Source organism: Melanotaenia boesemani, chromosome 8 (assembly GCF_017639745.1).
Source record: "Melanotaenia boesemani isolate fMelBoe1 chromosome 8, fMelBoe1.pri, whole genome shotgun sequence".
In the NCBI taxonomy this organism is placed as follows: Eukaryota; Metazoa; Chordata; class Actinopteri; order Atheriniformes; family Melanotaeniidae; genus Melanotaenia; species Melanotaenia boesemani.
Window position 1 is genome coordinate 6816211 of NC_055689.1, and position 103725 is coordinate 6919935.

Below are 103725 nucleotides of genomic sequence, written 5' to 3' on the forward strand. Positions count from 1 at the left end.
TTTTTGGGGGGGGGGGATTCTTGAACCTGTTAGTACCAACATGGCATGGTTTAAACACCACAACCAACCTGAGTATTGCTGCTGATCATGTCCATCCCTTTATGACCACAGTGTAGCATTTTCTGATGCTAATTCCAGCAGGATAATGCACCATGTCACAAAGCTCAAATCACCTCCAACTGCTTTCTTGAACATATTGAGTTCACTTTACTCCAACGGCCTCCACAGTCACTAGATCTCAATCCAATAGAGCAGCTTTGGGGTGTGGTGGGAGATTCTCATCATGGATGTGCAGCTGACAAATCTGCAGCAACTGTGTGATGCTGTCATGTCGATTTGGAGCAAAATCTCTGAGGAATTTTTCCAACAGCTTGTTCAATGTATGACACCAAGAATTAAGAAAGTTCTGAAGTAAAAGGTGGTCCATCACGGTACACGGTGGACCTAGGCATGGCTCAGTGGGTGGAGTGGTTGTTGTGTAACCTGAGGGTTGCCGGGTCGATCCTCCGCCTGTCGAGCTCATGTCAAGCTGTCATGTCATGACAGTGATGTCATGTATTAAAACTAGCAATATGAGACTTTGAAGGGCTACATTCATACAATCTGTATGAAAGACATGAAGAAAAAAAAAGAAAGTGAAAATTAAGGGAAAAAAAGACTCTCAGGGACATCCATTCATCTCTGTTGGAAGGCTCTGGACAGCTGTTGCCTTGGCAACAACCAGAGGCATCAAAATGATTGAAAAATGCTTCTGAGTCTGGCCTTGGACATGAGACAGTATAAGTTATAGATATGATGCTGTAATCTGCACAGTTGCTGGGTCAAAGCTGACAACCAGTTATAATGGAAAAATTAAAAAAAAAAAAAAAAAGTCCAAACATCAGTCTGTTACAAGTAAATATAAACAAATTATTATTTAAGGTACAGATTAGAGGGGTCTCAACACCTTCCTGAGATTTACGTGTATTGTATTATATTGTGTATGCAAAATATAAATGCATCTATATTGACTGATGATTTAATTTGTAAATATGAATAGAATCTAAATGAAATGTGTCATGTATATTTTTATATACATAACTAATGTATATCTTCATGAATAATTCAGTAAATATGTAAATATATTTATAGCTGCTAATATATCTAGTTTTTATGTATTATATACATTGGTACATATTTTATTCTATTTGATCTATATTGAATGTAAATTAATTTGAGAAAAGGCATGGATTTAACAAGTTTTTACTTCTTCCTACTACTTTTTGATCATGCATATACTTTTCCCCTTTATTGTGATCTTTTTATTTCGGTTCATCTTTTGATTTGTTGCTAAATCAGACTATTTTAAGTAATAATTCAAAATAAAAATAAATATTATACCTTAAATAATTTAAACCAAGTTTTAAAACAGATTGTTTTATTATGAAACCTTCATGCTTGACATGCAAATAGTACCAGTTTATTCAATTTCACCTGCTTCTGTCATATGGTTCCTCACAAATCAAATTCTGCTCGGGGCCCCATGAACGCTCGTACCGTCCGTGGTAGAGTACAACAAAAGTTGCAGCTTGAAGGGAACTCTGTTATTTAATAAAACATCATGAATGACTTTCAGTAGCCTATAGAGTGGTGGACATAACTGCTATTTATAGCAAACGATCATCTTAAACACAGGAGGGAGTCACTGAAAGGCATCGAGCCGGAGGGTGGAGGCTTTACACGGACACATATCCATTCTCCTTTGGATGGAAATCCATGTGGAAGGGGCTAATGGATGCCGCCGGGCAGCCAGGCGGTAGAGAGGTAGGGTAAAGGCTGCGAGAGGTGCGTGCGCACTGACAAATCATTGGTAAACGTGAGGATTTACGTCGTTGCCATTAAAGCCAATCGATGTGCTCGCGGAGTCGTGAAAGGGAACGAGCGCGAATGGCACAAATAGAGCCTGATAAAAGGGGGAGCTCGTGCCTCTGAAGCATCGAGAGTTGTGTACGGGCAGACAGTAAACTGCAGCGACAAGCAGCTTGTCGGGGAGCGGAAACAGCCCACCAACGGTAAGACCTCTAGCTGGCAGATGTTACACACTTCTCAGCTCCTAGATAAAGATAAAATCATTTGTTTTAGTCGCATTTATCGAGCTTATCATGTCTACAAATGTGTGTTAGCCAAATGTTATTTTGGTTCCTAGCTTGTAGCCCGCGCGACATCTTTTTTCCTGTTTGTTTTTTTTTTTAAGTTTTGATCATTAAAAATAAGCGTCTTTAGTGTTTTGGCAGCGTTGGCAGAATAATGGCTCATAATGTTCAAATTCCCGTCATTTGAGCCATACAGAGGCTTTTTTCTTTTTCTTTTTCTTTTTTTTTTTTATTGAGGAAACATTATTTACGGCGAAACATCTTGAGTTGCATCCGAAGCTCGTTAGATTCAGCTAATTACTCAAGTTTCCTCTTTGCTGTTCTCCTTTTCTGTCAAGACTGAGATCTGGAACTGTCTTCCTTTTTGGATGTTCCGTTTCAGTAATTGGAATGACTTTTGTGAAACAAATGAGAACCCTAACCTGCACAATTTGTTTTGGATGAGATCTAATAAGGCAAACTCATTACCAGTCAGCGACTTTTTAACTACATTTGTTTGAGAAGTTTGAAAAGAGCTTGAAATGCACTTAGACAGGACTGGACTGGGACTAAACATCGGCCCGGGCATTTTGAGCCGAGACTGGCCCACCGGGTATTGATGGAAAGACCACCACGCCTATGAATGAAAAATAACTTTCTTATGAGACTGCTTATACACTGCCTTGTTAATTTATATGTACTTGTCTCATAAACTTAAACCAACACCATCCTTCCTGTCCCATTATTCTATACAATACTAGCGGAAACCTGGAGATATGTAGATGATTAAAAATATCATTTTAGGAATACTGCTTAAAGTGAAACTAATAATAATAAAAATAAAAATAATAACATAAAGGAACCTTTATTAGACTCTCAAAGGAAAAATTGCTTTGCTGCAACAGTACATGTGGAGTAGCAGAAGCATGCAGGTGAGATAAAACACACACACACACACACACAAAAATGAGTACAGTATATGGTCTGATAAGTATTCAAAAGAAATAAATTTACCAAATAAAATGTCTTTACACTGGAACAAATGTATAAATAAGGCAGATTAGCCTCCTCAACTGCCCTGCTGGTGTTCTGCTGTGGGTGGTGATCTAAGAATGTAACATGGCAGGATCAGGGCAAGCAAAGTAGTCCATGCCCTGGCTTTCTTTCTCCAGTTCGTCTGTCTCTCTCTCCTGTTCTTCCATTTCCTCTCTCTCACAGTCCTCCACTGGGGATGGTGGCTCAACCTGGTGTAACATATTAAGATTGACACAATTGGTTGATTTTTTTTGAAGAGCTCATAGATAATAAGATGACAAAAAAGATGTTTCTATTATATTCCTGCAGTTTAAAAGGTTTTAAATGGTATCAAGCAAAACTAAAATAAACTACACCCAAACTTGATTTATATCTGACCCAGTGTATACTACAATTCATCACTTACCACAAGTTCAGTTTCCCACCGCTGGCACTGGTGGCCGCCGCCAGTCTCTCCTCCTTCCTCCCCTTCCCTTCATTCATCTGCCGGCCACCTCCATCACCTGCTGCTGATTCTGATGCTGCTGAGGAAACTCCTCCACTAGCAGGAAAATTTTGTGTTAGTTTAACACATTTGGCTGAATCTGCCTAAAGGGCTTGTCTCTTTCTGTCTCAATTTTTTTATACCTCCTTTACGTTTTTGTTCTCCATCTTGTTCTCTGTCTCTCGCTGTATGATTGACTGACCTAGGCCCATAAGGGAGGGGGCATCGGTCCTCGGCTGTAATCGGTTGAGCCCAGAATCAGTCATGGCTAGTGGGTCAATCTATCAGATTTGTGTACCACTAGGTATCATACCTTTTTACAATTAGTACCATTTGTGGTCTAAAAAAAAAAAAAAAAAAAAGGCCTAGCCTAAAATCACCGTCTGCCCACTGGGCAAGTGCCCGGTATGCCCGATGGCCAGTCCAGCACTGCACTTAAGTGTAGGGACTTTAGTGACGTGGGAAGTGAGGAAAGGGACTATTTGGATAAATAGTATAAACCCACAATAATGGAGGGTCTATATAAACAGAGTGTCATAAGCTGATTCGGAATTAGTCCATTAAACAATGTAGTTTCAGTCAAATGAGTTTTAACTTAGATGCCAACATAATTAATAGAACTCATTAGTCTCATTGTTTTGCCCTGGTGGTTAAATCAAGATGATGAATCTGCAGCGATTTAATCTGTCTCACTTTCACCATTAGTGTTATTTTGTTAATGTTTTGAAACCCTTCCAGCTTTAAAGCTACCACTGTCTCTCAGCACGTAATATGTCATTTGACATATTATACTGCATGAAGAATATTGGGTGGTGTGATGTGCAGAGAAACCTAAAGTGTTTCACTGCTGCAACACTGTGTCAGTGAAAGGCTATAACAGAGGTCATTGTTTGTTACAGAGAGAAAATTGGAAAATCATATTAAAATAAAAGAATCTGGACTGTGGTTTCTAGCTCAGCCGTAATGCTAGCTTTTATTTAAATTGAATTATACTGTTTAAATAAAAATGGAGCCGTGAATATACTATGTAATTACAATATAGCATGTAAATATAATCTTTGTCTGGTATTGCATTACAAAAGAAAAAAAACAAAACTTAAAAGTCTTGTTTTTTTCATTTTTTTTTTTAAAAAAGGTAACAAGTCTTCATGTTATTCCCAATGTCAAGGTAAGAGTTTTAGAAAAATCTGCTATTTCACATAAATGAAATTCAATTTGTGGCTGAAAAATCACATTTTCCTTATTTTCTAATTAGCTTCTACATCAGCACCCTTATTAATCTATTCAGTTAGATCCAGTTAATGTTTTTACTGACAATTTGCGTCATTATGCTACACTTGTGAAATTCACCAGTATTCTTCTCTACCTAATTCAAAGCGTTTGTGTACTCTGTGCTCAGTCATGAGGTATGAACCGGCCACAGAGCTTTTATTCTCTGTCTGTGCTGAAACAACATTGCTTATCCATCTGCTTTCCTGAAAGGGATGCCAGGCAGATGACTCAGTTACTGGCTGCTTGGTGGCGTTACCGCCACTATGGTCACTATATTGACTTCTCTGTTGCTGAATGTTGATGTTTGGCTTCCAAAAGATAAGTACTTGCTAGTCCAGGGCTACTTAATTTGGCCCTACAAGGGCTGCAATCCAGCAGGTTTTTCATGTATCTCTGCTCCATTACACCTGGCTCAAATTAAGGAGGAAATGTGCAGAACCTGACAGACTGTTAGAAATATTAAATTTCGATTCAGATATGTTGAAGCAGGAACTTAAAACCTGCTGGATTCGGCCCTTGTAGGACCGACTTGAGTCGCCCTGTTCTAGTCTGTTCAAGGCTTTTAGTGTTTTCAGATGGTGTGTCACACTGTGAGCAGTGATGAAATTCTAGCAGGCGGTGAACACAGAGCATTTTCTGTGTGCAGCTGATTGTGTCAAATGTAAAGCTGAGCAGTGACTTCAGTGGAAGTCATGCTTTTTGACCGAAGTGACTGTGCTGAATTACCAATACAGAGACATCAGATGCTTTTTATTTACATTTATTTATCCTCACTTTTCGTTTGTTACTTTGGTCATTACTCAGTACATGAATAGTGTGTTTTTTTTTACTTTTGAAACATCACATACTTTGATCGTAATTGATAATTTTATTCTTAATTGGCTCTAATTTCTTGGTAAGATTAAATATCCACAGCCTGGAAATGTGTCTGGGGTTTGTAGGAAAATGTGCATACATTAATGGAATAAAGAGCAAAATTTTGATGACAGCATACAAAGTTAGTGTTAGGAGCAATTTTTATAGAGGTGTCCATCATCCAATCGGTTCCTGATATATTTTACCTGTGTAACACATCTGTTATAACATCTGCAAAACTGCTCAGCACCTGCTTTTGCAAGGTTCCTCATCAGACATTACTAATTCCTAGAGGAATTTGGCTGGCTATCCTCTGATTTTTCACTGATAGTAATGTGGTTTTCTTTTAGGAGGAGACAACCATTTACATTTTCTACTGTTTTTCATGCGAATGTACTCTGACACAGTAACACACATCTTGATTTAGAAACTTCTGTAGTAATCTCACATGTCTCACCTTTCTTTTGAAACCATGATTATACATATAGCCTTTATAGTTGTAAAAATATACTTAATTTATTTTGAGTATGTCAATTCAGACAGGAGGCAGGAAAAATAGGCCTTATGAAGAAGCAGTTGGAATTGTTTGAAGCCAAAATCCAAATTGTAACTACCTTCAATAGTCCATACTGTTGTGTTACAGGCCTGCAACGATTAGTTGATGTCTACAATAGTCGACAATAAAAATAGTTGACAATAAATTTACCCCTTGACTATTGTCTCCAAAAAAAAAAAAAAAAAAAACCCTACAGAGTGAGACATCGTCTTCTTCCCTATCTCTGAGAGTTGCACATGCTCAAAGAAAAAAAACTACTGAGTCAGACATCGTCTTCTTTTCATATCTCTGCTGAGTTTCAGATGTGCAATAAAGTCCACTAGAGGAAAAATATGGTGACCGACCAGGGAACAAAATGGCGGCAGAGGACATCAAAAGTCTGGGATAACTTCACGTTAAACTAATAAAATAAATTAATTACATGTGAGATTTGTAAAGTGGACCTTGCGTACCACGGAAGTATGTCTGCAATGCTCGAACATTTAAAGACAAGGCGGGTTGGACTTAACAACCTCATGCAAGATTTCAAAGTTGAAAGTGAAAGTTCCAGTGAAAATGTTGACAATATGGTTTGTTTTCCAGCACTGTATCTCACATCGGTTCATAAGATTGATTACAACTGTGCTTCAGCTTTAAGAGTATTTCCAAGGGGGAGAGGTCAAAGCTGTGCAGTGATTGGAGTTACTATCAGCTGTCATCTGGGAGATTCATGTTTTACACAGAATCAGATTAAACTTGTATTTGAGACGGGGGTGGGGCAGTGTGGTTGAACATAGCAGAGGCCACATGTTTCCTTTTATTAATATTTTCATTATATTTCATTAGAAGTGACATATTCCTGAATTTTGCTCTCATTCGTGTCTCTATAAGCCGCTGTTTGTTTATTCTGTCACTGAACAGACTTTTGGGTTGAGTAGTCAGCTGCCACACTTACTTCCTCTAATTAGGTGTTGCTATATTTGGAGCACAGCTGTATTATAATTACATTAATTTTCCTCTTTCCTATGTGAGTGTTTCCTCTGTGCTTGAAGCAAAGGGACAACTTGTGTTGCATAAAGTAATTAAAGTTTGTTCAAAAACAATTTTTTTTTTGGAAAACGATGGGGGGGGGGGCATTAAAAGTACTTGGAAAATGTTTAAAAGTTGCTAAATCTTGGTTAAGGATTGGGGTTAGTGTTCATCCCATGTGTGTTCATGGGGTAAAATGGTGTTTGTAGTTGGTTGCCAATTATGCTGTGGCAGCCATGACTATGTTTGGGCAGACTGCCTTAATATTAAGATTGTGCGGGAAAGCCTGCATTAAGTATTATGTCACAACATTGGAAAATACTGTCATTGCCTTATTATCTTTTATGGGACATTAAAAGTACACATGAGATTATAGTTTTTATTGCATTTTTCACCACTTTAACAGTGATGTTGATATTGTAGGTCTTTAATGTGGTGAGTCCCCGGAACCTACAGGCAGCAATTTCAGTGGGTCCCTGGGAAATTCAATTGGTCCCCAATTTAAAAAAAAAAAAAAGTATTTCTTATAATCTTCTGTTTCTTAAATTGTAGTGTTAAACTCCTTTGATAGTGGCATGGTATGACATGGTTATAATTAACTGACAAAACATGTATGTACTAAAAGTAAAGAAATAGAATTCCAAATCGTAAAAGTTTATTACAAAATAACTGTCACAATTGCAAAACAGACAAAATTCAATAAATTCAAGCGCAACGGCGACTCCAACACTTGACATTTACTGTTTTATGAGAAATTAAGAATATATCAACGTTTAATCGGCAAAACTCCGGCCAAATATGATTATTTTGACAAAGGCTATTTTCGGCAGATTAAATCAGTCGGGTTCTATTTTATTGTGCTATAACTGAACTATTATCTTTATATACAAAGGTGGCGTTTAAACCAACAACTGTTAATAATATTTTGCTTCCACCACAAGGTGGTGCCAATTTAATCTTAATACCAACAACTAGTTAAAAAAAATTAAACAAAAGAACTAGTGCTTGATTCTGCTGCAAAGTTTGAGGCACGGTGTGATTTGATGCTAATGCAGTATGAATATAAGAACCATGCAGAACCAAAGACAGTGACTGGCTCATAGTTTTGTGAGAAATCACTTAAAAAAAATAAACAGGAATGAGGTCCAGTTAAACCATTACCACTTAAAGCTAGCAAATAAGTCTGACTATCGAATCATTTGAGAGCAAAGCATCCAACAGTCATTAGCTAGTTTTGTCACCAGATGAAGTTTTATGTTAAATATGATGAGTAAATAATAGAAGTCAACTCAAAGCTGATAACTCAAGATGTTTCCATCAGGTTTGATTATTTTACCGTCCTACCAAGAAACACCGTCAGGACAGGACTGATCAAACTGAATGAGGATATTTTAAGTGTAGGTGGACTGGATTTAAGAATTGTTAAATAACTTTGATTTTTAATTGTACGTTTGCTTAAACTGCTTGCTCCTGGTTTCCAAACAAGCGGCTGATCAACAAATGTGGTCCGATCAGCTTTTTCTGTAAATGAAATTTCTACATTGATATTTTTTTTTTGTTTGTTTGTTTGTTTTTTTGTGGTGCTTTTCCTCTTTCAGTGCTGCTTTTATCAGGGATGTAAAGGGAGGTGGATTGTATTTTTTTTCTCTTTCAAGTAAAGGTTGTAATTTTAGCAGCTAAACTGGTATGAAGAGATGAGATGTAGATCCCAAAAGGGGAATTTAGTTAGACAAGACCTAATGGTCTTGTCTTTTCATGGCAGGTGGGGAGGCACAGGTGGACCCTGCAGAGCAGTGAGGAGTCAGGCAGCTGCTTCATATCACAAGTCAACGAGACACTGGTCCAATGTGACAGAAGGTTCAGCTGTAAACGGACCTCTCCAGTCTGTTGTTTCTTTTTCAGCCAAATATTTTTGCCCACTAAATAAATCTAGTCACTTGTTGTTTTTGTGATCTGTGAGCATCAAGTTTTAATTAGTGAAAGGAAAGTTTTAAGAGGAGCTGACACTGACTTAAGTAGATGTTTTAATAGGGCAGCTTAAATATGATTTGCCATTAAGTAAATGTGTGTGTGTGGGTGTGAATGTGTTTTGTTCTCTCAAAATGACACTCCTTAATTATTGGTCTTTTTAGCTACAGCAATCTGACAGCAACTCATCCACAATTACATCTGCTATCTCTCTTAACTCCACAATAATTTGTCATTTCAGAGCCAAGTATCCAACAAGAGGTCCTTCCACAAACCAACCGTCAGTAGCTCGCTTTGTCACCTGAAACTGGATGTTAGTTATTAAGAGCAAATGGGAGACCTCACCTTAAACATGCTTATAACACGTTTTCCCCCAGTTTTATTGACGGTGAAGGTTTTCAATGTTTGTTTGTTAACTCTGAATTGACAGTCTTATCAAGAAAAAGCATCAGCATAAGACTGAAGAAACTGTATGATGATGCTGTATAAGAGCTGCACATTTAAAGGGTTAAAAAGCTGTATGTATGAAGAATTGAATGGTTGAACAATTCTCAGCAATTTTCATTGGTGTGTTTGCTAGAAAAGCCCATCCCTAGTATCTACAATATTATCTTCCCTCAAGACAATGGAAATAATAGACTAGAACAGAAACCAAAGTCATCACAGATTAGTTTTAATGCAGAAGATTATTAAAAGAAGAGATTGTTATTAAAATATTATTATAGGTCTTTTATTTTAAATAATTCACATTCAAATGATCTTACTAATTATATGTTATATTTCAAAGTGTATAATTATTTAATTTGAATTGAATTATATTAATTCAGTTTATCTTCAAGAAATGTTAATTAAGGGAAAAAAGACAACAGCAAGGCTTTCTCGCCAAACTTTATTTCTTTCTTCATAAATTTTCTTTCTTCTTAAATTACATACATATATGGCTGCTTAACCTTTACATCAATACTTGCTGTTGTGTTATTTTGCAGCTTGTTATATAAAACAAATTGTATTGGTTATAGATGTCTCCTCCCTGAGCCGCCACCTTATCGTGGTGGAGGAGTTTATGCGTCCTGACAATCCTAGCAGCTATGTTGTCTGGGGCTCGTGTTCAGAGTTCCCACTCTTTTTGGAGTCATTGGAGGAGGTGTTGGAGAGCACTCCTTCAGTCCCTCCCTCGTTCTGCTGGGGGACTTCAATGCTCACGTGGGGAATGACAGCGAGACCTGGAGGGGCGTGATTGGGAGGAACGGCCCCCCTGATCTGAATCCGAGTGGTGTTTTGTTGCTGGCCTTCTGTGCTCGTCAAGGACTGTCCATAACGAACACCTTGTTCAGACATAAGAGTGCCCATGTGCACTTGGCACCAGGACTCTCTAGGCTGCAGTTCCGGCTAGCTACTAGCTACCTCTGTTGAAAAGACGAGGGGATGACTGTGGGATTGAATGGAGTCAGAGCTCTATCTAGTGGACAAAACGCCGCAAAGACATCATTCTGCTCGACTCCGACACTTGACAACATTTACTGTTTTATGAGAGAAGAATATTTTCGCGTATAATTGACAAAACAACAACCGATATTGGCCATTTTGAAAAGGGCTAATATTGGCCGATTTAATCGGCCTGCTGATTAATCGGTCGGGCCCTACATAATATACTTATATAATATCAAAATGTTTATGGATCAATATTCATAATAAATTACAATAATAATGTCATCCACAGTAATAGGAACAATACATATCTATTCAGTAACCATAATGATAATGACAAAACATTTGCTTTTCAGTCTGAAATCCAACTAAAAGTAGGACTAATGTTATGGGTCAAACAATTTAGTTTTATTCTGTGGGTTAGGGTAGGCCCCTTTTCTACACTAGGCATAAATGTGTTTTTTGATATTAGATTTTTCAAGTGAACAGATATCTGTATAACATAGTGTCTGAACTAAGTGTGAACAGCCACCGTTCTGTCAGTTAAGCTGTAAGTCAACCAAAAAGCTACATTGAATTTACAGAATATGTGTGTTATGGGAGAAAGATGCTCTGGTGGTCAAACAACTGGATGCAGGTATCAAGTGCAGCTGGAACTGGTTTTGGCTCAAATTAGAAGGCAAAGTCACAGTGAAAGTACAAGAGCTGTAATTTCATCTGTCAGATGTATTGGATACTTTATTATACATTCACACTGGCCTGAAATTCTGCTTGATTTTTTTTTTGCTTCAAAGTGCACCAGATTGATGCTTTTAAATAAAAAATGTACAAAATTTTCTTCCGGGGAAGCACACCACCAGACCTCCCTAGAGGGATTGTATCCTTCTCACCTTTTTCACTCGTTTTCATGTCTGGTCTACATCCATGGAATATCCACATAGGAATCTGAACAAATGTGTTGACAGTATCTGTAAGCTCACACAAGTAAACAACAATAAAACACTACTCTATTGATGACTGTAGGTTCAGTGCCACTTATAAGCCTGTGACGATAATCCAATCTGACACTCAGCCATTTGAGATACATCCATCTGAACACAATTATTCAGCAGTAAATATGATACCAATCAATATTTGCTGGACAGGTTCAAATACAAGAGAGCTAGCTGTTTAATTTCTGTATAAATACAGCTCATGCACAGTAGAGAACAGCATGTCAGGAGAATAGCTGCTGCAGGGCTGAAATAAGTTTTGAGCACATACACTATAATCTTTCTAATCTTATCCATTCGTCCCACACTGTGTGTGTGGGCATGACCCACACACAAAGCAGTTGTTGCACTTCATGCATCTGTTCTCATACTGACTGAGTTGAACTCAATTAAAAAACAAAACGTTATCTTAGAGCTTGTTGAAGTTATTTGGGCTATACCTACGAATAGCCATAATGGCAAAACAATGTTTTAGTTGGTGATCATGTACGTTAAAAGCTGATAGAAGAGAAACCTGCAACAGTACACTCTCCCCAAGAAAATCTGTTGTTTTTACTTGCCTTAAATGATCGTAATCTGCACTTAACTGTAACACCTGCACTCCTGTATTTAAAGAAAAAAAGAAAAAAACTTTTCCCGCAGTTCTTCATTAATATGACTTCTCCTCCTCCGCTTTTATTTCTCCTCCCTCTCCTGTTGTTCCATGACCAACTGTCGGTGATCAGCTGATCAGCTTTTCTGTTGCTAGCAATGCCTTTCTTGGTGTGCTTGTTTATCATTCATCTTATATTTCACTCAAAGTATTGTTACTGGATGTGCTAGCAATAGCAAAAATTTATCAGTTTCATGTCACGTGAAGCTGAAGAATGGAATAGAATTTATAGACCTCTTAATGAAATAACACAGGTATTGGATCAGTACTTGTTATCGGCAGATACCTAAAACCCAGGTATCGGTATCGGTATCGGACAGAAAAAAATGGCATTGAAACATCCCTAATGGCTAGCCTAAAAAATAGTGGTAAAAATGCCCATCAGGAAGGGAGACAGTATCTTTTGTGTTTGTTCAGCACAATATATTAATCAACCATAACATCATGACCACCTGCCTGATGTTGAGTAGGCCCCCATTTTGCCACCATCTGAGTCAGTCAGGATTTGGGCAAAACTTCTGAGGGTGTCAGTCTTGTTTTAGCAGTAGGTCTTTTGGACTCTGTGAGTTGTGAGGTGGTGTCTGGGTTTTCTTTAAACCCTTCCTAAGCAGGTCTCCTCTGCTGTTCTGGCCATGGGCATAGAATTGAGAAGGACCGTGTCCTTACCAATATCTAGCAACTCCTGAGTTGAACCTGTTATTTTACATCGCACAAACAGCTTGAGATCTGTCCTCTCAATTGGCATTGCCGTTATAAGTCCCACCTTATAGCCGATTTCGACTGGTATTCCTGGCTCTACTCTTTTTGTATCTTGCTCCCGTGATTGGCTGTCCCATGATGTCTCTCACTGTTGAAAGCGCTTATGGTTCTGGCTACTAGCTAGACATCCTTCAAAAATGGACAGTAATAATAGTAATGCAATTTTAATTTGAAAATGAAAATAATATTGATGTAAAAATGAACATTACCTTTAACATCACATTCTATGCAACTGCAATGAGTCAAAGGGATCACATATAGAATTTCTTTATCAAGTTATTACAACTATAAGGATGATGATGGATTTTGTAGCAGTAGTTTCCCATTAGATTTCATGAGGTTGATGAATTTAAGTGTGTGATTTAATGTTGAACTGCTTGCTTGTCAGGACAGCGTTAATGCAAAGCAAACAAATGGGGGGCAGTGTAACATTTGAAGCGTTGTCTGTCGTAATACAGACTTGTTTCTTTCCACCAGGTCCCACGTAGCTATTGTTTTTCTCAGACCATCAGCTATGTTCTGTCCAGTGTGATCTGGAAAAAATGAGTCTGGAGACATTTCGTTTTCAAGTTGAAATCTGTGTCATGTACGGCTCTATGGTGCAGCTTGACCACAGGTCCGTAGCGGTGGCAAAACATTGGACTGTAGCCACATCCTTCACAACACCCTCATCATACAGGGCAGGAGAGACACTCCACTAACATGGTGCCAAGATGGCAGTGATACCGTTTGTCCAACGTGGTGATGAGTTTCTTAAATGCCGGATTGCTCACTCTGTTAACTGAGTAATGGTCTTTGGCGAGAAAAAAAAGTTGTTTGTTTGTAATGTTTGTTTATCTTTTTGTGTCTCTGGGAGCTGGTGGATGATTTAGTTGCGACTGTGTGCACGTCTACGTGAACGAGCGCAACATTTCACATGCACGAAAGTCGCTTGGCTGGAGGAGGGCAGCAATTTTCGTCTCAACGCGCAAGTTCCATAGAAAATGAAGGAAGAAGGAGTGACGTTGCATGCCGTGTGTCCAGGCAATAACTTGAGAGGTGATTGCAACTCAAGTTGAATAAAACCAAAGTGGCTGGGGCTGTGGGAGGAGTCTGCAGCAGAGCGCTGCAATGCCAGTGGTGCTTGATTTGCAACTGAAAACAACACAAGAGTAAACTGCGAAGGAGCAAACAGTCGGATCACTTCATTTTTATGATTGTTAAAAAACAGATCGTAATTGAAATTAAAATTTGATTAATCACCCAGCCCAAAAGGAGACTTAGAGAACGGAGAATACAAATGTTAACAATGGCCTTTTGTAAAGCAGTTACTTGTACTTCTGTACAGACAATGCAGCCAAGTTTGTCTGTGCAAAGTTCTGCACAGGTCCAATTTTGCCAACCCGCACCCGTCTGAACCCGTTAGGATGATTACCAAACCCAACCATGGATGTCTTCCAGAGAAATGTGGACCCGACCTGACGATATAGGATACAAAACACAACCCGACCCATGCTCCTATCTGCTTTATTGCATTATAATGCAAAAAACATTGGGTGCCATTGATGTATTAAGTGTGTTTTGTAATTGGTTTGCAAAAGCTTAAGGCTGAAGACAAATGTCCAAGCAACATGCATGTGAAGCTCAGGATGCAGTTTTTCCCAGCAGAACACAGTTGTAAAAATACGACGTAAGTGGATTTTTTTTTTAGTGGCTGATTGAAGTGGTACATAATAATCTAATAGGTAGTTCATAAAAACACAATTTTATAGCTGGAAGCCAACATTTCTTAAAAGGCAGAGATGACTGTAGCCAAATGATACCAAACCACGTTCCAGTGGAAATCTTTCTGATTGTTTTTGCATACAGTGCTAAAGCAGATTCCAGCAGAAAAGAACTTTTCAGATGGGTGAAGGCTGAGAGGAGTTTGTTGAGGAGGGAAAGAAACAACACACAGATTTGTGGCAAGTTGAAGGATGACGTCACTGTGGAGGCCGCATGCAGGGAACCCACTGCCCTACTGTACAGGCTCAGACAAAGACACAGAGAATGGACGGGCCTGGCTTTCTGAGCCAAAAATCCCAGGATTGTTCTGCTGTCACGCCGTGTGCCTGTTGTATTGGCCCTGCAAATATCATCATGAGAAAGTCGACCTCATCAGTCTTACACAAACACAGAGGAGGCGCGCTGGTTTTTAAAAGTATTTAACACAAATTATACCATTTTTACCTTGTAACCAGACAATAGAGACAAATAAATGCTTATTTCATCAAGAGCTTTTGGTGGCATGCAAGGGTAAAGTGCTTATACAAAAAACTATAAATAAAATAACGTGAGGTACAGAAAGATGGTAGCTGTAATTTTGGGTGAACTGCAGTCTGATTGCTGTAGCTAAAAAGACCATTAATTAAGGAGTACCATTTTGATAGAAAATGGACCACACACACAATTACCTAATGGCAAATCAAATTCAACCCGCCCTATTAAACATCTGCTGAAGTCAGTCTCAGCTCTTCTTAGACACTCCATTCACTAGTTAAAACTTGGTAAGAGACTAGAAGGTGAGGCAGTAAGGCACTAGATGGTGAAGTCTGCAGGATTTAGTGTCAGACACAGAGAGCCTTTGAGTGCCACCAGGTAGTAACCTCCATGTTTGGGGTGAACAATATTTAGTTTCAGCATTAACAATATGATGCGCTCAACAGTCACATCACACAAAATGTAATGTTAAGTAACGCAAAGTCATCAAGTTGCAGTGTATTACTGTATGATACTAACATAAATCAGATGCTTCTACTTTTCTGTAACTAATCTAGAAGAGAAGTGTGTCTCATAAAATGTTCTTGGTAAAGGAAACACAATTTCTGAGTGCATAACAAAATTACAGAGTAACTGGAAAATATTTCCTAAAAGTGTGATATATGTATAACCAGAGAAAGAATCAAAGAAGCTGTGATGCATTTAATGGCCACCCAGACCACTGCTGTCTGCTTCGCTGCTTTTCTTTGGTCTCTTTTTGAGAGGATGTTTTGTCATGTGGCTCCATCTTTTACCAGCACTCTGTCCACAATTCTTTCCTCCCAGATGAAGTAGCACTGAAACAGGAAAAATAAAAGAAAAGTACTGTAAAAAATAGACAGTACATCAATGTAAAGATCACATTTCATGAAAACGTTGGGAAGAGAACACGTGTTCCTCATGTACATGGTCTTTCAGTCGATCTGAAATGACTGGAAACAAGGAACTGGTTTTTCAAGCACACAAGCTTTGAAATGGCTGAAAACTGTTAGATGATTCTTGAGATCCAGACCTCCACTAATGTTTTGTTTTTATGGGACTGTAAACTCAGGGTTTCCATCAAACATTGAAAACCTTACAAAATTAAATTAGATTTGCTATTTGCTCTTCATGTCTAACAACATCAAACTTCATCTGGTGACAAATCTAACCACTGATCGCTGATTTGTCGATGTACCCTCTGTTGGATGCTTCTCTCTCAAGTGACTGTTCATAGTCATAGTAGACTTGTATAATAAACTAATATGATTTTTTATAGTGAAAGGATTACCCATCCCGAGTAGAGAGATTTCTGAAGTGTTATGTTAGAACCATGAAGATAAGACTAGTACTTTTACATGGAAAAAGACACTGTTTCAGAGGAACTCAAACATCTATGAAATTGATGTTCTTAAGTGGGTGTGGTTATATGTAAATGATATAAATACCTTGTGACTAGAGTTTGGCCGATACTGATAGTATCTCAAGAACTTACCAATTCTGCCAAAAGTAAAAAAGGGGATCAGGATCGGCTTGTATTTCTGTCTAAACACCATCAGTACCATGGAAACGGAATCATAATGTTTTTCCCGCCCAACCCCAAAAACACAACTCCACACAGACACAGGAAGTTATGCAATCTTGCATGACAATTGTTTTGAGTTGGTAAGCATCATTCATTCATCGATGATGAAATTATTTCGTTGATGCTCCTTTCTTTAATGACGATAATGAGATGTGACGAGACGTGACTTTTTGTTGACGAGACCAGATGAAAATGTCAATGGGAGGCCTGTCAGACGTGTAGAATGCAGGACATTTCTTCTTGTTGAGCGGTTAATCTGCCTGCCAAACGCTAACAAGTATCAGCAATGCTGCATCCTATCATGCCCACCACCTGGCATGCAGCTCACATTCTGCACAGCACACCTGCAGTCACTAGTCACACACACAGAGGGCAACTGAGTTTATTAAATCATTGATGGGCCGTGGTGGCAGCGTCAACAACAGGGCTTGATTGTTGGAAACAACTGAATGATTTATGGACATACTTTCAATATAATCCATCAGGAAGAAAAAGAGAATGCATTGTAAAGAGAGACAGCGGTCTGCAAACCGACTAAAACTAGACTAAAACCTTTAAGTTTTTGTCAACTAAAACTAACACATTTTCAAACGACTAAAATGTGACTAAAACTAATAAGCATTTTTGTCCAAAAGACAAACACTAAGCCAAATACTGGCTTAAAAAACAAGACTGGTTGTGCTAACGTTTATCATTATCATTAACCCTACTAACAAAACAGCGACATACCTAATATGCAGGACTGAACAGGGCTGGATATTATCACTAATGTCCTGAATTGATTCGATTTGATTTTGATTAAATTCGATTCGATATCGATTCATTTACGGCTAATTATGTAACACCTCATATTTTTCTTGAATATTACAGACATTCTCAAATAACTTTTTTTTTTATAAAACACTGAGTGCATTTACTTGACAGTCAAAATCAGTTGTCAGGGATCAATTAGATTACTGTAATAATCTGATCTAACACATCTACATGCATTTCTGAAATACCATAACGATACAGGGTTTCCCCTGATTCAGACCCAGAAAGGCTGTGAAGATTTGAGAGAATCTAGAAAACTCTTATATTTTTGTCTGATTTTCAGCTGGTTGATGTGTTTTCTGATGCATGCACTCTGTCCTCTGATGGAAACCTGTGTGTGCGCATGTGTCTGTGTGTGTGTGCTCACTGCCGTGGACAGAGACCTGCTATGACATGTCGTCTTATAAACTACATAAACAGCATCCGACTGTTTACTTTTTGATAAAAGGAAGAAACGTAAACGTGTTCTAGAGGAAATGTGACTTTAAATTACCATGTTGAATTTATATCAAAGTACATATGTGTGTGGTGACATCCCATTCCTATTGTGGAACTGGCAGCGCCCGTTAGCGTTCAGGGCTCCAGATTAGCTTTTTTTTTAAAGACCCCTAACTTAAGCTTTTAGGGGCGCAAGCGTTTATTGCAATAAACGATAACATTGTGCAAACCATTAATGATGATGAGTTTATGGGGATTTGCTCTTTAAATAATAAACCATCATTTTGAGACCATTTTCAGCTAATATAATGACAATGCCATAGTAATGCAAGTACACTCTTTCAAAGATCAATAAAATTTCTAAAGAACATTTTACGCTGGAAGAAATTTTAAATAAAACATAAACAATAAATAGAATGGACTCTACTTGTGACCCGTGTTACATACTTAATAAATTTCCCACAGACTGGATCAAGGTTTGGCGAGTTGAGCAAATTTGCTCACTGCACTGAATGTTATGTAATTATTTTTCTCTTTTTATTAATTGACCATCAACTGATTTGATTGTGGTCAATAAAAGAGCCTGAAGTCACTGTGTAATTGTTGAAAGGCTTCATTTTTGGCCTTCAGAGCAATTTAACATAATATTAACGCAGTTCCAGTCTTCATTTCTTTAGCTCCCTTTGTTCTGGGACCACAAAAGGTACATTTGTGTGGGTGTCCAGCAGTTTTAAATGTACGACAGCCACTGACTCACCCTGCACAGCTCTCCATTGTGTGGCTAGACTTAGCGGTCATACATTTGCTAGTGGCTGCAAACCTCCTTATGTGAAATATGCAGATTATTTGTTAATGTTGTGAGTTTCACTTTTACACTGCACACTCATCAGAAGATTTTTTTTGTGAAAGATTACACATAAAATTATATTTTTTACAGCCATGTGAGGTACTGTTTAGATTGATTACATAAACTCTCATAAAAAAGTGCTTTTTCTGAGCTTCTTTTCACCATCCACTTTTGTCAGCCCATTGGTCCAGACCCTAAAGCATATAATTTATGACAATATAATTCCTTACATTTTCTAAGCTACATATTGTAAATATGTGACATGACTAAATTAATGTCATGATCTAGTTAATTTTCTTTACAATGCACTTAGGAGAACTATATCGCCTTTCTTAAGCACCCCTGTTAAATGGAAGAAATAATAAGCTGAAAGCCAAGTCTGTCCATCCTCTTTGTGTTGTCCTTGAGATGTAGATTAAGAAAAGCTGCTCTGGTTTGTTTTGTTCTCTAGTGCAGTTTTAGCACAATGATCCCTGGTGTTCTCTTAAAAATCCAAACCCAATCCTTAGAGTCGCCCTCTCAAGTGCTGCCTCATGACCATGAATTCTGTTAGCCGTTTCTCAACAACAGCCAATTATTTGTAGCAGTGACAGCCATCATGGAGATGGCCTATTGCTGGGACTGCGAAGGAGGAGAGGTCACCGAAGCTCTAAGCCTCTAGAAAGGGGACTTTTTTTCCTGCTAAGGTTTGAGTGCCCTCTTGGGTCTTTAGTCATACTGCTCAGTTTCAAAGGCTCTTTCCATCCTTGGATGTATCGACAGAGAACCATCCTTTTCATTATGGCTTTTGCAAGATGATGGCAGGTCATAAGCCTTATTTTTCAATGATAAAAAGGTAATTTTAAATGGTTTTTATTTTTTTAGAAGCCATTCCTGCAGTTATTCAGTTTTGATCCCTTTGTTTTGAGATCATTAGTTGATTTATTCCATCAGCTTTGATTTCTTTTCCTTGAGATTACAACATAAATGATCAAATTATCTTAAACAATCTTTATTTCAAAATAATGATAAAGAATGGCCGGTATTAGCTTCTGTACTTTTTACTTAGACATAATAAATAACCCCAGTGGTCTTTCAGTCCTCCTTAAATACATGACAGTGCTGAAGCTATTGACATCAAAGCAAACTGACAGATGTTGGTACAAAGCAAGCTGCAATAAATCTGAACCCCACTGTACGTTTTCATTGTTCATTGCCAGATCCTTGTCAACCCCATCAGTATGTAATTTGATCTCTTTTTCTTTTCTTTGAAGTCTGCTATTTGTTTTAGTTCGAGTTCTTGTTTTTACCATTGCAGCTCTTTGATTCATTAAATAAATACAAGTTCCTACTTCTGTCTGCCTAGTAGTCCTGCATTTGGACGCTACCTGCTTATCACTTCTCCACTGGCACATGATAAAGATGATGTGCAAGTAAAAAGCACGGCAGGATGCTCATAGTCTGGTTTGGTATGCGCGTGTAGAGCGATGGGTGGTTCTGGCCTTGAAGAAATGGCTCTCAGTCAGATGTGAAAGGACAAGAAAAGGTTCTAAAAGAAAAATGAGCATCCACTGACCATTAGGGTTTGTTGCAGCTCCATGTTTTGCTCTGATGTGATGGAAACAGAAGTTGTCCTGCATTTACCAACACATGAGCGAGTTTTCTTCTTTGCTGTTTGTCACAACAAAGATCAAAGTTACGTGTTTCCATTCAGAAAGAAGTAGTCACACAGGGGGAAAAGATGCATTTACAATCGTTTTTAGAATCGCATCGCAACCATCTAAAGATTCCCACCTATTGGGAAGATGTAAGGAATAAGATCTTTCTGTGTTGTTTTGAGCTAAATGTCAAACAGTAATTTATAGCTCCCCTTTATGCGTCATAATGTATTTTGAATTAGATGCAAGTTAGAAACTTGTCATTAGTTTAGAACCTCTCACAGCTGTTGTTGAATTCAAAATATCAACAGATTTATGGATGATAAAAATCATAGTCACTGTAGTGGAGTTTTCTGTCGCCTGTAGCTTTACTGTTTATCTCTCTGGTCAAGTTCTCAGAGATGCCACAGCTGTCAAAAACTTAACTTTTGAAGCACTGAAACAAATAATGAAATAGTATATGCTACCCGAATTTCAATAAGTGGTCTCTTGGCGATTGAGAAATCCCTGAGCTGCTCATTATAAAAGTAATCCGGCTGTGTTGAGCTGCTCTAGGCTTCATGTAAACTGAGCAGGTGCTTTCTATTGTCTCAAATGGTGTCAGAAAGTTTCACTTCACTCAAACTTTCACTAGACAAGGTTTCCAGGGCATGGTGGAGAAATCAATACTCTACAATACTGTACTATTAATGCATGTGATGCCAGTGAAAGATTTTCTTTTAATCATAGTTTATTAATAACTAAAGATGGAATGAAATGGTTTTTCTTTTTAAATAAATGGATTTGAACTGTCAATTTAATATGATTATTATCAGTTGTGCTTTATAACACTGACATTGTTTTATCAGGAGAACCCATCTTTTAAGTTGGGTCTGAGAGTAATTATTTTAGGCTGAACTATGTGGATTCATACAATATTGAGAACTTTTTGCCTGCTGAGTTTTGACCCAGCTATCAAGTCCAAACTAAACAGATGCTCAAAGAACTGCATCCCTGTCTGATCTTCAGCTTTTATGTGAATTTTCTCCTCAGAAACTTCAGGCAGCAGAAAGCAGCTGTCACATCACACCCCTACAAGCTTAAATTAAAAGAGGCTGGAACAGCAGGAAAGGTGCAGGGTTTAAAAACATGCAGTGATTTTCACATTTATTTGTATTTTATTTTATTTTAGTGTGAACACAAGATAGCTGTTTTTTTCATCAAACTAATTACCATATGCTAAATTACATCAGTTTTTACACTTCAACATGTTTCAGAAAGAGATTGGATAGCAAAGTTTATACCACTTTATAATATTTTTTAAACCACCTTATAATTAAATCGTTCCTACAATGCATCACAATGCAGATATGGAAGATTCTGCATTGATGCAGCAACAAAACAGTAATGTAATGTACATATTCTGCTACCACTTGCATGTGCGTGGTGTGATCTAGCCTGCAGTCAAACAATCCTCTCCTGCTACACATGAACCAGGTGGTCCTGAAGCGCATCAGTCTGAGCCGTTAGCGCTGTTATGCTGGCCTGTCAGCAGCTCTGGAAAGCTGTGGAGACTCGTGGCAGGTTGTAGCAGCTGCAGGAAGTTGCTGCTGCTACAATTTGAGCTGCTGTCTGGATCAGCAGGTAAAGAAAAAAGTCTGGTGTTACTTTTACACCCCTCAAAAACACAAATCCGTCCCATTGCAAGAATATTTCATCAGAAACTCTGTGAAAGAACCAAAATCTGAAACTAGCAAATCTACACCATGTAAGTTCACATCCCTTCATATGTGTTGGTGGGCGTTGGAGGACCCGTCTATCTGCATATGGAGGGAGGGGGCTGTGGGGTTTTTAAAAATATTTCGTGATGTAGAGCGGTCTCTACATCACAAAAAACAAAACCATCCATCACAGGGCATTTTTATCCACACTCTTCATTAATAGGCATTAATAATTGACAGAAAGCCAGTGCGGGATCAGCCAGTGTGCGTTTCACTTTCAGTCTGGTCATGGAACAAAGGTGAACATCTCCTGCTCTGACTGCAGCTGGGAGCTGGGTGCTGCGTGAGGACCAAGCCTCTTGTGTGTGCTTTTGGATGGGGGAGGGGCCTGCAGCAGCACCCAGTGGTCACTGAAAAGAAGTAAACTATACGTGGTTTCACGTCAGTCTCCAAAAGGACACTAGAAAAAGTTGCTAGATTTGTTGCTACTTGTTTCTTTTACTAGAGTCACTAGAGGGGTCTGAAAACTTGCTAAATATAGTGGCAAAGTCACTAAGTTGTTAGCCAAACTCTAACACATGCACCAGTGTAATCGGTGTACCAGGACAAACATTCCACATTGTTTGGAATTAAATGTGTGAAAATGCATAAATTTGTTTAGCGCGTTAATTTTTTTTAATGATCTTAATTAAAGCATTAAACCCCCACCCCAAATAAAAACCTAGAAGTTAGCTTAACACTAACATTAATGGAAAATATTATTGGCAAGCTAGAGGTCAGCATGTGCAAATGGACTAAAGGGATTAAAACAAATGTTTACCTCAGCAATATCCTATGTTTCAGTTACAAATTGACTAGAAAACGTACAGGCAAATGTTTTCTGCCCATAAAGGAGAACATAAAAAACATCTTATTAACGTCCATATTCTGTCTGAACTGACTACGGAAAGACTGAAGGGACAAAACACACTGCTTTACTGCAAGAGTTTCTTCTATAGAGGGCTGCTTAACCATTTTCGATAACAGAACATCACAGTATAGTAATGATGCTTCTTGATCTTCTGGCAATAATGAAGCTGAAAATAACAAAATTGTTGACATGTTTATGATGTTTGTCAATATCAGGAAAATCAGATTGATTTCTGAAATCATAAATAAACAGGAAGTTCATAATTATCTAGCTAGTAACAATGTGCAGTAATAAAGTAAAGTAAGGATGCAGCACATAGAGATGCATCATGATGCACCTTGGATACTAATTGAATCGTTGACAAGAGAATCACAATCGAATTGTAAGACCAGCGAAGATGAACAGCCCTACTTTATAATGTTCTCATTCCTTTCATAAACACTAAAGAGATGTTTTGGCATCAAGGATGATAGTGATGGAAAATTTCAGATATTTTGTCCCATTCATTTTGCAAAAATATATCAAGATATTTCAGGCAACAGTACAGGGTTGTTGTGGTTTTAAACCAAAGTGCTCTTCTGGGGACAGATCAAAACAATAGGAATGCCACTCCAGGACTCGTACCCTCTTCTTATGCAGCCATTCTTTTGTAATGTGTGCTGAATGGGATTTTAACATGAACACACCTGGGTAAAAAAATTTAGCTTTGTATGCAGCATATTTGTTTGAAATGTCAATAATTTTTTTCTGTGTTAATGCTGCCATTGCTAAAGTGTGAATATGACTAAATCTGAGGACATTTCATAGATTTGTGATGTTGACTATTCAGGCCAATTAAAAAGGATTAGTTGAGTCATCATTGTGACATCATCATTAATGTGTATCCTTACTAACACAAGAATTTCATATATATGTTTGTATTTTTTAAGATTTTGTTAGCTCTGGTGGCATTTATTGTACATGTAGCAAAGACCACAGCTGTGTGGAGGAGCTGTAGCCTCTGTCTGTGGGGCCACTGCTCTATCTGGTGAGCTCAACATCACCCACAGGCTTTTACCAACAACAAAACCAGTTATCTTCTTCCTGTCTTCTGTCTTTTTCTTCCTGAAGTGAAACCTTTTTGTGACAGTTTAGTCAGTGAGTCCTCATTTGCGAACCGTGCAAAGCTAGCTACCTCATAATATGCATTTAACTTTATTTTCCAGTTAAGTGAAATACTACTGCTCTGGGGTCTCATTTATAAAACTGTGCGTAGGATTCTTACTAAAAGTGTGCTTACGCCCAAAACCGAAAGTTGGCGTACGCCATAAAATATTCTGATTTATAAAACCGTGCGTACGCACAGGTGCAAGCAATTTCCCCTTTATAAATCACACTCGTCCTTGAAGTTTGCGCAGGTGAATTTGGCTCATGTTCCGCCCACTACACGCCCACTTTCCACCATAAATGGTCAATGCAAAGTAGCTCAGCGTGTATTAAAATGAGCCAGCTGATCCATGTTGTGATCCATGAACAACGGCAACCGCAGGGAAGCGAACCAAAAAACGCAACTTCACAGAGCCAGAAATCGATGTATTAGTGAGTGAGGTGGAGAGTCGAAAAATTATTTTGTTTGGTAGCCACAGTAGTGGCGTGACAAATAGGAGTAAGTGTCGTGAGTGGCAACACATAGTTACCTCAGTTAACTCTGTGAGCGGGACAGAGCGGACCATGGCGAGATCAAAAAGAAACCATCAATGAACTGAAGGAAATCAGAACAACACTGCATAATTTGTGTGACATTATGTTCGACATTTCAAACACATTAAAAGAGCTTGTGAAACAGTGAACCTTATTGTCTGCTTAATCGCTGCATGACCTCCTCACGGAGCCGTGCCCCGTGTTGGAACTCCCTGTGTCTGGGAGGGGGCTGTGGGTGAGGGTCGGCATTCCGAGGAGGGGGGAGGCCAGGAGGTAGTTGGATGCCGTGCCTCAGTGCCAGGTTGTGCAGCACGCCACACGCCCTCACGATCCTGCGCACCTTTTGGGGATGGTACAATAATCTACCCCCTGACGCATCCAGACACCGCCACCGGCATTTTAAAAGGCCGATGGCGCGCTCTGCAGTTGAGCGCGCACGGGAGTGAGCGGTATTGAACAGGGTCTCCTCTGCGCTCTGGGGGTTTGGGAAGGGGGTCAGGAGCCAGCGCCGGAGGGGGTAGCCACTGTCCCCTGCATTTCAATGAAACAGTGCATCAGTGGTCTGCATCTGGCTAAGCTGGTTGTCAATATAAAGTTATTGTCTTACCAAGAAGCCAGCCATCACGTACAGCGCCTGCCTGCAGTCTCTTCTCTACACTGCTTTGCGCTAGGATGTAAGAGTCATGTGTAGAGCCAGGCCATCGTGCAACTACATTTGTCAACATCATGTTGGATTGACATATGACTTGAACATTGATAGTATGCACATGCTTCCTATTGACATACATGAATTCATCGACATATGGGGCCCATAGCAATATGAGTGCAGTCAATTGCGCCGATTACATTAGGAAAACCGGACATTGCTGCAAATTGCCTTTTAATGTCGACCTGTTCTCCTGCAATATAGAGAAATTGGATGTGGAAGAGTGTAGCAGGACGCATAGACAGCGGAGACGGGTTATGAACTCTTGCCGGGTTGAAGTCATGCACGCTGACCAGTGAGCCGAAATCACATCTGCGGTCATACAGCCAGAGCGCAAAATTAATTGGAGACATGGTGACAGGACCCCACGCTGCCACAAGAGGACTCTGGATGCAGTGTGTTGTTAATTCCCCACCTCTCCATCTGTGTCGCCAATTCCCCCAGCCTCCAAAACCAGCGTACGCATGGGTCAGAGCTGCCGTGAAAGACCGCACATTTTCACGTCAAGTTTGTTTTTTATAAATCACAACCTTTGCGTGAAAAGAGGCGTACGCCAGTTTCAGGCCCCATTTTGTGCGTACGCAACGGTTATAAATGAGACCCCTGGTCTGTTTTTTCCGATATGGGTGCAGCCCGCAGCAGAAACGGGGCTGTAAACAGTTGCTCTTGAGTTGGGACAGATTCGGTCCAAAATCGATTTTGGGCTCAGATATTGACCTGAGTCATGGATCAAATATCTGACGGAATTCCCCGATCCACCTCACCAATCCACCTGTCATGGTTCCATATTTACAAATTAAAAAAATTTTGCAGGTTCAAGCCAATCAACATATGTTGATGCAGAATTAGTTAATCAAATAAGAACCTATACAAATAACAAGCAGTTAACACTTGGCCAAGGACAAATCCAAAATGCCAAAACTTCAATGAAAGTGTCAGTCTTAAAAAGTAAAAAGAAGAACAAATTTGTTCGTAAGATGGTTGGTAAATAAGACCCATTCTTAACATTTAATTTCTCTTACGAATTGTTGAGGGACTGAAGGTTCTCTGCCCGTCTTTGCTTCTGAAGGCTGGGCATCCGTTTCCCATGCAGGAAACCCAAGTTCGAACCCCAAAGGGGACGAATATTAACACTTCAGTTGGGTCCTTAGGGAAGACCCTTAACGCTACCGCTTAACCACCTTGAGATGTAAGTCGTTTGGGAACAAAGCATCTACTAAATAACTGTAGAATAGAATTGAAGGACTCCGACTTAAATGGATGCTGCTTTTGTACCAAATAGTCATGGTCATCTGTTAACATCACATTTTTAAATAACATACTTTTAAATAACATACTTGTTAATTGGCCAGAAATAAATAATAAATAAAACATTAAATAAATCATCTTTAGTTCTTGTTGTCTGCAATAAATAAAAGCCGTGCTGTCATAACATTTCTCTTATTTAGGGTTGTTGCTGGTTTTTTTGTTTTGGAGCACAGACATGATCTTATGAGTTAAAGAGCACTAACAGCAGTTGTATCAATCGTTTCACTCTCGTCAAATTGTGGGAGTGACGTGGGTGGAACACAGTGGGGATCAATCCTGACATGGGAAATATTGATGCATCCCTGTCACATAGATTAGTCAGTCATGTCTGCCTCGTGGTCATTTTCCGCCAGCTGTGGTCATTGTACAATTGATGAGGATTCTCACTGCATTCTGGGAGAAGAAAAACCTACAGGCACATACGCGGGGTACTAAATGATGTGCCGCTTGTTCTTATAAAACCGACCACAGGGAATGAATTCTTGATTTTTGGGGGCGGTAAACCATGTCATATGAGTTTAATAGACAATAGTTGTGATATTTGTCTATCACAAATTCTGCCACAATATGATTTCACTTTAGTTTTCCAAAAACATTTTCAGGTTTTTGTCCATCGGACCACAGAACAGTTTTTCCACTTAGCCTCAGACCATTTTAAAGGGGCTTTGAGGGTCCAGAGAAGACAACTGTGTTCCTGGACATTCACATATGACTTCTTCTTTGCATGATAGAGCCTTAACATGTATTTGTGGACATAGTTGATTTCTGGAAGTGTTTGAGTCCATGCTGTGATTTCGAGTGGGAAATCATGTCTGTTTAGTGTAGTGCTGCCTGATGGCCCCATGATCATGAGCATCCAGTTTTGCCCTTCAACTTGTCCCATGCACACAGAGATTCCTCCTGATTCTATTAATCTTTTGATGATATAATGAACTTTAGATTGTCCTCAAAGTCTTCATACTGTACGGGGAACATTTTCCTCAAACTGTCCCACAATTTTTTTAAACATTATGTCTCAGATTGGTGAACCTATACCATCTTTATATTCAAGAGACTGCCTCTCTGAAATGCTCCGTTTCTACCTCATCATGTTACTGACCAGTTGTCAGTTAACCTAATTAGTTGCCAAATGCTCTTGCAGTTTTTGATTTGTGCCAAGTTTTTTTTCAGCCTTTCGTTGCCCCTGTTCCAACTTTGAGACGTGTCGCTGCCATCAAATTCAAAATGAGCTCATATTTTCCATGACATGATAAAATGTTTAAGTTTAAACATCTGATATGATGTTTATGTTCTATGAGGAGTGAAATATGGGTTTATGAGATTAGTAAATCACTGCATTCTGTTTTATTTTCATTTTACAAACTGGCACCTTTTTTCATTTGGGATTGAACTACTAAATGATTCTCAGCCTGCAGCAACTTGCATCCACTTAGAGAAAAGCAACCATCGTAGTTTATGTAATGATTGTTTATATGTTTTGGATGTGTATTTTTGACTGAATGTGCAGAGTATGGTAGGTTAAAGAGGAAGTTTGGCAAGAGCCACTGACAGATTTGTAAATGAGGAATACTTGGATTTGGTTAGTTTTAACACTGCAACCCCCTCTCCACACCTCCCATCTGCAGTCGTACCGGTGAAGCTGCCCAGAGCAGGAAAGAACTGCTTTTCCACAAAGAAGATCTAACACAGAAAGAGGAGGGAGAGAGCCTGGCTGAGCATCGCTCACAATGAAGAAAAGCAGGAGCGCTCAGGGGGTTACGCCGAGCGATGTAAGTGCTGATTTTCCCACCCATCCATCTGTTTAAACATGAATCTATCCATATATACATGACACTATAACTCATCATATCCTGTCATTTGAAATTCTGTATCTCACCTATAAAGTTCACAGCTCCACTGTTGGCACACTTTCTGTAAATGTTGGGTAAAGGCACATTAAGCTGCAGCAGGAAAACACACAGGCGGTGAGGTGCAGTGAGTCCATGCGGCAGTTTGTGACTCATAAACAGATGACTGTACTGTACACAACAGACCGCTATCTGGCAGGACACACTGCAGAGAGGGAGTGTGTGTGTTTGTTTGTGGATGAGCTTTCAGGGTTTAGAATAGTGTGTTTTGTGTGCATATGAGACATCCAGGAAGATGGAAACGGAGAATTGAGGAGTGACTTTGATGAAGGAGACAAACAGGATGATGGGAGTTGAGACAGCTCACCCCAGGAAACATTTAGGCCATAGGGTGAATGGAAACATGGACGAGAGGAGGAAGGACACAGATCTGACGGAGAGGCCCATCTGTTTCTCCTCTACGCCACTGGTGTTTATGACTGAGCATACAGGCCAGATCATTTACTTTGACATATTCCAAATGGGGCTCAAAGGCCAAGACAAATCCTGGATGATGAAAGTTTTTCTGCTGTGACTGTCCTGCACACCTCCCACCCCCCTTTACAGTTCATAACTGGTTTGTTGATGAAAAATATATAATAATCCAACACAATGTGGGACTTGACTTATGCAAAATATTTTAAGGACGCTTATGTACTATGTTTATTAAAACAAATTTGTACAATGTACGCATTGTGTGTTCGGAGATGGTATTCTGCATATCTTAAATCCTCTTTCTTCCTAATTCTGATGCTCAGTTTGAACTTCAAGTCGTCTACATGACTAAATGCATTGAGTTGCTTCCATGTGATTGGCTGGTTAGATATTTGTTTTTGATATAAATATTTTGCTGTATTAACTAAAAAGCAGCGCAGAAAAAGTTGGATCAATTTGAATTTAATTTTTTATTTTGTGCTTGTATTCTGACAACTCTCTTTAATTATTTTTATCACCAGTGTCTTGTGTGAGCAATCCCGGCACTCTCTGTTCTGTTTGTCAGATACGAATCAGTCACTTCAGAAGTTTACAAATCACATCTAATGGCTATTCGACTAGCTGTAAGCTACCTACATGTAGGATGCGCTATGTGCAGAACAGGGGAGGATGTGTATATGTGCAAAATTCATCCAGGTCTGTTGTCAAGGCGATCAAAAACATATCCAGGAAGGAGCTAGTTTTTGCAGGTACAAATGTGGATGCTGGATGTACCTGTCAGGCTGTCAGAGGAGAGGCTTGGCATTACTGTTAACATTACTGATGATGAGGAGGAGATGGGTAAAAGGGTGTGGCTTTTGGATATCATCCAGATAAGACGGGAGTTGGGAGAGTTTAAGCTCATCCAGGAGTTACACCTGCATAGCTTGATTACTCCAGCCTGAGTGGGGACTTATATGACAGACTGTGTGAAAGACACTGACAAAAATGAGAACTGATCACTCTGTAGTACATCTCTAGAGTTTGTCTGAGGTTGGTGATTTCCTGAGATGAAATCTAGTCTGATTAGTTGGACTGGCTGAGGTTTGAGTGAAAATGGCTAACATGGTTCCTTGTATTATTATCGTCTTTGTAAGGAAGATTTTCCACACTGCATGCATTTCATCCACCTTCTACTGTTATTACTTTTCTAGTGTTTTTCAGTAAGTTTATAAGATCTGAAGTGTGACCACTTACAGCTTTCAAAACACTGCATGTTTAATTACTTACTGCTGATCTCTGCCTTCCTTCACGTCATCACAGTAATGTTAGTATAACATTGAAGGTATGTCATCTAGCTTCTTTTTCCTTTGCTGTGTTATATGGTTGTTAAACTTAATCTAATCACATAACTGGAACTTTAATGGACTGTTTGTATTGTGTCACTGCTTTAATGTCAAATCTTCATGGTCTGCATCATGATCCATCTTAGAATCAAGACATTTCCATTTTCTAATGATATAAAATAAGTGGGGTGTTATATTAGGAGTAGCACCGATACCAGTATCAGGTATTGGTCCCATACTATGTGCATGTCCTCGTATTTGGTATTCATAAAAGTGTTCCAATACTACAGAAGAAGTTAATTTGTGAAATTAATGCTTGGGATGCAACAATACCATATGTTTTTTTCAGATTACAAGTACTTTTTTCTTGTACTTTAAGTCAAAGTCAGCTTTATTGTCAATTTATTCACATGTACAAGACATACAAAGGAATTGAGATTACGTTTCCCACTGTCCCATGGTGAATACAAGACAAGACATTTCAACACTGGACCATGAAGTAACCATTAAAATAACAATTGCATAGGCACAACAATATCTGAAATTAAGAAACACTGCAGTACAAGAACTTAAATTTGAGTAATTGCCATTACTGAGTACCAATATGAGTACTAATAAATTCCATTATAGTTCACTGGTCAGAAGTGTAGACCTGAATGTCATCCTCTAAATCAGGTGTCTGGGACCCAGATAGTAACATGCATGCATGTTGTTGTTTCAGGAGAGACAGGATGAAGCATGGAGACTAAGTGTATGCAGCTAGCTATCTGGCTAGTTTACAAATGACAACAATGACGAGGAGACTGATTGTTCAGCTGTGCATGTTTCCCCATAGACATGAAGTTCTTAGTACACCGAAGCAGGAAAACTATTCCAGCTGCTTTTTCTCCTCCTCCAGCTGCTCATATTATTGAATAAGAGCTGACATTATTATTAAAAGCAGATATTTCTGTCTGTTTTACCGATGGTTGATGCAACTATTTCCATCTCTATTCTGTCTGCTGATGCGAGTCCGGCTCACCTGTGTGTGTGCACACGGCATGTAGTGACACGTTGTGACGTAGTTACATGTCAACATGAGAATAAGATTTAAAAATAATAATAATAATAATAAAATAATCATGAAACTAAAAAATAAACCTGTTGTAGAGGAAAGGGGACCTTAGATTACTTCTGTTGTGATCTGGTGCAAAATAGAAAAACCCTAAATAATAAGATAATATCTAAATATAAAATAACTTAATGGAAAAACTATAAAATATTGAGTAATTATAGAAAATAAAATAAACTTGATCTTCTAAGGGAGGTGGGGGTCGATATTAGGTGGTTGGGGCGCCCACCTATTATAGTGGTTGGGGAAACACTGATTTTTATTAAGTTTATGAGAGCAGGCCCCTGGTGAATGAAGTTAAACTTAGCAGAGTTTACGTAAATACTACTGGTGTCTTTTAATAACTTTGTTGTATATGTGTTAAAAAATGAGTGCAAGTCCCACAACACACAATAAAATGCACAGCAATAAAATTAAAACATGGGGTTACTCGACCACACTGTCAAAACTCAAGCTAATATCTTATATCTTGTCACACTAAACCATCATAAAATTTTTAAATCAGTTATTACTCAAATAGTCTTTTCACCAAATACTTTTTTACTCTTACGAAAAGAAAACTTACTTGAATGAACAAGGGAACAAACTGTACCGATCTAGGAAGTAAAACCCTGCTTTGAAAGCAGAACATGGAAACATGAAACTAAAGTGGTTGGATAAATGAGAACTGGAACCAAAACTAAATGACAACTTGCAAAGAAACGCTGGAGAGAAACAATAAAATGGTGGTGTGGAAATTGGTAAACAGAAACAAGGTATGACAGAAAAAGTAAACACAACAGAATACATAAGAGGGAAACTTTTACTAAATAAAACATGAGGCAAGAATAACTACAATATCATTTAAAGTAGAACATGGACATCTTTAAGCACAAAGATTACAAACAATCATGAGGAAATAACAAATTTGAAACAAACCTAACCAGACAGCGGCACTCGAGGGCCTACTTTGGGCAACCTTGCTCTAAACAAATACGGTTCTTCGGCTGGTCGTCATAGGAGAACCCTTATTGGTGCCTTTTGTAAGGGTTTTAACTGAAACATTTTCAGATCATCATATCATCATATAGGGTTACACCCAGAACCATAAGTAGAAGGTTCTACCCAGAACCCCCTATGGCAGGTTCTACACTGAACCCTGCAATGCTGTGGTGGTTCCACCAATAACCCTTAGTGGTGGTTATAGCTTGAACCCTTTTATATCCCAAGGGTTTCATCCAGATCCCACACCGAGAGTTCCACCGAGAATCCTTTTAATTTCAAATAGTTTTATCTACAACCCACATAGATATCTTTTAAGAGGATTTTACCAATAACCCCCTTGACTTTTAATGGTTATAGAAAAAATTGATGCAACATATCAGGCACAACTATTGAATAACACACACATTGTATATTGTGTCTGTCAAAATAGTAAAAATTGAAAAAGCATTCAACTACATGCAAATCTTTCTTTTTATTCAAAATCTTATCACGATGATAGATAAGGAGGGCATACTCTCTGAGGAGAAGTTACGTTGGTCCTGTGGGGAATAAAGATGAGCATAGGCCAGTAGATTAACCAATGTTACTGACAGACAAGCCAGGCACCCCAACATGTCCTCGTCAGGTGGATGAAAATCATCTCCAGCAAAGGTGACATAGAGTCATGGACAAAATTGTTGGTACCCTTCGGTTAATGAAAGAAAATATCACAATGGTCACAGAAATAACTTGAATCTCACAAAAGTAATAATAAATAAAAATTCTATGAAATTTAACCAATGAAAATCAGGCACTGCTTTTCAACCATGTTTCAACAGAATTATTTAAAAAAATAAACTCATGAAACAGGCCTGGACAAAAATGATGGTACCCTTAACTTAATATTTTGTTGCACAACCTTTTGAGGCAATCACTGCAATCAAACAATTCCTGTAACTGTCAGTGAGACTTCTGCACCTCTCAGCAGGTATTTTGGTCCACTCCTCATAAGCAAACTGCTCCAGTTGTCTCAGGTTTGAAGGAAGCCTTTTCCAGACGGCGTGTTTCAGCTCCTCCCAAAGATGCTCAATACGATTTAGGTCAGGGCTCATAGAAGGCCACTTTAGAATAGTCCAGTGTTTCGTTCTTAGCCATTCTTGGGTGATTTTAGCTGTGTTTTGGGTCATTGTCCTGTTGCAAGACCCATAACCTGCGACTGAGACCAAGCTTTCTGACACTGGCCAGCACATTTCTCTCTAGAATCCCTTGATAGTCTTGAGATTTTATTGTACCGGCACAGATTCAAGACACCCTGTGCCAGATGCAGCAAAGCAGCCCCAGAACATAACAGAGCCTCCTCCATGTTTCAAAGTAGGGACGGTGTTCTTTTCTTCATATGCTTCATTTTTCCATCTGTAAACATAGAGCTGATGAGCCTTGGCAAAAAGTTCCATTTTTGTCTCATCTGTCCATAGGACATTCTCCCAGAAGCTTTGTGGCTTGTCAACATGTAGTTTGGCTTTTTTATGATTTGTTTTCAACAATGGTGTCCTCCTTGGTCGTCTCCCATTAAGTCCACTTTGGCTCAAACGACGACGGATGGTGCGATCTGACACTGATGTTCCTTGAGCTTGAAGTTGACCTTTATTCTCTTTAGAAGTTTTTCTGGGCTCTTTTGTTACCGTTCGTATTATCCGTCTGTTTGATTTGTCATCAGTTTTCCTCCTGCGGCCACGTCCAGGGAGGTTGGCTACAGTCCCATGGATCTTAAATTTCTGAATAATATGTGCAACTGTAGTCACAGGAACATCAAGCTGCTTGGAGATGGTCTTATGGCCTTTACCTTTAACATGCTTGTCTATAATTTTCTTTCTAATCTCCTGAGACAACTCTTTCCTTTGCTTCCTCTGGTCCATATTGAGTGTGGTACACACCATGTCACCAAACAGCACAGTGACTACCTGTAGCTTATATATAGGCCCATTGACTGGTTACAAGATCGTAGACACCTGTGATGCTAATTAGTGGACACACCTTGGATTAACACGTCCCTTTGGTCACATTATTTTCAGTCTTTTGTAGGGGTACCATCATTTTTGTCCAGGCCTGTTTCATGAGTTTATTTTTTTAAATAATTCTGTTGAAACATGGTTGAAAAGCAATGTCTGACTTTCACTGGTTAAATTTCATAGAATTTTTATTTATTATTACTTTTGTGAGATTCAAGTTATTTCTGTGACCATTGTGATATTTTCTTTCATTAACCGAAGGGTACCAACAATTTTGTCCATGACTGTAGATAGGAAAGACAAAAAAATCAGTGAGTAGCATCCATACAAGACATAATTACTACACCAGATGAATTACCTAGCTGTCTCACAAACAGTAATGGATGGTCCAGTGAGAATCATCTGAGAATAGGCACATAGTAATAGTGGAACTCAAGGAGCTTGTCTTCTAACTCCTGCAACACAAGCCTCCATTGTCACACAATCCAGTGGAAGTTAGAAAGTTTTAACAATAGTTAATGTTAGTAAATTTAAATGTCGTCTCAGTAAACACATTCCAGGTTTGTAACACAAACAAAAAAGTTGCATGACATATGGTAGGTCCATGCTGGTCCACACAAGTTTTCCTGTGCTGCTGTGTTCCTGGCTTAGATGTTTTAGAAATTATATTACTTGGGCATCCATTTTCAGCACATTCAACAACAAAACTGGGTTCACTTTGATATAGTTAATATGATTATATATCATATATATATATATATATATATTAATCAGCAGGCCGATTAAATTGGCCGATATTAACCCTTTTCAAAATAGCCAATTTAGGCCATTGTTTTACCGATTATTCGCCAATTTATTCTTGTTTCCTCATAAAACAGTAAATACTGTTAAGTGTCGGAGTCTGCAGAATGCTGTCCTTGTTTCGTGCTTCGTTGTGTCGGTCAGCTTTTTTTTTACTCTGCATTGCTAAAGTTGTGCTAAATTAGCTTAAGGCGCTGCCCGTTGTAATGTCTTGGCTAACTGCTGTAAGCGATACTCGTATTTTGAAGTGTGAAGCACCGGAACAGGATGTGCATGTAAAATGTTAAGAGCATTGCAGCGTTGAATTTTAGCTGTAGTGGCACATTAAGAGCAAGCAATAAAGAACCAGCTGATGTCGGCAGTTCACACATATCGTGTGGTTAAGTTACTCCTAAAAAACAGCCAGTCACAACACCTGTCTATAATAACATCACTGTCATCCCAACCTAGCATAGCATTAGCTAAGTAGCCAGTAACTGCAGAAATAACGTAACTGTATAAAATATCTGAGACCGTTCATCACTCTGTCAGTTGCAGGTTGAGGCGTATTTTAGGAGAGGCGTGAATGCAGAGGGAAGGAGGTTTATTCACTGCAGCACCGAAAACTTAACATTATTAATATTATAGTCTGTCTTCAGCCACCTTCATGATGTCATGTCAGTTTTACTAACGTGACACAGGCTGTAACAGCAGCTCACTGTGTGTCACAATTAGTGCCAGACCATTTGTGGCCATTATATATAAAATACAACTCTATCAAAGATGACATCTTTTTGTCATTTTAGAAAAGCATATCAAGTTTTTTTTTTGGTTCATATATGATATATCCCATGATATATTTCATGGCAAAGAAAATGTTAGAGTAAAGAAAATGTAATTTAACATTAAAGGACATCAGAAGGCTGCAAACATAATGTTTTGCTAACTTCACTCATGTTGGTTATATAAGGCATACATACACCTTCTATATATTTTTCTACCTGTACTTTAACCTCCTTCTAATTTGCATCAGCAAGAAGTACAAAACAAGATATATTTAATTAATTCATCATTAATTTAGGTTTTTACGGTTATATATTTTAATTTTCCACTTATTTCATGCTTTGTTGCATGTTTTTGGAAATTCTTCTGTTTGTGGTGGAGTAATCGTTAATGAACCAAAATTAAATTAATTTTTTCATTATATTAAAAACAAATTTTAAAAATTGGCTGATTAACCGGTAATCTGAATTTTTTTCTGCTAAGTATCGGAATCGGTATCAGCCTCAAAAAATCCATATCAGTCAGGCCCTAGTTAATATTAAGATATTCTACCTTTCTCCATGAAAATCCTTAGCTAGTCATGTAAAATAATTACCTTGATTCTCTGAGGTTTCAGATGTCGTCACACTTAACCCGTCTCTTAATCCAAATTCCTACACAGGTGATCACATGAGTGAATAGTAATCACCACTGACATGTGACACCTGTTTTGTTAATATGGAAACCAACACTCAGCTCCCACAGGGCACCCGACCAGGCAGCCAGTTCCCAGGCCCCAAATGCCAAAGATCACATCAAAATAGATTACCAGTACAAAAATGCCCCTCAACCTAAACCCATACAAAATTCATTTTACATTAAACAGACAAACCTAAGAATAAAGTTTTTGTTTGTAGCAAAGGGACCCACGTTTGATTATTTGACTTTTTTGACCTAATTTAATGGTTCTTTTTCGACCCCTACTGGTTAATTTGATCATTTCATTCAATATATTCCTCTGGATGTGAGAGGGCTCAGTGGTACACCTGTCTTACCCCGATTTAATTGAACTGGGTGCCTGTATGTTGAAGGTTTAGTGGATTGGAGCTTATCCCATTGGAATAAGTAGTGAGACATACACTACTCACAAAGAGTTAGGGATATTTCACTTGTATAATGATGTCAGAACAGACTTAAAATGTACAATGACATGAACGTAATTAGAATTTCTCTAATGCAAGTGCACAACTGTTAAATGTTTAAATACTAATTGCACTGCTGCAGTTCTCTAACAAGGTGATCAATCCCAATTAATAGCAAATTCAGGCAAACAAAAGGCACATATGTGGTTCAAGATTTTTTAATTTTATTCTACTTTATTAATCCTAACTGAGAAATTCTTTCTCTGCATTTAACCCATCCTAGTTGCTAGTAGCAGTGGGCTGCCAGATTCCATCACCCGGGGAGCCGTTGGGGGTTAAAGGCCTTGCTCAGGAGCCCACAGTAGTTTATCCTGTGTTATCCTATTTTTATCCAGCCCAGGGACTTGAACCCAGGTTCTCCAGACCCAAGCCCACCATACGATGACACTATTTCTAAATAATCTAAATCAACTTCTGTGGTATGTTCTGTAAAAACAGATGATTTATTCTCATCTGTAATCGGTCAATATTGGCGTTTTATCTGTTTTTCTGATTGAATTAAACCGATCTTACACAGATATCTACTATATCAGACCACTATGTATCATGGATTGTTCATTTCCAGTTTTTATTCTTATTCTATAGGACTTACTGTTAATAATTAAAGCAGATTTTTTTTCTTCCCTTTTTGCCTGCAAGTTTCAATTATTAAGCCACCAGCTGAAGTCCTGCTGTGAGAAATTCCTTGCTATACTGTCTCATTTACAATTACTTTCTTCAAAAAGGCTTTTTGGAAGTGCCCCAGAAAACACTGCTGCCAGAAAGTCCTTTCATCATCCTCATCAAGCATACACCCACTCCAACTCTCTTTGACTCTGCAGCTACTCTACCTTCCTTTGAGAATCGCCGTTCTCCCTTTCAACTCCCTTCCCTTTGCTTTTTGGACCCTAATGTGGCACATATATGTTAGATTCAGGTTTCTGGACCTTCTCATGTTTGAGTTTTAAAATGATCAACATGCTTACTGGATTTCAAGCTTATATGCAGACATTCACTCTGTGTAAATCAGCAATATTTCCTCTTTCCAATGCAATTTAGACAGAGTGGAGATCAATAGGGAGCATGCCCAGATGTCAGATGCAGTTAATAAATAACAGATACATTGGTTGGTAGCGAGACAACAAAGTCACTGAATTATTGACAAGGCGCTGTTTAGATCTCTGTTTATAACATTAGTTTGACAAGAGTGATTGCGAATGTTAAAAACAGACCTAGATCAGCCGTCTGAGGAGTCATGTTCTGTCAGACTTTATTTTCACTCCAGCCCCTGAATGAGGAAGGTTGTCTCTGAGAAAGATGGGGACAATGAATCAGATGTATAACATTTCCTAGAAAGAGCAGGGGAGTCAGCAGGGCTGTCTTCTATCTGTGTCAGCCATCTTGCTCTTTTTATTAGACCAAAAAAAGATTCCTGGTTTTATCTTCATTTAGCGTTTCTTTTTTTCTCTTCTCTCATTTCTTTCTTAGAATTTTTTTTTTATTGTCAGTCACATTCACTAGCTAGAAGCTTTCTGTCTGTTTCTTGACTTGTAAATGTAATCAGATTTTTTCCTAAAAAAGTGTATGCCTCTCCCCACTCTTTTTTCAAACTGTTTTATATTATGATTTGATGATGATTATTATATTATTATTCTTTTTTCATTATTTTGTTTTTGTATGTAGTTTCTCTTTCGTTAGTTTGTTCGAAATTCATTAATTTATTCTATTTTATGGTTTCTATCAACTGATCAATAACTTTTCAGAGTTTGTGTTACGCGTGTGTTGTCGGAGGTACAGACCTACTTACAGGCAGTCAAGGCAGGAGACAGGTCAGTGCAGGTAAATGAGTTTATTTGCTCGAACTCAGGAGCCGGAAATACACAGTACAGGTGCATGAACCCCACACACACACACACAAGGATCTGACAAGGCAAAGCTGAAAACCATTGGGATTTATAGACAGAGGGAGTAATTAGGCGCAGGTGACTTGAATGAGGAATCGAACCAGGTGGAGTAACGAGCTAGGAACAGAAACCAGAGCACATGAGGGAAAACAGGAAAACAGAACTGGACATGACAAAAACCCAGAAACCCAAACCATAATCAGAATCTAATAAACCAAGAAACCCACAAAAACCCAGGAACCATAACAGAACCCTAACAGGACCCCCTTCAAGGGTTGGATACCAGACGGCCCAACAAAGACCAACAAGAAAGAAAACAGACCAAGCCGGGCGGGCGGAGGGGGCCCGGAGGAGGGACCAGACCAAAACAAAACAGGCCCCACGACAGAGTTCAGGAGGGCGACCCAGAGGCCGAGCAGACAGCAGGGTCAGATCAGGAGGCCGGCCTGGGGGCCGGACAGACCGGTGCAGAATCTCTGGTGGTCGATCTGGAGGTCGAGAAGACTTGGGCCGGACCTCTGGAGATCGACCCGGAAGACTTGCAGACAACAGGGTTTCTGGCGGACGGGCAGACTTGGACCGGAGCTGCGAACAGGCAGGTTGGATCGCAGGCTCGATCTCCGAAGGCTGAGCAGGCTGGATCGCTGAAAGGCGGACTGACTGGGACTGACTTTCCGGAGGGCTCAACAGGCACCATAACGCGACGAGACCTGGAACCAGAGAACATAGCATAGTCAAATTGTCAGCCTCAGGCAGCGAGGTAGGAGCGATCTCCTCGGTTCCGGGGACCAGAAGAGGAAGAGGAGCGTCTTGACCAGGGACCTCCTTAGGAACAAGGATCAGAAAAGAGGCGTGACAACTGGGGACCCCCTCAGAAACAGGGACCAGAAGAGAGGCGTCACTAACGGAGACCCCCTTAGGGACAGGAACCAGAAGAGAGGCGTCACAACCGGAGACCCCCTCAGGAACAGGGACCAGAAGAGAGGCGTCACAAACGGAGACCCCCTTAGGGACAGGAACCAGAAGAGAGGCGTCACAACTGGGGACCCCCTCAGGGACAGGAACAAAAGAGAGGCGTCACAACCGTTGAACCCTCAGGAACAGGGACCAGAAGAGAGGCGTCACAAACGGAGACCCCCTCAGGAACAGGGACCAGAAGAGAGGCGTCACAAACGGAGACCCCCTTAGGGACAGGAACCAGAAGAGAGGCGTCACAACTGGGGACCCCCTCAGGGACAGGAACAAAAGAGAGGCGTCACAACCGTTGAACCCTCAGGAACAGGGACCAGAAGAGAGGCGTCACAACCGGAGACCCCCCTCAGTAATTAGACGCAGGTGACGTGAATGAGGAATCAAACCAGGTGGAGTAACGAGCTAGGAACAGAAACCAGAGCACATGAGGGAAAACAGAACTGGACATGAAAAAAACCCAGAAACCCAAACCATCATCAGAATCTAATAAACCAAGAAACACACAAAAACCCAGGAACCATAACAGAATCCTAACAGTTTGGCCTTTTTTTATGTAAGAGAAGACATGAAAGTGGAGCTGATGAGGGTTGCTGCTGGAAATTGATCAGATGGATGTGTTGTCATAATAAAGTTATTGATGTTTTACCAACCGTGATGTTGTCAGTCACTTGTTTTTTCTTTTTATTAGAAGTTTTATTGAGCAGATTTGAACTGAAGCTACATTCATGCTAACAAATGTTTTTGGATGAAATTGGTCATGTTTCTGCTCTCATTACAGGACAGCCTTAGCAGCATGGTGGTAACATCATGTCACCATATTTCAGTGCGTCATAATGACAACGGCAAAGCTACTTTCCAAGCTGCCACATTTAACAGAAACTATAATAACTGTAAACAGGTTGTATAAGACACGAATGACAGCTGGCTTAGTACAGTATGATGAAACACATTGAGTTTAGACCAGGTTTTTTCAGTCGTCAACAAAATCATTAAAATAGACCAGACACTATATTCGTGTTTAAAAAAAAAAAAAAAAAGTTAGAAAAGTTGATGTGAGTAATTGCAGGGCCTGTTTTGCTGTAGGGATAGTTAAATATCATGAATATTTACCAAATAAATCAGAATGAGTACCGTTTCTCAAATAAAGTTGCACAGAAACAATAATGTAATTTCCTCCTACTTCAGCTGTACCACAATAATATAATAAGATTATATAGAAGAAAGTCAGGCTGTCATAATATCAGATTTTTACTCAAAAATAATTATTGTCAAAGGACTTTTTAACATCACCTGTTAAAGAGGCCCGTTCTGGCCTTAAATAATTTATTGTTATGAATTGAATTGCTTTTATTAAATCTCATGTATTTAGTTTTATATAATTTATTATTTATCTTTATTGCTAATTATCAGTGTCACTGGCCTGTAGGCGCTGAAGTCCTTGGGGTGCAGCGTCTTTGGTACAGGTACATATGTAACTTTATTTTTGATTTTATATTATTGTAAAAAAAAAAAAAAAAAATCATGTGTTAGAGGGGAAAAAAAAGTGTTTTCACAGTATCTTGATAATAAATGCTAATCTTAATTATTAATGCTGTTGGTTGACTTCATGTTTAACTTTTATGCAACCTTTATGTCTTTTTATTTGACTAAATATTTACACAGATGAGTAGCTCATAATTTATCGTTAGCTTCAGGTCTAATAATGGGGGGAGTGGTTGCCCAGTGGTTAAAGAAGTTAACTTAGTTGTGGTAACAAAAGTGAACCACTGTGTAATAAAGTTATTAATAAAACCCCAGTGTCTGCATTGCTGGTAGTATAGAAGCTCGGTAGTGGTTGGAGAAGCTGTTGGCGTGGATTGGCTGCCACGTTTGTCAGTCTGCCGCAGGATAGCTGTGGCTACACATGTAGCCCACCATCACCAAGTATGAATAAAGAGTCAGCGAATAATAGACACACTGAAAAGGGCTATATTAATCTAATTCATTGTTGTTATTATTACTAATTGTCAGCTCTGATCAACATATTTTAGCTTTTGCCTCATACAAAAGAAAAATTATTAAAATGATTTCCAGGACGCCCTCCTCCTCTTTGTCTTCATCAAGCATCTGCCTGCTTCTTCATCGAAACCTTCTGGCTTTTTATTTCCTCTTGCATGCAGTGAACATAAAGTGGATGAGGTCTGGCAGCACACTTGTGCTTCCCCAGAGCTTGACTTGTTTACAGTCTATCTTTTCAGTACTCTGGGCTCCCTCCTCGAGCCGTCACACATTAAACACACAATTTAGATTCAGAACGGCTTCATAAAGATGTCAATTGGCAGCTCAGGTGTCAAGTGGCTGCAACAGTTGATTCTTGTGAAGAGCGTCAATAGATAACTGTAGCCATGGCATGCAGATTGTTTATGAGGACTAAATCAGTACTTTAAACACTTTTCTTTATTTTCTAATACCTTAAACCTGTATTTTATTACATTTTTTAAGCTCAAAGAAAATACTGATCTGAACGTTTTTTCCTCCATTTTTCTAAAAGTAAATCCTTAACTTTAGAGATTCAGCTAGTTCCATATCAAAGGCATGAATTCATGAATGTTTTTTGTCTTTTAGGAGCATGCGGAGCCCCCCGCGGGGCAGTTCTCCACAGGCAGCACCCTCGGGGTGGAGGTGTGCAAAGTCCACCGGCGCTTTTCTGGCAACCTGCAACTGCCTCCATTGTCATGGCGACAGGCAGAGAAGGAGCGGGACAGAGGTAGGCCGCTCAGTCCAGAGGAAGATCCTGTGACCCGGACCAGACCCACGAGCCTGCCCATCGCATCTCTGCCTCGCATCGACATCACACAGGCCGACTCTGACAGGTGAGGCCCGGGAAAAACAAAACCAATCACAGAAATGCAAAATGGGTGCAAGCGCTCTGCAGAGCTGATACTGAGGTTATTGTCCATGTTTCTGCACTAACTTCTGTTCAGCTTTTTGTGCCTACTTTCTCTTAGTGTTTGTTAAACATTTTTAATAAAGCTGAGCAGCTTTCCCATCAGTCGCAGTTGCTTTCTCCCCTCCGGCTCTGACATTAGACTTGTAAATTAGCTGCAAAGTTGGCATTTGTATTTTTATTGTAGCTCACACACACACTTTCTTTTGTTTACCTTCTTCTCTCCTTCAATGCACTTGATTTTTTTTATAGTTATAAACAACCCTACGCCCAAGCAGAAGATTAGATGGTAAACACTGATTGAAGTGTCTCTGATGCACAGAAGTTTTTCTGTGCATTTTATTATTGCTGTCACTTCACTTTGTTAAACCATGTGTATTCTTCTTTCTTTTGAAGCACAATGATTTTCCCCTGCAGTTCCATATGCAAATGGCTTCACGTTGCCTCGTTGTTTTTATCTGTATTCCACACACATCAACCCATGCAAGCTGTGCGGTATTGTTTGAGTGTTACAAAGGTCAAGAGTTGGGGTACTTTTGCTTTATTGCACCACACTGTGGATTCTCTACTACTTTATTATCAAAATATCGATAGGCCTGTCTTGATAAGCAATAAGTCAATTAAACGGTAAGAAAATATGAGTGCGATAAGTTTGCCTGCTGCGATCATTTTTATTAGTCCCCCCTTTACTTTACACTCACTGCTCATAGATCAGTCTGACACACAGCGATATATATATATATATATATATATATACAGGTGCTGATTTCCTGTGTATGTGTGTACTTTATATTATTTTTCAGTACAATGACACTAACTGGCAGTTTAGCCCTTTTTCCCTGTCTGAGCCTCATGTTTAATTTCTTTTTTAAATATATTTTTTGAAAGGCAATTTTGTTTACAGAACAGACTTTACTATCCATCATACTTATTGTGTTTGGTTGTGTTTGGTTTTCATTCATTGTTAATGAGACTGAGAGTCCATTCTATTTATGGTTTTTTGTTTTGTTATTTAAAGTTCTAGTGTAAAAAGGTCTTTAGAAATGAAAGTTTATTGATCTTTGAAAAGGTGTACTTGCATTGTTATGGCATGGTCATTATATTAGTTGAAAATGGTCTCAAAATGACAACATTATCGCTTTGCGCAATATTATCGTTAATCGCGATAATTTCTAAGAAAATTTATCGTACAACAAAATTTGTTATCATGACAGGCCTAAATATCGATGCTGTTGTCCCTTTTGATAGCTTAAGATGATGTTTACCAGAGTAATCAAAAACTCAGCTATATTCCTTGTGAGTATTTTAGTATGTTTAAAATTGCATGATTACAATATAAGATTTTATTATTCTTATCCACTAAAGCAAAGAGAAAATCTGACAGGATTTCAAATGGTGAGATTTGAACATGTTTGTTGGCACGTCTGAAGCTTTTAGAGGCGTCATGTTGTGTTTTGGTTAACAGACCTTGAAAATGGTGTGACATTTAGGTGTAATCAAAGTTTTCCTCTACTCAAAAAGGAAAGTGTAATCAGCAAAATTCTCTATTTACAGCATTTCTTTTTATTTCAAGGTTTTAAAAGGTAATTAAATAGACTTTCCCTCACAATGCAGAACTGAGAATCTAGCCCTGCTTCTATCTGTTCCAGCAGGAAATGCTGCTGATGGCTGAAATTCACTATCAGATATTATTCCCTCTGTGAAGGACGGCAGCTTTACTTTGCTTTGAAATCAATACTGCTGCCTTGGTACTTTAACCAATCCTGAAATTTCCACCCTTTGTTGTCATATATATTTGGTTTTATACATTTTTAAGTTAAGATTGACAAGAAATATTCTGCTAACGTGTGAAGGGAAAACTGTTGTTAAAAAGCAGCTTTTTTTACTGTTTGAAAGACAAACTTAACTTTTGTTGTGTAATACATTACTTCTGAATTTTTATTGAATTTTGTGCTTAACAATGTGACTTAATTGTGATTAATCACAGAAAATCATACTTTTGTTTGCAATTAAAGATTTTAATCCTTGCACAGCATTATTTAAAAGGTTTATCACACTGTTAATGTCACAGTTGGCCAACGCTCGGTGTGCCAGACCAAAACGAGGCATAAAGATGAATCGGAAGTGGAAGCTAGTGTAGATGTTTGACATACTCATCCTTGAGAAAGCTCCAGTAGATTCCTCCTCAGGCAGGTGGTGAACAAACTTTTGATGTTTGTTTCAAAGATGATCCCTGAAGTCAAAACATGGTTTGAATTTGTTTTGGTGTTTTCTCTCAAAGCTGGAAGGATCACCAGACGGGAAACTCTTGTGCGCTAGTATATCTGTTTGTTTGTTTTGTTTCCCTGTATGTATTTGTTGTGTTCTTACTGACCCACAGCAGGTGTGCAGGGATTCAAACAGAACTTTATATCACTGTAGTTTATTTCAAGTTGTCAGAAATGTTCCTGCTCAAGGCTGAGTTAGAGCCCAGAATAGTAATGCTTCAAAGTAATTCAGTAGAATAGAAAACACAGTAAATCAGCACCTGTATATCATCAGTTAAGCAAGGTCAAAATGTTTTCTTTAGCCCAAAATAACAGGTTTGCTGTTGGAAGCTTTGCAATTAAACACCCAATCAGAAAACAGGTAAAGTGTGAGTAAAGCAGAAATAATGTTTATGGATGAAATCCTCAATCACAGCCTCCAGATAATAAATATTTAAGTCACCTTCCAGCAGGACACTCACTCAGGCTGTCGCGGATCTCTGGTAGAAGGTTGTAAAAGAACCAGGTGATTAATAAGGTGTGTGTTGGTCCTAAGTTCTCCATCACTGCAGCTCAGCATAAAACCCATCCTCAGAGGTTCCACTGACTGACTGGAGTTACTCTTACTGACGCTTTGATGCTCTTAGTAGGTGTGCTGCTCTCGAACCTCAAACCGCTGGTTTGACTGGTGTGTTGCCAGGTCTGCAGCAATGCCACATTTCAACTCCAGAATTAGGAGAACCTCAGTTCTCCTAATTCTGGCTTCTAATAAAGATGATTACTTGATTTCACAATTAATTGCGGTATTAAATGTCAATTAATCAATCGTGTAGATTCCTCAATACGGTCAATTTATCTGAAATGATTGTCTGAACCATGTCAGCAGATCAGCGTAACAGAAAGAAAACAAATGCGTTGCCGCCTGAGTTTCTTCGTTTTTATTCTTTGCGAGTTGCAGAAGAGGCGTGTTGGTGTGGGAAAGTTTGTCAGAGGAAGGATTATTCCCTCCAAACAAATAGAAGTCATCTGTGTGGGATTTTTTATTAATTTATAGTTATTGAAAAAAGGACCAAGGTGTCATTGTGGAGGACGGATCGCCAGCCTGTAAAGCTGACATAAAACGTTCTGACATGTTAGTAATTGCGTAAGAATTTACTGGAAAAAAAAAAAACCAAAACAATTAAGTCTCGAGCTTTTTTTGATCGATAGTTTTGTTATTTTTATGATTTACTCAATGTGAAGTTGATAGCTTTTGGTTTTTGTCATCGTCATCACTGTGCAATGACATACTGAGGAAATATATATTCATTTCATATATGGTATTTGTGATGGACCAAGCTGGTCAAGAATGAGAAACACATGTGGCTTAAAAAAAAAAAAAATGCTCACCTTCAGGGCCCTTTAAAGAGGTCAAATGAATAAAACCTAACTTAAGTGTTAACTTAAAGTAAAAAAAACAAACAGTTCAAATAACAAGTAACTTAACACAAAAGAAACTAACTGACCTAACAAACAAAAAACAAAGAGGAACTTAAATACAAGCTGATCAGACCAGCCTTCAACACGAGGGGTTAACACATACTAACAAATCAGCTAAGCAACAAAAGAAACAGTTTAATAATTACTCAACTAATAAAAGGACTAAGTAAACAAACTACTGATAAATATTAAGAAAATAAAGATCTAAACATTAAAGACACTAAATTAATGACTCCACCCTGGGGCAGCTGCCATAGTAAAGGCCCCTAACACTTCCTGTCCATGTGGTGTTGTCCGAACCTTGGCGTCCACCTCTGCCCTCCAGCTCTCACCAGTAAAACGCAAAAAGGAAGTTAAACAAATAAGCAAATTGGACAAAGCTGAAAATACAAAAATACCTAAATGTGCGCGCTGACAAATAGAACTGATGTATTTCAACTAAGTTTAAACCAACATGTAAACAACAGTGTTAATGATAACTAAAGCGTAACTGAGTGTGGATGTTTGGGGGGGTTACCAACTTCTGGCTGTGTGGCTGTTGGTGCAGCCATCCCACTGTTCCAGTGTCATTTATGTTTCAACAGCAGAGATATTACTACAGTCAAAAGATAGCTGGAGGGTTTTTTCTGTTTCAGAAATGTCATAATCATGTCCCTGACAATAATTATACCAAGAAAATCTGTAATCGTGACATCTCAATGAAGACACATTTCAATAATGAAAGCTAAATTAGCAAGCTAGCTGCTAGCCTGAGGCTAATGCCTGTCTCTAATGCTAATACTGACCTTACACTGCTTCACGGATTGGTGATCTTTAGACCTGTCCTGGAAATCCTGAGGAGAAAATCAATGAAAAATAAATAAATGGAACAAATGAAAACACCAAAACTTGGTAAAACTTCTCTTGTACTCATGCAGATCTTGGGATTTTCTTTACTTAAACTTGAATCTATCTGGGGGAAAGAATGTAGAATAAGTCATCTGTTATCCGAGGTAGGCTGATGAGTTAGACTGGGGCTCTTTTCTGTAGCAACTCTGATGTTTTTTAGTATGTGTTGAAATGTTATGATGAAACTTTCTTTGTTTCATCATACAAATGTTTCCAATTCTGAAAGAGTGAAAAGTCCAAGCTGAGCAGGGCAGATCGTCCTCTGGAGTAAACATGAATGAATCTACTACATCATTACTTTTTATTTGGTGTGTATTCTGGTAGTTTGTTTCATTCATTTAATGTTAGCAGTTAGACACCGTTTACATCTGCAGGTGGGTTTATTACTTAAATACCAGCTTAACAATGTGAACAAAAGGTTTAGTTTTTGGAAAACGTTAAATTGATTTGGAATTTTATTTCTTCCCATTAGCTTTATTGACGGCAGCACTTGAGCTACATGAACTTGTTTTTATTCTCTGTTTTCTCCTGCACCAATAAATACCCAGGTGTGATGAAGGTCAGCTTAATATGGAATGTCTGATTGGTCAGTTTGGCAGAACAATCCAAGACTTGAATATTTCCTTGGGGCCCAGCTGCATACAATGTATTACATGACAGATTTATGTTTACCGGCCACTTTGTCCTGCTAGGTTCTGCTAGCTCTAGGTTGGACCCGCTTTTTCCTATATAACTGCTTTCATTCTTGGTGGCATAGATTCAACAAGATGTTGGAAACCTTCCTCAGAGGTTTTCTCCATATCGACATGTCAGCATCACACAGTTGCTGCAGGTTTGTCTGCTGCATCCATGATGAGAATCTCCCGTTTCACCACATCCCAAAGCTGCTCTACTGGACTGAGATCTGGTGACTGTGGAGGCCGTTGGAGTCCAGTGAACTCATCGTCATGTTCTAGAAAGCAGGTGGAGATGATCTGAGCTTTGTGACATGGTGCATTATCCTGCTGGAAGTAGCATCAGAAGATGCTACACTGTGGTCATAAAGGGATGGACATGGTCAGCAACAATACCATGTGATGTTGGTACTAAGGGGCCCAAAGTGGGCCAAGAAAATACCCCCCCACCATTACACCACCAGCAACCTGAAGCATTGATCCAAGGCAGGATGGATCCATGTTTTCATGATGTTTCCACCTAATTCTGAGCCTAGCATCTGAATGTGGAGCTGAAATGGAGACTCAGACCAGCAACGTTTCTCCATCTTCTACTGTCCAGTGTTGGTGAGTGTGTGTGAACTGTAGCATCAGTTTCCTCTTCTTAGCTGACAGGAGGCACCCGGTGTGGTCTTCTGCTGCTGTAGCCCATCTGCTTCAAGGTTGGACGTGTTGTGTGTTTAGAGATGCTGTTCTGCCTTGGTAGGTGCTTATTTGACCATTCTCTATAAACCCTAGAGATGGTTGTGTGTGAAAATCCCAGTAGATCAGCAGTTTCTGAAATACTCAGACCAACAACCATACCACGTTCAAAGTCACTTAAATCCTCTTTCTTCTTGATTCTGATGCTCAGTTTGAACTTCAACAAGTCGTCTTCACCGTGTCTACATGACTGAGTTGCTGCCATGTGATTTACTGATTAAATATTTCTGTGAACTGAACACGTACACTTAATAAAAACATGGCCTTTGTGTGTATAAAAGGTTTTTGATTTAGAAGGTTGACCTTTTTCCTCTTACTTTTCCCAGTAAGAGGATATTAAGACTCTGGTTTTCCTCAATCTTCCAGTCAGCCTCTCAGGCTAACTGGCTTTCAGCTTGTTTGAAATCTTTTCATCAACATTTACAGTCCTCTGTCAGAAACAGAACATTTTTGGTTTAGGATAATATTCTGAGCTTTACATCATCTGAACTGGTTTCACTATCGTTTATCCTGCTTTTTTTCCCTCTAACCAGCTCGTCAGTTCTCTGTATTGCTTTACAATTAAGGCAAATTCAAATCCATTTTTCTGTCTCACATGTGTTTAATTGTACATAGAGGTAAACAAACGTCTTTGGATCTTTTTAAAGTATATGAAGCATCTGTCTGAATCTTTCGGTGTATGTTGTTTTAAAGAGATATGATAGGACCTGACAGCAGCTGGCAAAGGGAAAGAGGCTCTGCAAACACAGATGTTTTTTTTTTTTCTCATCCTAAGATTCTTGTCCATTGTAAACGACATTAGTGATAATCTCTACATCTACAAATATATGAAAATTCGGATTTTCCATCTAATTACCAGCCTTGGTTTCACTGTAAACCCCCTCTGCTTTTATAGGACATCATGGGTGGCTAGGGAAACGGCGGGTGGGTGGGTGGGATGAACACTCGGACTAATCTGGAGAGTTTTATTATAGTGAGGGAAAGGACAGGCGCTCAGATAAACAGAGCAACTGCTCCCACTCCCAGTGTCCCAGCCCAGATCTGCTTGTTGGCTTCTGCCAAGTCGACGTTGTTCCAGTATGTTTCATCTTACATGACCGAGAGGAGGTCTGTTAGTGCGAGCAACCACGGTAACACCCTCTTAATTTCTTGCTTGATGAGGACACAAGAAGAAGTGGAAGGGAGAAAATGTTTCGGAGGTCCCCCAGGGTCAGAGCTGGGCATTTTGACTTCAGTGAGGAAGTGGTCAGCAGAGTCCACCTCAAAGCTCCCAGGTGACTTAAAACTGCCTTTTGTTCTAGTGTTTTTTTTCTCTCTCTCTTTAAAAAAACAGCTTGATTTGTAGATTACATAGTAATTTAACCTTAATTTGCTATATACAGAACTTGTGTAAATGCATCATTGCTTGCCAGCCTGTCTCAGATTAAGAGATTACATTTCTAAGAGTAAAGCATGTTTTTAATGTTGTGGAAAGCAGGGATTTGTATGACGCAAACCACGACAGACGTTGGCCACCAGCCTGAATGTTTGTGATTCGACTTAGAAACAAATCACATTAATCTCAGTTTTTTTTTGGCAGAGGTGTGGGACTTAGTGTCTCAGTGGGACATGTGCACAGATAATCTTGCATGCAGCAGAAATTTCACTGGTGGGGTTAAAACGGTGGCGTTTACTCTGATTCTGCTGCAAGCGGATCTGTTGGTTGCATCGGTCGATCCTCCTATGCTCTGACATCTCACCTTTTGAACTTACCCATCTGGTAACACAAAGCTTTTCTACTCCATGGTGACAAATGGGACATCTGTCTGGGTCCATACAGCCAATGTTATGATTTGTGTACGTGTAAGATGAAATCTATATCAAATTTTAAGCTTCTTACTTTAACTTTTCACAGCTCCATTTTATTTATTTTCATGTTTATGAATGATTAAATTAAACTGGATTTATAATAATATAAATGCAGAGACACATAAAAAAGACTGGTCTCAAGTAATTAAAGAAGGTGGTTGTTCCAGGTTTAGCTGCTGTATTAGCAGTCGAGCAGGCGGGGATGGGATGGTGTAGTACACCTGTTATCTTTATAAAATACAAACATCGTGCCATAAGGAGCTCATCGCTCTCTGTAAACTAGTTCCATGCTAAGAATTACGAGCGAAGGATATTGATGGTTTTTCTGTAATAAACTAACCAGATCTGCAGTTTATGATAAATATTTTGTGTCTGAGCAGCGAAGCTAATTTATTTAATAAGCATGATATTTGTGTTTTTATGCATCCATGTCCTCATCAGTTTTACAGTTATGTCTTTCCTGAATAGGATTTGTGGACATATTGCACATGCAGTTCATCTGTAGGAGCTTTTTGAACTTAGTGTGACAATGAATTTTTAGATCGATAATTGATTAGACACCATAAAGAGCGGCTTCATCTCTGTCTTCTTTCAGCTTCGAGGTGGAGAACGGTCCATCCCTTTGCTGCAGTCCTTCTGACCCACAGGCGTCCCCGGGTTCAGGTCTGGTCCTACACCCCAACCTGATGGGCCACGGCCAGCGCAGAGAGTCCTTCCTGTACCGCTCTGACAGCGACTATGAACTGTCACCAAAGTCCTTGTCTCGAAATTCCTCCATTGTCGGAGAGCTGTAAGTTATCAGTTTAATCTCAGTGCATTCACCCATCAGATGGTTGTTTGTGTGTAACTGATGGCTGTTTTCATCATGTCCCATCTCAGGCACGGAGAGGACTTGATTGTGACTCCATTTGCTCAGGTGAGAGCTAATTACCCATCAGACAGCTTTTTGGATGGATAAATAAAACAGATTTTAAAATGTAAAGCCCCTGATAGACGCAGACGTTAGTTAAGATTAACCTCTGCCCCCTGCTGGCCATAAGCCTGTATAACATGGTGTGTCTGACAAAGGCAAGTTTATATTCCACTGAGCTGTCGCCCAGATAAGTTTAGAAAAACATCCAAAAGTATCAGAGTGTTCCCTCTAAAACCAGCTTGTGTACAGAGATCAGATGTGAGGAGAACACAGAACAAACTGGGTCTATTCCCCTAAAGCCAGCCCTCTTTTTTTTGTTTGTTTTGCTGCTAAAGAGCCAGGATTTCATGAAATATTTTAAAATGGTCTTGATTAACAGCTGCCCAGATTTTCTGAAGGTCTTTCTCAAGACTTTTTCTTAGTACTTTACTAGTATCACTTTTAACACAGGGCAAGGCTGACTGTCAACTCCTACAGTCGCATCACAGCAGCTCTTGATTCACTAAAGGAGTCTAATATATCACAGTATTAAATACATAAAAATATCTAAGGTGTCCAAGAAATCCTCCTGCATGATTTTACCAGCAATAATTGGCATCAGCCAACTTTTTTCCCCCTCTGCGTCTTCCGAGTCCAACGAGAAGAAACCATTAAATTAAGAGCAGCTGCAGCATCTGCTCTCTATGCTCGTAGAGTAATAATATTTAACAGCTGCTATGCAGCATCATTTTATTTAACACCATGCAGCATGTGTCATGAATTTTAATAGCATGACAACTTGTAATGAGCTAACTAACCACAAAAAGATACTTTTTCAAGTGAAGTCAATAATTTACCTCACCATGGTGCAGATAAACCCCTCACCGATATGTTCAACACAAGCACTGGGTGCTGGATTTTTAGAAGTCCACATGCCATGTGCACTTCGATAAAAGGAGACATGTTAAGACTTTATCTCAGTTCCTCCCCTTGGTCTTACATCTCTGTTTTTTAATCTTAGTTTAGTTTATTAGGATTCCCATTAGCTGAAACAAAAGGCTGCATCCATCTTCCCTGGCGTCTGACACAATATGCACACTGTAAACAGATGGATTATACAACAGACTGCAGGGTTGGAAATGAAAATCTTGTAATCAAATTCAGAGTTGACGTCATAGTCTTATAAATATACTATAAATATAGAATTTCATAAGCATTATCAGTATATACACAAATGTATTAAAATATAATAATTTTAACTATTATTATTATTATTATTAACAATAATAAAAAATAATAATTCTGTTTAAGTAATAACAAATGAGTGTTATTGCTTGTAGATGAGACATTTCTGGGAGTGCGTTAGAATCATATACGCCTCTGAACCAAACTGTTTGTGTGTCTTATAGTTTAATATATTTTTTATTACTGAACTCTAATTTCTTAAAATATTTGGAAGGTGTTTTTGTTTAATATTTCTAAAAGATAGATAGGTATTGATCCAGAGGGAAATTGTTGGGCAGTCTGTCACTCACATTCAGTTACAAGGCAGAATCAACACAATCAAGTAAAAATTGCTCCTGATGGGTCGCGGTTTAGCGCCTTGCATGGCAGTTTCCGCCATCAGTGTGTGAATGTGTGTGTGAATGTGATGTATAATGTAAAGTGCTTTGGGTATCATTCCAGGTACAATAAAGCGCTATATAAATACAGACCATTTACCATTTCAATATACATATAAAAGTAGCAATAAATAATTAAATGCATCACTAAAATCTAAGAGGCACAACAAGGCAATGGTTAGAACATCTCCAGCTCGTCTCTCCTGCTCCACCCTGAAGTGGCTGCATTATACAGCCTGATGGCACAAAGGACAAGAGTTTTTCAGTCTCAGCGGAGCACCTCAGAGAGAAGAGCACCTCTGCTGGGTGAAGTTCAGGGGATGGCTCTGATTGAACAGAATCGCCCTGTTCTTCTCCACAGAGCTCAGGCGCAGTCCACACACAGAGTCTACTTTCAGTAAAATACTAGCAATGAATAAAATAATCTGTCTTTCACACACAACTGGTGTAAATTCCTTTCAATCACAGTGAGATTTGCTGTGCAGCTCGATTAAGAACTGTTTTAGTTTCCTCACCAGATCAGTGGAAGCACTGGACCAAACTGGACAGTTTTAATACTTCCAGTAATTAATTAGCTTGGTAGCAGTCGTTTTGATTATATGCATATATTGTTAGTGACAATGCACAGTTCTTGTGGGTGGGTTATTTGGAATAATGGAGTCTAGAAGAGGGCCTAATTTAGACACGAACGAAACCAAATGGACCAGAAAAGTAATCAATATGTATGCAAATGCAGCTGCTTTAACAGACCGATGCAGCCATCAGTGTTGCTTATTGCATGTCTGAAAATTAGCTGTTTATTAAACGTGTATTAAAATATTTTAATTTCGTGTTTTTAATCTGCATTTCACATTTTAAATGTTGTCTGAAGTAAATTGTCATGTTTTTAAGGTTTTGGCGAGCCTCCGGACCGTCAGGAACAATTTCACCACCTTGACAAATGTACAGTGTACATCTAATAAGTAAGTCAGGCTATAATAATAATATATCCTAGTATTTGTTTTATTTTATTTTATTCTTTTTTATTTATTTATATTTGTTTAGTTTATTAAAGTGTTTTATTTTATTTTTATACTTTTTAAATGTAATTCATTGATTTTTGTTTAATTTCTTTGGAAAATCTGGAAAACATGTCTCACTAGGGGGCGCCATTTCATCAAAAATATTTTAGACTCTTATTACCTCATGAAGACGAAACCATTTATAGCACACACCACCAACTCTAGACGGCTGCTGTCCTGCAGGTTTTAGACTTTTTCTGCTGCAACACACCCAATTTAAATTAATGGGTCATTAAGAGGCTTGTGCAGAATAAGTTGTGGCTATTTTCCTGGGGTCTGACACAATATGCACACAGTTAAGACAAGCCCTGGGTACTAATACAAATTGTTGTTAACACCCAAGTTGTTAGAGAGACATTTTATTTGATTGGTGTTGCAGCAGGGAAACATCTAAAATCATCTATTTGTTTGCTGGAATCCAATCAGGCTGAAAAAACATAATGAAACCATTTGTTTCACATCAGGGTTCCTTTTTTTTATTATTATTTTTTAACGATGCACCGATAACATGTTCATGTACTCGTACTCAGTATTAATAAAAGTGCTCCGATACTACAAAACTGATACCAGTGTGAAAAAAACTAATGCTGGCAAACTTAACACGTTAATGTGAAGAGATTAATCTGTGGAAATAACTCACTTTTTTTTAATGCATTAACACATAAACCTCTAAAAACCACTAAACCAGGTCTGAAAAGTCTTCAGTGTTTCCTTTATTATTTCAGCTTTATTTATGCAGCACTTGATCAAATGCAAGTGCAAAATAAGAACTATAAGAAATGAAAGCGTGTGAAGGTTTTCCGGCTGTTAGCTGTTGGCTAGCAGTTTACCTGCCGTCCAACACTGACTCATGTTTTCATCAGGAAGTCATACCTCGACTTTCCTAATCGAGTAAAAACTGTTCTGATGCTCATTCGCAATCAGACAGCTTCTCAGTCCTTCTTTGATTTTATTTTAGGTGTGATTTATTTCTCTCTTACAGAAGGTCTCCTGCTGCTAATCAACCCTGTGTCACTAAAGTTTGCCTCTCTGGTGAGTACACATCTGATCAATGTTACATCAAAATATGAACAAAGGAAGAAAGAGGAGTTCTGTACACCCTCATATAAATGAGTGATTCTGAGATCTGTGGAAAAATGAAATATGCAAATAGTATTTGGAAATAGTGCATTGTCTGTATGGAGGTAAATTAGAAAGTCTACCCTCAGTTCTAAGGTTGTATGTATCTCAATACTAAAACATAAAAATCATTCAGGACTGAAAATAATTTAAATATAACTTATGAGCGCAACATGTAACGTGTTACATAAGAGTTTATCGTGATGAAACAACTTGTAGAGCTTTAGCTGGAATAACTTGAAGTAATTAGTTTTTGCATGATATCCATCTCACATCATTGTAGAGGAATTTGGCTCACTCTTGTTTACAATGTTGCTTCAGATCACTGAGGTTAGTAAGCATTGAAATATGCACAATAGGCTGAGGTCTGGATTTTAACTGGATGATTGCAAGTCTCAAGTCTTCTGTTGAAGCTTTGCTCTTGTGTTTGAGATCATTGCATGAACCAGTGTCAGCCCAGGGTTAGCTGTCAGACAGATGACTGCACGATGTCCAGATCTAGAGAGGTACTTAACATCTGGGATGAGGTTTTTATGCTGATGTAGCTGCGTATTATGGTCAGACATCACTTTTGTCTCTCGTCTGTCTAAAGGACAATGTTCCAAATGCTTGTAGTTTGTTCCGATGCAGCTTTAAAACAAAAGCTGTGCTGCTACATTCTTTTTAGAAAGAAGAGAACTTCTCTTGAACCCCTTGCAAAGAAGCCATACTTACAGACTTCAACATTCATCTTGCTAACTGAGGCCTTTAGTGTCTGAGACGTAGCTCCTTGGGTTTTTCAGTTATTCTGAGCATTACACGCTCTGAACTTAGCATGAGCTTGCTGGGCCGTCCATTCCTGGGAAGATTATCAGCTGTCTTGAAAATAATCTTACTCTGTGTAGAATGATGGAGTCCAAATAGTTTGAATTTGAGTGTTATAGCTCTTCCCAGATAAATGGGCATCAACAGTTGCTTCTCCAAGATCATTTCTGATGTCTTCCCTTGGCATTGTGTTAACACACTTAAAGACCCACTCCAATGCTTACCTGGAACTATTTAAAATGTTCTCAGTGATCTTTAAATTGTAAAATAATGAAGTTTTGGCAAAAATCACAAAACTTTTCCAGGACTCTGCTTCTGCAGAGAACCAGTAGCTCATTAGCAATTTGCCTCTGAGTTGTGGGCGGAGTCAGCGCTGCTCAGTGCCCTCTCCCATTGGCGCTGAACAACCCCCCCCCCCCCTCGTTGCTATGTGCTGGCTCTGCATGCTAGCGCACTGACCAATCATTAGCAGTGCAAAAAAAAAAGCATGTAACATAGGACCTATGCTGACCCATGACTTCCTTTAAGTGTTGACTGCAAACCAACGTGTGGTTTGTTATATTTATTATTATATTATATCCATAGCTCTCTCACAGCAAAGCTTTTTGGTAAATAATGAACGCTAACGTGATTAGCAACCCGCCACTGCACATACGTGTTGATCCGCCATCTCTTCGTCCTCAGAGTCAGAACGCGCGGAGAGGGCTGGGCGGGACCTTGTGGCCTCGCCCTGTGGGGTTATGACGTGTAAATGCGGGTCTGTCTGAGCTCGCCTTTTTCTGCCCGCCATTGATTCACAATGATTTAAATGCAGAAATACTCAGAAAAGCCAAATTTTTCACAAGCTATGTCCTCTAGCGTCAGATAAATGCCACATAAACATGTGAACAACAGAAAAAACATGATTTTCACTGGGGTGGGTCTTTAAACGTTGTAGAACAGTAAACTGAAAAGACAACTTTTATAGATAAGTTTGCATTATAAGCAGCTGCTTACATAATTACTATGAAAGCTGTAGGGGTGGATTTAGTTTTACACACTGCTTCTGCATTCTGGTTTTGGACTACTTTTTCATTTTGTGTATCACTGTAATGTAAAATAAACATGCTCATTGTTGTGCTATCTTAATATCATTTCATGCTGAAACTTGTTATATGTAACTACAGTCTGCACTGTTGTGTCCTGACAAATTCCTGGAAAGTTTGAGATACAGTAAATAACTCTATTTATGCTGGTGCAGAGGATGAAATGGGTTGTGTTTTTGCAAATACATCAGACATTCACAGTTCTTTTACTGTTGTTTGCATTCAAATGCTTCATTGGTGCTGACGGACTTTACAAAGATTGCTGGTGTTTTCACATTAGCACGGTGCACTGCCAGCACAAGCTGTATCATAGCTGAGCATTTTCACATGTGCTAATGGAAGCTGTAATCTTCGAGTTATTGAGACAAGAAAATGTGACCTGATATGAGAACAAAAACATTCCCATACAATGACTTTGTAACTGGACAGAAGGAGCGGCAGAAGCACGGGATAATATTTAATAGTTTCAGATCAGGTAAGTATAAAGGAGAGCAAGTGAAAGAAGGGGGGAGGTGGGGATATTAATTCCTGCTTTACTGGTTCTTCCAGCCCAATTGACGTCAGAATTGGCTGCACATGGGTGCTCTCCACTTCCTATCAGCACAGATGGGCTGCAAACAGTGTCCCACAGCAGGAAAAAACACAAGACAACTGTGAGCGAGTGTCTTATTGTCCTTCCTCCTCCACACTTCTCACAAGCCTTGACCTTCTACAAGTAATCGCTGACGAGTGAAATCATCTCATTGGCCTCCATCGTGACGCATTGAGGAGATAAAATAAGAAAAACAAATACGATTAACTTTTAAACACTGATGTTATAATACATTTCAGTACAAGATATGTCCCTCACATACGCGGTCTCTGAGCGTACAAAGAACGTACAGTACACCTGCTGCTAAATAATGGTTGTTATTGAATTCATTCATTAACAATATCACAATGAAAGAGGCCATCATATCCTCCTTTGTGTCACGTTCTGCCTCGTTTTCCTCAACTCTTTGACCGGAAAAGGAGAACAGATTTTTCCTGTTTTGCATCTGTGAAATTCCCACTTGTGAAATTGATACAGTACCTGTGTCTTTCTGTTCATGAGCTCAGCGCAGATTGAGGAGCACTTAGAAAACTAAACTAAAACTACCACTAAAATGCAGAATAGTACTTAAAGAGAAAGAAAAGGGGGATGAAAGCCCACCAAAAAAGGGATTTTGTAATCTATAGCCTTATAATCAGACGCAGTTTGGGAGGCTAAATTGTCAAAAAGAGCTTCAAAATGACCACGGTCAGTGGGTAAAAGTGCATGACAAACCTCAAACAAAAAATGGGGTTTATAGTAAAAAATCTGCTCAGCAGCAAATGCGTCACCACAGCCTGTGTACATGTTAAACATATAACTACTGGAGCATGAAGGGATTGTAGTGTACCTCGTATGAGTTTGCCTTTTATGCTTCGCAAACCAAACTGGCTCCATCACACACGGTCTCGTGAGCTGGCATCCAACAAAGGGCTCACTCTTCCCTGACTCACTCAGATTATAAGCTTTGCTCTGTATTATGCCTGATAAAGAGGACTTTTGCGGAAAATGTTTGTTTGTGACGTCATAAACAGTCAGTTTAGTGGATTAATCTGTCATGTTTATCACTTGCATCAGCTAAGCATCGTTACAGGATGCCGTAGGGGCTTCAGGGTACATGTTTGTAATTTCTTAGAACGGAAGGGACTGTTAACACTGTTTCACTGTTTCAAGAGCAAATGTCCAACGTAGTTTAATGTTTAGTCAACTCCTGCAGAAATGAATGTTTAAGTCAGAGATCTGGGCCAAATGTCACCTTTGTCACATAAAGATGTAGATTTTCCCCATTGCATTTTACCTGGTGAAAGCTTATTCAGACCCAGCAGATTTATTTTTTCTCTACCAAATAAGTGTTTTGTTTTTTATTGCAGTTTTATACTTTAATATTTTGGTATTATTCTTTATTTTTTATTTATTTATTGCTGAATTACATATTAAAGTTTGACCTAATGGGGAACACAGAGACCGAGAGATTATGCAGAAGAAAACGGAGACAACCATACAAAAGATGGACAAGAACAACTGTACAAGCAGCTTCAAACTAAATAGAAAAAAAAAAACAACCAGCTGCTACACCTGTAAACAAACATCGAAGGCCTCTGCAGGAACAAAACAGCAGACAATCATCAGGAGCACCTGTCGGAAGACAAACTGAAAAACTTTAACATCAAGTATAACATAGTGTATCAGCAACTAAATAAGGTTAATGGAGTAGGTGAGTAGAATATCTCTAAGAAGTGCAATACATTTGCAAATAAAATTTCCCTCATTTTATAAGCTACGTCGGTGGACACTAACAAGATGAATGAAATGTATGAAAGGTATCTGAGCTAAGCTAGCGCACACAAGACACACGATGGGGGACTCTGTGTTTACATCAACAATGCAGTTTATGGACATTGATGCCGACCATTCTACCTTGCGAGAGTTTACAGCCTTACTGCTCGTTGCTGTTTACTTTCCTCCAAGTGCAAATGGAAGTAACAGGCGTGAGACATTAAATGAACTGTATCAACACATAAGTGAGACAGCCCATCCTGATACCTTTCTCATCTCGGCTGGGGATTTCAATCACGCAGACCCAGAGAGGGTGTTTCCAAAACTACACAAACACATAGACTTTCCTATGCGTGGAAACAACACACTGTACCAGGTTTACACCACCCAGAGAGGAGCTTACAAGGCCCTTCCCCTCCCACACCTCAGCGCCTCTGTCCACATCACTGTCATTCTAATGCCAGCATACGAACCACTGGTTAAAGTCACCAAACCACCAAACAGTTTTCAAAGAGGTAGGGATGTGGCCTGAAGGGTCTCTGGAGGTACTAACTGTTTTAACACCACAGACTGGAGTGTTTTTAAACAGGGTGCCACCTGCAACAAAACTATAGACCTCCACAAGTGCACAGATGTCGTCACTGCCTACACCACCAAGTGCATTGATGATGTAACGGTATTCAAGACCATCACTGTTCAGGCCAATCAAAAGCCATGGCTGACAGGGGAAGTCCACAGGCTGCTGAAGGTGAAGAATGCTGCCTTCAGAGCAGGAGATGAGGAGGACCTGAGAACAGCAACGGCAAACCTGTCACACGGCATCATAGAGGCAAAGAAGAAGTACTCCAGGACGATAGCTCATCTCTTTGGCGACAGCAGAGACACAGAGCTTGTGGCAAGGGATCCAGACCATCATGGACTACAAGCCCCCACTGCAGACCTGTGACGGCTCCACATCTCTGCTAAATGACTTCTTTGCTCGTTTTAAGGCTCACGACAGCACAGAAGTCTCCACCCCCTATTGGAGAAAAGATGTTGACGCTGTTCCTGGACGGTGTGAGGGGGATACTCAGCAGGATCAATGCTCACAAAGCTTCTGGTCCTGATAACATACCTGGTCGTGTGATGAGGGACTGTGCTGTGAGCTCACGGGCGTCTTCACGAACATCTTCAACATCTTGCTGAGCCAGGCTGTCATCCCCACATGCCTCAAAACCACCATCATCATCCCTGTCCCGAAGTAGTAGTCACTCTCCTGTTTCAACGACTACCGTCCAGTAGCCCTCACTCCCATTCTTATGAAGTGCTCTGAGTGGCTAGTGTTGAAACACATAGTCTGTCCTCCCACCCTTCCTGGACCCCTTCCAGTTTGCATATTGGTCCAGCTGCTTGATCGACATTGCCATCTCCATTGCCCTCCACACAGCCCTCACACATCTGGACTCAAAAGACTCCTATGTCAAAATGCTGTTTATAGACGTCAGTTCATCATTCAACACAATCATCCCCCAACAGCTGATTCTGAAGCTGAACTAGCTGGTAATTAACACCTCACTGCTCAACAGGCTACTGGCCTTCCTCACCGGGACACCACAGGCGGTTCAGGTTGGCAGGAACAGCTGACATCACCACAACAAACTGAACCCAGGGACCCCTCAAGGATGTGTACTGAGCCCCCTCCTCTTCACTCTGCTGACCCACGACTGCACACCGTCGCACAACTCCAGCCACCTTCAAGTTTGCAGATGACACGACTGTGGTGGGTCTTATCAGCAACAATGACGAGACAGACTACAGGGGCAAGGTGAACCGTCTGGCCTTGTGGTGTGAACACAACAATCTTTCTCTAAATGTGGAGAAGACATAGGAGATTGTTGTGGATTTCAGGAAAATGCTCCCCCAGCATGCACCTCTGACCATCAATGGGTCTACAGTTGAGAGAGTGAGCAGCACCAAGTTCTTAGGTGTACACGTCACAGAGGACCTCCTGGACCTGGACCATCAACACCACATCACTGGCCAAGAGAGCCAATCAGCGCCGCTACTTCCTGCACAAACTGAGGAAAGCTAGAGCCCAGCCCCCATCATGTGCACCTTGTACAGAGGCACCATCGAGAGCATCCTGACCAGCGGCATCACCATGTGGTACGGCATCTGCTCCACGTCCTGCAGGAAGACCCTCCAATGCATCGTGAGAGCAGCTGAGAAGATCGTCGGTGCCTCTTTCCCTTCTCTGCAAAACATCTAGGACCAGCAGACTGAGGGACAGCTTCGTCCACCAGGCCGTCAGGATGCCAAACTCTCTCCCTGCTCTGCCCCCCTTCCACACACACACACACACACACACACACACAGCCTGGTCAACACTTGAATTTTTTACACCCCCAGGATTGCAGAATTGACAATAAAGCTGACTTTGACTTTTTCATTGGTTTAATTGGCTTTTATGATGGTGGCATCAATCCTCTTAATTCACTTTTAATAATAATTAAAAAAAAAAACAAAAACACAAAATTACAAAAAAAAGGAAAGAAAAAGCAGTCGAGTAATCACAGTGCAGGCCTAAGAAAGTAAGAAAATTTTTAATGTTGTAACTAGCTGCAATAACATCTCAACGTTTCCTGTATAACAGCGATGAGGAACTTGAGGCCATTCATCCATGCAAAGGAAGAAATATTTATGGGATGTCAGGTCATGCCACTGTTTTATGTCTGACGGGGTTATTCAAAACAATAATTTCCTTATTTCACAACCAGTCTGTTGTTGATGCATGCATCATGCATTTGGTTCACACTCCTGGCTTATCACCCAACCTTCCCATAAGTGTCAAGATGCGCACTTCCGTGCTGGCAGTTTCCTGTTCAAAGATGTATTAAATTTCATCAATGATCATGCAGATTGCAGATTGATTTTCTTAATTTAAACTAAAAGTGTTCCTATTCAGCAACTTTGTGCCACCCCTGGAAACTTCAGCCCTGCATATATTGCTGTTTTGCTAGTGGGATTTTCTAATGAATTATGACGCCGAATTGCTGACATATTGCTAATGCTACATGTTAGCACCACAGTGACTCAAGTGCAGCTGCTTGTCCGGCTACTAACACAAAACAATTGTCACACAAGATTGCGTAACTTCCTGTGTCTGTGTGTGGTGGGGTTGGGCAGGTAAAAAGGAATAATGATTCCATATCTGTGGTATCAGATGGTGTTTAGACAGAAATACTCGCTAATCCCAGTCCCCTTACTTTTGGCAGGGTCGGCGAGTATTTCCAATGCTAATGTCGGTATTGGACTTATTAGACTTATTATTTATTGTGTTTGTTTAATCCTGTCAGAATATTCAACTATGTATGAACATATTGCTTTACGATAAATCATAAAAATTCTGATACATCTTTTTAAAATTAGAATGACATTTTTTCTAAAATGATGTTTTCCATTTAAGTTCAGTTTTAGGTCAAAGTGCTTTACGATCTGAAGCCTACAGTGGTTGTTGACCATAAAAGGGAATAAAAACACCTGTTGGCTTTTCACTGCAAGCTTCATCAGCTGCTCAATGAGGCAAATGCCAAAAAAATAAGAAGCATTTTGAATTGTAAGGACTGACAGAAGACATTTACATACAAACACATACAAACAATGTACACATTGTTTGCACAGAATCTAAAACGTGCCATGTGACTTTGTGCGTAAATTGTGCAGGGCGTAGAACCACACACAAAGAGTATTACTCATTCATCCTTTGTTTCTTTTTGTAAACATGCTCTGAAAGAGAAGGAATGAGTGACTAAAACTGTTTTTTCTGACACATTGAAGAAGAAGAATAGCTTGTGTCATTTGCCAGTAATCGATACCCGGATGCCCAAAACCAAGGAGTCATTAACATAGAAAAGGTATGGCCTTGTTTCAGGTTGTGTTTTTATATCTGTTTTTCAAATATTATAAAGTAAGACTTGAATACTTGGACCATACTTGATTATATTCTGTCTGTTGACTGTGTCGTGATGTTTGCCCCTTTATACGCCCACCACACTGGCCAATTAATTAGGTACACCATTCTAGTACCAGGTTGGACCCCTTTTTCCTCAAGAACTGTCTTGTGTCAGCTCCATCCATGATGAGAATCTCTCGTTCCACTACATCTCAAAGCTGCTCTAAATTTTTTTCTAATTCATCCGTTTGGTTGTTATTTATTCTTGAAATTCGGCATAATTAGAAGTGTGTCCTTTAGACTGACATGTATCTAGTATCCGCGGCAAGAAGGAAGAGTGCAGCACAACCGTGGTTTTTAGCCGGCTAACAGTGCGTCTTAGCTTTAGTCCGCCTACCATCATTAGACGGTTAGTTCACATTAGAGCCAGGTTGGCTCAGTTAGCTCTTAGCTACAGGCAGCTCGGAGTTTGATGGACATCAATCGTCAACCCCACGTTCACAGCCCCCCTGTCAACTCCGCCACTTTGCCCATTTTTGGATTTTCCAGGAGCGACGGCAGGCACGATGCTGCCAAGATGGCGATGGTAGGAACCGCCCAACAAGCTTCACTTTTGCTCTTCAGAAGCCTACGGGTGATGTCACAGAGGCTCCGTCCATCTTTTATATACAGTCTATGGTTAGTACTAAGGGGCCAAAGTGTACCAAGAAAATATCGCCCACACCATTACACTACCGGCAGCCTGAACTGGTGATACAAGGCAGGATGGATATATTTTTCATAATGTTTCCACCAAATTCGTTTCCTGTCATCTGAATTTTGCAGTTTTTTTTCCCTATTCTGATGCTCACTTTTTTTTTTTTTTTTTAACTTGTCCTGTCCAGCATCACAGCAAGCAAAATGATAATCTGTTTGCTGTATCGTGCTGAACAAATTTGCTCTGTCAAGGGGAGGCCTATGGGTAAGGGTCCTCTTGATAATCTGATTCATTTATTAATTTATTTACTTTGAATCATGGAATCTATGTAATCTTGCTGGACCTGACCGGAGGGGACAGAAAAAGATGGAAAATAGCGAAGAGAGCAAAAGGGAAAGAAGAAAGGAGACAAAAAGATCACAGACAGAAGGAAACAACCCTTTAATCTACACCATCACCAGACAACAAGCTGTTACACCTGTACATGAACACACCAGGAAATTTCCTACAACTTTTACAAAAGCAGAAACACACACACAGAAAAAACAGGGCTGCCAGTCATCAACAGTTTTTAAATAATAACCAAATCAAAAAGACATAACAGCGACCAGATACTAACTCACAGGAAAAATACAAAAAAAAAATAAAAAATAATAATAATAATTATCGCTTAGTATTAAAACCCACTGGACAACTCAGTGACTGTGTCAGCATGCAGAGCATGAGACACAAGGAGTGATCAGTGATGAAGAGTGGTGAGTGAGATCATGCAAATGCGACCTCGCCTCTACGGAGGCCAGAGGCAGACCAGGGCACCAACCCAAGCCACCCCACCACAAAGACGACTCCAGCCCCACCCGAAGGGCGGCAGAGGAGAGCCCCAGCAAGAGCCCCCCCACTGTCCCGGGGCACAGGCCCCAGTGGGCCAAGATCAGCAGCCGCCGGCCCCGCCAGGGACCTGCCACCCAGGGCAGCCCAAGCGAAGGGCCCAGGGCCCCAGGAGCCCAGAGGCGGCCGCCCCACCCCCCAAAGGCAGAGGGCCCACAACACGCCTAGGAGGACCAGGCCCCCCCAGACAGCCACCCGGCGTAGGCCAGCACACACCCCGATGTTCCAGCTGCACACCCCGGGAACCAGGGTGCTATCGGCCCCCTCCCCCCACTCCCCACCTACTTCAATCTGCACCCCATATAACCCCACACTCACACCCTCCCCCGCGCCGCACCCACAATCACTCACCACCACACAGTCATGCCACACACAACCCACCCACCATGCCCCGTGGGGGACACCCCAGGCGGACCAGCGGACAGCAAGCCCCAAGCACCCCCCCTTGACCCAACCCCCACAGAGCCAGCAGCCCACCAGCGCAGCCCCGGCCCCGGGGCAACCACCACCACCCCCCCTCCCCCCCCCCCTCCCCCCCAGCCACACACAGGGGGAGCAGGGGTGTGAGAGGTCCCCAATACCCTCTCCCTCCCCGCTCCTGACTGTTTATGTAGTGTGTGTTGTGTGCAATTAAAATTGAGGGGCAGTGACTGCAATGAGCCTGGAGCTGGGCCACCTATATGGCCCCGCCCGCCATGCACCGCATGCCATGCCCCCCAGGTGTGTCTGATGTTCACTTTAAACTGTAGCAAGTCATCTTGCCCATGTCTACATGCTTAAAATATATAACGTTATTTTCATTCGTTCGGCTGATTAATTGTTTTTGTTAACAAAGAAATGAACAGACATACCTAATAAAGTGACCAGTGGATATTTATGATGTTATAGAAACAAATGGATGGACAGACAATTAGTTGAACACAAACTGACAGCTGGAAAATATTTGACCCGTTGTTTTCGGTCTGGGCAGTGTGCCTCCCTTGTGACTACAGCAGCTACTCAGCTCCACAGCAGGAATCCATTTCAGGTTTTCCAGGCTGACAGCCAGAGGACAGGATCCGGCGGGCTGGAAGCGTGCAGCCTGTTTAAGTATTTGAATTATGTCATTGACGTCAGCACAGTCATAAACCTCGTTGCGGCCCATCCCTCAAGCTTGCCTGTGCCAAGACAGTTCCATGGTGCATTGTGAAGGAGCTGCCAGACAGGTCCTGATGAGGTGTGTGCGTGTGTTTGTGTGCATGTGTGTTTGAAGCCTTTTGTTTTGATAGGTGATGAGATTGTGGCAGAGTTGTAAACTATGCAGAAACATAATCAGTGAGGCTTGTATGAGAGAAGACAAAGAGAGACAGTGTAGTTTCGGGGTTGGACTGATTTATGTCCCACACACCACAACTTCTCTAATAACTGAAAAAAAATCTAAAATACTCTGCCTCAAATGTAAAGGTTTAAAGATTTTGTAAGGAAATTATCTGTAAAGGTCACATCATTACATTTGATTTCCTGAAACTCCCTCTCTGTCGTCACTGGTATTCTTAAGAAATTCAACCCCAGTTCCAAAAAAGTTGAGATACCGTGTGAAATGCAGATAAAAACAAAATGCAATGATTTACATATTTCATATATCCATATTTTATTCACAATAGAACATGGAAAACAAACTATTAAAGGTGAGAAAGTTAGGTATTTCAATAACATATTGGTTCACCTTTAATTTTATGGAAGAATTGTGTCTGAAAAAGTTAAAAATAAGCAAAAACAGCTGGAAGAACATGTCATGATATGTTTGCAATAGGTCAGTGACATGGTTGGGTATAAAAGAGCACCTTAGAGAGGTAGAGGCTCTCAGGTAACAACACGTAACAAAGGTTCAACAATCTAAAACAAATGGGCATGTAGAAATTTAACTACAGAAAAATGTTTTGGATTATTTAGGATTGTTAAGATTTCAGATATCTAATCATTGACAGTACACAATAGGCCTGCAGCGATGACAATAGTCGACAACAAAAATAGTCGACAACGAATTTACCCGTCGACTATTGTTGGCAAAAAAAAAAAAAAAAAACTACAGAATGACACATCGTCTTCTTTTCTTATCTCTGCTGAGCGTTGGACATCGCAATAAAGTCCACCAGGGGAAAATTATGGCAGCTGAGCAGGGAATAAAACGGTGGCAGAGGACGTCAAAAGTCTGAAATAACTTCACGTTAAACTTACAAAATAAATTAAATACATGTGGGATTTGTAAAGCAGAACTTGCGTACCACGGAAGTACGTCTGCAATGCTCAAACATTTAAAGAGGAGGCCACGTCGGACTTACAAAACAACCTCATGCAAGATTTCAAAGCTGAAAGTGAAACAAGATCCATTTAATAATTATGAGATACGTAATCCGATTGGTCAACTAGTTGTTTTAAGAGTCGGTGACTAATCGACCATCAGAATAGTCATTAGTTGCAGCCCTAGTACACAATATGAAAAAGAAAATAACATCGTGAGGTATCTTTGTGCACAAGTGACATGGATAAAAGTCAGTATTAGATGCTTTTGATCTTAAGACCCTCAGGCAGCAATGCATTAATCAGTCATGATTATGTCGCTGCAGGGGTTCTGAAACATTTCCAGTAATTATTGTCTGTAAACATAATTCATTGTTTCATCCAAAAACGCTGGTTGAAGATCTGTCACGCAAAGAAAAAGTCAAATGGTCATTGGTTCTCTGGTCCATAGTCCATTTAAAATGGACAGAAGCAATGTAGAAAGCTGAATCAAATTTTAATTTTAATTCTGTTTAGAGTATTTTTTTAGTTATGTCTTCTAAAATGAAGATGAGTGGGACCATCTGGCTTGTTTTAAGTGCACTAAGTTCAATATCCATAATTTCTGATGGGATTGGTATGCATTAGTGCAGGGGTAGCCAACGTTGGTCCTCAAGGGCCCCAATCCTGCAGGTTTTCCAGATTTCCGTGCTCCAACACACCTGACTTAAACTAACGAGTCATTGTGGAGATCCTCATAGGCTGTTGGATCCATTTAATTTGAGTCAGGTGTGCTGGAGCAGAGAAATCTGGGAAACCTGCCAGATTGGGGCCCTCGAAGACCAACGTTGGCTACCCCTGCATTAGTGCTTATAAAACTGGCAACTAGCACATCTAGAAAAGCTCCATCAATGCTGACATGTATGGGCAAGTTTTAGAGAACATTAACTACTCTGCAGTGGACAAGTCCAGATGTTGAACTAGTCTCCCTGCAATCTAGACCTTTTGTTAGATGAAAATATTTGGTGCACCATGAAGGAAAAAAAAAAACTACATTAAAGAAGACCCACAACAGTTGAGCAGGCAGATTATTATATCAGATAAGAATAGGATGACAGTCCTCACTCAAAGCTGCAACAACTGGTTTGCTCAGTTCTCTGAAGTTTACAGACTCTCTTTAGAAGAAGAGCAGTGCTAAACATGGCCCTGTCTAACGTTTTTGACATGTGTTGCTCCCAACATTTCCATGAAAAGCAAATGTATTTTATTTTTTGTTTACATTTTACACAGCTACCTAGCTTTTTTTTTGGCTGGAGTAGAAAGTAGTGTGTATGCAGTTCACTTAGTTTAGGTCAATTATAGTTTTGATTTTGCATCTGTACTATGTATTTTTTTCAGAGGTATATATTTATTGTACTAAAAACTACTAACCAGTTGTTAGTACTGCATCAGACCAGAGTGGGACAAAATTCCCTTCCTACAACTCCAGCATACAGTCTCCGTACTTCCCAGACGTTTACAGACAGTTGTTAAAAGAAGAAGCGATGTTACATAATGCTAAACATCACCCCGGATCTACTTTTTATAATGTGTTGCTGCCATCAGATTCATAATGAGCTAATATTTTCAAAAAAAAAAAAAAGGTAAAATGTCTGTTTCAACATCTGATGTGTTTATGTTCTACTGGGAAAATTACAAATTTGTAACTGGAGTTGTAGATTATATATAAAAAGATAAAATATTAATAAAAATAATAGAAGAATAAAATGTAAAATTTCAATATCCGTAATACTTTTTAAAATTTAAGGCTGTATGAAGAACAAATGATAAAGAACAATGTTTGTTAAGTGAGAGTTAACTGTTAAATTTGCTGTTGTAAAGAAGTGATTAGACTCAGCATGTTTACACGTAGGCATTTTCCTACCCTGTGTTTTGACTTGCGCTGCACCTGTGCTGAATACTGTTGGCAGCCCTTTTCAGATGCTTGTTCAAGATTAAGACTCGTGTTTTTTTCTTTCTTTTTTTTAACCCTCACTGTTGCTCAAAGCGTTTCTTTTTCGCCTTCTCTACACATGTGAATAAGCTGACGTACATTGGGGGGTGATATAAGGGTGAATCATTATACAAAGGTGAATCATTACCCCCCCCCCCCCCTCTTCTGCAAAGCGCACACACTCCCACATCTCAGCTCTTTTTCTGTGAAGTCAAACTACCAACAGTGACAACATGCATGTATCATCATCAGAGTAAGCTTTATCTTTCATGATGTGGTGAGGTCAAGATGAGGAATGTGTGTGCTTGCGTATATCTGCAGCATAGAGGTATTTACATTTTAACAAATAATGGTAACTCAAGGCTGGTGGTCCTCCAGGTGCCCATCAGTTTTTACTAGCACCATAATCCACAGATATTAGGTTCATCCTCAACTAAGTTCTGTATGAAAATTAAATGGCCCCTTTTTTCCGCCCAAACAGATTTTTTTTTTTTTTTATTTAATCTCCCAGACAGGTCAAGATACATACTACACTTATCTCATACCTCTACCTTTTACTAAACACAACTTAATCCACATTAGTCACATGTAAGTCACTAAGACAAGTTCTACATAACGGCCTTAACTCTATGTCAAATCTTTAAAGCTGCTTACAAATAGAAACCCATTGTTGAAACTGGCTACAGTCCTGTGCAAAAGTCTTGAGCCAAACTGTCATTTCTTTGTGTTGTACCAGGAAAACAGAACATAGGTGCAGCGATAATTCAGACATGTGCAAACATGAGTGAGTACAGTAAATTAGGCAAATGCAAAGTAATTGTAATGGGCCTGAAAGTTGATATTTGATCTGAAATGCTTAATTCTTTATCACAGTCTGAACCCTTCCAGGCTTCTTAAAAGACTCTAAAGCTCTTCTTTGGTCCTGCTTTCTGTCCAGATGATCCCACATTGCTTCAGTAATGTTGAGGTCTTGGCTCTGGGGAGCTTTCATCCCTCCATCAAACCTGTTGCCACTGATTCAACCTTTTTTCCCCTGTTTCTCTTCCTTAAGAATGGCTTCTTGTAGGGCTGGGCGATATGGCCTAAAAATAAAATCTCCAATTTTTTATAACCAAATCCGATTTTAATTGATTTTTTTTTTCTTTTCTTTTACAAAACATAAATAAACTTATTTAAACATTTATTTGTTTATACAGATGAATGCCAGCAAAAATAAAGCAATGTCAAACAATGTCATAGCTTTTCCACCATGTAAACGACTTCATATCTTCTGTCTGGACATAGAAATATGCGACACAACTGCATCCGTGATCTCTTTCCATCTGGGTCCTTATCGTACAGGATCCACTGCAGGAAGGTCGTCTCTTAACTAAAGTTTGTGGGCTAAAGTTGACTTCTGTATCTCGTAGAGAGCAGCATTTCTCACTGCAGTTATACGCACAGCTAAATCCCAGGCGTGAGTGAAGGGCCACTTCACTGAAAATCTGTCAGACAAACACCATTCTGGTGTGGAGGGAGGACTAAGTCTGCTGCTAACTAACTATGGAAAAAAATCCCAATTTTCATAAAAATAAATCTCCAGAAATGGAAAATTCGATGTATGGATTTCATCGATTAATCACCCAGCCCTAGCTTCTTGACAGCCACCCTTCCGTGGAGACCATTTGTGATGAGGCTTTAGTCAACAGTAGATCAGTCCACTGAAGGTCCAGATGCATTTCTCAGGTCCTTTATCAGGTCTTTGCTGGATGCCATAAAGATTTTACTTCAGATGCTGGTCATCTGCTGTTAAGAGAGTATTTTTAGTCCTCTAATTGTCCAGTTCATCAAAGGATTTCAGGATACTGCACACCTTGATGAGATAGTCCCTGTTAGTAGTATTTTATGTCAAAGTTTGTTACCTTTGGCATTTTTCATAGATGCAACAATGAAGGAACGAATGATGTGTCTTTGTGAAGGCTTTTAGAAACAAAGTGCCTCAAGATAAAAAAAAAAAAAGTGGTTTCTTTGCTAAATTGTGTGTTTGTTCATCCCCTGAGTTCAGAGCCATTTTATGCTGTAATGATTTATAGATTTGTGTGTGTTTAACAAAAAAACATTACCTTGAAAATGATCAGGTACTAGGACTGGAATGAAAATGAGTGAAGAAGCAGCCAAAATCCAGGAAAAGATGTAAATGACTCTCAGAAAGCCTGAGGGGGAAAACCACTTTGAAAGATTACTAGAAAGTCTGGCTGTTTCTAAGCAAAATATAAAGAAATGAAGTCTGGATCATGACTTTTTAACAGTTCTGCAGCTCCATTTAGTCAAGGGTAAAGTCCCGTATAGGTTGTATTTTCTGCTGCTTAATGCTTCAACTGCACAGTCAAACTGAGATGCTTCTTACATGTTATAATACTTTGTGATGAATTTCTTCTCCTTTCAAATATTTCGAGATAGATTTTACAGCCTTTTCTTGTACATGAGTTGTTTTCTTTTCTGTTTTTAGCTGATCTGCAGGATTCACCCAACTCTGGCTGTTTGTCTGATGAGACAGTGCAGCTCTGCAAACTAAAGCTTGAGGAAGAAAAACTGGTTTAAAGGTTGGCTGAGAACACAGAGAGAGGTAGTGTGAGGTGGATGTAAGCGGAAGGTGTCTCAGCAGGCATGGGTGGGGAGGGTTGTTCTGCTCATTAGTGCAGCTGATGGCTCTCACAGAAGCTGGTTTGTGGCCCAGAGGAGAGTGATAGAGGGGAAAGAGGGAGCGAGGGGAGGCAGACGGGTCCGTCTGCACACTGAGGTCTGTTGTTTGCAGCTTTCAGCATATGGTCAAAGCATTAGCGCTCACAAAAAAAAAAAACCTTCAGCTGAGAGAAAAAAAACAGGCTGGAAAAGTACCTCATGCCGTCTGGGAGCAGGTTTGTCAGACTGACTGTGCGTCACGCCACCTTAGACTGGTGACTCTGTGAAATGTCAGCCCATTTAGCTCTGTATTTATGATCAACCAGAGGTGATGATAGGTTCAGCATGCTGGCTACTCACTGAGTGTGCCTGTGCATAACTTTGCTTTATTTGCTTCATCAACTTTCACTCACAACTAGTGATGTAACGACTATATTAGTATTATTATTATTTGGTACGATTGTCTGAAAAATAATCACAATATTACAATTAGCACTGTTATTACGTGTTAATTTTACAACACTGTCAATGTGTAAAATTACAAACACTACATATAGGTCTTTAAGTTTAATTTATTTCTATCTCTTGATGCCAACATAAAAAATTGATAAACAGTGTAAAGTAACCAAAAAGTCTCATTTCAGCTAAATCACCTCTGCTCTATAAACAATAAATAAATACTACTTTTGTCTCAGGGAAAACGTGGAAAAGGCCTCTACCTGGACTTGGGGGATTTCTTTCTGTAAATAATACTGGAACCGAGAAAATAGTGAAACAAGACCACATATCTGACATTAAATGGTTTCTACTACAGACCGTTGCACACTGACAACAAAAAAGCATCAACCTCATGCTGGGACATGTTTGACCAACAAAACCATCTGTCAAAAAAGTTTTTTTTTTTTTAGTCTTTTATTTAATGTAACGTTCAGCACAACTTACGCTAACCCAAGTCGTACACAAGCAGTAAACTCGGCCGGTGAAATGTGAAGCCTATGCAGAAGTGTAGAAAATTGCAGTTCACCCCTCATCCACTAGGGGCTCCAAAACAGAGTCAATCCCCATAGACTCCCATGTTAAAAAGGCCTATTTCACAGTAGAAATAAACATGTTTAAAGCCTGATACAAAAATCCATTTTAGGATTAATAGGTCAAGTTTACCTCCATGACAACTGTGAGAGGGGAGAATTTTTTTCTAAGTCATCCATTTGGATGTTTTTTAATCTTGAAATTCTGCATGATTAGGTGCGTTCTTTTGATTGACAGGTATCCAGTATCCGCAGCAAGAAGGAAGAGTGCAGCACAACCATGGTATTTAGCCGGCTAACAGCGCGCCTTAGCATTAGCCCACCTACCTCTGTTAGCTGTTTAGTTACCGTTAGCTCCAGGTTAACTCAGTTAGCTCTTAGCTACAGGCAGCTCGGAGTTTGATGGGTGTCAATCATCCACCCCCACCTTCACAGTCCCCGTCTCAGCTCCACCTCTTTGCCCATTTTAGGATTTTCCGGGAATGACAACACGTGTGATGCTGCCAAGATAGCAACGGTGGGAACTGCTCAATGAGCTTCAATTCAGCTCTTCAGAAATCTACGGGTTCCGTCACGGAGGCTCCGTCCATCTTTTATATACAGTCTATGATCGTACAGTTAGAACGTTACAAATACCATTTTATTTCAGTGTTACGTTAGCTAAACATTAAGGTAATTGAACCCAGTTACTGAACATTCACCTTCACTTTGGATTATAAAGCTGATGGCTATCCTGCAGGTGGTGAATGGCACCTCTGCCTGGATTCGTCTATAGACAAAAAATTACGTGCAACACATAAAATGGCCACTGGATTTTTCTATAACCAAAGGACAGGGGTGACTTTATCCATTTTGCTTGGAGGAAATAATTTCATCTGTCATACTTTCCCGCTCTAACACGCCTCTTCAGCTCACATGAAATCAAAACAATGCCTCACATGTTGTGTAACTTTGATTTTATTGTGAGTAAGTTGTGTTGATCTGCTCACATGATTCAGACGTAATCCTTTCTGGAAAGTTACGATATTAAGGAATTTTTGCAATTCAATTATGGCATTTTATTACCGTGATTAATTATGAAAAAAGTAATTGTGTGCCTACTAACAACTTGAGTTAAGTTAGAGAAGCACAACTCCAGGTTTTCTTTAAAAAAAAAAAAAAATGCAACAGATTGATTAAGCGTTGTGTTTTTGGTAGAGGAAAATTGTTTGAAGACAGAAAAGAAAACCACTAAGTTTTTGTTCTGTGGACTTTGTGAAGCTCCAGAAGGACCTTAGACCTGTTCGTACATGCTATGTGGCCGATCCAAGCCTTTGATGTTTCCCTACTTGCCTGTTAAAGAGCTTAATGGCTCTATATACTCACATCGGAGGGACCGGGGCAGGATGTGGTCATTTTCTTGGCATTGTCTCCAGTCTCTATGGACCAAGACAGCAGCAGCTCACCTCTGATTTTATTCTTTTTGCTCTCAGTCTGTGATTTTTAGTTGCCAATAGATCCTGTTAACAGTTTGGACCACATAACTTGGCATCCAGTTTTATGTTATAGCCAAAGGATGTCTTTGAAGTCTCCAGCCTGGAGCTCAAGTAAAGAAAAGAGGAGTTGAGGAATGAGGCCGGTGCTCACAGTCATTCTCTTGAAATGTGAGGAGTCAGTGGCTTGATTTTCTAAAAACTGTGGGTGAGATTTCACTTTCTGCTTTGTTTAGGGGAGCCGCCGTCGTGTTCAGATTAACTGTCAGAGGTGGGAGGTTTCCTTTACAAGTCTGAGGTTTCATTTCAGGTCTTTGTTAAACTTCGATGGTTCGAGATCTGTACACCATCCCTGCGCTTTGAAGTGCTTTGATCCACCATATTGACGTAAATTGGGGAGTAGCACGCTGGCTGTCTTGTTGTGTTAAGCATATGGGGTAAATTTCTTCCATGTGTGAAGCCCTATGAAGTAGAGATCAGCCTTTTCCATAGAAAAAGAAAGGTGGGGAGATCCAGATGCACTCAGCTTTCGCTCCCTCCAAGCAGAAATTTGTTGAATCACTTATTAAATTATGACCCTGTTTCATTTGTTTTCTCTTGTTTACTCCTATCAGATCAATATCTCGTTATACTAAATACCCCCTCATTTACCTTGTGTGTTATGGAGTCATTTAATCAAATGACATGTGGGATTTTCGTCAACAGTCACTCCATCATTCAGTAATTCCGCTCCATGTTTTGCACGAGTTCAGGGCCAAAGAGGAAGTGCTTTGGTTTTTTTGGCACACAGTGAAGCCCTGGTCTGGCCTTCCTCCAGTTCAGGGGAGTCAAAATTTGCCTCTCATGTTGCTTGTGCAAACACAAAGTTTAGTGTTTGATATTATTTTTCTCCCATTCATCAGAGAGGTTTATAAAGGGTAGAGAAGGTTTGTGGGGCATTGCAGGGTACAGCCTTGAAGTGGTCGATATGGTTCAGGGAGGAAGTCAAAATTTTGGAAGTTGGAGCGTTTTGTCTTTGCAGAAGTGGCAAAGTGACCTTAAACCTGCTGCTGACACACTTCTGCTCACTGAGGTGACTTTAGACGGGTGAAAACAAAGTGAGGGGTAGATTAAAAAGCCTAAAGACCCTCCTCAGACAGGGACGGCTGTGAACAGAACCTGTCTGTTCATGTGTTTAAATGGGTTGAGGGTCATGGTCGCATCAACAGCAGGAGGCAGCAGACTGCCTTTTTGCACGCCACTCCAGCAGGACACAACTTAGAAGGGGATAAGTTAATGAGAGAGTGGTTGAGAGGGGTTGGGGGGAGCCAGACAGAGAGGGAGGGGCTTTCCAAGAGTGCACAAGAGCGAGGGAGAGTAGGGGGGTACTCAGAAAGGGAGAGCCGGCAAACAGTAACTCTGAAGTCCGTTTTGTCTGAAAATACAACATCCCAAATTTTGGGAGGTGGCAGAGCGTGGCGACATGAAGGAGCTCTGTGTGCACACCTCCCCCTCTTCCTCTGCGTCTTCCGGATGTCCCGCCAGCCAGTCCCCCATACGATCAGGCCACTCTGGGACCCTTGGGCCACCACGCATGGTGTCAGGGGGCTCAACCATGGACATGGATTCACTCAGACCTGATTACGTGTCCATGTGTCTGTTGGCAGATGAGTCCTACCAGAAACTGGCTATGGAGACCATGGAGGAGCTGGACTGGTGTCTGGACCAGCTGGAGACTATCCAGACCTACCGGTCCGTCAGCGACATGGCCTCAAACAAGGTAGGAGCTTTTTATATTAAATGTAAATGTGACAGCAATGTGTTTCTGAAGTTCCCCTGGAGTTTTTAAATCCTTACAGAGGACAGAACATTTTATGTTTGGATAAATGAAAGCTAAATGGAATGAAGCCACATGAAAAAAATCTGAGGTTTTAAGTGTTAAGATGGGAACTGACTTGATCACAAGTTTTTCTCTGGTTTGACTTTATCAGTTTTGAAATGTCGCTCTTAACAAATGATGCTTATGAGCTCTCAGTGTCACTCTTTACCACTGAAATATAATGATCACTACAAGACCTCCCACCGTTACTGCACAAAGCCGCTATGGTGACAACGTTAACATTAACTAAAGATTAGACAAGTCTGATTACTGAGTCTATCCTAAATTTCCTATTATTTCTGTAGATAATCTGAAATTTTCTGTCAGAAGTTGTGATTCTGAGTTATTAACAGGGCCTGTGCATATTTGTGTAATTGCTGTGTCCGTCTGTGGTTGTCTTATTTGCAAAGTGTATGTAAAATGTAAATGATTGTTGCCGCATTGACGCACTTGCAAAGCAACAGCTGTTCTGTGGTAACAAATGAGTAGGCAAATCTTTTTAAGTATCTCTTATAAGCAAAGAAAAAAGGGAAGCGTGAACTGTCTTTTACATACAGGACCGCCGTTTCTGTTGTCTTTGAGGGGTATAATTGCCTCAATTCCCTGGAAATGATTGCCCTGTTTCAGTAGAAATGCCATGTTAAAAGGCTAGTACATCTACCACGATTATAACTGTGCTCAGATGTGTCAGGCACTTCAGTATCGGCTCAGTTGTTGTAAACTGGCACACATTTGCCAGTTATATCATCACTAAATGTCAGCCTTTAACCAGCAGACATCTGTTTGATAACTTGACTTTGTAGATGTACAGTGCCTCAAGTTGTATCCAGTAAATAATTCTGATATTTATCAGATTTTATTCACTTTAGCATATGATACTAGAATGGATTTATATATTTATATATTATATATAATGCACACACACACACACATACATACATACATGTATATATATATATATATATATATATATATATATATATATATGGTTAGCGGTGGGACTTGTTTTAAAATATTTATCTCAGTTAGAGGCTTTTTAATTAATTAATCACATTTTAATCACATAACAAAATTTGCCCCAAAAACAGTTTTTAATTTAAATGGATTTTAGTGGACGACTGAATCAATTAATAGACACAGATGATATTGTAAACTATATCCCAGGCCAAAACTGAAGAGACCTTAAGTTAAAGTGTCATTTTAAATATTTTAACTAACAGCCGCGGCTGTTATCTAATTAATAGTCTACAGGACTTTTTAACTTTTAAACGATTATCACACTCTTCACTAATAGGTATTAATATGTGATGCTAAGCCAGCGCAGGTTCAACCAGTGGCTACTTTTCACGTTTCCTTTTCAGGCTCATTTATGCTCGAAGCAGAATACACAGACTGACGGCCAGTTTCATCATAAGTCACCGCCCTCACACTTGCTCTTGTCTTTTATGTTTCCATGGGTAAAAAGTCCGTTTATCCACAAGTGGACACGTTTTGACCCCGGTTGATAGCAGTAATGCACCGCTATAAAGTTGTTTACAACCATCCATATCTACAGTTGTGTCTGTAAATGTGAATGCTATTGTTCTCATCTTCTTCTTCTTCTTCGTCTGCATCGTCTTCTTCTTCTGGTGTGTTTTATTTGACTGTTCTGCATCATCTTCTTCCTGTTCCTCCTCTTCTTCTCTGGTTTGTTCCTTTCGCTGGTTGCATGTTAGCTCAGTACTGCCTCCGCAGTTTCAGGTAGTATTGCTACGTCTTCCGCGTCAAGCGACGGATAACTAAGCTCCCTGACAACGGACCGAATTAGACACGTAACCAATGCAGAAGACGGGTGAAACTGTCCCTCAGTTTTTTGTCTTCTGCCTAGAGCATAAATGGGTCGAACCCTCTAGCAGAGATTGCTCTGACTGCAGCTGGGAGTGCCTTTGGATGGGCCTGCAGCAGCACCCACTGCTCATTGATAAAGGGTAATCTATACATGCTTTCACCTCAGTCTCCAAAAATCTCCAATAGGCTGGGGGTTGCAACCACCATACGTGCAGACACGCAGAGTGAAACAGCGAAAACTTAACATCGAAGTAAACGAATAAATAGATGAGTGGTGAAAAACATAAAAACACTATTTCTTAAGTAGCGTTAGAGATAGGAAATGTTATCTAGACGAAATCTAGACATTAGGCGGAATTGGCCAATATGAGTCTGGGGAACGGTCCCAAAATTATAGGGTGTGTGCTGCCAGTAAGGCTTGATTCTGTACTACCTGTAAGCTGTATATTTATACACTGGGACACATACTGGCCAGTGCACAACACACACAAAAACATTTTTATTAAGTAACAGTTTTCTCTCCCTCACAAGGAACTACCAAGCTTAGTGGTACTGGGCTGCTTAAAATGGTGTATTTGGTGTGCACATCTCCAACCAACTTCTCAGGGTTTGCTAGCCATCTGGTCTCCTCAAGCTCCCCATTAAGCTGACAGCATCCTCTAATGAAAGCAGGTGTTTAAAAATTCAGCACATACAAATCCAACACTATCTTTAGTGTCAAACCTGCAGTCTGCCAACACCCACAATAATTTAATACATATTTTACATGTTCTATGTAATATACAAACGTCTAAAGATGACACAGATCACACTATTGAACAACTGGAAAACGTAGCTAACAGTGAAGCTGATAATGAAGTTGCAGGAAAACAAAAGAATGCAAATTAAAGTCATTGATCACTCCACCTTCGCATACAATTAATGCTGACTTTCTACTGTGAAAATGCCACAAACACTGAGCACTGAGGGCACCAAGATTCTGTTTCTAGGTTTGAAAAATAAAAAACAATACCCTGATGGTTTGCCATTACGGTCATGAAAACGATTTTAACAGTTCGAAACACAACAAGCTCGTATCATCACTGAAAACTATACCCCAAAAAAGTACGCCTCAAACCAGCTGTGACTACACTGTTCGCTATGCTTCGTTTGTGGTGTGACGCCACATTCCCAACCTCTATAACTCCAGAAAATGTAGCTAGATTTGTCCCTTTTTTTAAATAGAGTGGCTAGAGGGGTCTGAAAACTCGCTAAAAATAGCACCAAAGCGGCCTAGTCGGCTACACTGTGTTAGCCAAGCTCTGACGTGTGCATTGTGCACAAATACATATATATAGATATATATATATATATATTAATCTGCAAATATATAAACTAATTTAATTTAAGTGCAGCTGTCCTTATTTTTGCAGGACTTCATAAGTACTTTCTCGTCATCATCAAAATGATCACGCTTTTGCCAGATGAGGACGTTCATGTTTTTATCAAATTTCATCAAATTTATTTATTAATTATGGTAATCTGGACATTTTATTAAAATTATGACACTAGTAAAAAAAAAAAAAAAGTGTCTGCAAAACATAATGGAAATTAGTACTTGTTTCTGGTAACGCAACTACAAAGATGAAGGTTCTGCTCACTTATTACTAACACAGGGCCTTGTGATTTTTTCATTGCAGAAAACATGGAAAGAATCACAGACAATAAAAATGTTATGGGTTGCAAAAAAAAATGTTATGGGTCAGATAAGGGATGGATCTTCTTTCTCTACTAATCTAAGAATTTTTAATGGTGTCTGAGCAAAATCAACTAAAACCAAGATGACAGTTATATGTATTTTGACCACTGCAGCTTCCTGTCTGTGTCACCTGAATTGACAGAACCTAAGTTTTCTTTTGGAAAGTCAATGACAGTGAAAGTACCAACAGAAACAATAAAGTTGTCTGAGAAATGAAGAAATGCTGCCCTACCTGGCAGTAATAAAACCGTGTCCATTTTGGTGAAGTTTTACATACAGGGACGAGCATTGCTAGTAAACGGTAGCAGTCCTGCAGAAGATCTGCAGAAAATTTATCAGTCCATGTCCACAAAAATACTTTTAGGAGAGACTCTCGCATATTAGAAATAAAGATATTGATCACTAAAACGGAGGTTCAGCTGGTTAAGCAGCCAGCTATTACAGCCTGCAGAGACTACAGCTCCTCAATGCAGCTGTCACAGGTTCCAATCCCAACCTGGAGCCCTTTACTGCATGTCAAAGTCTTTCTTTGACCTCCTTTGCTAACCAGCTTCAAGCCTCTAAAGCCAAATGATGATGGATATCTTTAAGAAAAGGATATGTTTTTTTTTTAACTGTTTAAATTTTATACATCTACCACATGATTAGATACACCCCCCTGGGAAAAGAGGGTTACATAGTAAAACACAGATTACAGGCAGAGGGAGGAAAACACAGAATTTGGGAAAAACTATAACAAATTACATGAGGCCCTGTGAACGTTTAGAAATGTCGGCCATCTGCTTTGGTTTGACTGAAGCTAAATAAACACGCTGAGCTTCTGGAGGCCAAACAAAGCAGCTACTTAGATCTAATTGCTTCCCTTTTGCTTTTAATACTCATAGGTGTGTGTGTTTGTGAGTTGTATGAAGCTCAAACAGATTATAATATTCTGCACATTATTAGTGAACCTTCCCTCGGACAGAGGAGACTGTGTGGCGGCGTCAGATTATAAACACCCAGGGTGGTGGTGTCCATTTCCATCTGTATTCTACACTGTGGTCTGGGGCAGGACCGGGATCAGGAGGGATGTTGTCAGACCATGATGGGTGGCTGTGACCATGACACAGGTTTCCTGTCTCTTTATTTCCCGTACCCTCCTCTCCTCTGCTCCCTGGTTACCAGACAATAACAATGGCTGCCAGGTTGAGTCTTTAAAGACTGCTTCATCATCAAGATTGGCGAGACAATGAGGACAAGGCTCTTCAGGCTTGCAGCAGTTTCATGCCGCCATTTTTGACTATTATTAATTACAAAAGTCTAGGAGTCAACGGTTTATAATGTTACAGATGAGCTGCAGCTAGATTTCAGGGATTTTAATCAAGTTCTTGTATTAATGCATCTGGAGCAACTTCCACGAGCTTTAATAAAGAACCAGGTTCTTTTCAAACCCACAATCAAAACCAGAGTGTCTCTGTTTTCTGTGTCCAAGGGCACAGGTGCATCCGGGGATGCAGGACCACACACCCTGCTGACCGCCCGCCCGGTCGCAGTGGCCTAAGAGAGGGGGAGCTGCCTCCCTGCCCCTCACTATCATTAGCCTCGCCACACTTCCCTGCTGATGCGGTGACGGCCTTGCACAAACACCGCCATCTGAATCCAGTTAGAGGAGCTCAGTGCTTTGCGGGCTAGCGTGCAAGCGAGCCCCCTGAGCAAAAGACAAGCGGGGGTAGGAAACTTTAACTCACGTGTGGTCACTTCAACTTTGAAGCACCGCCATCCTCAGAGGGGAAAGAATGACAAAATTATTGAAACAGATGTAGTGGCGTAATGGACGTTAAATTATAGTGCTGTGATTCAGTTTGACTTGAACAGGCAGATCAGACGAACTAATATAATTACAAAGTCTTAATTCTGTCATTTTCATTATAAAAAAAACCCCAATGAGGGATGTAATAGTACAACATGCCTTTTATTTTTTTACAACTTCTGGGAAATGTGTCATTTTTCAGCATTGCTTAAGCGTGCAAAGCGGGGCATCTTCCACCATGTGTCAACACTAAACAGCTCCATCAGGGACACAGGCAGTATTAGTTCACTTTGGACAGCTGTGGCGTTGCATCATGGTGTCAAACTGTTCCTGTGCAATCACATTTCTACTGCTGGGGTCAAAATGAAACAGTAAGTTCAGCTGGAATCGTCCCAAAATAATTTTTTTCCAGCTCAACAAGTCATCCTGGCAACCAGTTAAACTTGCTAATCTAGGACTTTTTCTGCAGTAAGCAGGTATGTCAGTAGGTCTGAGGCCTGAGGCCATGCCAGGAAGCAGGATGTAAACCACCTCAGTGAATTACTCTATTAAGTAAAAGGGGAAGTAGGTGGAGACGCATGCTCGGGCCTGTGTTGGAGGGAGGAGCTACGGAGGTTAGTCAGTCAAAGTCAGCTTTATCGCTATACGTTTCCTGTCTGACGCCACATCAGAGAGGGGAATAGAGGATGCAGGCTGAATCGCTGGCAGGCTCAACAGTTTTTTGCTCTCAAACCTCTAAAGGATTTCTTCTGCACTTTGGGGTTGTTTTGTTTTTAAGTGACAATGGGACTATGTTGCTTTGAAAAGCAGAGGGAAAACTTGAGGATGCTTACAAATTGGAAAAAGGTGAGCTTAAATTGAACTGTGGGAGTGAAGTTTGACAACTTTTATTAGAATTTATTTTGCTTATGTGATTCAGTACTGACATGAAGTGAATTACTTAGTTGTTTTACTTTATTTTATTGCTGCTGTATGAAGCATTTTGTAACATTTGTTTAGAAAAAGCTGTATAATGTTATGAGTTATTACATGTTTAGTAATTTACACAGAGATTTTCTGTTGGGATTGACAAAACTTTATGTTTTGGCCTAATTTAGTTTGAGTATTTTTAAGCTGGTCTCCTTGATATCTGACTTTCTGAGATGGTAACCAAAAAATATTTTTTGTAGCTTGGTGTAACTTCCTAAGTTGAGCTCTTTGCTAACGCTAAAGGTTGCATGAGTTAACACCACGCATTGAGTAATCCTGAGCACGCACACAGACCTGTCAGCAAACCCAGAGTGTGTGTTTTAGCTGGACTAAGTGACCCGGGGCAACTGGCATTCAGCTGTGTGTTTAATTCATCCTCCACAGGTCACTGAAATCAGCACCATCCCTCTGCTTTAAAGAATCAATTACAGTTTCCTTAAATAGGAGTAGAACTGACTCACTCCAAGAACCTTTTTTTTTTTAGTCCTCATGAACTTATCTTTGATTTCTTTTTTTCTTCTTCTTTCTTCTTCTTCTTAATGGATAGCTTCTGGCTGCCAGTTTTAGACAGCAGCCAGCTCTTTGAAAGTTGTGTTCAAGTTTCACAGTCAAGAAGAGGTCAGCTCTCTGCTTGATGGCCAGAGAGTCTGGTTTAATTGGAAGAGAAAAGACTCCATTGTTAGCTTTAATAGCAGCTCATTATTCACACATTCACATATATGTGCGTGTGTGTGTGTAATTTTATTCCTTACATGAGTGATCTTACTTTTTCAGGAATTAATAAGAGTATTTTTTATAGATGTAATGTGTTGTCAAAATCTGCTGCACAGAAACTTAGACTTTTATGATTTTTTTTGCATTCATCCCCAACCGGTCTGCTACAAGCTGCTTTGGTGGCCTGAATGTGATGCAATGCAGTGTTTACAGAGTGGGGACCACCGTGGGAATGATGGAGGGGGACCATGTGACTCTGTTGCTATGGCATTTAGGCTCCCATGCAGTCGGTGATGCTGCAGACTTAAAACACTGGGATGTGCTTGTCTCCGATTTGTGTCTTAAATCCAGATAACAGCTGTTCTCTGACAGGGAGAACCTTGTCAACACATGGATTTAAGAGCTGAATGATGCTGTGATGTGTTGGGGTTTATAGTTTATTTCAAAACTGAACCAAATTCAATCTGATTGGTTGATTTGATCAATTTAAATCGATGCCCTCTTTTTCTCTTCACACTCCTGATAAACAATCTGATGCTTTGAAGCGTCACGTTGCACAGTTGTGTGCCGTGCATTGCATCTGTTCTGCATTACTGAGCAGGGGGAGCGTGTGAAAAATGGAAGGTGGGGGGGAGAAAGAGAGAGACGTGGGGGGATTCTCCGATCTCTGGCTTTCTGCAGTGCTTTGCATGGCTCGGTGTTTAGAGAGGGTGGGAGGCAAAAAGAGAGAGAGACTCCACCAGTGTGTTTGCTACACAGGACTCTACAGCTTCAGCTTACCCCCCTCCCGCCTCATCTCCGCCGTCTACCATCCCTCTTTTCATTTTCTCCCCGTCGACTAGCCTGCCTTTCCTCCCTTCCTCGTTCCATATGGACTTGGAAAGGCTGGATCCCCCCTCCCTTCTCTTTATCCTTGCATGTCGCTGGGTAATAATTGGATGTTGTCGGGAAGAGATGGAGGTTTAAAGAGAGACGGACAGAAGCAGCTGGAAAAAGAGAGGAAACGTTGATCTGATCTGGGGGGATTCCATCACTCTGGCTAGCGAGCTTCCACTCCTTGGAAAACAATGGAGCGGGTTAGGAGGAGGCGCATTGGGCTGAGGATGTAGGGGTCTGCCACAGCCCTTCTCCAGAGGCTGCAGCTGGAGCCTTTTCTTCTTTATTTTTTTTACTGCCGTCGGAAGGCTGTGATTTTTGGTGGCGCCTGGAGCTTCAGGCTGCAGGGCTGAGTTCAGCCTTGGGGATCCACTCAGAGAGGAGCACTCACTGCTTCTGCTGGGGAGCACCAGGGGCTCAGAATTGCTCAGCACCATGCCTGAGGCCAACTACCTGTTCTCTGTGTCCTGGGGATACATTAAGGTGTGTCCCAGAAGAGATTTAACGTTAATTGGGCCTTGTGTTAGTGTTAATATCTTTCCCCTGGAGCATATTTCGTTATATTTCAGTTGCAGCGTTTGATTGCGTTGAATCTGGGTAGCTGCATGTCAGGAACACTGCGGCATTTCGTATGACTGGAAGAAACATGCACAGAGATTAGCACGCAGGATTTTTGTCTATTACACTGAATTCTGTTTGTTGACCTGTAAAGACAATGCACAGACCTTATATGGCACAAAAAACAACGTTCACGTTCTCATGGGACATGCATCCTGTTCAAAACAGGAAATGCTTAGTTTTGGAAGCAGCAGTAAAATAATTTATTTTGTTGTATGATTTATGTTTTATCTCTTTTGCTTCCAGTTCAAGAGGATGTTGAACCGGGAGCTAAGCCACTTGTCTGAGATGAGTCGTTCAGGCAACCAAGTGTCAGAGTACATCTCCAACACCTTCTTAGGTAAGCACTGCAGTTCATATTCACCCACACAGATCGACTGCAATGTCAGACTTCAGGGAGGTAACCAAAAGCTCGTCTGAAACCAGTCTAATCTGGTCTGGAGAAGAGAAACAGAATCCCCTCGCTCTGACTGCAGAGATATGTGAAGGGAGGGCTTTATACTTGGGGAAACTCTTCCCTCTGGAGAGATCAGGAGCAGTAAGGAGGGAGGGGGGGAGTTAGAATGTATATGTGCATACTGTGCCATCAGCTCTAGATAGATGCTGCATTATTCATCAGGAGCGCAGCAGTGTTTCCTCGTCTTTAAAAGCCCCGCAGCATTTCGTGACTCACATTGAGCCGGCCACACAACCCCGCAGGTTTTCCACCCTCCCATCCAAATCCCCACCAGCATGCAGCCAGACAGCTTCTCAGAAATGTTCTCAAAACACACGTCCATCTTTCCTGTCTCACAGGAGAAAAGAAAGGGGAGAAGGAGCTGGAGGGATGGTGGAAAAACAAGACTTTTCCTAACAATAGAAGTAACAAAAGAAAAAGCACAGCTCAGTTCAGCTTTGAGGCTTAGCGGTTTTTGTGCCTGCATCAGATCTAACACCTGTCAGGTGGAGAGAGATAATTTCCCTTTGCTCTGTGGAGGATGCAGCTGAGATATGCCCCCACCCCCCTCCCCCTTCATTTCTGTGCGCAAATACAGCCTGTGGTAGTTTCACTCTCACTCACGTCCATGCAGCGGGTGAGAAATGTCACTCGACAAACAGAAAGGCTGAATCACATGTGAACATACCCTCATAAAAACAAGTCCCTCCTCTAAACATTTCAGCTTCCATCGAGCCGTCTTTCCACTGTTCTCTGAACTGTTGTTACGCCACAGCTCGCTTTCACAGAAGACACGCATCACTGGGATTTTTTCTGATTGTCATAACATCTCATTAGCACCCGTTTGACCTTTTTATTCTTTTTATCACACTTGTATGAAAATGTTTTTGTGGGTGATTTTATGTCTTAGGTGTATTTTTAGTGGCGGAGACAGAAAGTGAAGGATTGTTCTAATTAAATGACTGTCACCACGGCTTTAATGTGTTGTCACGTAGGTGTGAGAGGTCGCCAGTATCTGCATGTTAACTGTTTACTCTGTCTAGTGGCAACAAGAGCTGGAGGGATTATCCAACAACCCCCAGCGACTGAGCTTAATCATGTCTCCTTCCTCTTTTTGTGTCTTTAATTCTGTTTTTCACAGACAAGCAGAATGAGTTGGAGCTTCCCTGTCCAGTTCCAAAGTCCAGGGACAGGAAGAGGAGGCAGGGCCAGCAGCAGCAGCAGGGTGGGATGATGACACAGATCAGTGGGGTGAGGAAAGTTAGCCATACCTCCAGCATCTCTGGAGGCAGCGGAAACTGCTTTGGGGTCAAGACAGACCAGGAGGAGCTGCTTTCCAAGGTCGGTGAAGACAGGACGTGAAAGTCGGTGATGATGCTCATTGTCTCGATGGTTCAGGTGCCTTAATTCTGGCCTCTCTTTACAGGACCTGGAAGACATCAACAAATGGGGACTGAACATCTTCAAAGTGGCGGAGCATTCCCATAACCGACCGCTCACGTGCATTATGTACACCATCTTTCAGGTCAGTCCAGTTCTTCAACCTAAACATCCTCATCATCACCTGCAAAGCACCCAAACATGCACACGTTTTGAGCATCCTTCTTTTTTTGTTTTGTTTTGTTTTAAATGAGTCAAACTTTCTTGTAGTCTTCATCAAAGTTTAATATTCAAGTCATTTAAGCATAAAAAAGAAGCTAACGACAGGAAACACAGAACTTTGCAAATAACCTTTTTTTAAATGGTTTCTTTGTTAGAAGCATCCAGTCAGACTCACCATTTGTTCCAATTTCTTTCGTTGTATCTATGAACAATGTCAAGTATAACACAGTTTTACAGACATTAAAAAGTATTTTTGTATCAACAAAGTGATTCCCAAAGAAATATTGGCTAAAAAACTTCAGGAATGGAGGACAGAAGAAGCTGAAAGAAATGTTAGGTCTAAAATAACTACAGCAGATTAACAGAATCTGAAAGTGGTTTCCCTTTAAAATAAAGAAAAATCCATCAAAGACATGACACAGGACCTGAGATGCATCCAAACCTTCAGATAGAAATGGTTTCAATGGAAAGATGGCTGTCAGCAAAGCTATTTTCCTCCCTCAGAGGTCTGAGCCTATGTTAGTCGTCAAATACTTTTACATTTAGCTTAATATACCACATAATAAAATGTTCACCATCTCCACGTTTATTATCTCTTTGTTAAAAATGACTTCACCTTTATGATCTGCTAATTATTTTTTACACTTCAACATATTGGGCTAAAAAATTCATGTAGAATTCTGCAAAGCTGAATCAGCTGATTCAACCACTTTTTTAATGATAAAAGATTTAAATATATCAAAAGAAATGCAACACCTTCCCATCCCACTTTCACTCTCACATGCAGTGAATATTTACATGCCATCAAATTTAAACAATCACATCAATGTCAAACAAAAACTGCGAGAGAGTTTAAAATCTGCACTTTTACAGCAGCTTTAAATAGCAAAAGTGATCCGATCAGGCCGGCGTGGTCGTCAAACTCTGAGGGCTAAGGAAGGGAAACTGGGAGAAGAGGCATGCCAAATGATGCAAGAACTGCACTGAAAGTCAGTGGCAGCAGGTCTGAAGGAGGGATGGATCCTCCCCAGAGACCAGACTTAACATTACTGAAGCAGTCTGGGATCATCTGGATAGAACTAAAGGCAGCCAACACCCAAAGAGAAGCCTGGAGAGCTATTCTCAGACAACTTAAAGAAATTATAAGAAAGCTTTTCTAATTTATTCAGCCATGTCTCATTTTTCTAGTGTAAAACAAGAAATGACAGTAGATGTTTCCCAGCATGCAGACAGCTGTAGAGGCCACGAGGCACATGTCAGCGTGTACAGTATGTTCTCCGTCTGCTAGGTGACCATTAGCTGTAGAAATAGCTGTGAATCATCTTGGCAGCAGAATAAGCTGCTTTCCTGTTTCAGCCTTTTCTTCTCCAAACACTCTGGTCTCAGAGCTGACTTTCATTAATCCGTCAGAGATGTGTGAAAACACGCTCCAACATCTTCGAGGTTGTTTTTCCTAATTTTCCTCGTCTGTGTCGCACGCAGGAGCGAGACCTGATGAGAACGTTCAAGATTCCAACCGACACCTTTGTGACGTTCATGCTGACCCTGGAGGGCCACTATCACGCCGACGTGGCCTACCACAACAGCCTGCACGCCGCTGATGTGGCCCAGTCCACACACATGCTCCTGTCCACGCCAGCTCTGGATGTAAGTCACTGACTACAGCTGTTACGAGTTAATGAGCTGACTGGTGTTACATCACCTCACTTCAAACCATTTTCTATTACGTCGTCGTCTTGTTGATCACGTTAAAGTTTTTTTTTTATTATGTGTCTTCTCTAAACATAGGCCGTCTTCACTGACCTGGAGATCTTGGCAGCCATTTTTGCCGCAGCCATTCACGACGTGGACCACCCAGGAGTGTCCAACCAGTTCCTCATCAACACCAGTAAGTTTGAAACATTCATAACATAATGAGATCAGTGTCCTGAAGCCAACCTGAGTTTACGAAGCCAGAGCTATGTTTAATTTCTCTCCCTCCCTCCTTTGTGTTTAGACTCTGAGCTGGCTCTGATGTACAACGATGAGTCAGTGCTGGAGAATCACCACCTGGCCGTGGGCTTCAAACTGCTGCAGGAGGACAACTGCGACATCTTCCAGAACCTGACCAAGAAGCAGAGGCAGACTCTCCGGAGGATGGTCATAGACATGGTGAGGAAATGTCTGTGAATCCATCTGAGGCTGCTTTTAGCTTTCAGACTCGTCATCAGCAGCTTAATTGCTTCCTTCCTGAATATATTCCGTCCTCCAGGTTCTGGCGACGGACATGTCTAAACACATGAGTCTACTGGCTAATCTGAAAACGATGGTGGAGACGAAGAAGGTGACCAGCTCTGGAGTCCTGCTGCTGGACAACTACACAGACAGGATGCAGGTAAAGAGACGTGTCTTTTATGTGAAGTCAAGTGAAGGAAGCAGCAGAGAGAAGCAGCGACTAAACGGCGGATTTTTCTGCAGGTGCTGCGTAACATGGTTCACTGTGCGGACCTGAGCAACCCCACCAAGCCTCTGGATCTCTACCGACAGTGGACAGACAGGATCATGGATGAGTTCTTCCACCAGGGAGACAGAGAGCGGGAGAGGGGGATGGAGATCAGCCCCATGTGTGACAAACACACAGCTTCCGTCGAGAGGACGCAGGTAGGAGAACAAACACACATCCAGCTCCAAAAATAAGAATGAAAAACACATTTTGGGCATTTTTTTATTTCCACTGACATCATCCCTTCTTGTGCTTTTCTAGGTCGGCTTCATAGATTACATCGTTCACCCTCTGTGGGAGACCTGGGCCGACCTGGTTCACCCCGATGCCCAGGACATCCTGGACACACTGGAGGAAAACAGGAACTGGTACCAAAGCATGATCCCCCAGAGCCCCTCTCCTCCTTTCTACACCAGCGATGGAGAAGGAGGTCCACACGGGGACACGGAGGGGAGGCCTGTGGAGAGTAAATTTCAGTTTGACCTGACACTGGACAACAAGGACAGTGAGAGGGACAGCGGGGTGATGGACACAGCAGTTAAATCTGACAATGTGATCAGTGATCATCGATCTGATCAGGACGAGGTGGAAGAGACGACTCGTGACGTCTCCCCGGCGGAAACATAACCGGAACCGTTGTTTTGGCTGAGTTGGTTTTTTTTTGCAGTGGAGCAATCCTGCAAATCTGGCTTTCTAGGAGCCGCATGGCTTGGAGGGGCACCCCTGTAAACGAGGCTTGGAAACCCTGTGGCAGTTTGTTTATAAGTCGCCCATGAACGGAGCTGGAGGCTTGTGGCCTAACTTTATTAAAGGAGAAGGACCACAGAGGCCCGACTTAATCTGGATGGTCTCAGACGGAGAGTCTGACGAGACGGTATGAAACTGTGGGGAAAGTTAAACTTCCATACTTGCACTTCAGGACATTTGTACAATATTTGTAATGTCTCAAGACTGGATATCACCCAACTACTGGTGACCAAGTTGTAACCAAGTAGATTTTTCTTTTTATTTTTTTTTAACATGTCTTAAAAAAAGTGTGCCTTTTCATTTTTTTTCTTTTTTTTACAACCACGTCATTTTATAAATGTTTATATATATATATATATATATATATATATATATATATATATATATATATATATATATATATAATTTATTGAACACATTCATGTAGCTAAAAAAAAAATTTTTAAGTGTCCAATTTTCTACAAAAAGGACATAATTGTCTCACAGTCTTCCTACTGTTCTGGCAATAGTATAAGCTTTTTCTCACTAAAGCAATCGGTGGATGTAGGTCAGAAATCAGTTGACTTCCCGACACAATTTGCACTTTGTGGCACACTGTAAACCAGAGAGAGCGTGGAAAGCATCTGTAATTTACAGAGGACATGTATGACCAAATAATTTAATTTGATTAATCCAAATATCTCATTTCATAAGCAGTTAAATAACTGAAAAAGGAAAGTTCCAAAGAACATTTTAATGATTTCACTGCCATCTCTCCAAGTGAGAAGTTACAGATTCTTCTCATTTTTGCTTCTATCTGACTAAATTCTTGTTAATGTCATCAAAGATAAAGATTTGAATCCCAGTTTTGTCCCTGAGTATCTTCCAGTAGTTTCTATACTTCCCATCCTCCTTTCCATCATGACTCCTTTTGAGTTTTGAATGACTGTGTGCACAATTTTCAACTTGTTAGCGACAGAATATTTGTATCTGGTAGTTTTTAATCACAGCACCTTGAACATGTGGATGGTTCTGCAGCTGGTTGCAGATCCGTCCAACACTTCCTAAAAGGTACCACGATGAATGACAAGGAAAGATGACGCGACGTTCGTCTCCCACGAGTGTGTTGAGTGTATGAGTGTATCTAAGTGGTCACAGCCACACAAACTAGTCGCACCCAGCTGTTTTGTTGTGCTGACAATAAACGTGTATTTATTAACTTTTTCCTTGTAAATGATAATATTGATTGCTAATATTTACTGTATATTTGTTATTATTATTATTTATATGCACTACCACATGTCAGATCACAGTTTGACTGAACTCGTCTGGTGGTTTGTCTGTATTTAGTAAAGGTATTTTGTTATAAAACGACAAGTTATGAAAACTATGTTTGCTTTGATATTCCAGCCAGAAATGTTTGTATAGTCTCTACCGACAACACCTCCTACGAGATGCCGCTGCAGCTTTTTGGTCTTTTTCTTCCTGGTGGATTGTGAAGGCTGGACATTCACTGCAGCGTATTGTGTACGGTGACAGGTCATTGTACAGCTGTAGGGATATTTCCTTAAATATATAGTATTGTTTCAAATGTATTTTTTCAGTGTTTTCCTCCTCGTATATTGATAAAATGGTGTATGTTGTGCTCAACACGTTTTCTATCTGATTATTAAAATGGGCATGTATAACACGTTTTTCTGGTCTGGATGTGTTTTTCATTTTCAGCTTATAGCTCAGAAAAACAGCCCGATCGACTCTTATAAGGGCTGAGAAACAATTAATGAAAATTACGTAACAAATACTTTATTTATCCCAGAGGGCAATTTCTATGTAGTTTTGTTTAATTGTGTTTTTTAAATGAATCGTGCTCTTGTCCCAGAGGGTGATGGCTGCTAAAAGGAATGATCTCCGGTACCTTTCTGTCTTACATTGGACTTGAAGCCTCACACTGAACAAACTGATGTTTCTTCACTGTGTTGTGAGAGGATGTGAGGAATCGTCCATATTTTCAGCAGCTTGTGCAGCATTCTTCTCTGGACAACCAGCTCCAGCAGCTCTAGAGTTATCCCCAGCACAGAACCAGGCTTCTTGATCACTTTGTTCAGTCTCTTTAGGTCTCTGGCTCTGATGCTGCAAAGCTGATTGCACTTTACACAACAGATTTATGCTTGGTGGAGACATTAAATGATCTCAGTTTCCTTACGATGTAGAGTCTGCTCTGTCACTTCTTGTAGATGGCCTCTGTTTTGCATTACCAGTCCAGTCTGGTGTCTCCCTAAATTCCAAGGTACCACCTCCACCTCTTCTCCCAGGAGCAGGAGAAGAGGTAAACAGTGCTTTTCTTTACACTTGTTCCTTCTAAAGTCAACAATCATCTTCTTTGTTTTGTTTGTATTCAAGATGAGGTGATTGTTTCTGCACAATCTCACAAACTGACTTATCAGTTCTCTGTACTCAGCTTCTTGTCCATCACTGATACACCCCACAATTGAAGAGTAAGCAGTATTTCTGCAGATGACAGGACTCAGAGTTGTGTTGGAAGTCTGAGGTGTACAATGTGAAGAGAAATTGTGAGAGTACAGTCCCTTGTGGTGCTCCAGTACTGCTGACCAACATCTCAGACACACAACCTTTAAGTTTCACAAACTGGTCTTTTTGTTAGGTAGTTATAAATACAGGTGGTGGTGGAGGTATCCACCTGGAATTTATGGAGCTTCTCACATAACAAAGCAACTGAATTGTATTAAAAGCACTTGAGAAATCAAAGAACATGATCCTCAAAGTGCTGCCTGATTGGTCCACATGAAAGTGGACTCTCTGAAGCAGGTAGATGGTGGCGTCTTCAACCCCAAGAACATTATGATAAGCAAACTGTAATGGGTCCTGAAAGGTGTTCATTGAGTGGGTCAATAACAGCCTCTCTGGACTTTCAGGATGTGAGATGTTTGGGCAACTGGTCTGTAGTACTTTGGTTCAGATGGTTGGGATTTTTTAGGTACTGGAACAAGGCAGGATGTTTTCCACAGCACAGGAACTCTTTTCTGACTCAGGTGTTGAAAAGATGCTGAATAATCCAACATAGTTGTTCTGAGCAGGTTTTCAGAACCCTGAAGCTGACACCATCTGGTCCTGCAGCCTTTTCTGGTTCAGGCTCAGGATAGAGGTGGAGGCAGAGGAGGTCACATTATGTTCTTAAGTGGAGGGAGATGAGGCGGTGTTCAGGTCCATGACTGCTGCAGGGTGACAGAGTGAAGGTGTGACAAGAAAGCTGCAGGCCCATGGAGGGTGTGTGGTCTGTTGGGCTGGAGGTAGGGGATAAAGTGAACCTATTCAAGATTTTGTTTAGATCATTAGCTCTGTCCAGACCTCCACCAGTCTGATCCTCTTTTAACCTGCAGTCAGTGATCTTTTTCATTTCTGACTACACATCCCCCACATTGTTCTGCTGGAGCTGCTTTCTAAGTTTTTCCTTTAGTTTATCTTTGCTTAGAGTAATATTTGTGTGTGTGTGTTGTATTCAATAACTCCCCATCTTCTGCTATTTTAGAGCACTGATGATCCAGGGTTTGTAATTGGGAAAGCACCTCATTGTTCTTGTTGCCATGATGCTGCCACACACTCAGTCATGCCTTTGATGTCATCTCCATGTGCTTTACAAAGGACACTCCAGTCTGTGGCCTCAAAACACGCTCTCAGAGCATCTTCAGCTTTATTAGACCAGGTTTTAATACTCAGTGTGATAATCAACGATGGGCTTGTAGGTGGAGGTGAGAAGAACCAGATTATGGTCTGATCTTCCTAAAGGAGGCAGGGCAGATGAGCAGGATGCATTTTTAAGATTGGCATAAAATAAGTCCAATATCTTATTTTCTTTGGTGGAGCAGTTGACAAACTGTTGCAATGTTGGTAATGCTGAAGAGAGGGAGATGTTGTTGAAGTCTCCAGAGATTGCAATGAATGCGTTAGGATGCTGTGTTTGTAGCCTAGCAACAACAGAGTTGATGATGTTAACAACTGTGTTTGGAGAGGTACTAGGCACGATGTAAACTATTAACAGAATAACACAGGTAAACTCTCTGGGGAAACAATATGAATGAAAACTAATGGCTAACAGTTCGATGTTCCTTGTCAGGTCTTCTCCTTTACAGTGACATGTCCAGTATCGCACCAACAGCACTGCAAATTTCACCTCCCTTTAGCTTTCCGCTGATTTTCTTATCGTGGTCTGCTCGTACAGCCTTAGAGCAGTGTACAGACACATTAGAGTCATGCAGCCATATCCCGGTGAAGCACATACTACTGCTCTCCCTGTATTCTGTTTGCAACCTTGTCAGGACTTAGAGCTAGTCCATTTTGTTAGCTAGCGATCCCAAGTTGCCCATCAGACGGTTACAAGAAATGGTTTGAATTTCTACCATTTTTCTCTCTGCTTTGCTCTTCCCCTGTATCCTCTTTGTTTCCTCTTCAACTGTTCAGGAATTTATTGTATTATTTTGCTGATTATCTTGATTTGGTAGAGCTTCATCAGTGCATCCCACCGCTAAAAAACTCTTCCAATGCCATACAAACTTATCACTACAAGCCTTGTCCAAAGTGGACAGAGAAACTGGAGCAGCACTGCCCCCTAACCAGTGTGAAAAAAATCTTCTTAAAAAATTAACTTAACTGTAATTGTCTCCAAAAAAAAAAAAAAAGTTGGCTGTATTTTAAAAACCACAACAGTGCAGTTGTACTTGCTACAGTTTGCTGCCACCTGAATGAGATCAGACCAGAGAGAAGACCAGACCAGGTGTCTCTGCAGGGAAGGGACTGAAAACTGGATAAAGTTGCTTTCCTCTGTCACTTTTCGCTCATTTTTTTTCACTGTCAGAAAGCCAGAACCATGGCGTTAAACAAAAACCACATTGTTGATAGATCATAGATGCATGATGATATTTGTGAGTGTTGCTTTGGATTTTGTTTTCTGCAACAAATAATATTAAATAATTTGGAGCTGCATATCATTATGTTTCTAAAACAAAAGTAGCTTGGTACTTGACCTTCCTAGTACCAAGTGTTCTTTTCACACAGTTATTGTTCTGAGTAAGGCCTTTTTATGTTTAATTTAAAATAAAAGTCTATTCATGGAATTTGTTTTGATTATTATTATTTATTTATTTTTACTTGTCCAGTGTTACACCAAAAACTGTGACCCCTCAGAATCTGTGGGGCAATAGTGTACATTTCTCTGCATTTACAGTACGTCTTAGAAGACGAGCAAATTCTTGAAAACATTCGTATTGAACTCTGAGTTCATTATAATTTGAGACACTAAAGTTGTACATTCTGATGGATATCAGAAATGGTGATCTCGCTATGTGATTCTGGCTATGTGAGGGTCACATATTGTTTACAACAGTCAGGGGTGACATCACCCCGTCTACAACTACAACCGTACAACCAAAACGGAAAATCCAGCTGCTACACCTGTAGAGAAACTTAACAACCTCTGTAAGAAAACAAAGTAGATAATCATTGAGAGCACCTCTAAGGAGACACATTGAGAAAAACTCCAATAACAACAACAATAACAACAGCACCAGCAATGACAGTGTGAAAACATAATTTATTAAACCTACCCAACACAATGACTGTACAAGCATGTGTGTTTGTGTAGACTTCTGTTTAGACATCTGTGTCATCCTCGTAACTTTTAACAATCTAAACAAACAAAGGCATGTAAATTTTGAATAAAGGAATTTAACCACGTTAAATTAAAAAATGTAACCATGTGGAACTCCATTTTTTATTTTTTCTCTCCATAGGTGATAACCAACAAACTCACCACTGAGTCTTGCCAAGGACCAATTCCCCCATTGCTTGTACCTGGACTGGGGCACCTCCATCAGATGTTGACCAGCAGAACGTAAAGCTCTGCTTGGCTGGTGGGTTTTTAAAAGTTCTGACAGGAAAGGTGGTGCAAAGCCATTCAGTGCTTTAAAAATAAAAGCAGCAGTTAAATTGTATCCTGAACCGAACTGGGAGTCAGTGTAGAGATAACAGGACAGGGGTTAGTTCATGTTTGTAATTATATGTGTTGGTTGGGAGGTGGAATTTAAATTGAGTGAAGATTTAGGAGTGACTGGCAGATAGATTTGCAAATCATCTTCATACAAATGAAAAGATAGATTAAGGTATGCAATAATCGGTCATAAAGGCAACTTGTATAATGACAAAAGCACAGGCCCCAGAAAGGATCCCTGTGGCATGCCAGAGGTCAGTGGAGTCGAAGAGGACAAGTCCCCTATCATGACAGAAAAAGTTCTGCCTGTAAATAATACTTGAACCACTCAAACACAGCACAACATAATACTGTACATAACACAACATGACATAACAATACTGTTATATCATAACAACTCAGCAGGTCTTGTTTATGCAACTATGCTGCAGGTATCAGGCTTTTTCCAAAACAAGCCTTCCTGCACTGCAATGTCGTAAATCTATCCCCTGAGGGCAATAGGGTGTGGTGTTCATGTAGTGGATGTATAGAGTCCTGTGCTATTGACATTGCAATGTCTGTGGCGTCCTTATTACTGAATTCAGTGAGGTTGGATATGGGCAGACCAATGATTTTTGGAGCAGTGCTGATTATTGAGTGTAAGTTTAGTTTAATTTTTAAATGAGAGCACATTATAAAAGCAGGTGGAGCAGTACAGGAGGGTTTGTATCCTTAGAGGTGCTCTCAATTAACAGTTAACTGTTAACAGGTGTAGCAGCTGGTTTTGCCTTTTGTGTCTCTGTCTTCTTTTATTCTCCTCACACTCCCCCTTCCTTTGCTCCTCCTTGTCAGGTCAAGCATTTGAATGTACCTTAGCAATAAGTATCAAGGGGAACCCCATATCCTCCATTAAGCTCCCCTTGTCAGAAAAAATTTGTTCAGTACAACATGGCAGCCAGACCATCTTTCTGCTGTCATGATGCCGGACAAGATGAGTATAAAAAGATAAAAAAAACAAACCCTGAACTCCATGAATAGACTTTTCTTTTAAATGTAACATGTAAAAAAAGGGTGAAAACACTTTGTCCTGAACACTTGGTACTTGGAAGGTCAACTATGCTTAGATTAGGGCTCTATCGACGCAGTACCACCTGTTCCAGCAAACTTTGTTTTAGAAACATAATGATATGCAACTCCAAATTTTGCATCTATGATCTATCAGTATTAAGGTTTTGGTTTATGCCATGGTTCAGGCTTCCTGAAAGTGAAACAAAGAGCAAAGAGTGACAGACTGAGGGAAACAACTTCATCCAGTTTTCAGTCAGTTCCTGCAGTGACACCAGGTCCCGTCTTCCCTCTGGTCTGAGCTCAGTGCTGCTAAACACCGAGCCAGCCGTGTAAACAGGAAGAGTAGAGATAGTGATGCTATGTGCAGGGCCCTCAGGGCATTCACTCTCCGGTGGCTGAAAGCACCTTGACCCAAACAGATAAGCATCAGAAATACGTGATGAATGGGAGGCCGTGCAGAGTAAAATTAGCATGAAGAGAAGATTTTTACAGATTTCACTTTGCAACACAAGGAATGGAAGATGGAACAGAAACATTTGGTGATGTAGCTTTTAAATAAAAAATAATATATATATATATATATATATATATATTTATATATATATATATATATTTATAAAGCGCTTTTCATGCAAAAACGACACAAAGTGCTTTACACAATAAAAGAAAATTATACATCTCCCCATTCTGCACAAACATGAACTCTGACTCCCAGTTATTGAATGTACATGTAAAAATATTAATGGAAATATATAATTTTAATGAGGGAAACTCCAAAATAGTGAAGCATGGTGATATGAAGCCACCTTTAGAATGGTCACAATGAAAACACGAGCCAAATCAAATGATGACTTATGATTCTTAATAGATTATTATTAATTTTTAATCTCGACACACAAAGAAAGAGAACCCTTTTTTCATGATAACGTTGTAATTTATCTCGTTGTGTCAAGAAAACAAAGTTTATTTTGTCGTAAAATTGTCCCTTGCCACTCAAAAATGAACGAGATGAATAAGGCGGGCTCGAAAGTAAGTGATAAAAACATACCCATGACAGCTTATGGGAGGGGTGTATGTGAATAAGTGATGATTGGTAAAACTTAACAGTCAGATATGTCGCAATTTCAGCCTTTGTCAGACTTGATAGAATAAAAATTGGAGCTTGCATCCGTTGCTGAACGGAGGCATCCCAGTACAGTACCTTGAATCCACTAGTGTTGGGAGAAGATAATGGCTAAGCTCTTATCCCCACCTCTCTAACCCCCCCCCCTCCCCAAGATAATTTATCCTGTTATCTCAAGAAAACGGTGTAAAATAAATAAATATAATTAATAAATAAGTAAATAAATAAAACATGCGAGCCCAGTCGCTTCTATAGTCACCCCTGGTTGAATTCCTTAAAAAATAAACGAATACAAAATAAGAACGAGAAATAAGCGCTAGTCTTATGAAAGGCTGGTGGTTCTTTAGGATCCAGCTACCTTCAAAGAGCCATAAATCCCATCTGGCACACAACGTTTCTGTTGTTGTGTCTTATGGGGATGTTTCACACACCAGGGTGTGTCATTGCAAAGTTTCACTGCCCACTACAGGCCCGGCATGTAAATGTAAATGAAAATGTTTTGTTGGGTTTTTTTTTTGAGACACAGAGGAAAAAGTTTTGCGTTTTGCATGGAAACGTCATGTAAACAGGGTTTTAGATTCATCAAAGATGAGGAAGTTGTTGATGGTAAACATGCCACAGACAGACCAGTGTTTCCATGGTGGTCCAGACTGTTGTAGCAATGGGCAGGGAGTTTGTTTGAAATTTAACACAGCTCATGTCTTTTTTTGTGTGTGTGTGTTGTCATCAAGGTGAAGGTGGTGCGCACCAGCCCGAACAGCAAAGTCTGAGCAGCGTCTGGGTCCAGGCCTGGACCGGACGCTCCTTCTGCCAGTGAATCCAGTCGCTCTACCAGCCGGGCTGTGGAGGGGCCCGAGGCCAAAGCAGAGAGGGAAAGAACCACTTCCAGCAAAACAAACCTGCTCTTTCCATATCCACTTTATAAAAACAAACGTCTTCCTGGAGTTTCTCCTCACCAGCTGCTGTTTGTTTTTAGTTGGGTTGTCAGTAAGAAGTGATGTCGCCAGCGGGAGGAATACAGCGTAATATGGGGCATTCCAGGATAATTCAATAACGTCACAGGCGTGTGTGTGTGTGGATGGCAGGGATCAGCTCTGAGTGGCTGAGACAGATGGGTTAGGATTCGAAAGTGAGCTGAAAAAGACAGTTCTGCCCCGCTCTGAAGAATATGATGAATCTGGAAGAGATCAGATGAGGCAGCTTCCTCTGGGGCCTCTAACATCTATGTGTGTGTGTGCGTATATATCTTGTGTTTAATGGACTTTAAAATTCTGAAATCCACGATTAGAACAATAACAGGATGTGTCCTTCCCAGAAAATGCCACAAATCATCAAGTTATCAAACATGGTGGCAGTCACCATAGATATGCCTTTGTTTCCCTGAGAGCGACTTTGCCTCACATGCAAGTATCTCAGATATCTTCCTAGAATGCAAATGGCAGCCATTATATAATGGACCCAGGCCAGAGATATGCAGGAAAAAAATCCAGAAACATATCCTCATACAACAGTGTTAAAGCACTGCTCTTCAGAGGAGAAAAAAACAGCTAGATTAGTGGAGATTAAACATGTTGATGGTCATTCTACCTGATGAATTTGATCTACGTAAGGAGTGGATCCAAGCCTTTGTGTTTCTGCATCAAATTTCACATAATCATGATGCATTTAAGGACACAGCAGCAGTCTGACAGTCTAACATTTGTACTTACTCCTCTGGGCTCTAGAAACTGCTCAGACGTGGAAGGGAACACCCCCATGGGAACGCAGCTGCACATGTAATGCCATCTGATCTCATATCTGAGCGTTCATTAAACGTTTATACTTCTATTCAAGTTTGTTCTCATCGAGTCATTTACACACACACTCTTAAGATAAACACAGTCTGTGCATTGTTCAGGATTACACACCTTTTTCAAGCATATTGTATAGCAGTGGTTCTCAAGCTATTTCCTCAGGGCCCCTTTGTCATTGACAATAATATCAACCCCCCCATCCCACCACCTCTACCACGTGCAACTGGTGACTTTCTTGAGGTGCTAACCACCACTCCACCGCGCAGCCCGATTTTTTATTTTTTATTTACGACAGTGTAGTAGTTTATTTCTAAAGTAATCAACAGGCTTTTCTTTGTGTTCAGGATGAGAAATCTCCAGAGGGGCAATGTTTTTTGTTGCATCATTCTGTTACATACTCATGTTTTGAGACACACGACACGCTGTGGTCTCTCCTCGTTCTCCACCATCGTACTGCTCAAGACCAGGACAAGATTTGTCATGTCATAGTTTCTTCTTTTTTGCCATCTGTCATTGATTCATTATCTTTTCACTTACAGTATCTTTTACTTTCACAAATTTGTCCACATTTTGTTTTAAGTAAGAAAAACAATACATTTTACTTAGTCTAGCTGAGCCGCCTCCTCCCCCCGTCATAGCCCTGAGCCCCCCAGGTTGGGAACCACAGAGTCTAACTGTTACAACTCTCCCCATAATGTGTTACATACCACCCTGGTAGTGGGGTAAGTTTTAACAAAGGCCACCATTTATTTGACATTTTTGAAGGGTTTTGAAAAGGTTTCATTTGTAGTAAACAAATGTGGGATATGTGTATATACAGTCATGGACAAAATTGTTGGTACCCTTCGGTTAATGAAAGAAAATATCACAATGGTCACAGAAATAACTTGAATCTGACAAAAGTAATAATAAATAAAAATTCTATGAAATTTAACCAATGAAAATCAGGCACTGCTTTTCAACCATGTTTCAACAGAATTATTTAAAAAAATAAACTCATGAAACAGGCCTGGACAAAAATGATGGTACCCTTAACTTAATATTTTGTTGCACAACCTTTTGAGGCAATCACTGCAATCAAACAATTCCTGTAACTGTCAGTGAGACTTCTGCACCTCTCAGCAGGTATTTTGGCCCACTCCTCATAAGCAAACTGCTCCAGTTGTCTCAGGTTTGAAGGAGCCTTTTCCAGACGGCATGTTTCAGCTCCTCCCAAAGATGCTCAATACGATTTAGGTCAGGGCTCATAGAAGCCACTTTAGAATAGTCCAATGTTTCGTTCTTAGCCATTCTTGGTGTTTTTAGCTGTGTTTTGGGTCATTGTCCTGTTGCAAGACCCATAACCTGCGACTGAGACCAAGCTTTCTGACACTGGCCAGCACATTTCTCTCTAGAATCTCTTGATAGTCTTGAGATTTCATTGTACCGGCACAGATTCAAGACACCCTGTGCCAGATGCAGCAAAGCAGCCCCAGAACATAACAGAGCCTCCTCCATGTTTCAAAGTAGGGACGGTGTTCTTTTCTTCATATGCTTCATTTTTCCATCTGTAAACATAGAGCTGATGAGCCTTGGCAAAAAGTTCCATTTTTGTCTCATCTGTCCATAGGACATTCTCCCAGAAGCTTTGTGGCTTGTCAACATGTAGTTTGGCTTTTTTATGATTTGTTTTCAACAATGGTTCCTCCTTGGTCGTCTCCCATTAAGTCCACTTTGGCTCAAACGACGACGGATGGTGCGATCTGACACTGATGTTCCTTGAGCTTGAAGTTCACCTTTAATCTCTTTAGAAGTTTTTCTGGGCTCTTTTGTTACCGTTCGTATTATCCGTCTCTTTGGTTTGTCATCAGTTTTCCTCCTGCGGCCACGTCCAGGGAGGTTGGCTACAGTCCCATGGATCTTAAATTTCTGAATAATATGTGCAACTGTAGTCACAGGAACATCAAGCTGCTTGGAGATGTTCTTATAGCCTTTACCTTTAACATGCTTATCTATAATTTTCTTTCTAATCTCCTGAGACAACTCTTTCCTTTGCTTCCTCTGGTCCATATTGAGTGTGGTACACACCATGTCACCAAACAGCACAGTGACTACCTGTAGCTTATATATAGGCCCATTGACTGGTTACAAGATCGTAGACACCTGTAATGCTAATTAGTGGACACACCTTGGATTAACACGTCCCTTTGGTCACATTATTTTCAGTCTTTTGTAGGGGTACCATCATTTTTGTCCAGGCCTGTTTCATGAGTTTATTTTTTTAAATAATTCTGTTGAAACATGGTTGAAAAGCAATGTCTGACTTTCATTGGTTAAATTTCATAGAATTTTTATTTATTATTACTTTTGTGAGATTCAAGTTATTTCTGTGACCATTGTGATATTTTCTTTCATTAACCGAAGGGTACCAACAATTTTGTCCATGACTGTATATACAAATATGTAGCTGGATCCACAGAGAAGAGTTAATCTTCTCTGTATAAAATGTGGTTGTATCAAGTCTTTCTCTTGATTTTGTCAGGATCAGTCATAGACCTTATTTGACTCTGACAGAGCCTGCAGCTCTCTGTTGTGTCAGAGTGTGAGAGAGAGATCGTGGGAGGACACGCTGAACATGCGTCGCACCGACAAAATCTGTGGTGAAGTGAAAAGAAACCGAGAGAAGCCTACGCAATACGAACGCATCAAACACACCACATCTACATGAGTGTGATAAACAAAGCCTTCTCACTGTGGCACAGTGTAAACTCCTGCAGTGCCATCACAAATCCGTCAGCTGTGTGTCAAATCAAATCAAAAGCCTAAAAAATGAGGAAATAAACAGCTGTTACTTAATTCCTTTTGAGGACCTGACTTGTCCAGCAACATGCAGCTCTGCTGGGACGCATCACAGATAATCTTGTTGTCTCACAGTGAAACCCTGCTGCTGTGTTTTCTTCACTAATAAGACATTTTCCAAAACAACTCCAACTTAAAGCTGTTTTCCTAGAAAATGCTGAGCCTGCTGTCAACACCTACAACATTACCAAGAAAACTTCTGTTTTTTTTATTTTTCCTCATACCGAATCTGTTATTTTTCTTGTCATCTCAACAGAGATGAGATTAGTCAGCACTCTATTGTCGCTGTGTTGTGAATT

General features: G+C 40.2%; 1 protein-coding gene across 1 annotated transcript; it reads left to right on the plus strand.

Annotated features, from left to right (window-relative positions):
• Window positions 1-1794: 1794 nt before the first annotated feature.
• LOC121644820 (cAMP-specific 3',5'-cyclic phosphodiesterase 4B-like) lies at window positions 1795-90922 on the plus strand. The gene is made up of 17 exons (XM_041993043.1): window positions 1795-2051; window positions 28626-28769; window positions 42933-43180; window positions 51726-51920; window positions 52010-52046; window positions 54536-54606; window positions 55688-55737; window positions 76636-76748; window positions 85625-85718; window positions 86956-87155; window positions 87241-87339; window positions 88899-89063; window positions 89205-89304; window positions 89413-89567; window positions 89668-89790; window positions 89874-90056; window positions 90160-90922. Exons 2-17 carry the CDS (start codon window positions 28728-28730, stop codon window positions 90523-90525), a joined length of 2241 nt encoding a protein of 746 aa, XP_041848977.1. The 5' UTR covers window positions 1795-2051; window positions 28626-28727; the 3' UTR covers window positions 90526-90922.
• Window positions 90923-103725: the final 12803 nt, after the last annotated feature.

Bases quoted from the DNA above. Each gene is read 5' to 3' on its own strand.
- LOC121644820 (XM_041993043.1), top strand. From the start codon at position 28,728: ATGAAGAAAAGCAGGAGCGCTCAGGGGGTTACGCCGAGCGAT. The intron at 55,738-76,635 runs GTGAGTACACAT...GTCTGTTGGCAG, and splicing joins CACTAAAGTTTGCCTCTCTG to ATGAGTCCTACCAGAAACTG. The intron at 89,791-89,873 runs GTAAAGAGACGT...ATTTTTCTGCAG, and splicing joins ACTACACAGACAGGATGCAG to GTGCTGCGTAACATGGTTCA.